The following is a 144,179-nucleotide window of genomic DNA, read 5'->3' on the forward strand; positions in this document are numbered from 1 at the left end:
ATTCTTTCTTCTGCATGGTCTAACCTGTTGCTGATACTTTCCATTGCATCTTTAAGTTCCCTGATTGACTGTTTCATTTCCTTCAGCTCTGCTATATCCTTTTTATATTCTTCATATCGTTCATCTCTTATTTGATTCTGTTTTTGGATTTCCTTTTGGTTATTTTCCACTTTATTAGCAGTTTCCTTCATTGTTTCCATCATTTCTTTCATTGTTTTCAACATGTGTATTCTAAATTCCCTTTCTGTCATTCCCAACATTTCTGTATAGGTGGAATCCTCTGCAGTAGCTACCTCATGGTCCCTTGGCGGAGTTGTTCTGGACTGGTTCTTCATGTTGCCTGGAGTTTTCTGCTGATTCTTCCTCATGGGTGATTTCTTTTATCTGTTTCCTTGCCCTAATTTTCCTTTCACTTCCTCTTGCTCTTTAAATTCTCGTGCCTTGGATGAGCAGAAGCTTTCTCAGGAAAGTGCTTGTCGGTGGAATCACTGCTGAAGTGGCTATCACCTTCTCTTTTTTCTAAACATACTTTTTTGTCCTTTACCCATCTGTTTCTGACACACTTAAAAGCTTCTACAAGTTTTGTATAAAGCAAAGATGTCACTGGAGATGATTTCTTTCTGGTTATGATGATCCACTGGAAGTGGATCATCATAAAGGTCTTCAACATTGAGTAGGCTGAGGATGAGGAGGAGAGGAGGGTTTGGTCTTGCTATCTCAGGGGTATCAGAGGCACAGGAAATGGAAGAGCTTAGCCACAGGAAGGCTTTCCGGAAGATCTCTCAATGACCTCCCAAAAGGCCCCAGCTCCAGATACTTTTTTTTTTATTTTTAAATTTTTTAAAATTATTTTTATTAAATCATAACTTTGTACATTGATGCATTTATGGTGTTCAGGGTACTGCTTCAATATACACTGTGAAATGTTTACATTGAACTAAGTAATACAGCCATCACAATTATACTCATTCTTGATAGTTTTGAAATGTACCATTGCATCATGCACATTAGGTGAGGGCCCCCCAAATGCCCTTCGTCCTCCCATATCCCCCCTCCCCTCCCCTCTCTCTCCTCTTCTCTTCTACTTTCTGGACTATAGTTATGTTTTGCCATTCATATGAGTATGTAGGTGTAGTAGTACTCAATAGTAGTATTGAGTACATTGGATACTTTTTCCCCATTCTTGAGATACTTTACTAAGAAGAATATGTTCCAGCTTCATTCAAGTAAACATAAAGGATGTGAAGTCTCCATCCTTTTTATGGTTGTATAGTTTTCCATGGTGTACATATACCACAATTTGTTAATCCATTCATGGGTCGATGGGCACTTGGGCTGTTTCCATGTCTTGGCTATTATGAATTGGGCTGCAATAAACATTCTGGTGCAAATGTCTTTGTTGTAAAATATCCAACTACTCTTGACTGGGAATTAGGTTTCTGGCACATGATTTTGGGCACACATTTAGACCACAGAAAATGCTCAACATCATTAGCTATTGGGGAAACACAAATCTAAACCATGGTGAGATACCACTTCATACGCACTGGAATGTCCATAGTGAAAAGATAATTACAAGTGTTGGGACAACATGGAGAAATTAGGATCCTCATACATTGCTGGCGGGAAGATTAATGGTGCAGCTAATTTGGAAAACAGCCTGCCAGTTCCTTAACGGGTTAAAAAGGGTTACCATATGACCCAGAAATTCCACTGTTTGGTAGCTACCCAAGAGAAATGAAAACATATTTCCACATAAAAGCTTTTGCACGAATGTTCATAGCCTTCTTCATAATAGCTAAGGATCATCAATTGATGGATAAATAAAATGTAGTATGTCCATGCAATAGAATATTACTAAGCAATATAAAGGAATGAAGTCCCATACATGCTACAGCATATGTATATTACAGTATAATGAAGTATGATACATGCCAAATGAACAAAGCCAGGCACAAAAGACCTCAGATTGCATGACTTTCTGTATGAGAAACCTATAGAGACAGAAATAGATTACTGGTTGCCTAGGGATAGGGAGAGGAGGCAACAGAGTGACTGCTAAAGAGTAAGGGGTTTCTTTTGCGGGGTGACCAAATTGTTCTAAAATTAATTATAACAATGGTTATACAACTCTGTGAATATACTAAAAATTATTGAATTGTACACTTTAAAAGGATGAATATTAGGCTGGCATGGTGGCTCACACCTGTAATCCCAGTACAGAGGCCGAGGTAGGTGGATTACTTACTTGAGTTCAGGAGTTCGAGACCAGCCTGAGCAAGCGGGAGAACCTGTTGCTACCTTTTCTAAAGGTAGAAAAATTAGCTACGTAGGGGGTAGGCGCCTGTAGTCTTAGCTTCTTGGGAGGCTGAGGCAAGAGGATCGCTTGAGCCCAACAGTTTGAGATTGCTGTGAACTATGATAACATCGTGCTCTACCCAGGGCCAAGGAATGAGACTCTGTCTCAAAAAAAAATTAATTATAATTAGTTAATTAACTAAAAGAGTGAATTTTATGCTATGTGAATTGCATACATAATTACATCTCAATAAAACTGTTTAAAAAGCCTAGTGTCAAGCCAGATGTGGTGGCTCATGCCTTAATCCCAGCTTCGTTGGTGGCTGAATTGGGAGGATCGCTTCAGGCCAGAAGTTTGAGGCTACAGGGAGATATGATTGTGCCACCGCACCCCAGCTTAGGTGAGAGAGCAAGACCCCATTTCAGGAAAAAACACCCCCCTCCTCGTATCTTTGAAGAAAGCAAAAAGAAAATCTAGAAACCTAGTTAACACCAACATTCAATCAAAAATATCAAAGTGGTTAAAAGGTCTTCTGGTGCTATGGGATCTTGGGCATGTTATTTCACTCTCTGTGCTTCAGTTTCCTATCTGGAAAATGCAGATACCGTCAGGGGCTACTTTTATGTAGGCTTGATGCATAACTGAATGTGCTAATAAGCCCACGCACAGTGTTCACGGGTAGAGCTTAATAAATGTTAGCTATTATTCGTAGAGGGCTCTCACAGTTTAAAAGTACTCTTACATACATTTTCTCACTTGATAACACAAGTACTTGGGAAATTTTCATTCCTTCTGCCTCAGTAAAATTTTGAGCAGCTTGTTTTTGGCCCTCTAAACCTTTATACCTGTCCCTCTGGCTTGCCTCTCCTCCACTTCACAGTACCCAGGGTTTATTACCATTTGATTCTTGATTTTACTTAATTATGCTAAGATGTCAATAAATAACACTTGAAAATGGGACCCAGCTAAGGAAATTTCCATGTTAAAAGAGAAATCTTAGGCTTGGCGCCCGTAGGTCAGTGAGTAGGGCGCCAGACACTTGCACTGAAGCTGGTGGGTTCGAGCTCAGCCTGGGCCTGCTAAACAACAACGACAACTGCAACAAAAAAATAGCTGGGCATTGTGGTGGGCACCTGTCGTCCCAGCTACTTGGGAGGCTGGGGCAAGAGAATCGCTTCAGCCTGAGAGGTTGAGGTTGCTGTGAGCTTTGATGCCACAGCACTCTACTGAGGGCAACATAGCGATACTCTGTCTGAAAAAAAAAAAAAAAGAAAGAAAGAAATCTTAAAAATCAAAAGAGCCTATGGAATCCAAAGAAATGCAAATCCCCAATCCCAGCATCCAGGAGGCAGCCTGTCCTTCATACTCCAGGAAAGGTTCTGGTTTTTGTGATAAGCCTGTGATTTAGCTTGTAAATTTTACTTATTCTAAGATTAGCTTGGAAGTCCTAAAGTGTAAGAATCCCCTTACATATACAATTTATACTAGTTATTTTCTTTTGAGATAGGATCTCACTCTGTCTCCCAGGCTAGAGTGCAGTGGCCTCATCATAACTCACTGCAACTTCAAATTTCCTGGACTGAAAGGATCCTCCTGCCACAGCCTCCCAAAGTGCCACCCTGCCCAAGCACTATACTACTTTTTCTTTTGTTTAGATTAAGACTCCTGTGCTTATAAACTAAGATTTTAAAATTTGCTTTGATTTTGAGAATTATACTACAAAATGAAGCACCCTATTATTTTTTCTTATTGCAAAAATCAATGACCGCAAGCCAAAAGAATAACATAAACCACCCATATCCCTCCCACTCTGATGGTGAGTTCCAGACTCATATGTGTATATATATATATGTATATACATATATATATAAATAAATAGATATATGTGTGTATTTTATACATATATACACACATATAGTCAGGCAAATATATATGTGTATGTTTTTTATACACACACGCACATATATATGTATATATATAGCCAGGCAAATATATACTTAAAATAATAGGAATCATAACCCACTGTCCACCTCCTTTTTCTTCTAATTAACAGTATTTATGATTCTTTTATGATTTTTATTTATGAAATGTTTTTGTCTTCCTTTCATTGTGTAGATGTAGAATAATTTATTTAACCAATACCCTATGCTTGATATTTAACAACTATCCATTGGATCATTAATTTTTCCTGCAGTTATTTCAAAAGTGAATAAAATGCTAGCACACTAAAGGAAGTAAAGCAGTTTCTTCCCAAATTTAGCCTTTTGAGCCTTTATGATGCTGGTGCAGTTTTGAGTTCCATAATCTAAGACAAACATTGAAACCTGAGGATTCAGAGGAGGACAGTAAACAAAGAGTTGAGAAATAGGAATTGAAATTATTTAAACTTAAGCAGAGAAAGCGTAAAGATGGCTATATTTATGTTTCTTTTATAGGAAGAAACTTTGTGTTTTTGTATTTTCATTATATCAATCACAGTCTGTTGGTCTTACAGTTCTTTTTGTTTGTCTTCCGTTCTAGCCTGAGCGTTCCCAGAGAAATTATCTAATTTATATATTTTCTATGTAGTGTGTGCTGTTTAAAAAGTTAATGTTTTTTGAACTAAAGCTTAATATAAAGATGACATCTCAAAGGAGGAGACAGCAGGGTTAGTTTAGTACTATCAGGAATTGCCAGACACGTGACTTTATACATTTTACTAGTGTGCTACTGTTTGTTTTTCTATTCCCCTGAAGAAGAATTTAAGGGCTTTCCCTCACCATCTTACTCTAGTAAATCAGGTCCTTGTATATAATATTACTAAAATGTAAACAGAATTGTGTTGCAATCACGACACACACGCTGCTTTGAACAGTACGAAATGTTAACCAATGCTTCTGTATTTACACAGGTATGTTTGCTTATTGGATAAGCTCAGTTGGAAGTGTTTCATTTAAGTATGATGAGCTGACAATTTTGTGGTGCAGCTGAGGGGCAAGTTTTCTAAAATAATGATGCAATTCAAGTTCTCTGGTTTTTGTTTTTGACTCATTAACAAGGAGATAAAGTTGTAAAATATCTATGGAAACATTAGGAACGGTAGTGCCTGTGGCCCACGCGAAATTCGTGCTGTCTTCAACTTTAAGGGATATTATAAAATGCTAGCCTCTTGAGCAGTAAGGTTAAGGTAACTGCAAACTTTTAAGTTGTTTGAATTGTTACTTTCCACATTTGATGATAAAATATTTTAGTTGGCTTGTGCCTTGCTAAACTAGGTCTGATTCTGTTAACGTTTGTTGGCGGTGGTTTATTAACAAGACCCAGAAAATGTTCTTAATTAGTTGGCTTCTTTCCTTCTTCCCTCCCTCCTTCCCTCCCTTCCTTCCTTCCTCCCATCCGGCACCCCTTCCTTCCTCTTTCTTTGTCTTTCTTTTTTGGTAGCAGGGAACAAAACAAAGGCTCATACTTAGTCAAGTCTCTAGTAAGTAAAGGCAAACATCATATTTTGTTTCCTTATATGTTATCCCAGAAAAAAAAGCAGAGAAATACATTTATAAACTTTAATTTCCCTAGCAAAATCAAGTAAGTTGGAGTTCTGAGACTTAAATACCCTTTTCAAACCTCCTTTCTTTATCCCACCACTGACTTACAAAAGCAGTATAAAGTATCTGAAGTGCTCAGTACAGTGGCTGAAGACAGCATTTAATAAATTTTAGCTATTAGATTGTTTTTAAAGAAAACAATCTTAATATAGATCTTTCATATCTTAATATAAAAACTCACTCCCAAAGTCCACAGGTACAGTTACTGTAGACAATAAATTTGATCTCAGAAGAGAAGGGAGAAGAATCAAAATGAAAGGAAAATAGCAGATTATCAGAGGAAAGGCCAGGTGCTGTGGCTCATGCCTGTAATCTTAGCACTCTGGGAGACCAAGTCAGGTGGATTGCTCGAGCTCACGAGTTAAAGATCAGCCTGAGCAAGAGTGAGACCCCGTTTCTACTAAAGATAGAAAAACTGAGGTAAGAGGATCATTGGAGGTTGCTGTGAGCTATGATGCTATGGCACTCTACCCAGGGCAATAGTTTGAGACTCTGTCTCAAAAAAAAAAAAATGTTATCAGAGGCATCAGAATAACTGAGATGCAATATACAGCATCCCTTCATGATCAGAACACTTAAGAAAATTGGTATAGAAGGGACATTTCTTAAACTTATAGAGGCCATCTACAGCAAACCCACAGCCAATTTCGTATTGAATGGAGTAAATTGAAATCGTTTCCACTCAGATCAGGAACCAGACAAGGCTGCCCATTGTCTCTATTGCTCTTTAACATTGTAATGAAAGTTTTAGCCACTGCAATTAGGGAAGAAAAGGCGATCAAGGGTATCCATATAGGTTCAGAAGAGATCAAACTTTCGCACTTCACAGATGATATGATTGTATATCTGGAAAATACCAGGGATTCTACTACAAAACTCTTAGAAGTGATCAAGGAATACAGCAGCGTCTCAGGTTACAAAATTAACATTCATAAATCGGAAGCCTTTATATATACCAACAATAGTTAAGCTGAAAAACAGTTAAGGACTCTATTCCATTCACAGTAGTGCCAAAGAAGATGAAATATTTGGGAGTTTATCTAACAAAGGATGTGAAAGATCTCTATGAAGAGAACTATGAAACTCTAAGAAAAGAAATAGCTGAAAATGTTAACAAATGGAAAAACATACCATGCTCATGGCTGGGAAGAAGCAACATTGTTAAAATGCCCATAATACCCAAAGCAATATATAATTTTAATGCAATCCCTATTAAACTCCACTGTCATACTTTAAAGATCTTGAAAAAACAATACTTCATTTTATATGGAATCAGAAAAAACCTCGAATAGCCAAGATGCTACTCAGAAATAAAAACAAAGCAGGAGGAATCACGCTACCAGACCTCAGACTATACTACAAATCAATAGTGATCAAAACAGAGAAGTAGATGTCTGGAACAGAATAGAGAACCAAGAGATGAATCCAGCTCCTTACAGTTATTTGATCTTTGACAAGCCAATTAAAAACATTCAGTGGGGAAAAGATTCCCTATTTAACAAATGGTGCTGGGTGAACTGGCTGGCAATCTGTAGAAGACCAAAACTGGACCCACACCTTTCACCATTAACTAAGATAGACTCTCACTGGATTAAAGATTTAAACTTAAGACATGAAACTATAAAAATACTAGAAGAGAGTGCAGGGAAAACCCTTGAAGAAATCGGTCTGGGGGAGTATTTTATGAGGAGGACCCCCCAGGCAATTGAAGCAGCTTCAAAAATACACTACTGGGACCTGATCAAACTAAAAAGCTTCTGCACAGCCAAGAACACAGTAAGTAAAGCAAGAAAACAGCCCTCAGAATGGGAGAAAATATTTGCAGGTTATGCCTCCAACAAAGGTTTAATAACCAGAATCCACAGAGAACTCAAACGTATAAGCAAGAAAAGAATAAGTGATTCCATAGCAGGTTGGGCAAGGGACTTGAAGAGAACCTTCTTTAAAGAAGACAGGCGCGTGGCCTACAGACATATGAAAAAATGCTCATCATCTTTAATCATCAGAGAAATGCAAATCAAAACTACTTTGAGATATCATCTAACTCCAGTAAGATTAGCCCATATCACAAAATCCGAAGACCAGAGATGTTGGCGCAGATGTGGAAAAAAGGGAACACTCCTACACTGCTGGTGGGAATGCAAATTAATACATTCCTTTTGGAAAGATGTTTGGAGAACACTTAGAGATGTAAAAATAGACCTGTCATTCAATCCTATAATTCCTCTACTAGGCATGTATTCAGAAGACCAAAAATCACATCATAACAAAGATATTTGTACCAGAATGTTTATTGCAGCCCAATTCATAATTGCTAAGTCATGGAAAAAGCCCAAGTGCCCATTGATCCACCAATGGATTAATAAATTGTGGTATATATACACCATGGAATATTATGCAGCCTTAAAGAAAGATGGAGACTTTACCTCTTTCATGTTTACATTGATGGAGCTGGAACATATTCTTCTTAGGAAAGTATCTCAAGAATGGAAGAAAAAGTATCCAATGTACTCAGCCCTACTATGAAACTAATTTATGGCTTTCACATGAAAGCTATAACCCAGTTATAACCCAAGAACGGGGGAAGGGGGAAAGGGAGGGGAGGGGGGGAAGTGGGCAGAGGGAGGGTAATTGGTGGGATTACACCTGCGGTGCATCTTACAAGGGTATATGTGAAACTTAGTAAATGTAGAATGTAAATGTCTTAACACAATAACTAAGAAAATGCCAGGAAGGCTATGTTAACCAGTGTGATGAAAATGTGTCAAATGGTCTATAAAACCAGTGTATGGTGCCCCATGATCGCATTAATGTACACAGCTATGATTTAATAAAAAAAAAAACAAGAATAACTGAGATGCATATAATTCTGCATTTCTTTAACCTGATAAGGTCATCCAGTGGTTCCTGAATTGTGTTACTTTCCATGTTCACAGTGCCACCTTCAGGAAAGAAAAGTGCATCCTTCTTGGAGCAGGCTCTGTCAAGTACCTAAAAGGTCAGGTGTAACAATGACAGTTTTAGTTTAATTGATGCCATGAGAATGTCTACTGTGACTCTTTTTTTTTTGTTTGTGGAGACAGAGTCTCACTTTATCACCCTTGGTAGAGTGCGGTGGCATCACACAGCTCACAGCAACCTCCAACTCCTGGACTTAGGTGATTCTCTTGCCTCAGCCTCCCGAGTAGCTGGGACTACAGGCGCCTGCCACAACGCCGGGATATTTTTTTGTTGCAGTTTGGCTGGGGCTGGGTTTTTAATCCGTCGCCTTGGTATATGGGGCTGGCGCCCTACCAGCTGAGCCACAGGCGCCGCCCTACTCTGTCCCTTTTGGCCTGGCTGTATTTAATGCAAACAACCAATCTGTCAGCCTTTGAATCTTATAATAGGATATTAGAGAGAATTGATTAGAAATGAAATACAGGTCATTTCTAATTTATTTTTCTTTTGAAACACCACACTCAGGTCATCATAGATTATAGAGTTTTTATATATCTTCAAGAGATTTAATAATCTCCCTTGATAGTTTGTTCTTTTACCTAGTCTTATATGGAAATTTTCTGTTGTATCCAGTAAAAGTGGGAAAAAAAAAGTGGGATCAAACAATTATTCACTTCTATTATTATTATTATTATTTTTTGAGACAGGGTTTCATTATGTCACCCTCAGTAGAGTGCCGTGGCATCACAGCTCACAGGAACCTCAAACTCTTGGGCTTAAGCAATTCTCTTGCCTCAGCCTCCCAATTACCTGGGACAATAGGCGCCCATCACAGCACCTGGGTATTTTTGTTGTTGTCGTTGCAGTTGTCATTGTTGTTTAGCAGCCCCAGGATGGTTCCAACCCACCAGCCTTAGCGTATGTGGGTATGTGGCTGGTGCCCTAAGCACTTAGCTATGGACTCCGAGCCAATGACTCACTTGTGGTACTTGAAATAGTGCTAATGGATGAACAATTGGTTGAGGAAGCCAGTGTGGATCAGATTAAAAACCCTGGGGACGAAGAAGGGGTAGTTGCCAGAGCTGCACTGTCCTATATATATTAATAACATGGTAGACAGTAGCAATATATGACTAATGTACTGAGCACTTGAAGAGCAGATAGTATGAATTGAGATGAGCTAGAGTTCACACAAGATTTTGAAGACCTAATATAAAAATAATCATAAAATATCTAATAATTTTATATTGATTAAATGTAGGCATGCTAATATTTTGTATATGTGAGGTTAAATAAAATACACTATTTAAATTAATTTCAGCTATTGACTTTTATTTTTCTTACTGTGGCTACTAAAAAGTTTTATTTATTTTTTTTGAGACAGAGTCTCAAGCTGTTGCCCTGGGTAGAGGGCTGTGACATCACAGCTCACGGCAACCTCCAACTCTTGGGCTCAAGTGATCTTCTTGCCTCAGTTTTCTCTATTTTAGTAAAGATGGGGTCTCGCTTTTGCTCAGGCTGGTCTCAAACTCCTGAGCTCAAGCTATCCACCCACCTCAGCCTCCCAGAGTCCTAGGATTACAGGTGTGAGCCACTGTGCCCAGCCCGTGGCTGCTAGAAAGTTTAAAATTACTTACGTGGTTTGCATTCTATTTCTATTGGGCAGTTAAGCTGTAGCATGCAAATTATAATGGAAGCACCACCCAGGATAATGGTAGATTCCTGAGCACATAGCATGTAGATAGTATTGTACTAAGTACTCATAAGACAACTTATGGTAAAGTACCATGATTGCTTCTGTTTTTACCTGGAAATTGGAGGTAAGAGATTATATAATTGCCTAAAATATCACAGCTTGTAAGTAGAAAAGCAGGTATTTGTACTATATCTGACTCTACACTATGCTACCTCCTGGAATAATTACCTGGAACAGCAGAAGTAACAGCAACTTAGAGAAGGGAAAGACTTTAATTCAAATGATCAGTTCTATAGCCAAGAGAAGTTAAGTGACTTGTCTAAGATCTGTTTTAGTTGAGTCTCATGTAGCTTCCACCCTAGAGTTTATAACCTCATTTTGCTGGAGTGAATCATGATAAATTCTAAGTAGGAAAATAAGACGGTGCTATGAGAGCAAAGGATTGGGGAGTGGGCTATGGTTAATATAAATGTCTTAACACAATAACTAAGAAAATGCCGTGAAGGCTATGTTAACCAATTTGATGAAAATATTTCAAATTGTATATAAAACCAGCACATTGTACCCCATGATTGCATTGATGTACACAGCTGTGATTTATTAAAAAAAAAAAAAAGAAGTGATGCTTGGAGTGACATCTGGGATTAGAGCAGAAATTAACTAGCCAAGGAGGAGGGGCACTAGGAGGAACAAAATATACAGGTGGCCTTCTGCATTGTGAATTCCCCATGCGTAAGCACACACGACACTCGACTGAAAATATTTGGAGGCCAGGTATGTTGGCTCATGCCTGTCATCCCAGCACTTTGAGAGGCTGAGGTAGAAGGATTGCTTGAGGTCAGGAGTTTGAGACCAGCCTGGGCAACATAGTGCAATATTTTCTAATATTTAGAATATTTAGAAAAAACAATGGATGGTTGTGACTTGCACTAAAGTACAGACTTTCTTCCTTGTCATTATTATTTTAAACAATACTGAAGGACAACTATTTATATAGCATTCACATTGTATTTGATATTATACATAATCTTTAATGTATACAGTTTGAAGTGCCTGGGAAGCACACTGGATTAGGGTCTGGATTAGGTATGAGCAGGTTGAGATTACTGACAGTAGTGTTAGAAGCAGCCCTCTATGGTGGGCTGGGCTGGGCTGGTTTGTACTGTGTCATGAGCCAGTTCTACTCTTCTCTTCCCAACTCTGTGCTCAGTGGGGTCAAGGTAGATTGAAATTGGCTATGGTGAGAATATTTACACAACAGAAATTGGCAATTGCTTTAAATCAAGTCTTCTTCTTCCCACTCAACCTGGTTCCTCAAAGCTGATTCACTAGCATACCACTTTCTTACAATTGAGTTTATCGCATTCTAAGCAGGGCCATATGAAGGTCTTTCTTTTGTGATCCCATAATCCTAGCTCCAGGATTTGGGAAAGGATCTAATCTCACCTAAAAATCAGTTCAGTGATAAAAATTATTGAGCATCAACCAAGTGCAAGGTTCATAGTATGCAAAGTACTGAAGAGGATACAGAGATAAAAAAGACCAGATCTTTGCATTCTTGGAGCTTACAATATAGTGGAGAATGTATACACACTTACACAGGCATGCACACGGACACGTGCACACGTAAAATCTGGAAGGAAGCGGACTAGAAGTACAAACTATGCAATGGGACCATAGCAAAGAGAAAGAAATTCTAGCTAGCATAAGTTAAGGCTTTTAGGAAGAATTGGTTGAAATTTGCAGGGTAATATTTTGCCAGGAGAGGATAGGGAAAAAAATCTAAAAGTGAAGCAGTCTCAGCAAAGGCCTGAAGGCAGGAGGGCTGGGCATCAGCCATGCGGTGGAAAATTGGTGGCAAATAGGTCTTCGAGCCATTGTGGGAGATTGTGTGGGAAAGACAGAAGTTAAATCATAAAGGGCTTTTATGTGAGTTAGAGGACTTGTGTAATTCTATGTGTAAGGAAGGTCCTTCAAGGGACTTGGGGTAGGGGAGAAATATGATTACCTCAAGATAAAGCTTATTGCCTTTTCCAACTCCATCACTGTGATGGTTGCCTCTTCTTTCCGTAGTGATAGCATTGCTGGGTGCAAAGAAATAGTTAAATGAATGGCCTGGAGAGGGAATAGGCTGGAGATTGTTTTCAGGTTATCCTTATCATTCAACAAAAGGGCAGATGAAATCAACACTGCAGAGGGGAACTTGAGTGTCTTTGATAGCTGGATTTGGGTATATAGGAAAGGGGAAGAGTTAAAAAGGCTGACAGTGCTTACGCTCCACCTGGAAGATAGTGATAATGGGAACAGGGCACACAGAAGTGGAACAGACGCTTGGGGCAGAATGGGAATAAGGAAAGGTTGTCAGTTCCATTTTGGGTTATGTGGCATGTGAGGTGCTGGTAGGCTATCATGAAAAAATACAATTTTCAAGTCCAAAGCAGTCACAAGCCAGCTTTTCCTCCAGGGAAAATCATCTTCATATGCCTAATTCCATCCTTTGTTTTATGCAGACTTGTACTAATTTGTTTGATATTTTCCTTATATTGCTTTAAAATTGTGGGGACCTACCTCACTTGGGCAGCACTCTATGTAAGAACTAAGGAGGAAGAGAAAGGAAAAATACGTTAAAGGAAGTGGTTGCTGGTGAAATGGTCTTAAGATTTTCACACTATAAAGCTGGGCAAACCCAACCCTCCGTCTTCATTAATTGGGGTATGGATGGAGAAATACTTTTAAAGGATTGACCCTGTACTGTACTTAGAAATCAGGCAGCAGTAGAAAAATATGCATATACTTGGAATTGAAAACATAAAATAAACCACATATCCAGAAGGGACAGACTACATTACCTACCACTCTTCTGACTGAGGCTTTTACAGCTAGAATCTTCTCAAGTTTATTAAGTTTTTAGAGCCTACTGATCGACAGTCTAGATTAAAAGGGATCCGTTCGCCCACCCACGCGCTGCATTAAGCTTTGTTACTCTGGGAGGTGGACACTCTGAGTTTATTGTACAGGACACGACCATTTCCCCCCCACTTTCTTTCCCCTTCGGGGCTGACATCTCACTCTGCTGGAGTGTAGCCACCCTAAGCCACCTCACCCCCCACAGGCTGGAGCTGGAGTGAGCCACACCGGCCAGGCGCGCCCCCACCCCCCACGTGGCGAGGGCACGTGTCCGAGGGACAGTTGAAGCAAACACCAACGGTCCCTCTTGTCCAGTAGGCGCGCGCTGGGGCGGGTGGAGCGGGCGCTGCAGAGCTGGGCGCGCGAGGCCGGGCCTGTGGGCGCGGGGCGGGCCGCGGGGCCGCGGGGAGCCAGAGCTGGCGGGTGAGCCGGCGGGAGAGCGGAGCCGCGGGCCGGAGGGGCGCGCAAACTGGCGGTTGGAGTTGGGATGAAAAGCTCTGCAGTTTACATTTCTGGAAAAGCAATTGAGTACAGCGAAGTAGAAAAAGCAAGTTGCAAAACGATAAGTATAATTAGATCCCATTGACATGGGAAGAGTCGCAGGGCCAGACTATTTTGTACACGTGTGTACCTAACATATGGGGAAAAGCTGGGGGAAGAAGATACAGGGAGTTTACTTCGTACTTTGCATATTTCTGAGCTATTTAATATTATTATTACTTAGAATGAAAGTGTACTTATGTAATTGGAAACAATCTGCATTGGGGAAGCTCGGATATCCGCTTGCTTCCCATTGTTAGGGACGTGCTCAGTCTCAGCACCAGCAAATCTGAGAGTCAAGGGAATCTTTTCTGCCCTCTTTCTCCCCTCCTTAGGGTCCACCTCATCCCCCCACCTTCCTACTTGAAATCCTTTGAATTGCCCTTTGTTGAATATTGTTCCTCACAGACTTTCTCATCCACGCTCTTCCTCCCTGCAAAGCCCATCTTCAAAGGGGAAACATTTTGAAGATAGTAAATTAACAGGCCCATGAATTTTTGAATTAGACATTGTTCCTAAACCATGTTAGATGAAAATCAAGAAAATGTGTTTGTAAGGTATTTCTATTTACCCACAAACCATTGTACCAAAGTGTTTTTTATTAGAATGACCACATGATATTAAATTTAAAAAGTTTTTTTCATTTAGAAATAATTTCAGGTTTAGGAAAAAGTTTTAAAAATAGTACAAAAAATTTCTTTATGTCCTGCACCCAGCTTTCTGAAATGTTAACATTTTATATAACTATAGTATAAAATCATAACTAGGAAGTTAGTGTTACTACTACTCTATTAGCAAATTTACAGGTATTATTCAAATTTCCACAATTATCCGACCAACCAATGTCTTTTTCTGGTCCAGGAATCAATCCAGAACCTCTTAATACGCATTCAGTTGGCTTGTCTATTCTGTGACAATTTCTTAGTTTTTTTTTTTTAATGACTGACACTTTTGAAGAGTTCTGGCCAATTATTTTGTGGATTGTACTTCAGTTTGGGTTTGTCTAATATTTTTTCATTACTAAATTCAGGTTGTGCATTTTGAGCAAAAATACCATAGAAGTGATGTTGTACCTGTTGGTGCAGCATATCAGGAGGCACATGATGTCAGTATGTCTCAGAGGCTGATGATATCTATGATTACTTGGCAAAGGTGGTATCTTCTGGGTTTGTCCAATAAAAAGTTGTGATTTTACTTTTTTTTGGTTTAATTACAGGGGCAAGTATCTTCATCATGTGTACAATAATGTTAGCATTCACGATTCTTAACTATGACAGTTATTACTGTGGTATTTGCCAAGTATTGATTTTCTATTTCCATCACTCTGGTGTTAAATTTTAATCTGAATATGTAAATATACAGTAACTTTTCAAAGGAAGATATTTGTCTAATAATTTTCTACTCTACATGAGGAAAAAGGCAGTAGGAAGCCATGCATAGACATTCTGTGAAATTAGTGGATAAAACAGTTTATAAATGTGTTACTTAGAAAACTACATTCTAAATGAATAATTCACTATTCTTAGTATTTGTAACAACTGGGATTCTGAAAATCCCAATTTACATGGATTTACCAGCCCATTAATTAGTTTTTTAATTCTGTATTAATACGATATGCATAAATGTAAACTAGATGTAAAAATAGAACAAAGATAAAATGATTTTCATATTGTTTCTGACATATTGCTAGTTTTAGATGACGTTTGCAAAATTGATCGTTTAAATTAACAGTCCATCTGATTGTCATCCAAAGATAGTTCACTTTATTTGGCCTCAATATTTGTTGAAAGGATTTACTGGAAGTTGCAGTGAGTACTCCTTTGAATGCACTGCAAAGAAAGAATTTGTCAGTGAAAGTTAGAAAACCCAAGAGTTATTTGACTATCAAGCGTTTGGTAAATCTCCCTTGAAGATTAAGTTACTGGGTGCAGCATTATTGTTGTACGTGGAAAACTGGTCTTAATGCCAATTTCTCTTGCTTTCAGTATGAACGAGAGCAGGAGAGTCCGTTTTAGCTTTTTTAAATCACTGATCCTTTGTATCTAAACACTTTCCCCAGAAAAATACAGAAACCCACATATTGCACTAGAACAAAATGCAATCCAATGTCAAATGGGCGGGGGGAGGATAAGGAGGGCGGGAAGGGAAGTAGGCTGCCAGACTGTCAGAGGTTTCCCAAGCACAGCTTACCCTCATGCCATATGGCACGGTTTGCCTCTTTTGGCAGCTCAAATGGGCAGCTAAGTCTGCACAGCCCATCTGGCTTTTTGTCACTTGCCTCCAGACTCCTCCCTGAACTCTCAGTATCACCCGCTCCCCTTTATCACTGAGTCCCTGTCTGCTCAGTTGTCTCGCTGGCTTTTTACTCCATCTGAGGGTCCTTCCTTTCACCTCGTTCTCTCACCAACCTTTAGCTTAGGAATGTAGCTCAGAAACTCAAGCGAGAGGACCTGACCACTTCCCAATGGATAGAGCAGAGAAGAATTTGTTGAATAAATGTCAATGCCTATTCTCATCAGCTTAGAAATCTTGCCACATTTTTCTTGTCTGTTTAAAACGGAGAAAGAATTGACGGGGGGAGGAACATGTCTAAAATCAGTAGCTTACACAAACGGCGATTGATCATTACCAAGTGACAGAAGTCGGAGAGTTATTGCGCCCCTCCCATCCCTTAAAGGACGTTGGAGGTTGGAGATGGAAGTGGGAGATGAAGAAAGGGATCAGGGCCGTTAAAAGAAAATAAGTAAACGTTTTGTTTCTGAAAATGGAAAGATCAGAAGCTGCCAGAACCCGCTTCTTCGCCCGCCAACCCCTGCGCCTCCTGCCGCCATAGCAGCCCTCGGCGCCCGGCCCAGCCCCAGGCCCGCCACTGCCCGCGGCAAAGCTTGGCGCTCCTGTGCGCGCCTCCGCTGCGCAGTGCGGCTCCTGGCGCCGCGAGGCGGAGGCAGGGAAGCCCTCGGGGCTCTGACGTCGCGACGCGCAGCCAATGAAAAGCCGGCGAGGGGGAATTCCCGCTCTAGGTGCCGCCCCGCCGGCTTTTTAAACCGGACCCTGGGGAACGCTGTGTAGGAGTGGTGGGAGGAGTGGGGGGAGATGGAGATGGGGAGTGAAATGTAATTAATAATCCTGGGGGAAGAGGCTCTAGGGTTTGACGATTCGGCATCACAACTGGCTCAGACCTAAGAAGAAAAGCAGAGGCGGTGGAGGAGAGGCCAAAGCCCAGGTAGGAGATGGAGTGGAAACTGGCGCGCATCTCCCGGCGGAGGATCCGCACCGAGGAAGAGGTGCTGTGGGTGAGTCAGGCCCTTTCCTCTGTTAGCCCAGCTCTCTACCGAGGCTTCTTGCCCAAGACGCAGACTGTCATTCCAGTTTAGGACTCTGTACCCTCGTCTTAACTTTTTCACAATCCTAAACCAGAGATAGACTGCTCTTAATTTCGAGTTGTTGTTAAAAAAAAAAAAAAAAGTGAATGTAGTTTGACAAACACGGGATCTAGAGAAACTCCACACCTGACATTATGTAATTTTCCTAAACAGTTTCTCTCAATATTTTATCTGTGTTTTCAAAGGAGAATATCATGCGGGTGCTCGCCAAAGACATGAGGAAGAAAAGTCAAGGTTCCCCCGAGGTGAGTATCCAGTGCTTTTCTTGTTCGATATCTTAATGCTGATCTTGAACACCTTCATTTTTGCTAAAGGAGGTATTTGTTGGAAGTGTGGGCTGGTCTGAATAAATGAGAATAAAACAAAATCAACCTTTGTCACTTCAGTATCTAATTACATACGAAATTAAATTTCTTTAAGAAACTGAGGATCTCGTACAAATAATGGTACTCCCTTGTAGATGAATGGTGCTTTCTAGTTTTTGCTTCAACAGCAAAAGGGAAAGCTTGGATGAGTCAGGTAGGCAGTGCGTTGCTAGCTGGCTGTTGTAGTTTCATTTTAACAGTTGCTGGTTGCACTCCCCTCTGTTGCGTTCTGAAGCATGCCCCCAAAGAAATGGAGATGGTGCCATCTTGTGGACAACGGGGAGAAAGGCCATAACCCGTGGTTTTTAGTTTAGCAATTTAAAAGTTGATCGAAAGTAGTACGTTTTCTCCGTGAAAGACCAAACCCAAAAGTCTTTAGTTTCTCTTCTAATCAGTGTAAGAATAAACAAATTTAAATTATTTTTTCTAACAGCAATCATAGACTCTAAATCTATTATGATCACCATTTACCATGACCCTCTCTTGATAGTTCATTGTCCTTTAACTTTTACTCATAGATTAGTTTCAAATCCATCACCATTTTTATAGTTTTCTACATATTCTATAAATTTTTCTTTATTCAAGTGGTGACACTCTAAAGTGAACACATAACTTCACTTTTAGAACTCAATGACTAATGGCATTTATAGTGAGAGAAAACGAATGACATTTTAAGTGCTTTAAATCCTTTAATACTTTATTAACTCCCCCCACCACAGACATCGTTGTATCACGATCAATTTATGTGTTATATTGATTTCTAGATATTTTATTGCCTAATAGTGACAACTGGTCTTTTAGTCAGTAAACAGAAGCAATTTGAAGAGCTTTAGTTAAGTAATTGAAAAATTCATTTGTACTATAATAACATATCTTCATTATCCAAGCTTTTAATCTAGAAAACCTAAGTGTAAATATTCTGAAAGGCTCTTTTTAAGTTTTTGGCTAGATTGAAGAGAATGTTGATTTTATTTCTTATACTTTTAGAGTAACAAGTTTTGCCTATACATTTTCTTTAATGTGACTATTAAGATTAAAGTTCTGCTACTGTGTGTCATGTTACAAATTCAGTGTGAGTGACTTCATGAGCCATGAAAATTGGCAATGATCCGAATCAGGTAGGCAGTGTATTGTTAGCTGGCTGCTTTGCATCAAATCAGCAGCCATAACTACCCTGCCACTTGCTTCTGGATAAATTCCTCTTGTTAAGGAAATACATTGGTTATCTGTGTGTGATGGGTTGGCAGTGTATTGTTAGCTGGTTGAATATGTGAATGGCATCAGCTAACATGCAACTGCTATCTTATTGCATATACAATGAACATCAGAGTGTAACTAAATCTGTAATTTATGTGTGTGTGTGTTTGCTATGAAGCAGCATACTGTTTGCCATAAGTTATTATTGATGTTCAGTTTTTCAACTATTAAGCTTTTTAATGGTTAAGAAAGTACTATGATTAATTGCCTAAAAAATTTTAAGTAGTATTTTTGGAGTGTTAGAGTGGTAAAGTATATGTGAACATATGCATATATATTTTTAAATATAAAATTTAAAATATAGTGATAATTTGGAGTGGAGAGCCTCAAATTCCCCAGATTTTCAACTAAATGTTTGGGCCACGGTTTCTTAATGTAGCATTAGACTAAATCTCTGTAAGCCATGACCTTATGTACGAGATCCATGCCAGCGGAAGGGAGACTTGAGGTAATTTTTCAGATCATTCAATCAACTAAAATTTTTTCACTTGAAATATCAAGAAATTTGGGATTTTTCAGTGGGGGATGGGTTGAATTGTTTGGAAGATTGGTCTCAGTTCTTCACTTCATCTTCTGTAGAATTACAGGCTCATAAAAGGTTTAGAAAAGAGCATGAGTTCTAACTTGTGAAGTGGGAAGGACTGACTATACAGTATGATACAAAACATTTTCTCTTTCCTTTGGAGGCTTTGACCTCTGGAGCAGCATCTGCTATGTCCTGGCTCCCAGGCATGTAGTGTGCTCATGTGGACATCTGTAGCCAGTTAGTGGAACTGACTGTGGTGGTCTGGTCCATTAGTTACACCCTAAATGAGATACGAGAAATGGATCACTCTCTCTGCTCTATTAGATTATAAGTTATTGGTAAAATAATTTTTATGCTTATTTTATTTAAACATATTTCCAGAACATAGGTTAAATAGATACCTGTATTTTGATGCTTATGCATTTTGCTACTTTCCAATCTCATGCTTTTTTTGTTGTTGCCCAGGTATTATTTCATTTTCAGGACCTTTGTGCTTAAGTATCCCTTCTATGTAAATGTTGTTTTCATCTTTCTTTAAAGGTTAAATTTCAACATGTTATTTTATATAGCACCATTGACCTGTCAGTAAAAATAAAACCTATTAAATTTAGAAGGCTTGACCCTTGTGTTTTAATTTTTTTAAAATCATAGAGCAAGACATAAACGTCAACATTTATACTTAATAAGCTGAATAGATATTTAAAGCTGTTCTTTAGTTATATATTATTGAGATGATGAGAAAAGAGGGAAGGACTAGAATGAAATAAAAACAAGTTAAAGAGATCAATGGGTAAAGGGGAAAATTAAGATGTAAATCTAGAAAGAAAATATTTCCACAGAAGGGGAAATAGAAGGGAGAGGGAAAGAAAGGGTTACACACTGGGAAGTCACGGAGCAAGGATGGGGAAAGGGATTGAAAAAAAGAGAAGGTGATGTTCAGCGTTGTGGCTCACATCTGCAATCTCAGCACTTCGGGAAGCCAAGGTGGGATAATAACTTGAAGCCTGAAGTTCAAGACCAGTCTGGGCAACACAGTGAGACCCCTGTCTCTACGAAAAATAGAAAAATTAGCCAGGTATGGTGACATGCACCAGCTACTTGGGAGGCTGAGGCCAGAGGATCACATGAATTCATAAGTTTGAGGTTGCAGTGAGCTTTGATGTTGCCTGTGCACGCCAGCCTGGCAACAGAGCAAGAACCTGAAAAAAAAAAAAAATACAAAAAGAGAAGAGAAGGGAGGCTCTGCGGGTTGCAAAGTATTTTCTCCCTTGGGGCAGGTACGCTGAGGTACGCTGGGGCTGGGAATGTGGCTACTTCCCATCACTGCCATCTGGAATGGCTTGCTAATTCCTGCTCCTTTCTGCTCTTTACTCCCCTCCCCCAAGAGACTGTGCCACTCTGCAAGGTACAGCCTTACCCGTTCAGCTGGAGAAGAGAAGGGTGGTTAGCAGTGTGATGGATTAGTTTCTGGGAGTAACAGTTATTAGAACCTTATTTCATGGGAAAGATGAAATCAAGGTGAGGGCTAAATATGGACAGAGCAACCCTGTATCAGCTCCACCCACGCATGTCATTTTTCTTTCTAAGAAACACCATGAATTAACATATTTTGTATTTCTTCCTGAATTTATTCCTTCCTTTCTTCATTTCTTCCTCTATCCATTTCCTACTTGAGACTTGAGATTATCTGCAGACAATCTAGTTAGGTCATATTAGGCAGAATCTATTAGCAGCTTTTCATAGTTCAGAAACTGCATATATGTCTACATTTTTATATAACCTGTCAGACAGAACACAATAAAAGGAAAGAGTATATGTGCTATGTTTTTGCTCTAGAGTTTTTTCTGATCAAGTCTGATTTTTAAGAATTTTGGTGCACTGGAACCAGCTCATATTGCTTTGTGAGAAATAATTATTAAATTTTCTAGAAAATTTGCAAGCTAGTTTTTAAACCATTGGAAAATTGAAATCGGCCATGTGGGAGCATTTGCATGGACAATGGCGAGTGCTGTACTTCAAGGATTCCTCTTCCAGAGTCTGTTAAAACATTTGCCAGCTACCATTACGTATATGCTACATATACTATAATTATTAAGAATTATAAATTTTTATATATGTACATACTATGGACACTATAATTATTAAACATTTTCAAAAATGAAGTACTCTTAGGGTCTATTTCAGGCAAATTCATATTTATTCCAATCTCCAGCATTCTTGCTGTTGTTACACCTGCTGTGGACGATCAAGTTAGTATGAGGTATTCTTCACCATCACTCACCAAAGGAAACAAACTAAAGCAAACCTCGTATCGGTGGATTCATTACCACCTTTGACTATCACAGTTAAAATACATCTGATTTTGCCTTTTGGTATGAGGACAATGGCTCCATAACCCTTTTATGTGGTGCCTGATATTTTTCAGTTATACTCCAGAATTCAGGCATCCTGTAGCAGTCTGTGTCCCAGACATTTTGCTGTAGAGACAAGATTCAAGGAAGATTTAACTTCTCTGCACCACATCAGAGAAGTTAAATCTTCTGCATTCCTATGATACATTTGAGTTAGGGGAAGCAGCACAAGAGCAGATAGCCTCACTTCCTTTTTCTGCACACAGAGCCTAGGCATCATGGAACCCTGAATGGGCACACAGATTTCATTTCCTTCAAGGCAATATATATGGCACATTTTCAAATCCCCACCCGCCTGCTCTGCCTGCTCAAAAGGCGAGGGAGGGAGTCAAGCACCAACTGTTGTCTGACTGCAGGTTAAACAAGTCAACCAGGGCTGGAAATATGTAAGTGAAGAAGCCCACTTTATGTGGCTTTGGAGGAAACTAGTGACAGGCAGGATGTCCATGTGTGTCCCTTTCAGCAGGATGATGCTGGTCCCAGTGCAGCTCTGTTATCATCCACCCGGCAGTGGGGAGTCTCTGTTGCCTGTGGGGTGCTGGCACATGTACTCTGCTCACACCCCTAATGTTAGCACAGAAAAGCACCCCAGCAGTACCATGCACTGGTTAAGGCTTCACAGAGGTTGTAAGAAGGGGTATATGGCAAGAGTGCTCCGGAAGCAACACTTGGAGGGGCTGCTCTGAAAAACATGTTGCCTACAGGTTCAGCATTGCTAAGAGGCCTTTGGGCAAAATAGCAAAGGACAGAAGCTTATTAGGTGGCTTCTGTTTCTCTGCCAGCAGTCCAGGTTAATTCTGATTTCTTTCCAGATGGCTTCAAACACCTTGGTAAGTATGTTCATTGCCTTTTAGAGTTGGAAGTGCTTTTTGTTCTGTATTAAATTTACAGGTGAGGAATCTGAAATTAAAGTGACTTGCTCAAAGGCACTCAGCTGGTGAGGGGCAGAAGCAGCTTTGCTGACACACTGATCTGGCGTTCTTGGGCCTATGCCTGTGAATCCTCTTGACTTCTGATGGAAATGCCACCTCCACCAAATATCTTGCTAAATACATTCATAGTTAGGTGGTTGGATATATGCTTTTGAAGCAGAAGATGCTTTAGGAAATGTTTTTAGTTTCTCCAAGAACTTGAGTCCAAACATTTATATAGAACTATATACGGAGGTCGTATTGCTGAATTCATCATCAAAACATACTCACTTTGTCATTCATCAGGTCAGACTTTGGGAGTCAAGTGACAGGCTATTTAAGTCTTCTTTCTTAGCCAAATTTTACATGACCGTATTTTCACGTATTTTTTCGTCCCGTCTGTTTCATAGAGCAGGAATCAAATGAACCTTCACCAACTTGGCAAATTGCTTTGTTAGTTAATAATTCAAAGGCTGACAAAATATAAAAGCCATGACTTTGAGAGAAAAAAAGTGAATCTCCCAAAAGGTTTGTGATTGCTGATCCACATTTTAGGACTGTGTGATCATAATCACCTCCTTTTAAAAATGAGAGTTTTGGGCGGCACCTGTGGCTCAAGGAGTAGGGCGCCAGTCCCATATGCCGGAGGTGGCGGGTTCAAACCCAGCCCCGGCCAAAAACCAAAAATAAAATAAAATAAAATAAAAATGAGAGTTTTGACTAGAGTTAATTCTTACTGTTTTAGCTACCAGAATGATGAAGCATTGAATTCTTTCCAAATCTAGTCTGAATATATAAGCAACCAAAAAATCAACCTGTAAAATGAAGTCAAAAGATCATATATGTTTGTCCTTTTTCCTACATTTGAAATGTTCACTAAAAAATTAAGATGAACTTAACTGTTAATATCCTAATTATGCAATTCGAGTTGCTCTTAAAAAATGAGGAGAGAAATATTGACAATGATGAAAGCTTTTTCAGATGTTATGATAATTTACAGATGACTATTTCATCATATGTAGTAGAACACACTAGGAACTTGTACTTAAACTCCAAACTATACACAATACCGCACACAAAACAAATATAAGGATTCAAATTTATGTCTAGAAATTTTACAGTTTTTCAACATTTATTTTGTGTTTATTACATCAACATATTCATTTTCAGTTAATTACTCTAAAAATTTCAGTTACACACCATGGTTTTGAATCCAAACAGTGGTCTAGTGTGTTTGCTTTTCCATAAGTATAATCCTAGAAATGCCAAATCGAACAATATGATATTGAAGCACATTGATCACTGGGTACTCTGAAATTTTCATATATTTCATTTTGATTCTTTGGCTACTCTTTATTTTTCTTTGGGTAACATCTTTATCCTAGGGACATTCATTACTGCTGAGCAGCAAGATAACACATAAAAAGTCATCCTTCATTGCCACAATTGATTGTAGGGTGTTAAAACAGGATCACACCCTCATGCAGACATTTCTACTCTATTGCTATAGAATGGCTCAATGGCATTCTCATAGATCCTCCTTCTTTTTTATGATCATTTGTCTAACCAGAGCTGCTATGTCAGGCCTGATGGCTTCAATGGGCTCCTCCGGCCTCCAGAACTTCACAACTTGACCCTCAGGGTTGACCAGATATTTCCAAAAATTCCACCTTGGTTCCTTCTTTGAAGAATCTAAAATATCCAGAACATATATTCATGAGCATAATTTTATGGTTAAGATTTTTATTTCTGTTTGTACCTGCATAAGTATTAACTTTAGTATGACATCACTGTCATAATGTGGAAAAAAAAAATGAAGCAAAGTATCCAAACAAAGCACAATTCAAGGACTGAGTAACCAGATTTCAGTGTATTTGATGACTTCACCGATGAGGCTACTGATCTAGAATGGCGAAATGAAACAATGTTGTTTACTTTAGATTTGTTGATCTAAATAATAAAAATTTTACCTGTCACCAGCTCAAAGCTTTCAGTTTCTTAAAAATTTTAAAGACAAAATAATGTCCTGAAGGACCTTGGTAATGGAAGCATATCGATTACTTTTCACATTAAATATATCAATGTTTTTAACATTGTTACATATTATATAGCTGCAAATGGTAAGGAATTCTAAAGAATCATCTTATTTTGAGAAATTATGATATCCTTCTGATAAATCTTACTTTATGCAGATATGTTTTCTCTATATCACTCTGGATTTATGTTCGTGTTATTGTCTAATATGAGAAAAATACAATTATAACTGAAATCTATTAAGTTCTCATTAGGTGCCTAATAATGTATGCTTAGTGCTTTAAAGGGATCCTCTCATTTAATCTTTACAGCAACTCTATGAGATGGGTATTATTATTTTTGCAGTTTTTGGCTGAGGCAGGGTTTGAACACGCCACCTCCGACATATGGGGCCAGTACCCTACTCCTTTGAGCCACAGGCGCCGCCTGAGATGGGTATTATTTTAATCTCATTTTGCAGATGGAGAAATGGAGGCCTAGGTTCAGGTTCACGTGGTTAGTGAACAGCCAGACTCTCTTATTCCAGAGCTTGTGCTCTCAACCTGTAGGCTCTCTTATCCTCCCCATCTAGGTTCAGTGAAACTTTAAATCACAGTTAGTTGTTAGATTACACAGAGTAAGTGGGGTTTCAGAAGCTTTTTTAGTGATAAAGGGAATAATCTATGAGCTATTGTGCCCAACCATCTAGCTGCTATAGTTGAGGGATGATTAGTTCAAGGGCATGTGCTATGGCTTTTCTTTCTTCAGTGTCCCCCAAGAACAAAAGGAATAAAGACCTTACTGTGGTTGCTATTCGTGGTGTTAGGTGTTACATCAGTTTTCCCTAGAAATTAAATGTAATGTTTTTACAAGACTCGGATTTCACAACTACATGAAATATTGTAGACTAGAGCATCATTATTTGGTTGGTAGGTTGGTTTAGAAGCTTGATTGCCTAAGGTCATAGTTTTGTTAAAACTCAAATTATCTACAGTGAAAATATGTCTGAAGATGTTTATCAAAATAAGTTAGGCGAGAGAAAATTAGCTCAAGGTCTTTTAGTGTGGCATAGAGTAAGCAGTGTATAAGTATTTTTGTGATTAACACAATCCTCCAAACGATCTTAGGAGGTGGGTACTTTTGATAGTCTCAGTTTACAAATGAGGAAACAGGCACAGAGAAGTTAAGCAATGTGCCTGAAGCCACACAGCAAGAGCAACAGTTTGCTTTTGAACCCAGGTAGTCTGAGGCGAAAGCCTATATTGTCACTGTACCACACAACTTTCATGCTAACTGACTTGGCAATCACTAAATAGATTTCTGTAGCTAGCTGAATTGTAGAGGTAGCCTATCACTACTGTCTTCTGAAAAAATCTGGTCATGTGGTTTGCATTTTAGCACAAATCTGGTAAACAGAGATATTCATCCTTGAGGATATATTCCCAGTTTAAAAAGGCAACATAAAATTAACCACAAAGAAATATTTAATAATGCGCCTCAATATTCACAAGAAATGTGAAGCTTTAATTGTGGGGAGGGACATTACCTAAATGCTAGTTAATGAGATGAGAATTGAGAAATTTTGTGAAAATCATCATGGCTACACTCAAGTAACTTCAAGGAGAAGATCAGAAGGAATAAAGTACATTGGAGTAGAACTCTCCATTTAAGAAACTAAAACATTGATTTCAGGGAAGAATAACTTCTAGAAAGTTACAAATGGTGAGAATTCTGGCTCTTTTAATCATTTTATGAAGCTTTCCCAATCCAACATTTAAAATGAAATAGGAAGTTATTTTCTGGGTATATTTGTTTAAAAATAAAAAACAATTAAAAAACGTTATACTGGTGAGGCAAGGTAGATATTTACCAACAAGAAATCTAAATGCAGGTTCTGCGTCAGATCCTAGAATCTTAATCTTGTGGAAGATGGGGAATGTTACTCCGTAGTTTTTTCTTGCAAAAGATTCTACTTCTTTGCTGGGGCGGGGCTCCGATTCTCCAAACTGATTGCATGGAAAAGCCAATACGCTGAAGTGCGATGGTCCAAACTCTTTGTGCAGTTCCTTCAGTGCTAAGTAATTTCTGTCTGTGAGCTGGCAGTCACTAGCCACGTTTACAACTAGTGAAACCTCCCGGAAAAAGAAAAAAATCCAACCGGAAAGTGAAGCAAAAGATTTAAAAAAAAAAAAAAAAAATCCTGCAAGTCGTTAAAATCTTAAACCATTTTGGGGAAATATAACTTCTGATGGTTATTTTATATTTTCAGATATATTCAATTTTATTGAAAACCGTAACCCAGATGCATTTCAAGCAGACCCTGAAATACTGCTGCCATTAAATGTCCCCAAAGTCTGCTTTTAAACCAAAGATAATAGTAAAAGGTAATATAGGATTATTGGTAGTAGAATGCTTTTAAAGGTTAGATTGTAGAATGTCACCGTATTTACATTCCTGACTATAATTATTTTCTAAGCAACTTAAAGTATTAATTTAGCATAGACATTAAATCATTTTAAAGAAAACAAGATAATCAGACTCTATCACACATATATGAACTACCAGAACTTTGATAACTAAAATGATGTACTAATACCATTACTTTGAAGACTAAATTATAATTTATGATCCTGTAACAGTAAAAAACTGATTCCATTAAGAGACTAAGCTGAGACATAGAAAAACAACAAAAATAAGAAGCAAAAGATACAACTTACTTTGCCTTTAAACTTTTCCAGAGAAACGGGCCTGCCTTTTGCATCTTTCACTTCAAAGGTATAAAAGCTGTTGATTTTAGGCTTTAGGAATTTTAGTTGTAAAAGAAACAGCATTACTGTGCATAGAACCATTGACAGCAAAACTGCAAGTACCTTTGCTTTGGGCCCGGAACACTTTGATGGGTAAACTGTAAGAGGCTCCATTTTGGATGATTCTGGAGGGAAGTCTCAGCAGGCTGGAATTCAAGGAGGAGCTGAAACTTGAAACCAGCCTGGTTCAGTGGAAAACCAGGAAGGACAGAATAGCTCTTTTCCATACTAAATCATGGAAAAGCCCTTCTCAGAAGGGAATGGCATGAAACTCCCGAATGAAATAAGAAGCTCCATAGATGGTGTGTGTCACACTTTATGAGGGCAAGACATGACTGCAAGAGGGACTTTACCTAACAATTGCAATCAGTGTAACCTGGCTTATTGTATCTTCGATGAATCCCCAACAATTAAAAAAAAAAAAAAAAGAAGCTCCATAGAATTTTAATTTATTAGTAATGTAATTACAATTTTAACTAAAATCAGGATATTTTTGGTAGCTAATGCTCCCGACAAAGAAAATATTTTGCCAGAAGATGGTGCTCTTGTAACTTGAAAGCTATGAAGTGCTGACTTCCTTAGTAAGCATCCCATTTAATTATTGAGTGACTGGTTGAGTGTAGAGGGTTGAGTATAATACCCAGGAAAAGTTTAGAATGTAGATTAAATGTAACCTATTAATATGATGGGTGACCTGAAGGAATTTAGTATTATATATGTTGATTAAATATGCTGTATGAATTCAAGGAATGGTGGTTCTGATGGTGAAATGAGCAGTGAAATATCTGAAAAAGCTATTTATTCTGACTTCATCTAGCTAAGGCAATCACATGCCAGGTGAATACAGTAAAAATAAATAGATTGGTGAATATGATAAAAATAAATAGATTAAAAACCATGAAGGTGGGCTTGGCGCCTATGGCTCAAGCGGCTAAGGCGCCAGCCACATACATTTAAGCTGGTGGGTTCCATCCTGGGCCTGCCAAAACAACAACAATGATGGCTGCAACCAAAAAATAGCCGGGCGTTGTGGCAGTTACCTGTAGTCCCAGCTACTTGGGAGGCGGAGGCAGGAGAATCGCTTGAGCCCAGGAGTTGGAGGTTGCTGTAGCTGTGATGCCATGGCACTGTACCCAGGGTGAAACCAAACCATGAAGTGTTAAAAGTCCCTCCTCTATTATAAAGCAAACTATAGCATTTTTCAAATTTTTGCTCATGACTTCAGGTAAGAAATGTACTTTACAACATAACTGGGTTATATACACACAACTGAGATGTTTCATGAAATAGTACTTCTCCTTTGAACTATGATGCATTACATTGCATATTTATTTATTATGTCAGATTAATATGATGGGTACAAACACTTAGGTTACAATATTTGCATTTATTTTTTATTTATTTTTCTTCTTTTGCGATAGAGTCTCACCATGTCACCCTTGGTAGAGTGCTGTGGTGTCACAGCTCCCGGCAACCTCAAACTCTTGGGCTTAAGCAATTCTCTTGCTTCAGCCTCCCCAGTAGCTGGGACTACAGGTGCCTGCCACAACGTCCAGCTGTTTTTTTTTGTTGTAGTTGTCATTGTTGTTTTAGCTGGCCCGGTGGGGTTTGAACCTGCCAGCCTTGGTATATGTGGCCGGCGCCCTAACCACTGAGCTCTGGGTGCTGCCAATATTTGCATTTATTAGCTGAAGTTCCTTTTGTAGTGTGCCCTGCTCTCAGGAGGTGTGCCAAATACCCTTACATTGTGCACGTTATGTGGGAGCACACCAGTCCTGCTCTGTTTCCATATATACCCTTTCCATCCCCAAACCTACCAAGAAAATGATTTCATTATTTACCAATGGGATGCAACATGTAGATGGCAAAATGTTGCACTCTGTAACAAAGGAGCAATATGACAGTTAAATATGGTAATTCTAACAAAACCCCCAATAAACAAAAACCCCCAAATCTAACTTCTACTTCGGTACCTCATATTTAACTGCTTTATTTTTTATCTCTATTTTTTTCTGCTTGGCTGTTGCCTGTTACAGGAGGCCTCAGTCTGCTGTTGCTAAAGGTCATGAATTTCAGGGGTAGGTACGGGAAGGCAGTTGAGAGCTACATATCCTCAAATTCATGGTTCCTTTTAGTCACTTTGGAATCTGCCCTTTTTAAGATACAAGAAAATTCTAGATTAAGCTGCTTTGTTGATGGTGTGTTTCTGTTGATGGTGTGACTGAGCTGAGAAGCTTGGGCCCCTCCCATCGCTGTAGACTGTGGAGCTTTGGAAGATGTGCTTGGGAACTGCCTTCTGGTGCCTGCTCTGTGGTGTGTGCGTGTCGGGGGAAGTCAAGCCAGCTCACAGCTCGGGCATGTAAACCCGAGATATAATAGAAAAAAAATTAATGTGCAGAAAAATTCCCTTTTTAACTTAGTTTCTAGTAAAGAACAAACATGTACACAAACTGTGTCACTTCTTTTTTTTTTTCTAACAGTCTTAGAAAACCTCTGTTTTCCTGGGTAGAGTACAGTGGCGTTAGACTAGCTCAAAACAACCTCAAACTCCTGGGCTTAAGCAATCTTCCTGCCTCAGCCTCCCAAGTAGCTGGGACTACAACCATGCACCATGACACCTGGCTAATTTTTCTATTTTTAGTAGAGACTGGGTCTCCCTCTTGCTCAGTGTGGTCTCCAAGTCCTGAGCTGAAGCAATCCACCTGCCTTGGCCTCCCAGAGTGCTAGGATGCTGTGTTGCTTCTTAACAGTGATAGTTTTACTTTGGTGTTGAGCTATTTAAAAAGTCAAAGTCCTTGTGTTAATATTACACAAGAATACTGTTATGTTACTTAAATTCTCTGGTTTTGCACTCAAGGTAGGACCCTTGATCTGCAGCATTGCTGTCACCTGGGCACTGGTTAGAAACGCAGCATCTCAGGCTTCCTGAATCAGAATGTGCATTTTTATAAGATCCCATCATAATTCCTGTGCATGGTTAAGTTTGAGAATCTTTAGACGTTAATCTTTTTTTTGTTTCCCTTTGTCTTCCATAGTGAATGTGTTTCATGTCTCGGAACACAGTAGATATTTGATCTAACTCCTCAGGCTCAAGAACTTGTATTTTAAAAGCTAATTCATAGAACAATTACTATAACTTGAACAATGTCAACCCCATCCTGTTGTAACGGTGTTTTAAGGTGGGAAGACAGGTGGTTATCTCTGGGATGGATGTTGACAGATCACCCCTCAAGCAGAGCCCCAGAGGGTTGTGTTATTTTGCTAAAATTATCATGATAGTTTCTAGTCCATTGTTTTATAATTCCCACCATGTAATCCAGAGCTGAATGGATGTGAAAAGGGCAAAATTATGCTGTACAAACTTGCACATGATTGCTGTATAAGCCAGCATGCCAATTTTTACAAGCAGAAATAAAACAATTATGCAAGTCTGATGTTCAGGTTGGTTTGCCCAGAATATCTGCTGTTATATGAACTTGACTTTGAAAGCTTAAGTGTACATTTCTTGTCAAGGATGAAACCAGAACCAGTTAATTTAATGTTCCTAAGGCTTAAGACCTTGAAACAGTGAAAGCATAATGTATAAAGTTCCATATAGGCCCATTAACTAAACTTTCATGACGACAGTATGGAGAACTCCTTCCCTAAGCAGTGTTGGATGGACACACAGTTTTGGGCCCTTGCACACCTCTTCTTTGTTCATTTGGCAGAGTTTTTCATGGTACAAGTTATTTTATTTTATTTTTATTTTTTTGCAGTTTTTGGCTGGGGCTGGGTTTGAACCCGCCATCTCTGGCATATAGGGCTGGCACCCTACTCCTTTGAGCCACAGGCACTGCCTTATTTTATTTTTGAGCAGTGTCTCACTATGTTTCTCTTGGTAGAGTGCTATAGCATCACAGCTCATAGCAACCTCCAACTCTTGGGCTTAAGTGATTCTCTTGCCTCAGCCTCCCAAGTGGCTGGGACTACAGGCGCCTGCCACAACTCTTGGCTATTTTTTGGTTGCAGTTGTCATTGTTGTTTAGCTGGCCCGGGCCAAGTTTGAACCTGCCAGCCTTGGTGCATGTGGATGGCACCATAATCAATGTGCTATGGGCACTGAGCCTTGGTACAAGTTTTGATGTCATCGTTTCCCAGCCTTTCTGGGCTTCTGTCTTCCTTGTTCCCATGTTCTGTCTATACTAAGACTATTCTCTGACTATACATTATTAAAATTTCAGATTTCTCTGCCTAAGAGGTAATATGCTAGATAAACCATTGTCATCTTTCAGTAGATGAAGGAAGGGTTCCTAAAGGAGGGAAAGATCTTGATGAAGTGAAGGTCAAAGCGGGGAAAGTGGAAACTCTGGGATTACGAATGAGATAAGGCAATTAACTCCGTTAATCAACCAATTCAGGACTGTTGCAGATACAAGTCAAGTGCAAGGGAAGGAGCCAGTCTCACACAAATATAAAACTGATTTCACTGGAAACAGGGAAGAATGGTAAGGCAGCAAACACCTGAGCGCTAAATAAATCACTTATGCTTTTAATATATATGTATATACATCAGCATATCTAGCATATATATATAAATATGTACATAAAATTTACTTCCCAATTGTTCTTTGAAATAGGAAGAAATTAACTCAGCCAAGATCACAGAACTAATGACTGGAACAACCACGAATAGAATTTAGGACTTTCAATTTCATAACCAAAATTATTTCAACTGCATTGAACTATTTCTCTGTAATAGGTAAATATGTTTACTTAGAAGAAAATATGGTAGGCAAGTTTTTACTCTGTAAAGGTGTTTCATTTATCAAGAGACATTTAGTTTGAAATGAAATCACTGTGAAGGTTCAAGGAGAAGGAATGGAGAATACCACAAGAAAAGCTTGTTCCTGTGTATTGAAGTTATCTGGAAGGGTTCATGGGAGTTCTGTGGAGCAATAAGTCAAGATGGTAACAGTCTTAGAGAAGGCAGCCTTGGCAACCCCACAGAAGGATGGGTGGTGTTAAAGATGCTCAGGAGACCCCAGTGGCAATGCAGAATAAAGGATAACACCTACCTGAAAATTATCTTGGTAGTCTTTGTTGGGTCATATTGCCCACTAGGATGCAAGAACATTGGAGGTTCACAAATGAGAGGATGAAAATTTTGGTCTTCATGACTAATTTGAAATAGTATGGAGACCCTAAATTTGAAATGTCTTATGGACAGAATCCTGTTGCATTGGGGTGATGGTGGTGGTCGTGAGGTGGGTGGAAGAGCAGACATTCAGAGGATGAGGGGGCCTGAGAGTGAACGGGACCGTCTTTGTGACTTTGGCCTTTGTCATGAGGTCCGCCATTGTCTGGCATCACCAGCACGTCTTTTCTGGCATGTCCAGATTTTCCCGCCCATGGAATATTTGTGTGTCAGATTATTTATCACTAGCTATATTTGTTTCTGTTTTCTCAGTTGTTTCATTTGGTTAACTTCCTGACCTTATTTTTAACCTCTCTAGGTTCCTTTCTATTTATTTTTTGGCCCCAGCACTCTGAATTCCTCCCGGTTTAGTGTCAATAAGATGTGAACTCTAAAGGTAAACAAGCTGAACTGATGTGCTTGGAGTATCGAGTCATTCATCCCTTTTCCCTTCTTTGTCTTATTTTTCTTATCTTCCTCTTCCTCTCTATTAATAAATACTTGAGTCATTCAAAACTATGCGACAGGCATTTCCTCAGCAGGAGATAGACCCTGGAACAAAAGTTTAAAAACACTGAAGATAAAATAGCAGCATCTACACCAGTGTTTCTTAAACTGTCGTCATCTGCACGCCAGCTCGATGATTTTTCCCATATTCACATATCGTTTCTTATTTACTTAACATTTTAATACTTACTCATGCAAAAACATGAGTATTTCAATGCGTTTACTTATTTTCCCCAATTTTTTATAAGGAAAAACTTTATATCAACGCTGAAAGTTTTAAAACATTTAAACAGGTACATCAAAATACATGCCATTAAAATGTATAACATTCATGTGGACTATATAAACTATATGTCCTTAGTGTAGGGACAGACTGAGAATCGTACTTTATGTTCAAAGTGTTAAGAGAACTGGTGCTCTTTCAAAGTTCTTTGAACTGAATAAAAATTTTCCTCTACCCATTCATTGGTCCTTGTTTTGTCATAGAGAGCAATAAAAAATTTTTGTCTTTATTCCCCCAAATTGTATCCCTTTAGATATTTGAAGATAGCTCCTTTTGGGACCTCTGTCTTCTAGACTAAATACCCTAGTTTTCCCCACTTCATATGGGCACCACCCTCCCATATGCTGGGGTGTTGCTCCATTGCTGTGTTTGTCTTGATTCCTGTCACGGTGGTCTCTTTCCTCTAGGTAAAACTCAGGTTTTGAATCTTGACTCATCCATCTCCCTTCTTATTTATTTTATTTTATTTTTTTTAGAGACGGAGTCTCACTTTGTCACCCTCGGTAGAGTGCTGTGGCATCACAGCTCACAGCAACCTCCAGCTCTGGGGCTGAGGTGACTCTCTTGCCTCAGCCTCCCAAATAGCTGGGACTACAGGCACCCACCACAATGCCCGGCTATTTTTTTTGTTGCAGTTTGGCCGGGGCTGGGTTCGAACCCGCCACCCTTGGTATATGGGGCCAGCACCCTACTCACTGAGCCACAGGCACTGCCCCTCCATCTCCCTTCTTAAAGAAATTTTAGTTTCTGTGGCTCTCCAGATGAGTTCTGACCAGTGCAGAGATAATGGGATTTGTCTGTTCCTGTTCTGAACTCTATTTTTCCCTTAGTGGGACCTAAAATTGTGTTGCTTTTTAAAGGAAAAAGTAATTTCATCATCCTGTTGACCCAGGATGCAGGTCTAGAGGTCTTTTCCACTGCATGCTAGTTTTCTTCCATCTTCTGTGCATTGAATAAAAATCTAAATGAGAAGATTTTTCATGCATCTTTATTGAATTTAATTTTGCTGGTTTTGGTCTTCGTCCCAGACTTCATTCTGAATCTTACTTCTTTTCCTGCCTCTCTCCCTCCCTTCCATCCCCCTCCCTCTGATTTACTTATTTATTTATTACTATGTTGCCCAGGCTGGACTTAAACTCCTGGGTTTAAGGGATCTTCCCACCTTGGCCTCCTGAGTCTGGATACCAATCATGGGGTCTTGCTTTTGCTCAGACTGGTCTCCAACTCCTGAGCTCAAGCAATCCACCTGGCCTCAGCCTCCCAGAGTGCTAGGATTACAGGTAGGAGGCACTGCTCTCAGCCTATTAAGCTGAATTTTAAACTCTAAGAATGGGGTAAATAGTAGTACCTACCTCATAAGGTTGTGATGAAGCTTAAATAAACAATTCTTCTAATTCGCATATCCCAATGCCTGGCAAACAGTAAGTGTGTGATGATTGCTATTATTACTAATACGACGTGGTAGTTAGCTGTGGAAGCACAAGGAGGGCCCTGTCTTTGTTCCCTGTGGCTGCTGTGATAAGTTACCACAGACTTGGTGGCTCAAAACATTGATTCTCTTATAGTTATGGAGGCCAGAGGTCCCAAATCAGTTTCATTGGACAGAAGCACAGGTGTCAGAGGGTCTTGCTTCCCCAGGAGGCTCTAGGGGAGAGTCCATTCACTGCCTCTTCCACTTCCTGTTGACTGCCAGCATTTCTCGCCCTGTGGCTCTGTCACTCCCATCTCTGTTTCTGTGGTCACACTGCCTTCTCCTCTTCTGGGTGTAGTCACATCTTCTGCCTTCCTTATAAAGAAGCATGCGGTTGTGTTTAGGGCACACCATGAAAATGCGTGATAGTTTAATTACCTTAAACTAATTACCTTAAACCTTACCTCAGTTTTTTTTTTCTTTCTTACCTCAGTTTAATTTAATCTTTAACTTAATCACATCTTTACAGCTTATTTGCCATAACATACAGATTCCAAGGATTAGGATCTGGATATCTTTGGGGACCCTTATCGAGCCTACCACAGGCTGCCTAACCCAGTTTGGAATGGAGAAAAAGGGAATGTCAGAAATACATTCTGAAGGAACCCAGCCATGAAGATGAGCTAGGAGTTTCCCTGGCAGAGAATCAGGGAAGAGCACCCAACTGGGAAGCATTCAGGATGGACAGAGTAACAGTAGATCAGCCAGTGCTAGGGTGTTCTGAGATTATCAACATGCAGTTTCTTGATCATGAGCTAACGTATCATGAAATTATTTTTCCTTTAATTTCTCTGTTTTAAACTAAGATTTACTTTCATTTAACTTTTGAGACTTCAAGGAAATCTTTGAGCAAGCACCGCCTTCCTCTGTAGAGTTTTTGCAAGTCTGCCTTCCAGCATGGTGGTTCCTCCTTTTCTTGGTACCTGGGAGGGGAAGGGCTGCTTGGCTGGGATTATAGAGGTTGCAAATTTAGCCCATTCCGGAATGTGGCCCCCAAACAGGCTCTGCTCAGACCTGCAGTTTTTTTTTAAACCTAGAATAGGGCGGGGCATGGCTCGCACCTGTAATCCTAGTACTCTGGGAGGCCGAAGCTGCTGGTTTGCCTGAGCTCTCACGGGTTTGAGACAGTCTGAGCGAGAGTGAGACCCCCTCTCTAAAAGTAGCCAGGCGTTGTGGCGGGCACTTGTTGTTCCAGCTACTAGGGAGGCTGAGGCAAGAGGATCACTTGAACCCAAGAGTTTGAGGTTGCTGTGAGCTGTGATACCATGACACTCTACCAACGTGAGACTTCGTTTCAAAAACAAACAAACAGAAAACCTAGAATAAGTTGAAGAGTTTAAAAAGTAGGGAAGTTGATAATGAGCTAATGTATCATCAAATTATTTTAGAAAAGTCTAAATTTCTAGCTTCTTTTATAAAATGGAACAAGGGCCTCTCCAGCTGACATTCTTGCTGGCACTAAAATGCGAGCATTTGAGTGTGAGAGATTCCCTCAGTCGCTGGGGCTGAGACTCTGTAGCAGAGTGCTGTGGTTTTCCTGTGTAGAGAAATAAAAAAGTGGGGACTGAAAGTCTGAGTGGGCCATGCTTCTCACCGAGGCCTGTTTCACTTGTCCCTTTATCTGCTGTCCCCTAGTCCAGACTTCAGAGCTGGAGACAACTGATTTACATTTCCAGAGCTCCTAGCTTTCCCTCTTTTCACTTTTCTCTTTCTTACTCAAACCCTAGCACGGGCAGAACAACTAAATGGAAACAAAATGTTTACAACAGCTGTGGCCTCTGGCTCCTGACTTTGTTTCCTGGGAAAAATGTCCTGTTCTGACAGTTTGAGGAGCAGCTGGGAGAGAGAGAATGGGCCTTGCCCCCTGCAGGACTGCAGGCAGCGAGCCAGCACCCTCATGCACACTTAGTAAGAACCCAAAGAAACCCGAGTTTACTGCCTCAACACTCTAGCACAGTTCCTTCCTACCTGGCAAATGGGATCTTACTGGAATACTCTTTTATAACTTCTGTTTTCCACCTGGCCATATATTATAAACATATTTTAGGTTTTATTGAATATTTTCCCATGTTACCACTTCTAAAGATTTTTTATGGAGGTGAAATTCACATATTTTAAAAATCAACAACATTGAGCAACTACCAGCCACTATCTGCTTCCAAAGTATTTTCTTTACCCTCAAAGAAAACTCTATACCCATGAAGCAGTTGTTCCCAATTTCTTCCTTCCCCACAACTCTTGTCAACCCCCAATCGTGTTCTGTCTTTGTGGATTTTCTTGTTCTGGATATTTCACAGAAATGGACTTGTATAGCATGTGACCTTGTGTGTGTGGCTCTTTCACTTGCCATGATGTTTTTGAGGTTTATGTACATTGTAATACGTATTAGCACTTTTTACTTGAGTAATATACTCCTTTGCACATATATGTAGATATACACACACAGGATATCCATAAAGTTCATGTGAAATTTAAATAGTGTGCAATTTTAAATTGCACACGAACTTTATGGACACCTTGTATATGTAACACAATTTGTTTATCCATTCATTTTCTGCATAATATTCCATGGTGTACATATACCACAATTTATTAATCCATTCGTGGATCGATGGGCACTTGGGCTTTTTCCATGACTTAGAAATTATGAATTTGGCTCCATTCATTTTCTGATGAACCTGTGGACTGTTTCCTCCTTTTAGCTGTTGTGAATAGTGCTATTATGAACATTTGTGAATATGTGTTTGAGTCTGAGTACATATACCTATGAGGAGAATTGTGGAACCATATGAAAATTCTAGGTTTAATTTTTTGAGGGACCACCAAACTGCCTTCCCTAGTTGCTATATCCTTTTATATTTCTACTTCCCATGAACAAATTTTCCAACTATTCTACCAGCCCACCAATGCTTGTTAGTTTTCTTTTTCTTTTTTGAAATTATAGCAATCCTGATGTGTATAAAGTGGCACTTTATTATGGTTTTGATTTACATTTCCCTAATGTATGTCATTTCTAATGGCTGCACAGTATTCCCTTGATGTCATGTAGTTTTACTTAATCAATTTTCCGGTGGCAAATATGTCCCCATCTTTTGGTAGCTGTGAACACACACCATGCGGCACGTACCCTCCTGTTCTCAGCTGACAGCCTGAACTGTGGGGTCACACAAGTGAGCTTAGGATGTGGCATCTCCACTCATAGTGCAGGAAATTCACTTAACCCATAAACCTCAGGCTCCTTATTGGTAAAACAAGAATAAATAACAGCCCTGCCTCACAGCAAAACCCTTAACACAGGGGCTTCTATGTGGCACCTCGTAGGTGCTGGACGCTTTCTCCACCTTTGTTCACATCTTAGATTTCTCCCTTAAATTCTTAGAGGTGACACTGCTGGGTTAGTAGAAATTGTGCACACATTCTAAGGCCTTTGACATACATTGTCAAGTTGCCTTTTCCAAGTCCTAATTTAAACACGACCCCCTGCCGGGTGTTTCTCAGCGTTTGTTTTTAGCACCTTCAACACTGAAGATTGTCATGAGAAAAACATTGCTAACATCTCACTGTAGTTTTAGATTTGCATTTCTTCAACTGCTTGTGAGGTTAAATATTTTTTAGGCATTTATCTCTTTTGTGAATTGCCTTTTCATTTCCTATGCCAGTTTTTCTACTGGGATGGTAAATATGTCTAAATTTCTGTAAGAGCTCTTTATGCAAGGGCATTAACCTAAACTTGTCTATCATTTAGTTAAAAAATTGTTCATTTCTAGTTTATCACTTGATTTTAATTTCTCATAGCTACATGGCATGGTTCACCACTATAGGAACTGTGAAGATCCTGGCGTTTCTCAGAGGGATGAACAGACAATGGAGCAAGTCAATTACTTTCTCTGGGGCTCAGTTTTCCCATCTGAAATGAGGGAATTGGGTTAGAAAATGGCAGTTTATTTTCAGATTTAACATTTCACTATTTTATAAAAACATTGTGTACATTCAGTATATAGTATTCCTTTTATTTATATTTATTTATTTATGAGACATGGTCTCACTATGTTGCCCAGGCAGGAGTGCAGCAGTGTGAGCACTGATAGCTCACTGCAGCCTCAAACTCCTGTGCTCAGCCAATTATCCTACCTTAGCCTCCTAAGTAACTAGGACTGTAGGCATTCACCACAACGCATGGCTAATTTTTCTGATTTTTTTTTTTTTTTTTTTTAGAGATGAGGGTCTTTTTTTGTTTGTTTGTTTGTTTATGTTTGAGATGGAGTCTCATTTAGTCACCCTCAGTAGAGTGCTATGGCGTCATAGCTCACAGCAACCTCAAACTCTTGGGCTCAAGTGATCCCAAGTAGTTGGGGACTTCAGGTTCTTGCCACACCTGGCTATTTTTAGAGACTGGGTCTCACTCTTGCTCAGACTGGTCTCCAACTCTGAAGTCAAGCAATCCACCTGCCTCGGCATCCCAGAGTGACAGGATTACAGGTGTGAGCCACTTCGCTTGGCCTAAGATGAGGGTCTTGATATGTAGTCTCAAGCTCCTGGCCTCAAACAATTTTCCCACCTCATCCTCCTAAGTTTCTAGGATTACACCTGTAATTACAGGTGTAATCACTATGAGTCTCATTACAGAGTCTCACTATGTCACACTTGGTAGGTGTAATCACTACAGAGTCTCACTATGTCACACTTGGTAGAGTGCTGTGCCGTTGTAGCTTACAGCAACCTCTATCTCTTGGGCTTAAATGATTCTCTTGCTTCAGCCTCCCAAGTAGCTGGGACTACAAGTGCCCGCCACAATGCCTGACTATTTTTTTGTTGTTGTTGAAAGTTGCCATTGTTGTTTAGCAGGTGTTGTTCAAACCGGGCTGGGTTTGAACCCACCAACTCTGCTGTATGTGGCTGGTGCCCCAACCACTAAGTTATGGGCATGGAGCCAATTTTTTGTAGAGATGGAGTCTTATTCTTGCTCAAGCTGGTTTTGGACTCATGGCCTCAAGTGATTCTCCCACCTCAGCCTCCCAAAGTGCTGGGATTCCAGCTGCCTTATGCTGGGCGGGGTGGTTCTATATGTAAAGATGGTGCCTCAAAAAGTATACACATTTTAAGAAAGGAAGAAAACTATATTAAAATCCCAATACTCAATATATACCAATAATAAAAGATTAATTCAAGTCACGTTTGACTTTGAAGTTACAAGAGATGCTCAAACTAAATCCGTAAAATGATACATAATACATAGATAACATCTCTTATAATGTGTATACATTTATTTGGCAACATAGTATATACATTACATATATATTCTGTATAAAATAACAATCAGGTTACAAAAATTAAAAGCCTCATGTATATTCTGTTTGTGTTGTACTAGATAAGTAATTTTTAAAGGAATTTTTATTTTTGCATTGTTGATGCTCCTGTGAATTATAGCTCGTTTCCTTGTTGAACAGGTCTTTGATCCACTGAATACTACCTATGCTAACTTTAAGAGCAACTTTGTGAAGAGGCTGTCAGCTGAGGTGCCTGTTGCCAGTAGCCCCATCACCGCAAGATGGCAGCAAAGTCAAACCAGGGATTTGTCAGCCTGTTCCTTTGGCGAGGAGCATTCAACCACGGACCTCCCAGAAGCTTCTGGGTCAGTGCTGAAGATTACCTCTGAGAAAGACACCTTGACTCTAGGTGAGGTGACAGAAATGCCACGGCCCAGTTTTGACATGTTAATAAAGAATATATTCCTGAGGGAATCTTTGTTTTAGAACTATCAGTGTTAGTCAAGTGCTTTTCTCTTTTTCTTCCTTTAGATGAGAAATTTCCAAAGTGTGTGTCTGTGTGTTGGGGGGATGAAATAAAAACAAAAGAAAGAATGAGTTAACAAAGCCCCTACTTTAGACAAATTACGTTTAAGAGAGTTTAATTGAGCAAAGACTAGTTCATCTGGCAACTGCTGGAACTAGAAAAGGTTCAGAGAGCTCCACAATGTGGGACAGGCAGCGTTTAGAAACAGAAAAGGAAAGCGAGGCAGGAAAGCTGGATTACAGGCTAGTGTTTGCTTTGTTTGGACATGATCAGATCAGTTGGCCACTTGTGATTGACTGAAGCTCAGATTCTGTGATTGGCTGAAACTCAGCTGTTTGCCACACACATATATTCCAAGTTAGGCTTTCAGTCACTTTACGTACTAAGTTAGGTTGCAGTTCATGATTGTGAGGGGTCAACGTACGGCGGCTTCCTCAGGCCAACTTGAGCTCAGGATATGGTGCATTTTTATTTTATTTTATTTGTTTTTGAAACAGAGTCTCATAATGTCACACTTGGTAGAGTGCTGTGGCATCACTGCTCACAGCAACCTCAAACTCTTTGGCTTAAGCGATTCTCTTGCCTCTGCCTCCCAAGTAGCTAGGACTACAGGCGCCTGCCATAATGCCCGGCTATGTTTTTTGGCTGTTGTTGTTTAGCAGGCCTGGGTTGGGTTTGAACCCACCTGCCCTGGTGCATGTGGCTGGCACCCTAACCACTGAGCTATGGGTGCTGAGCCAGGATATGGTGCATTTTAAATATGTTTTTGAGACTTGCATTGGTAAATGATTACTTTTGTAAAGATTGTAGGTAAGAATAAGTGTATGTATACATATACATGAGGTCTGACAAATTTGTAAACTCATCCTAGAAAAAGTGCCACATACCTCATTGCAAGTACTCCCTTTGGGAAGCTATAACTGATGCCAGCACCTAGTCTATCCTTCAGAGCAATTTTGGAACTCTTTTTCTGGAATGGCTATCAGATCTGTTGTCACATGAGGTATGACAGTTAAGTTTGCTCCCTCATCCTAGAAAAAAATGCTTTGCATGGTGGACTAGGCACGGGCATCCGTGCATAGCTTCCCACCAGGAGGACTTGGAAGGTGACTGCAATGATAGTCAGCAATGAGGTCTGTATCATTTTTTCTAGGATAAGTTTGTGAACTTAATTGTCTGCCCTCGTATGTATGTGAAATAGAAAGAAAAGTTGAAAGCAGGAAAGGATGAGAAGAAGAAAAAGTAAAAGGAAGGGAAAAGAGACAGGAAGGGATGGCGGGAGGAATGGAGAAGAGCACCAAGCCCTGCTGGGATGAGTGTGGTTCATGATCAACCTAAGCTCTCTCTCTGGAATATGTAATTCTCATTTGGACAGAGCCATTTTTATTCCTATCCTGCAGAAGCAAAAATTGCCAGCTGTCATCTGGGTGATTTAATTCCTCTTCTTCCCTTGTAAGAACTAGGCCATGTGATTCTTTCACCATCAGCATGCTTTCTGAGTTAGACAAACATTAGCAGCAGTGACAACTCTGCTTAGTGATTAGACACTGAGGCATTGCAGTCCTGCCATCTGAAAGGGAGACCGGGTCTTTTCAAATCAAGGAAATTCCCGTGTAAGAACAAATCTCAATACTGAAAGCAGCTCACTGAAGCAGCAAGAGATACAGGTTATCAGAAAGAGCACTGTGATGACTATTTTCTAAAATAAGTATTTTGTGATCCTATGGTAATTGAGGGGCAGTTTTTGTTGCAGTTTGGCCAGGGCTGGGTTCGAACCCGCCACCCTTGGTATATGGGGGGCCAGCGCCCTACTCACTTAGCCACAGGGGCTACCCTGAGGGGCGGTTTTGATGATGACAGTTTAAGAAGAATTTCTAGCTAACATTAGGGACTCCTTTTTCATTCTAGGCCCTAAACTTACTGATTTTTTTTTTTTTTTTTGTAGAGACAGAGTCTCACTTTATGGCCCTCGGTAGAGTGCCGTGGCCTCACACAGCTCACAGCAACCTCCAACTAATGGGCTTAAGCGATTCTCTTGCCTCAGCCTCCCGAGTAGCTGGGACTACAGGTGCCCGCCACAACACCCAGCTATTTTTTGGTTGCAGTTTGGCCGGGGCTGGGTTTGAACCCGTCACCCTCGGTATATGGGGCCGGCGCCCTACCGACTGAGCCACAGGCGCTGCCCACTTACTGATTTTTTAAAAATAGAGCATTACACGAGAAATTCAGAATTGCAAGAGACAGATGTTAGTCAAAAGATTTCACAAGAATGTCTATTTTATACTTAAGTTAATGCCAGGCATTAATCAGCTACATTGGTTTCTGAGTGCTTGCTGGTGGGGTTTCTTTCTTTTTGTTTCAGAAAAGCAGACAGAAGATCCTCCCATTTCAGAAGGGACATGCAAAGAGAGGTTCATTTGCAGTCCTGCTCTGTCCCTGCTTCCTTAGGTGGTGGAGCTGACCTCTTTGTTTATAACTGGGATGATTGTCAGTACTAGCATCCAATTGCAGCTTTTTCTGCCTCATTTGAGGTTCTGAGAGCCAGCCCTTTCTCCTCTATACTCTTGTACATATAGCATAAGAAAGCAAGGATAACTAGTTTTTGAGGACAAAGAGCAAGATCTAAAACTTCGGGGAACATTTCATATCTTTATTCTCCATCTCCAAAAATGTAACATTTTTCTCTTAAGATTTTGAATATCCTAGGACTTGAGATGCCAAACTCTAGGAACATTAATGATAGTTTATCAAGCCCATGGTTGTCCAAATGAAGAAGGGATTATCACATGGTGAAAGGTCGAGATTTTATAATGGTCTCTTGGCTCCTGTGATGAACAAGTGATATGGCAGATATTTAGTTTTAGAGGATGATTGACAGGTTTCCAATACACTTAAAAGTCTGGTCAAGACTTAGACCTGTAATCCTAGCATTCGGGGAGGCTGAGGCAGGTGGATCACTTGAGCTCATGAGTTCAAGACCAGCTTGAGCCAAAGCAAGACCCAAATCTCTAAAAAAAAAAAAAAAATAGCTGGGCATTGTAGTAGGCATCTGTAGTCACAGCTACTCAGGAGGCTGAAGTAAGAGGATCACTTGAGCCCAAGAGTTTGAGTTTGCTGTGAGCTATGATTCCACAGCACTCTACCAAGAGTGACAAAGTGAGACAGAGAGAGACAACAACAACACCAAAAAAAGTCTGGTCAAGGGCTTTCTCACTCTTGAGAGGAAAATAGAAATGAATAATATTGATGCAAATAATACTAAATCTTCCTATTATTTTAATTTAGAAAGTATTTCTCTAATGCCTTCCCAAACTATCTTTACAACATGTTTCTAAAATGGGAAGGGGGATAGCCGGAGAGATTTGCTCATGATCATGTAGTGAATGTGAGCACATGAGCGAGTGTGCTTGGCAAAGCCAGTACCCTGTAGTTATTTCCTGGCAGGATGCTCATAGCTTCAGCACATCAGGTACTCTCTGCACCATCACTTTGAACTATTCAATTGTTTTTCTCCATTCTTCAAATGTGCAAATCTGTTCTTTCCATACAGAGGTGAAGCATTGTCACTGCTGCTGCTTCAGTTGAAGTCAGGTCTTTAATCTTGGCATTTCCTTCCCACCATTGAGGCCACTGAGTCTCATTGAGTGAGAAACTTGAAAACCCAGTGCTCTGGATAAGACTTTGATCCTGCATGGATTTTGGAGAGGCCAGAGCCTGGGCCTTCATATTCTATTCTACTGTGAAAGATGACAAGGCCAGACCTCCAATCGAAGTGAGTATCTTGCTTTGAAAAAAATTCAAAGGTCCATGTCATTCTTGCAGGATCCTTCCAAGGACCACTGAAGACTCCCATGAAGGGAAGTTCTGAAACAATCAACTCTGCTCCCCATTTTTGCGAGGAAACTTGTGCAATCAACAGAGGCTGGAAGGAAAATGTTTCCTCAAAAGGACAGGTAGGTAAAGACAAAAAACTAAAGATCCCGTTTCTAGAGAAGCTCAGATAACTAAGTCCAAACTTGAGGAAAGAACTGCTTTGCTGCTCTTACAAATCGATAAGAAAATGACAGATTCCTGATAGAAAAAATGAGTGGATGAAGAACACGAATAGAGCCACTTTGTAAAAGAAAGAAAATATCCCCCCAATACATGAGAAAGGACCATTCAAAAAAAGGAAAAGACAGTAACTGTCAGAAAGGCAAAGATTAAATATATAATAAAATTATACTTAACCTTGAAATGCTTCCTCTCAGCCAAAGGAACTCTTGCTGTGGCCATTCCCAGCCACACTATTTGGTGATGTGGTCTGCCCTCCGGATCACTAAAGAAACTGGGCAGAGGATAATGGGAACTGTTTTGCTGCACAGTGCAGAGTGTTTGTTGTCATGACTTGAGAGTGGTAAAGATACAAAGCGAGGCCTTCACCTTTATAGTAAACGTGTATGGTCTTTGTGTGGTTTTCAGGACCATCTGCAGGGTGTGTCCACAATGAGAGTCTGCATAGCTGGGGACACTTCAGAATTCAAGTGAGCTCTACGTTCACTAGCTAATTAAAGTGATAAGTAGATCTCCCTGAGGAAAGAGCGCCCTGGGACCGCAGAGCTGAAGCATGCACTCTACCATGCTCTACTCAGCTTTGTGCTAACCAGGAGATTCTGAAGAAGTGACTTTGTGAAGAGCTACTGGCCAACAGGCCATTTTAGGAATTATACTAGTGGTACTCAACTGGGGGGAGATTGTACTCCTCTGGGGGCGTTTGACAATGTCTAAGGATGTTGTGTTGTTTTTTTTTAATTTTTATGCATAGAAAATACAGGGTTAATAACAGCTAGTATTTACTTCGCACTTTTTATATGCGATGTCATGACAGTCATGGCAAGCAGTATTCATGCCCATTTTATTCCAAGAAAAAAACCTGAAGCTCAGATAATGTGTGTTAACAGAGCATTGCTGAAGCTGGAATTAGCATTCCAGGCTATGAACTCCAAAGTCTGCTCTGAACCATCATGCAGGTATTATACTATCCCTCAAACATATCTTTTCAAATCCTTGTTTCCTAAAACAAAAAACCTAAATGGTCACATCATTTGTAGATAAAGACCTGTTATTTACTTACCACATTTTAACTATTTTCTATAAAGTTTTTGTCTGAAGGAGACTGGCAGCGTTACTATTTAGGGTTATACTGCTAATTAACTTTCAACTATTTGTATAGCACATAGAAATAACACTGCACACACATAAAAGGATGTTGTTTTTGATGGTGACAACCCAGGGAGAAGACATCTAGTGGGTAAAGGCCAGTGACACTGCTAAACATGCCAAAATGCACAGAACAGCCTGCACAACAAATTATCTGCTGCCAAATGCCAGTAGTGCTGAGATCGAGAAACCCTGCTTGTGGTTAACTGTTCTACCTGAATACCTAAAAACCCATGATTTGTTGACTATCAATGCTTGTTATGTGTCATAACATCAAAAGATGCCTGTCAGAGAGCCTTCTGTCTGAATAAGGGTGACCTGGTGAGTGTTATGCATGTGAGATTAAATACATTTTTATGAGAGCTGGGGCGTGCTGATTCATGACTGTGATCCCAGCAAGGTGGGAGGGTTACCTGACACCAGGCGTTCAGGACCAGCCTGGGCTACACAGTAAGACCTCATCTCTAAAAATAGAAAAGAAGAAATATATTGTTGTGAAGAAGCCAAAAAGAATATTCTCTGCTTTAACTATTCATCACTATGTTTACAGAAAATTCTAGTAAGTGCTTTTCTTTCCACTTATTACTAATTTTTCTAGCTGTTATTGATCAAAGTGGGATGTAAGACTGTCAGAAGTGCTTTATTTAAAACTTTTTTTAATGACAGGCTCTCGCACTATTGCCTGGCTAGAGTGCAGTGGCGTCATCATAGCTCACTGTAACTGGAAGCTCCTGGGCTCAAACAGATTCTTCTGCTTCAGTCTCCTTAGTAGCTGGGACTATGGGTACACACCACAATGCCCAGATAATTTTTAAATTTTTTTGTAGAGACAGGGTCTCACTATTTTGCCCAGGTTGGTCTTGAACTCTTGGCCTCAAGTGGGCCTCCTGCTTTGGCCTCCCAAAGTGCTGGGATTACAGATGTGAACCACCAGGCCTAGCCAGAAATGATCCTTACGTATTGGCCCAAAGACATATCAATCACATTTTTGTGGTCATGGAAATTTAGTCAAGTAATTAAAATCTCTGTAACTTGATTTCTCCCATTTTTTTTTTTCTTTTTAAATTTTTTTGAGACAGAGCATCTCACTTTGTTGCCCCAGCTAGAGTACGGTTACATCATCATAGCTTACAGCAACCTCAAACTCCTGGGGTCCAGAGATCCTCCTGCCTCAGCGTCCTAAATAGCTGATGTCCCTATTTCTAATGGGTAGAGGTGTTAATGGAAAAGGACCTTTAAGATGATTAGTCCTGTAAAAACATATTACTAATGAGGAAAATTGAGGCGAGGCCCAGAGATCTTAGTAAAAATTGAGAGATTATCTTTGGGTTAAGTGCTCAGAGGCATTCCTTGAAAGAAATCTTTCTTGCAAAATGTTGTTCTGCTGATGTTCAACTTTATTATTATGGGGAGGCCTTCTAATTTTAGAGAGTACTAGAAATATCATGACATTTCCGTTTTTGCAGGCTTTGGTGATAAGACTGGCCTGTGGTTTATAGGCTAAATGAAGTTTTAGGCTAGAAGAATAAAAAAGGATTTTGTTGTAGCTGAGTAATACCTGGTATATGGAGTTGTTGGGGGGACATTAGAAATGATACATGTGAAATGCTCAGCACTCGGCTCGGTGCCTGTAGCTCAGCAGCTAGGGCGCCAGCCATATACACTGGAGCTGGTGGGTTCGAATCCAGCCTGGGCCTGCCAAAACAACAATGACAACTACAACCAAAAAATAGCCGGGCATTGTGGTGGGCGCCTATAGTCCTAGCTACTTGGGAGGCTGAGGCAAGAGAATTGCTTAAGCCCAAGAGTTAGAGCTTGCTGTGAGCTGTGACGTCATGGCACTCTACCCAGGGTGACATAGTGAGACTCTGTCTCTAAAAAATAAAAAAATAAAATAAATAAAATGCTCAACACTGTTCTTTACACAGTATTTAGGCAATAAATAATAGCAATTATTGTGGTGTTAGATTTGAAAATATGGACTTCAATTTGAACGTCTTATGAATTATCACTCTAACTCTGTTATGTGTCGTGACTGCGAGATGTACATATACATTTCTAAGGAAGTATCCTCTTTATGTGTTTTTGTTTTCAGAAATGCCTAAAACAGCTATCTGTAACCCAGAAGGTGTTTCAGCAGCTTAATGGAAAAATGCAGCTTTGTGAGCCACCTCGGTGTGTTTGGAAAGGTACGGGCCTAAGGCTTTGTTCGCCTTCATTCCTATCCTCCTCTTTCTCCCCACTTTCTTCATTTCTTCCTTATCTTAAAATATATCATTTTTAATATTTATAAGACCAAGTCGGCCGGGCACAGTGGCTCATGCCTTTAATCCTAGCACTCTGGGAGGCCAAGGCGGGTGGATGGCTTGAGTTCACTAGTTTGAGATCAGCCTGAACAAAAAGTGAGACCCTGTCTCTACTAAAAAAAATAGAAAAACTGAGGCAAGAGGTTCACTTGAGCCCAGGAGTTGGAGATTGCTGTGAGCTATGATGTCATAGCACTCTACCGAGGGTGACAACTTAAGACTCTGTCTCAAAAAAAAAAAAAAGACTAAGTCAACATAATTATAAAATTCTTATAATCGTTGCCCTAACTAATCCCACTCCCAAGTCCCGTGTTTTAGAGGCAACCACCCTTAGCTCTTCCAGCATTAGTCCTGGTCTTTACATCTGTTTTCTAAGTAATATTGATGAACTGCTATTTCTTATAATTTTGGACTTTATCATACCTTATCATACTTTATCATACTTTATTCCTACCACAGTGGATAAAAACTTAGTCTCCTTCTGCCTCACTGAGTTTCTGCAGTTTTTTGACATGTTTTTATCACACTTAGAAAAAGCAAAGTTAGTAGTCAGTGTTTACATCACATTACTCTGCAAGTACTACACCCAGGCTAAGTAGTATGATACAAATACGCATCTTTTCTAGTTAACTGTTTTTATAAGAATTAAAAGTTGCTTACTTTTTCATGTACTGGGTATTTGTGAAATCACTAGTGTTTCCTCTAAATGTTCAACGTTTTGTTCCACAACTATCAGTAACATTTTCCATGCACTCCCTTGCTCTGTCTGGTTTCTTCTTCTCCACGGAGACCTCCCTCCCAGAGCCTGCTGAGCTGAGCAGTTGTGACCCTGGGGCTCCTCTCCTCCAACACGAGATCCACTGTTTACTAGCAGCTGTGTGGTGCTCTTCCTGGGCTTGCTGGTGTGACAGTGTCCTTGTTCTTGCACTCAATTCAGAGTTTGCCTGGCTGTGAATTCTAGTTAGACTCAGTTTGATCTACTGTATTGTTTTTTCTAGCATCTACTCTGGCTGAGATGTCATATGCTATTTTTATTTCCTATACTTTGCTTTTACTCTCTGGATGCTCTTCAAAATGTCTCTTATCACCCGTGTTCTAAAATTCCACGATGGTAAAGCTTGGAATTAAAAAATACCCCTCATTTTGAATGAAAAGTCCATTGGTGGAGCTTTTCAATCTTGGAGACCTATGCCCTATCGTTCTTAGGAAGTCTCTTTAATTGTTCTTTTATGATTTCTTCACTGTTCTTATTTCTTTCTTTCTGAAACTATTGTGTTGCTTCTTTTGGACCGATGCTCCAACTTTCTTGTGTTTCTGTTCTATTTTTCATTTCACCCTTGCTGTTGTTTTTCCTGCCTTCTAGTGATTACTTGACTTTGTCTATCAACCTTGTGCTTAAACCTTTTATGTTGGCTATCTTTGTAATTTTTTTAAGAGCAATTTCTTTATTCTGTTCCTTTTTTTTTTTTTTTTTTTTTTTTACAGGATCTTATCCATACTTTGTGAACACACTACAGGTGTCCTCCTGCTTCCCTGATGACATTATTTCATAGGCTTCTGGAAGGATTCCTGTGCTCCCTGAATTGTCTTTCTTTCCTTTGCTTTTCTCTTCCTCCCAGCCCCATTTGCTTTGGCTTCTCTCTTTTAGAATAAAAACTTTCCTGAAATGTGTGGTGTTTTAGAAATAGTACTAGGGTAAAGAGCTTAGTCCTCCTTTACTAGGTTGAAGAGCACTAGGGTAGATTCAGTGTAAAGATTTTTACTCAAAATCTGTTTTTTTAGCCGCATATATCCCCATAGTACCTGGTGCTATTGAGTTAAGAGGTGGTCGCTTTTTATTAATTAATTAATTTTATTATTTATTATTAATAAACACCCGTTTCTTGTGGTTTATGCATATATGTGTGTGTATTTACCTGTTCGTGCAAGGTGTGCGGGAACCTGACAGTTTTTCTACTATCCCATCTAACTCTCAACTTCCTTGGTGACTCTGAGGCTGGGGGTTTTGCAAGACAAATCAGCTTGCTTCTCTTCCCCATCTCCGTCTGTGGGCACTTGAGAGGTAGTGCTTATGCTCTTCCTGGTCAGTTGTCAATCTACTTTATACATTTTCCAGAAAGTTGTTTTAATCTCTTGCCTCCTACAATATTTACTCCTTTGTCTAGGACTATATTTAATCTTTGTTTTTCTGTCTTCACCTCTTAAAAAAGTCATTTGCTGTTATTTACGTTGAAAATAAGAAGCCAGAAGAAAAAACTTAGGTGGCCATTCCTCCCAGTTGGTTTGCTAGTCTATAACATCTGCATTGGATCCCGTCTTTAATGGTAGGGCTGAGGACTTGAAGGAGAGGATGTTGGAGGTAGAGACTAATGGGTAGCAACTTGAAATATTCTATGTAGGACATTGTTACTGATTCTTTTAAGAGGACTCAAGTATGAAATGGATTCCATGTAAGCCAAGTAACCGATTAATAGTTAATCACTGGGACAAATTTTATCCGGGTACAGTATTTCTTCATGATTTATCCTTATCTGCTAAGACTCTGAAACCTCATAGTAGCTGGCTCCTTGACTTTCAGGTGTACCTGGAGGGTCCAAAGCTGGTAGGAAACTTTGGGTGGGGATGTTATGCATGTGTCAGGCAGCCATGCAGTGGAGAGAGAATGCCTGTGGCCGTTTACACAAGGTCCTCATTCCAGGGGCATTAGAGCTCCCAAAATCTTTTCACCCTGTGCCCCATGTGCTCTCCTTCCTTCCTTCTCCTTCTGTTCTGGATGTCTTTGTGTTATTCATAAGATTGTTATCAAGGCTGGAAAAGAACTGATTGAGAAGCCTGATTCCTGTGTGAGAAACTTGTTGAGAGAATTAGTGATTCACTTCATGAATGTCTAGGAAACTCGCCTATTACTTTTCCCTATGGGATGAGTTCTGGTAAGCAAATCTACGAGGTTCTTTGAAAGACTATTGAATATAAATATGAACAAGAAGAGAGAAAATCTTCATCATTTAAGTATCCTTTGTTTTTATTTGCTGTCTTACTTTTTATTTTTGGAAATTAAAAACAATTATATAGATAATACATAAATAACACTTTTACCTTCTAGAACTTTCTTTGTTCATGTTTGCTATTCAGGCCCCTTCTCCCCAGGAGTAAAAAGGGGCAAACAATAGAGTTAGATGAATAAAGATGGGGACAAAATTTCAGGCCTTCTGAATGTTCTTTTTGGAGTTTGGGAATGTATGCTTGGGATGAGAGCATGAACTTTATCCTTTCTTTAGAATGGTATTTTTGTAGAAGCAAAATAAAGTGTTTGGGGACATGTCTTCTCTCAGCTTTCTTATCTTTTGATCTAACCAGCAACATGTTTTTGTTTTGTAAGACGTTGATATTTGACTTAAAATAAAATATATGTCCTATAAAGCCAGAGAGAGAAGCTTCTGATATCCTACATAAAATGTATATATGAAAAAATACATATATAAGAGATACACACACATATAAATACAAATAAAATATATACACACACATATATATAATATAAAATATACATGATTTCTTAGAGCTGTTTTAGGTTCATAGCAAAATTGGTAGGAAATTCCAGGAGGTTTTTTTTTTTTTTTTTTTAATTCTTTGGATATCATTTCTTTCAACCTTTAGTGATTCTTTATTAGCAGGCCTGAGTACTTTTAGTAACTTTGTATTCTGCTCACAACTGCAGGTTTTCACAGTTAACACTGAGGCAGGAATTTATGAGTAACATCTTGGTGCAGCATTGTGAAGCTCTCATGCTTTTATCAGAAGCCATCTGGTCGTAGACACCACAAGTCACCTGAGTGGTCTTGGTTTCCACTGATTACTTCATTCTCAGTTTGATCACAAACCAAGTGGTTGGAAAAGAAAAGACAGCGGCCTGTGCTTTGAACTTAGTGGGGTCTTTTGATGAGAACTTAAAACTGAGCGAAAGACATAGTCCAGACCTCAGATAGTCATGGGTAAAACCAACTAAAAGTAGTAACTTTATGTGGTCTGGTACAGAATAGCGAGGAAAATAGCTAAACATGAATGAATCAATAGATATTTATTGACAAAGACTCAAGAGTAGGACTTATGTATACCAAGTGGGTGTTGGTATGATATGCAATTTGCTTTGGTTTTAAGATCTCAAATGGAGAATAAATATTCAAAACATCACATAGTATCTCTGCATGCTTCCCACAAGATCTGTCATCTATGTTTAGATCTGGCATTCATGTGTGCTTTTTATTAGAATGTGCCATTGAATAAAGTTTTCAATATTTCTGTTTAAATTAATACTAGTATGTTCTTCATTCCCTTTCTTCTCCTGCTTTTGGTATTATAGTTGTACACATATCATGATGACCACTTTTTTCCCCCATGTAATTAATCTTTATAGGTTAATGTTATTTTTCTTTTCTTTTTGTTTATTGTTGGGGATTCATTGAGGGTACAATAAGCCAGGTTACACTGATTGGAATTGTTAGGTAAAGTCCCTCTTCATGTCTTGCCCCGTTATTTTTCAATGCCCACAGGATAAATATTATATTTTCAGGATAATGGAAATGTGTAGAAGTATTTTTTTCTTGTAGGCTGCAGAGATGGAGTCAGAGAGGAATCCTTCTATTTTAAAAGGTTTAATGATGTAAAGTATTCCAAGACCCAACCAGAGGTGAAGATTCATCTTACTGGTCTTCGAAATGACTACTGTAAGTTATGATTTAGATTATGAATTGAAAAGTTGAAATGACAAAATACATCCTGTGCTTTGGCATCAACTTGAAATTTGATTATGGAAGAGCCAGATGGTCCTCATGACTCATGTCCAGATGGTGCACTGTGCAAAAATGATTAATATAGTTGGTTTTTCCTTGTGCAACTTTCATGTTCAGGAATGAGTACTGTTAATGTTGGTAGGGTGTGAGAAATACACATTTTGTGTTACTGTATTAGAATGAACTGTACTAACAGTGGTCTATTCTAACATACATACTTTTAACAGTGGTAAATTGAAGCAAACAACTACTTTGGGTCTGCTTATTATGTGCCTAGCTTGTAATCTAGTTTGGAAGACAGGACTAACCTACATGGAACCAATACCAACGTGCCAATGTAGACTATAAATTATGGATCATGGGGAATAGCCTGCTCACAAGGAGCTAAGTGAACTCTGGGTTCATCCAGAAAGACTTCTTGGAGATATTCAGACTTAAGCTGGGTCTTGAAAGATTGGTAAGACTTGGGGGTAGAGGTGGACAGGAGAAGAAAGACCATTTTTGGTATTGCAGTATGAGTAAGCCAAGATGTTGGTAATGAATGATAATTGATGGCAATGGAGAGGATACACTGGGGACTGGTGAAAAACAGATTATGGAAAAATTCAAATTTAGAAAGTGAGATTTGTATTGCTTTGTGGCTGTTTGGAAGATCAGGTGTAGAACTTTAGATTTATCTTGGAGTTGTTGACTAAGAGAAACATAAAAGGAAAATTCATGGCAGAATATGTAGAATGCATTTAGAAACACACTTTCTAAGAGTAAGAGCTTTCCCCCCCCCTTTATAAGGAAAAAATATCTGGAATGAGAAATGAATTTAAGATTATTCCAAGTTTTTGAAGCAGGAAGAAGGTGATGTCACTGGGAAGATAGGTTGACAGGAGAGATGGTTTGGAGAAGGAAGACTGTTCTTGGAATGTTACCTTAGAGGAGACAGTGAGACACAGAATAGGCTTGGCAGGTCAATAGAGGTGAAGCTGGTAGTTGAAAAAGAAGATGGACTAGTGTGTAGGTTAGATGATTGAAGTTGAAACCAGGAGCAGTGTGAGCTCTCTGGATGAGGGAGAGAGGAGCAGAGGGAAGGAGACTGGCTCTGTGGTGGGGGTCACCACAACATGAGGAACTGTATTAAAGGGTCACAGCATTAGGAAGGTTGAGAACCACTGCTCTAGGGTTTACAATGTAATCTAAACTTGCTAAGTCTACTTAGGGTTACTACTGCACTCTTCACACAATACATAAAAATCTTGCAATCACGTAGGTCTCCCCAACTCCTCAGCTGTTTCATAGGTTACTGTAATTGTCAGGTGTTTTACATCAGTCTACATACATTATAAACCCATCACTCTTATAAATTTTATTTTAAAAAGTAAAACTTGGGGCTGGGCATGGTGGCTCATGCCTGTAATCTTAGCACTCAGGGAGGCTGAGGCGGGTGGATGGCTTGAGCTCATAAGTTTGAAACCAGTCTGAGCAAAAGTGAGACCCTGTCTCTACTAAAAATAGAAAAACTAAGACAAGAGGATCACTTGAGCCTGAGTTGAAGGTTGCTGTGAGCTATGATGCCACAGCACTCTACCCAGGGTGACAACTTAAGACTCTGTCTCAAAATAAATAAATAAATAAAAAGTAAAACTTTGAAAGTATTCTAAATAGCTTAAGAAGGGAAAATGGTCCTTTGCATTTCGCTGAATATTTACCAATTCCAATATTTTTCTTCATTCCTGAAGATCCAAGTTTCCCTCTCATATGATTTCCCTTTAGTCTGAAGAGATCCCTTTAGCATTTCTTGCAGATCTGCAAGTCTGTTGGCGAAGACTTCTCTTTGATTTTTCTTTCTTTCTTTTTTTTTTGCAGTCATGTGGCACCATACACTGGTTTTATATACCATTTGACATATTTTCATCATGGGGGTTAACATAGCCTTCCTGGCATTTTCTTAGTTATTGTGTTAAGACATTTATATTCTACATTTAGTGAGTTTCACATGTACCCTTATAAGATGCATCGCAAGTGTAATCCCACCAATCAACGTCCCTCTGTCCATCCTCCCCCCTCTCTCTCCTCCTCTCGCCCTTCCCCCTATTCTTAGGTTATAACTGGGTTACACCTTTCATGTGAAAGCCATAAATTAGTTTCATAGTAGGGCTGAGTACATTGGATACTTTTTCTTCCATTCTTGAGATACTTTCCTAAGAAGAATATGTTCCAGCTCCATCCATGTAAACATGAAAGAGGTAAAGTCTCCATCTTTCTTTAAGGCTGCATAATATTCCATGGTGTACATATACCACAATTTATTAATCCATTCGTGGATCGATGGGCACTTGGGCTTTTTCCATGACTTGGCGATTATGAATTGGGCTGCAATAAACATTCTGGTACAAATATCTTTGTTATAATGTGATTTTTGGTCTTCTGGGTATATACCTAGTAGAGGAATTATAGGACTGAATAGCAGATCTATTTTAGATGTCCAAGTGTTCTCCAAAGATCTTTCCAAAAGGAATGTATTAATTTGCATTCCCACCAGCAGTGTAGAAGTGTTCCCTTTTCTCCACATCCATGCCAACATCTCTGGTCTTGGGCTTTTGTGATATGGGCTAATCTTACTGGACTTAGATGATATCTCAAAGTAGTTTTGATTTGCATTTCTCTGATGATTAAAGATGATGAGCATTTTTTCCTATGTCTGTAGGCTGTGCACCTGTCTTCTTCAGAGAAGTTTCTCTTCAAGTCCCTTGCCCAGCCTGCGATGGGATCACTTGTTCTTTTCTTGCTTATAGTTTGAGTTCTCTGTAGATTCTGGTTATTAAACCTTTGTTGGAGGTATAACCTACAAATATCTTTTCCCATTCTGAGGGCTGTTTGCTTGCTTTACTTACTGTGTTCTTGGCTGTGCAGAAGCTTTTTAGTTTGATCAGGTCCCAGTAGTGTATTTTTGAAGCTGCTTCAATTGCCTGGGGGGTCCTCCTTATAAAATATTTGCCCAGGCCGAATTCAAGAGTTTTCCCTGCACTTTCTTCAAGTATTTTTATAGTTTCATGTCTTAAGTTTAAATCTTTTATCCAGTGAGAGTCTATCTTAGTTAATGGTGAAAGGTGTGGGTCCAGTTTCAATCTTCTACAGGTTGCCAGCCAGTTCACCCAGCACCATTTGTTAAATAGGGAATCTTTTCCCCACTGAATGTTTTTAATTGGCTTGTCAAAGATCAAAAAACGATAAGTAGCTGGATTCATCTCTTGGTTCTCTATTCTGTTTCAGACATCTTCTTCTCTGTTTTTGTGCCAGTACCATGCTGTTTTGTTCACTATCGATTTATGGTATAGTCTGAGGTCTGGTGGTGTGATTCCTCCTGCTTTGTTTTTATTTTTGAGTAGCATCTTGGCTATTCGAGGTTTTTTCTAATTCTATATAAAACGAACTATTATTAATTCAAGATCTTTAAAGTATGACAGTGGAGCTTTAATAGGGATTGCATTAAAATTGTATATTGCTTTGGGTAGTATGGACATTTTAACAATGTTGATTCCTCCCAGCTATGAGCATGGTATGTTTTTCCATTTGTTAACATTTTCAGCTATTTCTTTTCTTAGAGTTTCATAGTTCTCTTTATAGAGATCTTTCACGTCCTTTGTTAGATAAACTCCCAAATATTTCATCTTCTTTGGCACTACTGTGAATGGAAAAGTCCTTAACTGTTTTTTCAGCTTGACTATTGTTGGTATATATAAAGGCTACCGATTTATGCATGTTGATTTGGTAACCTGAGACGCTGCTGTATTCCTTGATCACTTCTAAGAGTTTTGTAGTAGAATCCCTGGTGTTTTCCAGATATACAATCATATCATCTGCAAAGAGCGAAAGTTTGATTTCTTCTGACCCTATGTGGATACCCTTGATCACCTTTTCTTCCCTAATTGCGATGGCTAAAACTTCCATTACAATGTTAAAGAGTAGTGGAGACAATGGGCAGCCTTGTCTGGTTCCTGATCTGAGTGGAAATGATTTCAATTTAACTCCATTCAATACGATACTGGCTGTGGGTTTGCTGTAGATGGCCTCTATCAGTTTAAGAAATGTCCCTTCTGTACCAATTTTCTTAAGTGTTCTGATCATGAAGGGATGCTGGATATTATCAAAAGCTTTTTCTGCATCAATTGAGAGAATCATAGGGTCTTTGTTTTTTAATTTGTTTATGTGCTGAATTATATTTATAGATTTATGTATATCGAACCAGCCTTGAGACCCTGGGATAAAACCAACTTGGTCATGATGTATAATTTGTTTGATGTGTTGCTGGATTCTGTTTGTGAGGATCTTGTTGAATATTTTTGCATCTATATTCATTAGTGATATTGGTCGATAATTTTCTTTTCTTGTTGGGTCCTTTCCTGGTTTGGGGATCAGGGTGATGTTTGCTTCATAGAACATGTTGGGTAGTCTTCCTTCTTTTTCTACATTTTGGAACAGGTTGAGTAATATAGGTACTAGTTCCTCTTTAAAGGTTTGGTAGAATTCTGACGTGAAGCCATCTGGTCCCAGGCTTTTCTTTTTAGGGAGATTTTGTATGGGTATGCTGTTTCTGAACTTGATATTGGCCTGTTCCACATTTCTACCTGATTCTGGCTAAGTCTTGGAAGGTGACGTGCTTCCAAGTATTGGTCAATTTCCTTCAGATTTTCATATTTCTGAGAATAAACTTTCTTGCAATATTCATTAAGGATTTTTTGAATTTCACAGGAGTCTGTTGTTATTTCATCTTTGTCGTTTCTGATTGATGAGATTAGAGATTTTACTCTTTTTTTCCTCGTTACGTTAGCCAAAGGTTTATCTATTTTATTCACCTTTTCGAAAAACCAACTTTTTGATTTATTGATCTGTTGTATAATTCTTTTGTTTTCAATTTCATTTAATTCTGCTCTAATTTTGGTTATTTCTTTTCATCTGGGTTTGGGGTTGAAATATTCTTTTTTTTCCAGTTGCTTGAAATGTCCCACTAAGTCGTTAACTTCCTCTCTTTCCGTTCTCTTGAGGAAGGCTTGTAGTGCTATAAATTTCCCTCTTAGGACTGCCTTTGTGGTATCCCAGAGGTTCTGATAATTTGTGTCTTCATTGTCGTTTTGTTCCAAAAATTTGGCAATTTCCTTCTTAATCTCATCTCTGCCTCAGCTATCATTCAGCATAAGGTTATTTAACTTCCATGTTTTTGTATGAGTATGCAGATTCCTGTTGTTACTGAGTTCAACTTTTATTCCATGGTGGTCCAAGAAGATGCAAATAATAATTTCTATTCCTTTAAATTTACTGAGGTTAGACTTGTGACCTAAGATGTGATCAATTTTGGAATATGTTCCATGGGCTGATGAGAAGTATGTGTGTTCAGTTTTGTTGGGATGAAATGTTCTGTAGATGTCTGCTAAATCCAAATGTTGGACGGTTAGGTTTAAATCTAAAATTTGTTTGCTCAGCTTCTTATTGGAGGATCTATCCAACACTGCCAAAGGACTGTTGAGATCTCCAACTATTATGGAGCTGGAGGAAATCAAGTTGCTCATGTCTGTTAGAGTTTCTCTTATAAATTGAGGTGCATTTGGTTGGGTGCATAGATATTAATCATTGAAATCTAATCATATTGAATATTACCCTTAACAAATATGAAGTGACCATTCTTATCCCTCCTTACTTTTGTTGGTTTAAAGCCTATTGTGTCTGCAAATAGAATTGCAACACCTGCTTTTTTCTGATTACCATTTGCCTGAAATATGGACGACCATCCTTTCACCCTGAGTCTATATTTATCTTTTAATGTAAGATGTGACTCTTGTATGCAGCGAATGTCTGGCCTGAGTTTTTGTATCCAGTCAGCTAACCTGTGCCTCTTTAGAGGATAGTTTAAGCCGTTCACATTAGTGGAGAATATTGATAAGTCTGGTAAAATTTTGGGTATGGAGTTTTTTGAAAGTCCAGTGGACATTTTTAATCCTTTTGCCACTGTGAAAGTTTGAGTTTGATTAAAAGTTTCTGAGTGAGTTTACTTTTGTGGTAGAGGATTGGGCTGGTCATTATGGAGGACAGGTCTGAGAATATCCTGAAGAGCTGGTTTGGTTATGGCTAATTTCTTCAACATGTGAATGTCATTAAAGTATTTAATTTCTCCATCATAAATGAAACTCAGTTTAGCTGGATACAGTATCCGGGGTTGAAAGTTATTTTGCTTTAGGAGATTAAAAGTCGATGACCACCCTCTTCTCACTTGAAAAGTTTCAGCAGAGAGATCTGCAGTCATTCTAATATTCTTCTCTTTGTAGGTAATGGATTTCTTACGTCTGGCTGCTTTCAGAATTTTCTCCTTCATATTAACTTTAGTGAAGTTAATTATGATATGCCTGGGGGATGTCTTATTCGGATTGAGTCATGCTGAGGCTCTGAAACTGTGTGCTATCTGAATTTGAGAATCTCTAGGCATGTCTGGAAAATTCTCTTTCATAATTTCATGGAGACGGACCTCTGTGCCTTGCGAGGCCACTTCATCACTTTCAGGGATTCCAATGAGGCAGATATTAGCCTTCTTCGAATTATCCCAGAACTCTCTGAGAGAATGATCCATTTTTGCTCTCCATTTCTCTTCCTCTTTGAGAGTTTGGGAGCATTCAAAGGCTTTGTCTTCAATGTCGGAAATCCTTTCTTCTGCTTGCTCCACTCTGTTACTGAGGGATTCTACTGTATTTTTCAGATCTTTGAGGACTGCAAATTCTTGCTTCAGTGCGTCAAAATCTTTGGTGGTTTTGTCTTTAAATTCATTAAATTCTTGAGACAACTTTTGAATTTCTCCTTGAATTTCTAATTCCAACTTTTGAATTGGTCCTTGAATTTCTAATTCCAAATTTTTCTCCATTTTATTAATCTTGTTTGCAATCCAAATTCTGAATTCGATTTCTGACATCTCGGCCAGCTGTTTATGAATGGGATCTTCAGTTACATCTGCCATATCTTTCTTTGGGGGGGGTTTGATCTATTCTGGTTATTCATGTTACCAGAGTTTTTCCGCTGATTCCGCCCCATGATTGTTTTACACCATTTGATTTTTTCCCCTGGAGCTTTGTCGAGGACCCGTACAGTGCTATGGCCTGAGAAACTGGGGATCTGTTTGGTGTGGTGGGGCTAAGTGGTTTTGTCTTGTTTTTAGCTGGTCTCTGTCCGACCCTAGTGCAACAGTTACTCTGGGTTGAAGTCTCAGCTGTGGAGAAATACCAGCAATTAAGTCAGCCCGTCCCCCACAGGCAATAATTGGAAAAGGAAAATCAAACCTTCCTACAACCACGCACTCAGGGCACCACTGCAATAGTCCTCGGGTGATTGGAACAGTTTAAAAGGTCCAAATCAATTCTCAGTCAGCTCCTGTCTCAGGTGGGAGAGTTTAAAAGGTCTCTGGAAACTGGATCGCAGGGGTCTGGTGACAACTCTGATATGGCTTGTTCCAGTGCTCTGTGAAGTCAGGAGGACCCACCCAGCAAATAGATTAGTCTGAGAAGGTCGATGCCTCCTTCCCCACCTTGCACCTCTGTCACACCCAGTCACTGATAGCCACGCAGGGCTGTGACCCAGTTTCCTCTATTGAACAGATACTCCATGGGTTTGCACCTGCCTGAATCACAAGGAAATCTATATCTGCTCAGCCAGGCCACTGCGCTCTGCCTCTATCCAGCAGGCCTGACAACCTCGGGCACTTGATGGAGGCTGAGGGGTGTTCACTCAGTTCCAGCCCCGCCCTGATTGATGTTACTGACAGAACAGAACAACTTTGTGGGCATTGTTTCTGTCCCTGCTAAATTCCCCTGCAGAAGAGAAGCTGTTTTGAGTTCCCAGAGCCTGCGCCTCAGGCCCTGTCTTTGCTCCTGCAGGTTTGTATTCAGTTAGCTGTCAGTTCTAGCCTCCTGCCTTCCTTTGTCTATAGGCTGACGATCCCCTGAAGGCCAGGTGCGTCTTAGGCTCAGTAAAGCGGTCCTCTGGTTGAGCCCCACCCTGGGAATTTCCTGGTTCTGCATGGGTGTTTCCTAGTCCCCGCGCTCCACCCAGGCTGGTACCACGTCAGGCAAACCCTTTATTCATGGGGCCTGCGTTTCATCCCAGATCTGTTCCGTGGTGGTTGCCACCTGAGAAGATGCCCGGCCTCCTGTGGTTGCCCAGGGAGACAGGGGGTGTGGCTTCGGAATATCCGGGAGTGAGCCCTATTGTTGCCAAAAACGGCTGTTGTTCTGCACCTCGGGCCACCACCACTCCCGCGTTGTTCCCTCTCAGCCGACCGTCCTCTCCTCACTCCCGTGCTGCAGAATCAGCACTGACCAGCTGCAGTCTAGCCCCTGTCCACACCCCTCGAGAAATCACCCAAGAATCTGGACTCCTGGGGGACAGGCCTCCAGACCTCAGAGTGAGAGTAGAGGGGAGTGCTGGGAGCTCAGAATTGCAGGTAGAGAATATATACAGTTTTATGCCTGGCAGGAGAATGCCGCGACACCCTAGTAAGGAAGGTAGGTCCAGTTTTTAGAGGGTCTCTCCCTTGGAGTGTAGTGGGAGGACTTTTGAACTCTGCTCATTTGTTTGTGGGGCACTCTGAGCCGTTCTCATGGGGGAGGGGACTCCTGTCCGCTGTTGATGTATTTTGTACCTTTTGTTTATATTCCTTGGTGTCGCAGCTCACCTCAGTGGTGTTGATGTGCGTACTTCAACCTTCTATCTTGGTGCAGCTCTAATCCACCAGGTTACTTGCTAAATTTCTGTCCTTTAACTCTCCTTCTGGACGGGAGCCTCCAGAGTTTGTACTACACCTTGCCAATTCTTTTCTTGAAGTTGTTGAATTTTTTCATTCTTAGCTTTGTTCTCTTTGTCCAAAAGGTTGAGTCTATGAACATGTTTGTTATTTAGAAATTTGAGATCAGCTATGTCACGTGTATTCTTTTTCAGTGTTGTTTTCAACTCGGCACTCCTCCTTCTACAGCCCCACCACCCACAGGATGAGCCTTCCTCCCTTGTTCTTTCTCCCCACCACAGGCTCCGGAGGTATAGAAGTTTGAAAATGGCGTGGACAGACGATCCCACCAGCAGGGAGGAGGGGCCAAGGTTGCCTTGGTAATGGGAGTGGCGGCTCTGGTGTGGCGCTGCACGCCCTGTAGGCGATCTGGCCTGCTAGGCATTTTATGGTTTTATAGCTTCTATTTATTTTAGAGTTTTGTTTTCTAATTTCTATTTTCTTTATATGGAAAACAGTTTCTGTTTTCAATTTCTCTGCCAAAGTTTCATGTTTTTTCATTCATTTCAAGTGTATTTTTCTTTGTCTCAGAAAATATAATAGCTGCTTTAAAGTCTTCGATAATATCTATAAGATCATCTTGAGATTTTCATCTATTATATTTTCCCTTTCCATTTGTTTAGTAATTTTGAATTGTGTCCTGGACTTTGTAGATGTTATATTGTATTCATGGAGTCCTGTGGAAAACGTTGTTTTTTTTTTTTCTCTAGTTAGGATCATTTAGTAAGTTTTGTGTTGTTTAGAATTGTAGACTAGTTTTTTAAGCTTTGATTATACTGGTTTGGTCTGATCCTCATGTACTTCTCAGAATCTAGGCTGAGACTTCTATGGCTGTTTAAAATTTCAGTGCAGTTCATAAAGCCTTTGCTAAGTTAATTTGAGTCTCCTCTGCACCTAAATTATTTAGGTAGGGGTAAGGCTTTGATGCATGTGAGTATACTCATAATCACTCATAATGTGAGGATTCCTTCCGGTGACTCTCTCCTCTCCAGGACTTCCCCACATACTGGCCACCTCAGCCTCCTTTCTTGGGTTCCTTTGACCAGGAAGATGGTGGCTTCTCTATCAGAGTCTTAGCTGCAGGTGCTACTCCATCACTGCTTTCAGGCCATATGAGAAAAAAGGTGGCAATTAACCCCTGGGCAGATTGCTTCTCTAGGTTTTGACTAACTTACTGAGTTTACCTGTTTTTGCTTGCTGTTCAGGATCTTCAGGGTTTTTTTTTTTTTATATTTTGTCCAAGTTTATAGTTGCTATCAGGGGGAGGGATGTATTGTAGGGGTTTAAACCACTCTAGTGGAACTGGCATGCATCATAGTTTTGTATTAATGTATGTAAATCAGCATAGGAGTTTCTATTTGATAAGAAATAAAATAGGCTGATGAAGCTAACAAGCTTCTGCACAGCTAAGGGCACTGTAAGTAAAGAAACAGAAAGCCTTCAGAATGGGAGAAGATTTTTGCAGATTGTGTTTCTGACAAAGGTCTGATAACTACCCTGTTTTCCCGAAAATAAGACATCCTCTGAAAATAAGACCTACTTACAGGAAAGATAAGATGTCCCCTGAAAATAAGACCTAGTGATCTTTGCGAGCACACCTTAAAATAGGAAACAGGGTAGAATCCTCAGAGAACTCAAATTAATCAACAAGAAAAGAACAAACAACCCCATTTCTTTGTGGGCAAGAGACTTGAACAGAAACTTCTCTGAAGATGACAGGTGCATGACCTACAAACACATGAAAAAATTCTCATCATCTTTAATTATCAGAAAACTGCAAATCAAAACCACCAAATCAACACCATTAGATAGCATCTAACCCCAGTAAGATTAGCCCACATTATAAAATCCCCAAACTGCAGATGTTGGCATGGATGTGGAGAGAAAGAAACACTTCTGCACTGCTGATGGAACTGCAAACAAAACAGCTCCTTTGGAAAGAAGTATGGAGAATTTTCAAGGGATTAAAAGTTGAACTACCGTTTGATCCCGCGATATAATTACTAGATATCTACCCAGATGAACAAAAATCATTTCACAATAAAGACATTTGCACCAAAATGTTTATTGCAGCCCAATTCACAATAGCCAAGTCATGGAAGCAGCCTAAATGCCCATCAACCCATGAATGGATAAACAAATTGTGGTATATGTATACCATGGAATACTATGCAGCCATAAAAGAGTGAGACTTTCCATCTTTTATGTTCATGTAGATGGAGCTGGAACATATTTTTCTCAGTAAAGTATCTCAAGAGTGGAAAAAAAAGGCTCGGTGCCTGTAGCTCAGTGGTTAGGGTGCTGGCCACATACACTGGGGCTGGTGGGTTCAAACCTGGTCAGGGCCTGCTAACCAACAATGACAACTACAACATAAAATAGCTGAGCATTGTGGTGGGTGCCTGTAGTCCCAGCTACTTGGGAGGCTGAGGCAAGAGAATTGCTTAAGCCTAAGAGTTTGAGGTTATTGTGAGCTGTGATGTCACAGCACTCTACCAAGGATGACATAATGAGGCTCTGTCTCAAAAAAAAAAGGGAAAAAAAGTATCCAGTGCACTCAATACTATTATGAAACCAAAATAGATATACTTACATATTCATTGGAGTGCTAAAACACAAAGATAGTCCAGAAAGAAAGAGGGGAGATGAATGGGGAGGGTGCGTAGAGGGAGGCTATTTGGTGGGATCTTACCTAATGTGCACAATGCAAGGGTACATTTCAAAACAACTAAGAGTGTATTATAAATGTCTTACCTCAAAGGTAAGTAAGCGAGGTGATTGTTATGTTAATTGATTTAAACATTCCACATTGTATATCAAATCATCACATTGTACCCCATAAATGTATACAGTTATGATTTAATAAAAATTAAAAAGAAATAAAGAAATAAAAAGAAAGAAAGAAAATATAGGGCCAGGCATGCTGGCTCATGCCTGTAATCCTAGCACTTTGGGAGGCCAAGGTAAGAGGATCACTTGCAGCCCAGAGTTCAAAACCAGCCTGCCTCGCATAGTGAGACCATGTTTCTAAGAGTAATTAATCAGTCATAATGGTGCATGCCTATAGTCCCAGTGGAGGGACTGAGGCAGGAGGATTGCTTAAGTCCAGGAGTTCCAATGAGCTATACTCAACACTAGCACACTCCAACCTGGGTGACAGAGTAAGACCTGGTTTCTTTAAAAAATAAAAAAGGGTATATTTTAACAGTCACAAACTAATGGGGAAGGGGGGGGTCAGGGACATGCAAAAACTAACTGTCCCTGACCCCCCCCATTGGTATGCAACTTTAATAAGTGATCACCCAAACATGGTTTTTTTTAGCTGCCAAAGTGTTCTTGTTAGTAGAAGCTAGAGAATACTGCTGAGAATTTCTAGATACTATAAGTAAGTCACTACCTCTCTAGATATATCCTAGTTGGTTTGTGTTTGGTTAGATATGATGGTGGCATCTCTTAGCTATCCTAGGTCCAAGGATGTCTCCATAAGAATTATGTACTTTCAATCTTTAGTGATTTCAGATGAAGTTCATGTGTACAAATGATGGTAGATTAATCTGCCAAGTTCTTCAAATGCCTCTAAATAAGTATATTTGGGCATAAATTATAAATAAGCATTATTGCTTATTAACCTGTGAATCTTGATACTATATAGTAGATTCTCCACTTTTCTTTTTCTTTCTTTCTTTCTTTTTTCTTGAGACAGAATTTCACTCTGTTGCCCTGGTTAGAGTAGCATGGTGTCATAGCTCACAACAATCTCAAACTCTTTTGGGCTTGAGCCATCCTCTTGCCTCAGCCCCCCAAGTAGCTGGGTCTATAGGTGTCCACCACTATGCCCAGCTAGGTTTTTCTATTTTTACTAGAGATGGGGTCTCACTCTTGTTCAGGCTGCTCTCAAACTCCTAAGCTTAAGCAATCCACCACCTTGGCCTCCCAGCGTGCTGGCAACACAGGCATGAGCCACTGCTCCTGGCCCCACTTTTCGTTTTTGAACTTCCAGTGATCTGCTTGGATCCGTGTTTCTGTTTTTCAAGTGATCTACCTGTAAATAAAGTTGTTTACTTGAAAATGTTTTTATTTGGTTGTATCATCGTCCTCATTTGAAGTGCTTTTCTTGCAGATCTGAATATCCTAGACTGGAGCGTTCAGAATCTTGTTGCTGTAGCCCTGGGATCTGCTGTATACATCTGGAATGGGGAGGACCACGACAGGATTGAAAACATAGACTTAAGTTTCACTTGCAATTATGTGTCTTCTGTGTCCTGGATGAAAGAGGGAGCTTGCCTGGCAGTTGGCACCAGCGAGGGAGACGTGCAAGTATGGGGTGATTTTCTTTCATGTTCACTGTGTGGTTATTAGAGAAACTAGAGTTTACTTTTATTAACAGGTTAGTGGAAAACAGACTAGGTTAGGTGTGGCACTTAACACTCTGGGGAGAAGAGATACCTTCTGTTTATTTGAATGATGCTAAATGAGAACTTAAGGACAATCTGCTTACTTTTCCCCACGATCTTTCTTTTCTTTTTTTTTTAGAGACAGGGTCTTACTTTATCGCCCTTGGTAGAGTGCCATGGCATCACACAGCTCACAGCAACCTCCAGTTCCTGGGCTTAGGTGATTTTCTTGCCTTAGCCTCCCGAGTAGCTGGGACTACAGGCACGCACCACAATGCCCAGCTAATTTTTTTGTTGTTGCAGTTTGGCTGGGGCCGGGTTTGAACCCGCCACCCTCGGTATATGGGGCTGGCACCCTACCCACTGAGCCACAGGCACTGCCTCTTTCTTTTCCTTTTTTAAAAAATCTTTTTTCTCAAACCAAAGCTGGGCTTGTAGAATTTCCCATTTGGGTACTTTATTTATTTATTTATTTATTTTGGGGGATTCATTGAGGGTACACAGAAGCAGGTTACATTAATTGCTTTTGTTAGATAAGGACTCCCTTCAATTTGGGGACTTTAAAGAGAGGAAGATACCTTTCCAGTACTCCTTTTTCATCTGATGCTGTGATCAGGAGTAGAGTTATAGAAAATGAGTGAATTTTTTTTTTCTGATAGGCTTTCTGAGGTAGGAATTTTATCACGTTTCCATCAATCTAATTTGTCATACATTATTACTATTACTATTGTTATTGTTGTTAGCAATGGTGACAATATTACCTATGTGCTATATGACTTAGGAGGGACACAGATGGCTCTTACTACTTCCTCTTCTCTGTAATGATACTGGCTGCTGTAAGGTTATGTCATGATTTTTTCTTACACTAAAGTTGTCATTTTCTATATGGGTTCGAATTTCATCTGTACCTGTATGAAAGGAGTCTCTTAGCAGTAAGCAGAATTTCTTTGGGAAGTGTCCAGATACCCCAATTTTATTAATATATTTACTGATAATGATAGGTTGATTTCCAGGTTTGGAATTCCCACAATTTAGAAGGAGCCAGAAGTGTTGTAATGATTCTCAACCCTTGGCTACACATTGAATTCACCCAGGGAGCTTTAAAATAAACACCATATCCCCAGGCTTTACTCCAACAACTAAGTCAGTATTGTCAGTGTCGCTAACATCTGTGGTGTTTTACAGACTCCCCGGGTGATTCCAATATGCAGTCAGCACTGACAGCTGCTGGTTAGAAGGGCTGCGTTTTCACTTACTGTGAAAACCAATAGTGTCAACAATATTTGGCTCTCAGGCCTCTGAGAACACAGAGGGCTGTGAAAATGCCAATGCTACAGAACTCTCCTTGTTAATTTTTTCAGTTATGGGATGTGGTAACTAAAAGGCGGCTGAGAAATATGCCGGGTCATTTATCGGTAGTGGGGGCTCTGAGCTGGAATAACTGTATCCTCAGCAGGTAAGAAGCATCTTATTGGAAATAATTATGTTTGTATTATCAATTGATTGTGGGGCCTGACTGAACAGAACCAAACAAAATAAAACAAAACAGGGCACTAGCCTCGGTATCAGTTCTGATCCTACACCCTCAGAGCTCAGATCTCCCTGTGATCTAAGTGTGCTGGTGGCCACACCTACTATGGTGGCTACGTGCCTTCAGCACAAGATTCAGTAAATCATTCAGATAAAATGTGAAATTCTCTTCAAGTGAAGAGTTTCTCTGTACCAAGTACTACAGGCTAGAGGGATGTTTTGCTGAAGTCAAGCATTTATTGCTATTATTGTCAATGCTATGGAGTATGTTAAGCTTCCTGGGGCATGTTTCCAATTTACAGACCCACAGAGGTTAGAAGGAACCTCATAGATTATCCTGTTTGGTGGTTCTCAGACTCGAACATGCTTCAGAATCACCTGCATGGCTCCAAGAAACACAGATTGCTGGCCTCACTTTAGGTATTTCTGGGAGCCTGATAATTTGCATTTCTAATTTTCTAGGTGATGCTGATGTTGCATCACTTTGAGAACTACTGATTTAGTTTAACTGCTTCTTTTTAACCAGAAAAACTAAGTGATTTATTCTTAAGATCCTATGTTGTTGGTCTAAATATATATTGCTTTTTAATAATAGCCATTTATCTTTATACTGTAGTTCTTAAAGTTGATTTAAGTAAGATCAATTCCAAGACCTTTTACAATTTCTTTAAATAACTCAGATGTAAATTTGAGATTTTAATACCTTGTGATTATAGGCCAAACTTGGAACCACTTAGTTGTTACAATCAAGGTATAATTCTGTACTCATGTTCCTTTTATAATCTTCACTTTTAAAGTTTAATTTCATTATCCCTGAGGAGTATGAACAGATCCTTTCTTATGATAATAGCCATTAACATTTTGGACTCTGTCCCAGGCACTGTGCTATATTCTTTATGTGTGAAATCTTGTTTCCATCCAAGTAATAAGGTAGTTTCTAATCCCCAATTTTTTTTTAAATGAGTAAACTGAGGCCATAACCTAAGGTCACATGGCTAGTGAGGGACAGAGTGAGGGTGTGAACCCAGGTAGTCTGGCTCCAGAGCATGTATTGTTAATCAGAATGCTATTCAGCATTGTACCCAAATAGTTTTTAAAAATACAACACTGAAATTTGAGAAATTTCATAAATAATTATAGTTTAGACAGTTGATTATTTTGAAAATGAGATATGATCTTTATCATTGTTCGGATCCAAATCACTGGCAGTGAGTAGAGACAATATCCACTGATTTTGAATCATAGCGCAGTTTGCTGTGACATTCAGTTAGTTTTAAAGTTCTTTTATATATATTTTTCTTTTTTTTGAGACAGAATCACACTTTGTCACCCTCAGTAGAATGCTGTGGCATCACAGCTCACAGTAACCTCAAACTCTTGAGCTCAAGGGATTCTCTTGCCCTAGTCTCCCGAGTAGTTGGGACTATAGGCACCTGCCACAACACCCAGCTATTTTTAGAGATGGGTCTAACTCTTGTTTAGGCTAGTCTCGAACTCCTGAGCTCAGCAATCCACCCACTTCAGCCTCCCAGAGTGCTGGGATTATAGGTATAAGCCACCTTGCCTGGTCTTTCTTTTACATATTAATGTAGTAATATTAGCTAAACTAAGAGTGGGTCTATAGATTAATAGGATCTACCTATTAGAAAAAAGAAATAATTTTCTAAGTCTGACATTTTGCTGTAAATATATACTAAAACCCTTTCACTGAGATAATTTAAAAAGTACTATTTCCTAGGTCCTGTATATAAACTATTACCTGGGAAAACCCGGTAATCATGTTAATTTATCTTTTCTATGGCATCATATTGAAGTTATTAGAAATATCTATCAACGGATTTTTTTTTTGAAATTTGAAACTCTGCTAAAAGATCCATTTACTTGTGCAAAGAACTGCCAGGGCAGAATACTCCATCTTTATTAACCTAAGGAATTTCCACCTGTGTTTTGAATCTGTCCTGAAGGATCGTCAGTAGTTTTACTTTGAACTACCCTTTCCTCCAGGGTTTTGAATGCTTATGTGGCAATAGAGCTCACTTTTTCTGTCATGCAAACCTGTCTTTCTCCCTCCCATGCAGTGGGTCCAGGCTGGGGCGTGTTTATCATCATGATGTTCGGGCTACCCAGCATCATGTTGGAACACTGTGCCATAAGCAAGCTGTGTGTTCTCTGAAGTGGTCACCAGATGGCAGGCTGCTTTCCAGCGGCTGTAGCGACGGACTGCTGTCTTTATGGTCCCATGATCCAGGGGCCAGAGCAAAGAGCCAACCACTGAAAGTCATCCCCCAATCTACAGCAGTCAAGGTGAGAAATCCAGCAGCTTCCAAGGGTTCCTTTTACTCACAGCCACTGAATATCTTTCACATAAAAAGTGAAAACTATTAAGCCAACATTTTGAGATTTTTCTTCCTCCTAAATTTGTTTTGGATTTCGTCATCACTGTCCTGAAAGACAACCCTGTTTAGACTCCCTACCTGTCACATGTTTTTGCTTGTAGGTGACTGAAACAAAAGTCAAGCTAGAATTTAAGCAAAAAAGTAAACTTATTTTTTCATGTAACTGTGAAGTCCTGGGTACATACAGCTGTTTTAAAATATTGCCTAGATCTAGGGCCTTGAATAATATCATCCAAGCCCAACTTCTTAGCTCTTGGCTCTTGGTTGTCTTGGTTTAGTTTCATTCTTCCTTCAGATTTCATTTTGTAGACAGAACGGCTCTTGGCAGCTTCAGATTCTTTTAGATGGGGGCTGGATAAAAAGTCATCTTTCCTTATAACTCTGGTGGAAGAGTGCCAGGGAGGATTCTGGTCTGCCTTTGGTCATATTTTCATCTCTTGGTTGGTAATTTCAGGTAGAGGGATGGGCACACTGATGGGCCTGGGTCATAAACTGACACTCACAAGGGAGACCCATTGCCACAAGGAAGAATGGTGCTGTGGAGGTAGACCAGTGGTCCACCATGTGTCACATACTTACACATACTTATTTATTTTGCTGAATTTTAAGTTCTTATTCCAATCCATGCTTTCCTTCTTGGAGGCCTTGATGTCACAGATGTATGTCTTGACCTCAATGTAGTCCCAGAATACTTATCACTCATAGAGTAAAACAAATGGTCCTACCTTAAAACTATAACCAAATTTATCAGAATTTGGTAATAGAGGGTGGAATATATCATGAATGCTGCTGCTGCCTAGTGCCTGGTTTGTGGTTTTTAATGTCTATAGGACCTTGAGAATAATGCTAGGTCCAAATTCCCATTATTCATGACTTGAAAAAACTAGAAAAAAATGTACGTAGAATATTCTGTCTCCAAATAAAGCACAAAAGCATAACAAAGCAAAACAAAACAAATAGATGAAAAACTCAAGCCAAGTAAAACAAGTTGCCTTTTTAAATTTTTTAATTTTTTGAGGCAGGGTCTTGCTCTGTTGCCTAGACTGGAGTGCACTGGTGCAATCGTAGCTCAAACTCCTGGGTTCAAGCCATCCTCCTGCCTCAGCCTCCCGAGAAGCTGTGACTATAGGCAGGTCCCACCACACATGGCTAGTTTTAAAATTTTTTAAAGAGGTGGGATCTTACTATGTTGCCCAGGCTGGTCTTGAGCTCTTGAACTCAAGATATCATCCTTCCCTGGCCTCCTGAAATGCTGGAATTATAGGAGTGAGCCACTGTGCCTAGCCAAGTTACCTTATTAGGTGGCTTATTTTAAAAACACAATGACTTGAATTACTCAATGAAAGTCTTCTTCACTAAGAGAGAGTCTCTGGAAACCAGAGCAAGCCAAGCCTCCTGGCAGCTAATACCTGGGGAATCACAACAGCATTCACCACTGATTAGCTGGTTGGTGTAGTGGGAGTGGACTTCAGAGGGTGACATTGGTATGATTCTTCTCATGGTATAACTTCTAGTTTGGTCAAAACAGCTTATTTACAGTAAAAGCTAGTTGGAAGCAGAGTATTTAAGAAAATAATTATTAATGAATATAAAAAACATTGAAATCTATCATGTGGCAAAACTGGGGTCCATGGACTCAGAGGAATTTCTGAGCCTCTTGAAATTGTATGCAAAATTTTGTGTTTTGTGAAATAGCCCTTTTCTCTAGCCTAGTCAGAGATGTAGATGAAGGATTATTTTAAAAAGACAAAGTGGTAACTGTAAAGTGTGATACATATATAGTATTTTATTTTGTCTGAAAATTATTATATGCACTATATTTATTAGACTGTGCAAGTCTAACACATTCATTCACTGTGTAAGTTCAAGGCCTTTACTTTGAATGTAGGTTAGCTGATTAGAGTTCCTTTCCTCAATGCCTTTCTTCAGTGAACTACAACCATATTTTATTGTTCAAAGTTTCTATTTATAGTAGCAAATGTTCTGGTTGTCTATTGATGTGCAACAGATTACTCCAAAACTTAATGGCTTAAAACAACCATCCTTTTATTATCTTTTGTGGTTTCTCTGGATCATGAATTTGGGAAAGGCTCATCTGAGCAACTCTGGCTCAAGGCCTCTCATGAGGTTGTAATCCGACAGTGACAGGAGCTAAAAGCGCTAAAGGCTGGACCGGTAGTTGGCCAGCCAATTCTTAACATTGTTTGGGCTTCCTCATAACATGGTTGCCTTAAGCCAGTTGGTCTTTGTGCCTCAGGCCAATGGGCCCAGTGTTTCAGAGAGCAAGGTGAAAGTGCCGTCACCTTTTATAACTCAATTTTGGAAGTCACTTTTGACATATTTCTTTTTTTTTTTTTTTTTGAGACAGAGTCTTACTATGTCACCCTGGGTAGAGTGCAGTGGTGTCATAGCTCACAGCAACTTCAAACTCTTGGGCTTAAGTGATTCTCTTGCCTCAGCCTTCCAAGTAGCTGGGACTACAGGCCGGCCACAAAGCCCGGCTATTTTTTTGTTGCAGTTTGTCCAGGGCTGGGATGGAACCCTCCACCCTCAGTATATGGGGCTGGCACCCTACTTACTGAGCCACAGGTGCCGCCCTACAGAATCGTTAGAGTGAGAACCTATAGCTACTTATGAAGCAATCAAGGTCACAGGTCTTATAAATTTTCATAAAAATTTCCTCATTTTTGATAGTTAAGTCAGCCACATCTGATTCAACATTTCTCTTTTCAGGAACTAGCCTTTAGAAAGAGCTTCCAAAATATTCCAACTTAGTTTTCGTAGATATAACAGTCATCTTTAAACCCAAATAAAGTAGGTGACTTAATTAAATATTTTCATTAAAGCACACAATTATAATAAGTTTATTTGTCATAAACAGGTTTGGTAAAACACAGTGGACTCTATGAACTTATAGGTTAGTTAGTGGGAGCAGAGTACGGAGCCTTTAAGTCAGTGGTTCTCAACCTTCCTCATGCTGCAATGTATTTTCATTGTTAAAAAGGGGTCACGACGCACAGGTTGAGAACCGCTGCTTAAGAGAACAGACTCCTAGCATGTTAGGGAGAGGAGTAAATATCTTTTAGAGAAGGAGTAGAGAATTTTAGTAAATATAGCAAGCTGTTTAAATGAAGACTGGTGAAGACAGAATCTACTGTATGTTCGGGTATGTGTTTTTAAAAAATGGACTTAAGGTGCGACTGGTCCTGATTGTGGAGCGCGGCCTGCGCTCGAGGAGCTCTCACTATGTCGATCGAAATCGAGTCCTCGGATGTGATTCGTCTTATCATGCAGTACCTGAAGGAGAACAGTTTGCATCAGGCATTAGCCACCTTACAGGAGGAGACTACTGTGTCTCTGAATACCGTGGACAGTATTGAGAGTTTTGTGGCTGACATTAATAGTGGCCATTGGGATACTGTTTTATAGGCTATACAGTCTCTGAAATTGCCAGACAAAACCCTCATTGACCTCTATGAACAGGTTGTTCTGGAATTGATTGAGCTCCGAGAGTTGGGTGCTGCCAGGTCACTTCTCAGACAAACTGACCCTTTGATCATGTTAAAGCAAACCCAACCCGAGCGGTATATTCATCTGGAAAACCTCTTGGCCAGGTCTTATTTTGATCCTCGTGAGGCTTATCCAGATGGAAGTAGCAAAGAGAAGAGAAGAGCAGCAATTGCCCAAGCCTTAGCTGGGGAAGTCAGCGTGGTGCCTCCATCTCGTCTCATGGCATTGCTGGGACAGGCACTGAAGTGGCAGCAGCACCAGGGGTTGCTTCCTCCTGGTATGACTATAGATTTGTTTCGAGGCAAAGCAGCTGTCAAGGATGTGGAAGAGGAAAAGTTTCCTACACAGCTGAGCAGACATATTAAGTTTGGTCAGAAATCACATGTGGAGTGTGCTTGATTTTCTCCAGATGGTCAGTATCTGGTCACTGGATCTGTTGATGGATTCATTGAAGTGTGGAACTTTACAACTGGAAAAATCAGGAAGGACCTTAAGTACCAGGCCCAGGATAACTTCATGATGATGGATGATGCTGTCCTCTGCATGTGTTTTAGCAGAGATACAGAAATGTTAGCAACTGGGGCTCAAGATGGCAAAATCAAGGTATGGAAGATTCAGAGTGGACAGTGTTTAAGGGGATTTGAGAGGGCACATAGTAAAGGTGTTACCTGACTAAGCTTTTCTAAGGATAGCAGTCAGATCCTTAGTGCTTCTTGTGACCAGACAATTAGAATTCATGGTTTAAAATCTGGAAAAACCCTGAAGGAATTTCGTGGCCATTCATCCTTTGTTAATGAAGCAACATTTACACAAGATGGACATTATATTATTAGTGCATGCTCTGATGGCACTGTGAAGATCTGGAATATGAAGACCACAGAATGTTCAAATACCTTTAAATCCCTGAGCAGCACCGCTGGAACAGACATTACGGTCAACAGTGTGATCCTGCTTCCTAAAAACCCAGAGCACTTTGTGGTGTGTAACAGATCAAACACAGTTGTCATCATGAACATGCAAGGCCAGATTGTCAGAAGCTTCAGCTCTGGTAAAAGAGGAGGTGGAGACTTTGTTTGCTGTGCCCTCTCTCCTCGTGGTGAATGGATCTACTATGTGGGAGAAGACTTTGTGCTCTACTGTTTCAGCACCGTCACTGGCAAGCTGGAGAGAACTTTGACAGTTCATGAGAAGGAAGTGATTGGTACTGCACATCACCCTCATCAGAATCTGATTGCTACGTACAGTGAAGAGGGACTCCTAAAGCTCTGGAAACCCTAATTCAACTTTTCTTTTTAAACTAGCTTGAAAGCATATACTTAAATGAAGACATATTCATGTGATGCCTTTTTTTTTTCTTTATTTTTCTTTAGGCCAGCTTTTCTAAGCAAATTGTCTGAATTAGTCACAAGAATCGTTTTGCGAAAATTCATGTTTAAGTAGCAGTTACCCTTTTTTACATATTTTTAAGGTATTAGTTTATCTGCTTTTAACTGTGGCGATCTCTTAATGTTTTCATTAATCTTCTCCCTAGAGAGTGAAACACTGATATTTCTAGAAAAAAATTGGACTCCTTTGATTATTTGAAATGTTGATTAAAATGTGCCTCCCAGAGTAAACTTGTAAATAAGGAACTATCCCATATTCAGTAGTTGTGTTCTCTTCCATCTTTTTTAAAAGATGTTAATAAACTTTATACCTTTCTGGAAAAAAAAAATGGACTTGAACTTCTAAGAAAAGTATTTATTTTTATTTTTTTTGACAGTCTCACTCTGTCACCCTCGGTAGAGCACTGTGGCATCACAGCTCACAGTAACCTCCAACTCTTGGGCTTAAGTGATTCTCTTGTCTCAGCCTCCCGAGTAGCTGGGACTATAGGCACCCACCACAATGCCCGGCTATTTTTTGGTTGTAGTTGTCATTGTTGTTTGGCAGGCCTGGGCTAGATTCAAACCTGCCAGCTCAGGTGTAAGGGGCTGGCACCCTAGCCGCTTGAGCTATAGGCGCTAAGCCTAAGAAAAGTATTAATGGCAAAAAAATTAAGCAATTGGCATGGGGGAAGAGCTGCTAGAAAAACATAATTCTTGCTGATAAGTATGATTGTTTTATTTATTTTCTTATCTGTTTTATAATTATTATAATTTCTCTACATGTAAAATAACATTTTTAAAACCTCAAGTACTCTTTAGTCAGAAGAATATTAGTATAGTCATTTGATGTAGGTATTAGAAACTGTTATAACTGTTTGGAAAACTTTGTGTCAGCTCTATTGAACCTTGGAATTTACTTGAAAATTTTTTTCAGAAATAAAAGACATACAGAATATATTCATTGCAGTGTTCTTTATAAGAGCAAACAAAAAATAAAACATACGTACACACACACATACACACATATCTATTCCTCTCCAAAAAAATGAACCCAACACAAACCACACCAAAATAAAATAAAAAACCAACATGGGTCTAATATTAAGATAACATAGATTAATCAGCATACAAAAATATGATGGCTCGGTGCCCGTAGCACAGTGGTTATGGCACCAGCCACATACACTGAGGCTGGCGGGTTCAAACCTGGCCCGGGCCAGCTAAACAACAATGACAACTGCAACAAAAAATAGCCAGGCATTGTGGCAGGTGCCTGTAGTCTGAGCTGCTTGGGAGGCTGAGGCAAGAGAATTGCTTAAGCCCAAGAGTTGGAGATTGCTGTGAGTTGTGACGCCATGGCACCCTACCGAGGATGACATAGTGCGACTGTCTCAAAAAAAAAAAAGAAATATTATAGAATTGTTAAAAATGACAATTATAGAACACATATTAAAATGTAGAAAACTAGGGCCAGGCACGGTGGCTCATGTCTGTAATCCTAGCACTCTGAGAGGCCAAGGCGGGTGGATTGCCTGAGCTCATGTGTTTGAGACCAGCCTGAGTCAGAGCGAGACTTTGTCTCTAAAAATAGTTGGGCGTTGTGGCAGGTGCCTGTAGTCCCTGCTTCTAGGAAGACTGAAGCAAGAGAATTGCTTCAGCCCAAGAGTCTGCAGTTGCTGTGAGCTATGACACCATGGCACTCCACCAAGGGTGACAAAGTGAGACTCTGCTCAAAGAAAATGTAGGAAACTGGGTGGTGCCTGTGGCTCAAGGAGTAGGGTGCCAGCCCCATATAGCGGAGGTTGTGGGTTCAAACCCAGCCCTGGCCAAAAACTGCAAAAAAAAAAAAAAAAAAAAAAGTAGGAAACTATAATAGGTGAAAACAACAGAAAAATTAAATAGTATAAGCACAATGTTTACTCCTTAATACAATAGTTTTACATCCGGAAGATAATTGGCAAAAATGAGGTTAGTTACCAGGATGATTAAAGATCTACAGATGAACATCACTGAGATATTTGTAAAATGTTCTTTACAATGATTACTAGTCATTTCAATGATTAACATAAACATGTAATACTAAATCCTAGTTTTCAGAGTTAACTCTAGTAATTTCTAAATCGATAAAAGGCAATTTTACTTTCTGAAATGTATCAGGATCTGAAATGCGTGAGGTTTTTGAGCTGCACGCAGTCATACATAGCCCTTTCCTCTGACCACTACATGGGACCAAGGGACACGGGCAGACAAACAGAAAGGCTGCGTTCTAGAACCAGATTCTACAGGCATGTGTGAGCTACTCCAGCAGATGTGTTGCATGTAGTTTTTCAACCATATTATTACTCTCTGCATGTTCAACATACCTGCAATTGTTATCATTTGAGGAAGAGTCTTTTTAGGTGCTGTCTCTTCCAGAAGTGACTTAGAGTCCCTAGAGGGTGCAGTTGCTTCTGCCTTTGTAAAGGAGGTCAGGAGAGCTGCCACGTGTGCAGACCTCTGGGACTCTGCTTGCGTGAGTGCAGCTTCTCTGAGCTGACCTGCCTGTGCTATTATTTGGAACTTTAAAGGCCATGGATTGGTGCCCCTGGCAGTCTGCAGTCCTTGCTGTTGGAGGAGGCATGGAAGATGGATGCTTACACATCTTGGATTTAAATGCTGGGAAGAGCATCCAGACCCCAAGCACAAACTCACAGGTAAATGTGTCCTCTGGAGTTCACTTTTATTCTAATTTTCTAGAATCTTGTGATAATCATTTATGATAAAGCATAGGCCCCAAACACACCTCTTTTTACTTACTGAATCTATAAAGAGTATCAGTTCTCAAGAGTTTCTTTTTCATATAACCTCTCCATCTATGGCTCCAAAGTTAATCATTTGTGTTTTCTTTTGTTCACATTTGTCTTCTTTCTCATCACTGCTTTGGCTGTAAAATTTGAGAATAATCTGGCTGTTACAGACCCATGACCATAGTTCATGTGACTTTCTCAGTTCATTGCTCCTAAGCCTCTCTGTACACTTGGCCCTTTGTTGCCCTGGGCTAAGCTTTCCTAGAACTATTGTAATTTCTATAACACCCTAACCCCAGCTGTATGGGAGGATGGTAATGGGCAGAGCATATTGCCTACAATAAGTTTAAGTACATTCATAATGACTCAGAAATTGCTATAATTCTGTTTTTGTGGTCATTATGACAGATTTGTTCCTTAATCTGGCTACCTAAGACCAAGGAGATTGCAACTGGCCAAGGTACTCCTAAGAATGATGTGACTCTGTGGACCTGTCCCACTCTGTCCAGGTCAGGTGGGTTTTTTGGTAAGTAAATGGTAAGTAAAATGCTCTGCTCCTATAGCCAAGTGAGCCAGTGGTGGGAAAAGCCTCTAATGAAAGATTTTCTCAGTCTGCTTCTTTGAAGTATGTATTTCATCAGAACGAAGAAGTCTTACACCCACCATGCCTCAGAGAATGTAGAGATGAATATTTCCAAATTTGAGTAAGATTGTTCATCACTTAAAACTGTCAAATCTTCTCCCCTCACGTACATGTAGGAGTGACGAAGTGGTAATCTTGAGCAGTTTTTGACTGGTGTGTTTGAGCTCTGGAGTAAGTGTCACAAATCATATTATTTCAAAGGAAAACCAGCAGTGCTAGCAAGTGTGGAGGACAGGAGATCTGAAAGGGTGACACATTGTTATACACGCATGTAGGGAAGCCACAAGAGGCAGTGAGACTTCCCCTGTGAAGCCCTGCCCTTATGAGGTAGACCACTGTTCTTTCTCACCTGCATTCTACAGACTTGTACTGGAAACTTCCATGATGGGGAACCAAACCCAGGCCCTGTCCTCACGGTCTTAAATCCTCTTAGGTACCACCTGGAATGTTAAAGGTGGCTGAGGGTGAGTAGGTATCTCCTGCCCAGCCCAGAGAAACAGGAAGACAAAAGATGGTGGTGAATGAGGGATCAGAACGCTGGCATTCCGTCTCCTGTAGAACTCTGATTCTATATCATGTCTGCCTCCTCTCTCCACTCACTTAGCTTCCTGGTCAATCCTTGGGAATTATTTATTCATTATCTATTTATTAAGCATCTACGATTTGCCCAGAACTTATGGGGGTGTTAGAGATACACAGGTAAATCAGAGAGGCAATATCCTTGGCCTCATGGAGCTTACAGTTTTGTGACAGGAGACATACTGAAAATAAATACTGCATATACAATTTTAGGTCATGATAATACCATGACTCTCTTCAGAAATTCTGAGAATGTTATTTGGCAACAGTAAAACACCCTTCTCAGACAGACTTCCTGCCTGTGCTGGTCAGCCCAGCTGGACCTCTAGTCGGCCTCAGAATGACCTTAATATTCTTTCTCTGTGACACCATGTGGGGTGGTAAATCAGAATACAGGCAAGTCTGGACAGAGCTACTTTGGTGGCCAGGTACAAATGTAGCAGAAGCATGAGTTTATACTTTCCATGTTTTTAATAATATGCAATTCCCTGGACCTTTTCAGATTAGAGAAATATTTTAAATCAAACCTTAAATCCTGGTTCTTGACAAAACTACAATTCCAGCAGCTGTGTAGGGCCTTTAGTGAGGTGGGGGCATGTGACAGAAGCTCGAATTAATTTGCACATTGTTGCAATCAAGAATGAAGAATGTACTGATCAGGTACGTTTCCTTGCTTCTCTGGCCTTAAGCTGCTACATAATGTGTATTTTAGCTTTAACTTCTTGTGAATTTTTTAATTAATATTAGACAGAATTTCAAGGAGTACATTCAGCCTTTTCTCTTCTTAAAACATTTATGGTTGGAGAAGATGAGGTTACTTTTGAGCTCCTAGGTGCTAATTTTCATCTCTGACCTAGTAGTTTGTTCTCTATGCAGTATTTCTCAAAAGTCTCCAGCAGGATAGTCGTTATAAAAAGTATCCTGTGGTCAGATCAGTTTGGAAATTCAGGGTTAAACAAGAATAGTTTTTATTTCTTTGGGACATTTCTAAAGTGTGTATTCTGTGTATTGTCCATCTGCAAGAGAAGGATATAGCGTTCCGTGTTTCCCAAACACATTTGGGGAATCTTGGAGCATCTTGAGGGCCGAGCTCCATGAGCACACTTCAGGGAGCAGTGCTGCGTGGTGTGGGACTGCTCAGGTATTTAATTTCCACATGTTTCCACTGTGGGTGAAGGACAGACTCTGGACATCCTCCCTGGTGACTGAGGTCTGGATCAGGTCTTCTAAACTGGGCATTGTGACCCAGTGGATTATATATGTAGTGACTTAAGATCAGTATTTAAAAAAAATGAAACACAATAGTATAGAATGAAAAAAATGGAAAAGCAGGTATTATTTTGTGAAACTTTTACTATGGTTACATAGTTTATATGAGTATGTACGTATATGTGGAGTTGCTACATAAAAGGTAGTTTTGACTGTGGGTTGTGGTCAAAAAGTTTGGAAAAAAGATATTCTAGATTCTGGTCACACCTTTACCAAGCCTCACCCTGTTAACCATAGTCATGGTTCTGTGGGGGAAAATTTAGTTAAGGGGGCCTCACCCAACCTTCTCTAGAAGAAAGGCAACTTATAATTGTGCCCACTTACTAAATAATTGTTATTTCTCAGCTTTCTCACAGGAGTAGGTAATTTTCTAGCTTACAGGTGAGATCTGGTCTTTGACTTGGTTTCGTCAATTCACAGTACCTGCATCAATACATAGTCTCATTTGTGATGATAGCTGCTAAAAGAGAACAAAATTTTCCATGACAGTATTCCTGGAATTTGGGAATGTTAACCCTACAAAATGACCTTAGTCTGAGATAAAGATGACATTTTCCACTATCTAGTAAGTTAAGGTCATCAGTCTGAGAGAACTTCAAGAATGCCTTTGCTTCCAACTCAAATGCCGTTTTCCTAATGAGGTTTAGAAGTAGCTGCCATTTTTAATTCAAGATAGTTTTCAAAGCATGCTTTGGAAAAAGTTTGGGATTTTGTTGTTGTTATTCCTTCTCTCTCTTCCTCTTCATCTTAACACAAAAGAATGAAGGCATATTTATCACCTAATTATCCTATTATATTTATTAAGCAGGCCTTTCTTAGGTTTGCTTTAAAAGCCTTGGTGTAATGTTCTGTATTTACCTCTTTCTTGTTTATTGGTGTGCAGTGGTTATTCACAGACAGGGTCGTATTCCATTCCTCCTGGGCTCAAACAATCCTCCTGAGTAGCTGCTTCTATGGCTGTGTGTGCCAGTGCACCCAGCTCTTGTATTTATTCTTTTACAACAACTAAATCCAGTTGCTTTTCATTTATATGGTTTTAATTTTTTTTTTTTTAAATAACAGCAGCCTTCAGTAGAAAAAGAAATTATTTCTCTGAGTTTGGAGCATGGTGCATTGAACTGGATCCTCATTCTGGTTCTGCCATGAATTAGCTTCGTGATCTTGGGCAGGACATTTGATAACTCTAAATGTTTGTCTAAACCTATAAAATAAGGGGGCTGCATTTTACCTATGAATATAAATGTGCCAACACATCCAGGGCCAATCCTATCTCTCCTTGGGGGCATCTCTCAGGGGTTACGAGAGCGGGGTTACAAAGAGCATTACGAGTGGTGTGTATAGATGAAGCAATCCTCCAAGTATACAAGATGTGTCTCCTCCTGGAGTGGAACAGTGTTTTTACACTCCTTTCTGTTGAGAACCTTCTATCAGAATACAAGATCATTCCTGATTCCAGCTCTCAGTTGAGTTGTGAGCAGCACCAGTCCTTTGAGGAAGTGACCTCCTATCTCTTTTGATTTCAGTTGTGCCCCCAGATATCTACCCACTCACAGTCTGATCTGATCTCCTTTCCACCTGTACTCTTCCAGCCCCAGATTCCTTTCATGGAGTCAACTTCATCTATTTTGCCGTAAAGTTTTGCTTATTAACTATTGTTGGAATAGGGCAGGTTTTGCAAAGCATTTTCTAAGGAACACTAGTCCCTTGAGATGCTCAAGTCAAAAGGACTCTGTGGTCCAATCAGTCTGAGAAGTGCTGCCTCTCGTAGCCTCATCTCCAGAATGTTTATGATGCATGTCATTGTCCTAACATAAGTCCTTGAAATAAGGAAAAACGTTCAATTTTCCTACCCCAAAGCTCCCAAATTAATGTGAACATTAAATAGTCTCTTCATTTTTAATACCAATTAACCTTTTACAGAACTAGAGTGCCATGGAATGCTCTTTTAGAAATAGCAAGACAATAGGAGGGTATTGTCTCTAGAATTTCCTAAGTGAGATTCATGCGTGTTTTATGGGAGAGCTTTTAAGCCCTTTTTCATTAAGCTGCATCAATTTATTTGATTAGTCCTCTGAAACCTGGGTCCTATGGGGGATGGCTTTGGGGGAGGGTAGGCCATGTGGCAGGAGCACAGAGCTGGCATTCCTGGCCACGGGTGGTTGAGAGAAGTCAGAACTAAGGACAGCGTGGCAGACAGAGAAATAGTCCCCCCAAAGATACCCACATTTAATCCCTGGAATCTAGGAATGGGATGCTATTTGGAAAAGTTATATTTGCACATGTAATTAAGTTAAGGACCTTGAGATGAGATCATCCTGGATTATCCAGCTAGGTCCTAAATCCATTGACAAGTGTCCTTATAAGACTCACAATGGAGGAGGCCAAGTGACCACAGAGCCAGAGACTGGAGTGCTGTGGCCACAGATCAAGGCTTACCAACAGCTGCGAGAGTTAGAAGAGGCCAGGCACAGCCTAGTGCAGTGGCTCTCAACCTTCCTAATGCTGCGATCCTTTAATACAGTTCCACATGTTGTGGTGACCCCCAACCATAAAATTATTTTCATTGCTACTTCATAACTCTAATTTTGCTACTGTTATGAATCATAATGTAATTATCTGATTTTTACAGGAGACCCCCTAAGGGGTCGTGACTCACAGGTTGAGAATTGCTGGCCTAGAGCCTCTTGAGGGGGTGCCAGACTTCCCATCTCTAGAACTGAGGGCATCCACTGTTTTAAGCCATCCAGTTTGTGGTGTATGTGTTGTGGCAGCCACAGGACACTGGCATGGGGTGGGCAGGCGAAGGAGCACTGAAGGGGAGACACTGAAGAGAAGCCTCAACCACACGGACAGCTTTGACCGGCTAGCGCTGACAGGTGTGAGCCTGCGCTGGCAGGGGCCTGCCTGCACGCTCCTGTGCTGGGGGTGGGGAAGCCCTGCATTCCGGGACAGCAACAGCCCTTGGCATGCACAGTGTGAACCATCATCTTTCCCTCTTCCTGCAGGCCACACGGGCAGAGTGCTGCACTTGGCTTTGAGTCCTGACCAGACCCGGGTTTTATCTGCAGCAGCTGATGGGAAAGCCTGTGTGTGGAGTTGCTACTAGTCATGCAGCCTCCCTAAGCTTGTTTCCTCCTTTTTAAGTGAGGACAATAGCACTGGCCATGTCTTCTCCACAGGGTCACCATAAGGGTGAAACAAGATGATGTGCTCTTCTTGGCGTGAATCCGTGGCCTTCTCCTCAGGTTACTTTGTTCCCTCTGCTTCCTCCTTTTGCATTTCCAGAGATTGTCTGTGACTTTTCGTTTTCTCTCTCTGCTTTCTTCCTCCCCCTCTCCTCCTCTTCGCCTCCCCCTCCTTCTACCCCTCCCTTCTCTCTCTCTCTGTCCTTCAAGATTCATCTTCATGAGGGGGCCAGGTGTGGTGGCTCACACCTGTAATCCTAGCACTTTGGGAGGCTGAGGTGGGTAGATTACTTGAGCTCAAGGGTTCGAGACCAGCCTGAGCCAGAGCAAGACCCCTGTCTCTAAAAATAGCTGGGCATTGTGGTGGGTGCCTGTAGTCCCAGCTACTTGGGAGACTGAGGCAAAAGAATCGCTTGGGCCCAACAGTTTGAGGTTGCTGTGAGCTGTGACGCTATGGCACTCTACCGAGGGTGACAAAGTGAGACTCTGCCTCAAAAAACAAAACAAATAAATATAAAAAAAGTAAATAAATAAAACACATAATACAAAATAGAATGTCAAAATAAAAAAAAAAGATTCATCTTCATGACTTTATTCAGAATCTTATCTATAGCAAAGGTGTCTACTTTTTCCCCACCTGACTTTTCTCCCAAACTCCAGCCTCATTTTCTGACTACCTTGGGACATTTCCTTCCTGAGATAATTTCCTAGCTTTAGCTCAGTCTCAATACATTGAAAACACAACTGGAAGCGCTTATTAAAATCCTACTGTATGCTAGGCTGCTAGGCAGTATGTTAAGCATGTATAACACTTTCTCTCAATATTGACTCTTCTGAGGGATTCCCGTTCCCCTTGACAGCCTCATCCTGATCGTGGCCCCCTGTCATTCAGGGGGCCTCCCCACACTGCCCTGCTTCATCCCTTGGTCTCTTTTCTTTCATTTCACCTGGTTATGCCTTGTGTACCCGATGGCCTATCTGCTGTAATTGCCTTCTAACTGGTCTCCCTGTCTTTAAACTTTGGTCTCACCCCATTGCTGGATTAAGCCTCTGAAAGCACCATGCCAAACCTCTGGGTGCCCTGCTTGAACACTCAGTGACACCCTATTACCTAAAGCCTTTGGCCTCCACCTCTGGGGTCCAGAGCCTGGGACCTGCTTTTGCCTTGGCTGTGCCATAAACAGACCACATAAGCCTTGGATATGCCCCGGCATCTGCAAGGACAGGAATTTGGATTTGATCACTGCTGAGTTAAGGAGATGAGGGAACACACATTATACTTTTCAGTGCTCCTTAGAATGTTTTGTATATGCTAGATAACAAATATTGGTTGATTTTATTTATTTTGCTTTGTCATAAAACATTTTTAACTGATGTATACCCATTCCCTTAGGCTCCCCAAATCCATAAAACAAAACAAAAGCTTTGATAATTCAAAAGTGCCATAGTAAATACAAGGGGAGTTAGAACTCTTCTGCTAAATTAGTGTTAATTTATCAGTAATTTTTTCTTTTCCCTGTTTTTTAAATTTAGGAAATATGCTCAGTAGTGATAGTGATTCTTGTTTTAGAAAATTTTTGGCCACTGAAAACTGTGAATGTGATACTTTTATTCAATGCACATTCTTCTTTAAGTTAATGGGTTTTAATTTGCTCTTCTTAATCAGTCAGGTATAAACTATAAGAAAATGTTTAGAAGAAAATGAGCAAAATGATCAGACCATTTCCAGAGTTCCCCACCGTTCTGCTCTGGGGACTTCTGTTCTCATGACTAAAGGTCATTTCTGTCAATTAATACCAGTATGTGAACAGGGGCTGTCATTTAAGAAAAAAATATTAATGTATCTTTTACCTGCTATTAGTTTTGGTGGGAAGTTTGGGATATGGATTTTATAAAGAAAAGAGTAAACTTCCAGATAAAACACAAAAGAGAAGCCTTGGCTACAACTGACATTTTAATTTTGTAATTTAAAAATTTTTATTGAGTAATAATTCATAGGTAGTAAAGTACATTTGCCTTAAGTTCATAGCTTGATCATCTTATAGTTTATAACAGTGTAACCACCATCCAGATCAAGATACGAACACCTTTAGTGCCCTAAAAGGATTCCTGTGCCTACTCCCAGCCAATACCCCTCTGTTATTCTGCCAACTCTTATGAATGGAATCATATATGTTCTTTTTTGTCTCACTTTTTTTACTCAACATTGTGTTGCATATAAGTATAGTTTGTTTTTTCACTGCTATGTAATATTTTATTGTATGAACTTACAGTAATTATCTGTTTTATTGTGGATGAAAATTTGTGTTATTTCCAGTTTTGACTTACAAGAATAAAGCTATACATTCTTGAAAGAATTCTTGGTGGATAAAAGTGCTCATTTCTGTGTAGTATATAGCCTGGAGTGGAATTGCCAGGTCATAGAATATGTATATTTTGAGTGTTAGTGGACACCACCAATTTTCCTAAGAAGTTATACTAATTTACACTTTTACCAGCAAAAAATGAGGGTTCCATACACTTACTTTTTCAATGTAATAAATAATGCTGGTAGAGAATATTCCATCCTCTTACTGCAGTTAAAACCCTAACTAGGAGTGCCTGTCTTTTAGCACCAGGCCTCACTTCCCAGTAGGAATTCTCCTCCCTGGCAGTATATTAGAATCACTGGGGAGATCATAGAAAGAATACTACATCCTGGGTTGTACCAAATACTTTTTAAATCAGAATTTCCAGACGTGGGGTATGAGCATTGGCAATTTTTAAGAGCTTGGTGAGGCTGTTGTTGAAAGTACAAGCATGTTTCAGGCCTAGGTCCAGTTGCTTGACACACAAAGATCCAATGATTGAGATAACAAGGATTTCCAAAAAAGAGAGGAATTTTTAATATGACAGACAAACATCTTATTGGGAGAGTGGGAGAAGCTGTCTCAAATCTGGCTCCCTGACTAACAGAGATCATGGGCTTTTAGAGGAAGGGGCACATGTCTTGGGGCAGGGTGAGGGATATGTAACTAACCAGAGGCTTTGTGTGTTGGGGAGGTGAATCTTGGCATCAGGGACATCTACCCAGGAGTCTTTAGAATCTCAGCTCCTCTGTCTTATAGAAAATTTACAATTTCTGAGAAGCAACCCAAAAGGTCAGGTATTAAATTAAGGGAGAGGATTATAACAGATGTGTAGGGGTCATAGAAATTTGTTCATTGGGCTGGTTACAGAATGGGCAGCCATGGTTGAAAACCAATGTTCCAGTATTTGGGTTAAGTTTTTAAGCTATGCTCCTTCCTTCATTTTCAGAGGCTGTCTCTTAGTATCATATGTTCTTGATTTAGATATATAGTATATATGCATGTGTATGTGTATACATGTATGTATATACTTATATGTGTGTATACTTAAAACAGGTATAAATGGTACGTATAAAAAATTTGTATTCCTAAAGGGACTGATATGAAGGAATCTGTTCATATAATCATATCTTGAAGTGACTGCTGGGCTGGTAACTACTAAATTCAATATGCTGAAAAAATATCTGGGGGGCATTTTTTCCAAAGAAAATGTTTTGGACACTGTTGGGGGGTCTAATATCCCCATATAAACCCTCCCCCCATCCTCCCAAAACAAAGAACCCAAAGGACTTAGCTAGGCCCCCTCCACCAAGAAATTCTCACCAAAGCACCCTAACCTACCAAAGCCCTCTGGCATGCTTCAAATTTACCCACCCCCTATATACAAGAGGTCTTTGACTGCCCCATGCTCCCCTCCCCCTGGGTGCAGACACCTTCTTTGCCCTGCCCAGGCTGGTTGCTATCCCTTTCAATAAACCTGGCCTGAATCTCCTGCTGCTGGTCTTGTTGCTAGGCAACACAGCTACACCTTTCAGACACAGACTCCCTACTAATGGGATGGCCATCTCTGCAACCACCATGTTTATTGGACCTACTCAGGCTCAAGGACAAGGAGAACTGAGAAATCACCTAGGTAGTGCAAGGCTCAAATGCAAGGTACTGAGAAAGAAGGCTGACTTTCTGATGTGTAATTTTCTTTGCATTTGTATCCCCTAGAATTTTAATTCTATTTCTTCCCTGCTTTTGGAAAATACTATAAAGTATTTCTTGTTTCTGTTTGTCCAATAGACTCAAGTTATTGCATAAATAGCAAGTGCGGTTGTGGAACAATGGCCTTGAAGGACTGACATTTTAATCCAAATGCCCCAGACTGCCTGTTTCAGCCCTTAATTGTATTTGTTATTAGACAGATGTGGTCTTACAGTCAATTCCACTGGGTCCCACTATAGTGAAATAAATAATGCAGAAAGAATGCCCATGTCACTTGACACATAGATGACATTAGTGACATTGGCCCCCCCATATTTACCTTGCAAAAGTTACAGGAGGAAAATAAGTGCATTCTTACAAAACTTTTATTTGTGAAAAGATTAAGAAGTGATAGCAAATGAAACAAAATGCAGTTATCTAAACTGCCCCCTCGATAGTCTTAATTATCCACTTGAGATACTTTTTTGAGAGAAGAGTATAGACTCCAGGCCCCTGAGGGACTCCACATTTCCCTGGAAGGCCAAATGAAGTGATGCCTCGGAGACTTCCATGACATATCAAAGGGCTTCCAGAATCTCCCTGGGGAAAAAGAGAGGGTGGGGGAGGGGTCAATGTTGAGCTAAATGGAAGAGCAAACTTGATTTAAGTGATTAGTGCTTAAAAAAATAAAACTGGACAATTAATGATAATTAAGGTTATGGCGGGGGAGGAAAAGCAGAAAGAGGGACGGAGGGAGGGGGGTGGGGCCTTGGTGTGTGTCACACTTTATGGGGGCAAGACATGATTGCAAGAGGGACTTTACCTAACAATTGCAATCAGTGTAACCTGGCTTATTGTACCCTCAATGAGTCCCCAACAATAAAAAATAAATAAATAAATAAATAAATAAATAAATAAAACTGTTTGGAAATATTTTAATACTTTTGAATTGGCTCACTTGGTTTATGAACCAGTGAAACTTGTATAGCTTATGTTGTCTGCTAATTTTGAGACTGATGCTCCGCTTTCAGAAAGGAAACCTTCTTGTTTGTCCCTTTCTCAAAATGCTTAGTAACAGAAGGGGTAAAATAGTTAAATGCAGAAGGTATACTGAGGTAATATTAAAAATAATGTTTTCTGATCCCTCCAGTAGATAATTGTCTTTCTAGAGAAACAAAACCAAAGCAATCCCTTTCATGCAAAAGTTGGCCTTATGAATGTATGTGTGTGAAATTAACATAGAGATAAGGCAGAAAAAGATTGAGAGAGCCGAGGTGTACCATTTTGACCGATACCAGAACCTAAACACCTTGAGTGAGGAAGTCACCAGCATGTCACTGGCCTGGGACCACCAAAGATGGGTGGATTATTAAGCCAAATGCCTTACAAACCGTTTATACTTACCTTTCTGTGACAGCAGTTTATGATTAATCTTTATGGCTTGGCCATAAGTTTTTGAACATTTAAAAATGTTATCACTGCCCTTTAAGGGGCCCCCTCCTGTTTGGGAAAGGCCCATTACTCTGTTATCTGTTTCTCACCAAACTTTCTGTTGCTACTTGGCTTGCTCTTGAATTCTTTCCTATGTAAAGCCAAGAATCCACTTGACAAGTTCAAGTGGATCTCTTCATTGGGACTCACTAAGGATGGAAGGAGGTTAAAGGGGCTGCAGGGAGGTGGGAGAAAATTATGGCCTTCTGGATAAGAAAGTTGGAAAGGGCCCTGAAGCAAAAGGAGAAAAATTTTTTTTTTCTGAGAGGGTGACCTCATTAGCTGAGAATGTGCTATTCCTGCAAAATACAACTTTGAGCATGGGATACCTGACCTCTAGCTCGTGAATGATGCCCCATAAAACAAAGATGAGGATCCCTGTCACAGAACAATGTATACCACAATGCCACAAACACTGCGAGACTCACCAAGGCCACCACACCACCACTAGTAAAGGAATAGTTCATAATTACTGATACAGGGTAAGAAAATTGGATTTATGTGACAACTGAGGTAATAACAACCAGGGAAACCAGGACAGCATGCCTCAGGGGGACCAATGGGAACCCTTGGAGATGAATGTAGGAGGAATAGGGGTGAAAGTGCTCGTACGGGTACTTTGCCTTTGCATGGCATGTCCTCTCACTCACAAGGGGGGCCCTTTCCACTCGCCTGGAAGTCTATGCTTATCTGTGCTTTACTCTGAATAAAAATTACACTTTTTTCTTTACTTTAAATAAACTTTGTGTCTGTTCTGTTACATTGGAGTCCCAGTTGCCTTATTTTCTACTCCCCCAGTTCCTCGCTCTCCCTGTGACTCAGCTGAACTTGCTAGTTCTGCTGGGTGAGCCGCACTAGGTTCACTGAACAGCTCAGAGGTGATGCTCCCCTCTAACGGGGACACCCCCTGCATCAAATAAGAAACCACGTGAGAACCTGGGATTCTCCTAGGACAGGCATATTTCTCCTGCCTGTTATAGTGCCTGGCATTTGAAGAATTAGTCCTTTAGGTTTAATTCATCAATAGTAATTCCAGGGCTGTCGAGAGGACAGGGCAGGATTGCAAAGCTTCAGTGGTGGGGCTGGCTGGGGGGAGGTGACTGGCATCTTGGGATGCTGCCGTGGCCTCTGCGTGTTGCACGTGGCTTCCAAAAGCATGAAGGTTCTGTCTTCCTGGGTATCCAGAGTGGTGGACAGGGGTGGGAATGGATGAAGAAGGGCAAAGAAGAAAAAGTGGAAGGGTGCTAAAGACAAATGTCATCTTTTCCTGGGATTTGGCTAGCTTTGGTCCTGAAGGCAAGATAAGGCTGCGGGGGAGGACAGAGAATAACTCCCAGACCATGCACACCGCATCCTCCTCCTTTCAGGTTAATGCTCTATAAGCACTTTAGGAAAAATGAGAAATGACAAGGTTAAAAATCTGTAACATGAAAAAAATCTGTAAAGGGTTTCTTCTACTTTTGCCTTTAAGCAGAGCCTTGTCCCCTCTTCTCTGGATACTCTGGGATACTTGACCTCTAGCTCATGAATAACCACGATGGAAGTGGGATGGAGGATTACTCACACTCTAGTGTGAGACAGCTTTGGAAGTTGTTTACTGGGGATTAAGCTGAAATCCAAGAAGCTTTGGGGTCTGGCCTGAGGTCCTCAGCCAGGGGAGCAGGCGTGCCGAGATGGGGAAAGTGTACTAAAGGCCCTTGTGGGCCCTTGACTTCAGCTCTCCTGAGTTTGTGTATCTTCAAGTTTGAATCTCTGTTATGTTAATACAAAAAATGAGAAAAAAACATTGCTTTGCAGTAGTTTTTGATATAAAATTGAGAAGATATAGTAAGTCAACCCATATACCAGCAACGAACTTCTCATTTTTGATTGACTTACTTGAGCTGAGCACATTAAGTTATTTGACTGGGGTTTTATCACCCTTTTTTCGAAAAGCACTAAAATCCTGCAGAAGCCAGGGCCATAATAAGGCAAAGATGGCACTCCATTTTCGGTAGGGGCATGACGTACTCCAACAGCTAAAATGTGGGATCTTATTTTACTTACATTACATGAGTCTTTTCCACCTTTTAGGCTTCCAGCACAAAGCATATTCTGTCCAATCACAGGATTGAAATTATAATGCTTTGCATCATTGCAGACTTTTCTGTCTATGATGGTGACACTGACTTCTCTCAGAACATCAGATTTAGGTGACTTATTGTGATACTTTCCCCACCCAGCAACTTGACACATGGTTCCTGGTTTCACATCATCTCCCTTACGTAGAGGAAGGATAGCCACATTTTTGTTAAGTATTGCTTTTCTGTTCAGCTGTTGGAAGAAAAGCATAAAGAATTAACAGGATGAGATAAATATTAACATTTTAACTTAAATTCTAGCCCAACCTTCAGGGTCCCTCTTGTATGAGTTTGTAACGATAGGGGAACTGAAGAAAGGTTTTCATATAGGTGGCCAGATTGCAGGAGGTTCTATAACTTTTAGGAAGATGATCAAGGATACATACCTGTAAAAGTTGAAGATCACCCTCATGTGTGTCTGGGTCATAGCATGGGTAGGGAATCTCTTTCCTAACCAACATTATCTGTTTTTCTGACTCATTCTTGGCTATTGAGTGAGCCCCGAGAATGACCTTGGAACTCATCTTCCTGAGAACAGACAAAACACTATTTACTGGGTTCATTCATTTAATTAGGAGCTGAGCATATTATGCCCTGATCAGTTTCATTGTGTCATTTTTTCATTGTCCCATAGAAATACAGATACTTCTTTGTGGCTCAGAAGGAAAAGGTTTAAAAAATAAAAGGTGTTTATGAATTCATTGTCATTATCATCATCATCTCCATGATTTTTTTTTTTTTTATAAAAAGCTAAACTAGGTTCATTGAAAAACAAAGGAGAGAATTAATGGCAGCAAAGCCCATGTCTTGAGCTTTACTCCAGAAATTCCCCATTCCCCTCCACATACCAACCCCTAGCCCTGCCTTGTTTAGCTGTGACAGAGAATCATTAGAAAACAAAGGTCTCAGTAGTCCAGAGACAGAAGCAAAAGCAGCAGATTGTTGTAAGGTGAGGCACTGAAGGGATCTTTGTAAGAGAACTCAAACTCATTTTAAGAAGGAAAAGTTTCTAAAACAAACTGCCCAGGGGAGGACCCAAGTTGTGTGGTGTTGAGTATGTGTGTGTTGGGGGGATGGTAGCCTGAAGGAGGGGTTCAGGAATCTTACTCCATGCTGAAGGTTCATTTTAATTAAAGAAAAAAAAGATGAAATACTCTCTGATGCACTAATGATTAAGGGTATCACTATTCACAACCTAGCATAAACTATACCAACCAGATATTCACACCTTTTTTTCCATGACACCAAGTGAGATCAGTCTCACTTAAGACAAAATATCACATGTACCCCCCAAATATGTCCAAATGTTATATATCAATAAAAATAAATAAATTAATTTAAAAATAAAAGAAAAAGACATTAGAGCAGTGCTTTCCAGTAGAGCACACTTTGATAGTGAAATGTTTTATCAATATTGCTGTCCAGTCTGGTAGCCACTCACCACCTGTGGCTACTGAGGGCTTGAAATGTGCCTCATGTGACTGAGGGAGTAAATTTGAAATTTTATCTCACTTTAATTGAAATATACATAGCTACATGTAGCTAAGTGGCTATTATAACTGGAAAACTCAGGTTCAGAGGCTTGATGTAGGGAGTGGAGAAAAAAAATCAAGACTGAGAAGACTCTTGAAGGTTGACAGGAGTCAAGAGCTGGCTGCAGGCATGAGAGGAATTTACTAAGGGCTGAGGAACGCATTGGAAACTAGCTTTCTGTACTTGACAGTTGTACCTGGGCCTCCACCAAAAGTTTACCCTTCCACGCTGTGGCTAATTCTGTCTGGTCATGCAGACATGACCAGAAGCAAAGCTCTGCAGCACTTGTGCCTGCTGGCTCTGGTGGGCGCCCATGGGAAGGGCTTTGGATACTGCTTCCTCATTGGCCCATGGGGAGGACTTTGGATGCTGCTTCCTCATTGGCCCATGGGGAGGGCTTTGGATGCTGCTTCCTCATTGGCCCATGGGGAGGGCTTTGGATGCTGCTTCCTCATTGGCCTGATTCTTGGTGGCAAGTCTGAGCTTAACTTTCTTTTCGGCTAAAGCAAGGCCTAAAGACTTAAGTGATGTAAAAATACATATGAGCCTCCCGTGGTTTTAGTGGGATCTATACTTTCTATTAATGCTTCTCCAAATCAGGATATTTTCCCAAACGTTTCTTAAAAATCCGAGTACTTACAGTTTACAGTGAGCTGCAGTCAATACCCAGTCTTCCTTAATCAAAGCACCAGCACAGATGCTTTCTTTCCCAAGATTAAGTAGCACCATGTATGGTCTTGAATGAGGAATTACTTCATGCCCTCCAATAATTTTCACACAGGCATCTGTTTAATAGAAAAAGCAAATCAGATTGGTGCCGACCCCTAAAGAGCTCTCTCTAAAGCCCTGTTTCTGAGACCAGCCAGGCTTTTTGTGCTTGGTGAGGAAGCCAGGATGAGAGCATTTCCCCCTCTTTTTACTTCGTGCCAGCATTCAGATCTCTGAATGGCAATCCTATTCCTGATGGACTCAGAGAAGGTCTGGCTCTTACTGCCTGCAGAAGCCATGCCAATGGCCATTCCTTTTCACTCCAAGCCTTTGCAAAATCGTAATTTGCAAACTGATATTAACACCTTTTAGCTGTGTCCCTATCCCCGAGTCCTTTGGTTATTGTGACACCTTTGGTTATTAAACTGCATTGTCTTCACTCACAAATTGAGAAAAGAATGTCTGTCACACTTCAGGCTCCTGGTCCTTCTCCAGACCAAACCAAATGGTTTAATCCAAGGTCTTTTGCAATAAGGTAGGGAAAAGGAGGAGAGAAGAGAGTTCTAGGAGTAGGCATGCTACCTTTAGTAAAATCTTCTTCATGACAGGCTGGGAGACCCATAGTTAGAAAGCAAGGGGAACGACACAGAAGGCAAACCACACCTTGTGTCTTTGTGATGCGCTCTCAGTACCCCATTTCTGCACCAGATGTTCTTGGATTCTCCTAAAATAGGTATTTCTGCTGACCATCAGCTGATGCACGTTTTCTTAATCAGGGTATAGCGCCTCTCTTTTCATCATGAGGGCTAACTCATGGCCAAATTCACAGAAAGGTAGAAATGACAGACACAGAAGACTTTCATAAGATTTGATGAGGTTATGGGTAAAGGGAAGAGAGGGACTACAAGGTCTCTGCTTTTCAGAAAAAAGGAGTTTGGAGAGGGAAATTCTAGGCTCTAGAAATAAAAAGGTAAGTAATTTATAGAATGCAACTTCATTCACATCCCGATTTTTTCCTAGGATGAGTCACTCATAGATAGATTACAAAGGTGCGTTTTGGGGCTTTCTGGGCTCCAGAATTTATAAACTCAATAAAACACTCCCTTTGGCTGAATTTTTTCTCTCTCTATATATATGTTGTGCATAAAGATCAGCCTCAGCAATCAGTCCGCATGTTCTGTGCATGACCACACTGACAAGAGTCTTGGGGTATAGATTAGGTGGAAAGCTTCTAAAAGCTAGAAAGTCCTGGTCCTTACCAAGAATTAAATCAGAATTTCTGAGGCTGGAGCATTAAAAGTCCCTTAGATTCTTAGAATCTGTAGGAAGCTGAGACCACTGGCTCAGAGCGTCAAGCCTGGCTTTGCCATGTCAGTTTCCTTTATGGACCCTCACTGCTCTCTCTGAACACAGGAAAAAAAGTGGAGCAGAGCAAGAAATGATATGGTTGGCTTTTGTATCTGCCCTGTTGTCACTGTTACGAAAGATTTAACATTCCTGAATACAGTAATGCAATGCCATGCTTACAACATGCTTATTCTTTGTTCCAAATGTCTTACAGCCTTGTTAGTTTAAAATTTCTTCCTATTTTTAGGTGCAAGAGAAACCAGAGAACTTTGGGAATTCCTGGTCAGACAGGTTATTACCTAAGACCCTGCCTGCTCCTCCCACTGCCAGAAGTTGACGGACCCTGGGGAGAAACCATGGCTGGCTCCACATTGTCCCAGGCCCAGAATAGTCCTTGCTTTCTAGTAGATTCTTCAAGGAGAGTCTAGAGCTCCCATGAATTTTATAACATTTCAATCCATACATATGAAATTCACACAAATGCAGGAATATTGGTTACCATTTAGTAGACCAAAGAAGTAGCTTAATAAAAAAAATCAGTATTAAAACATTCCCAAAGAATGGATATGAGGGCTTGCCCAGTTTCCTAAGGTGTTCTAAGGAGACTTGAACCCAGAGAAATAATGACAAAAATTTCATTAATTCCTGGTTCCATTTTAGTGTCATTCAGATTGCTCTTACCTGCCTATGCGTTTACAGTGAGAAAGGCCAGTGTGATGATGGTATCACTATTCTTTTCCTGAAAGGTACTATTTGTTTTACTGACTCCATAGTGTTTTTTTATTAGTTTGCTCATTTTCATATTGTGCTTTTTGGCAATTTCAAGCTACAAATTGACAGGAATAAGTATCGGTGGTTCTGTTATCTTTTGTAAAGAAATTATAAGATGAAAAGGGGATCTTTTTCTTCTTAAAATAAGGAAATCTTTAGAATCCAGGAAAGAATGCTAAACATTTTAAGGCTTGATTGGGGGGGAAAAACTTCTTTCAGTGTAGGAAGGTAATATTTCCAAATGGTCACTGAAAGTCTGCTCCCTTTTGCTTCATGGTTATGGTGGAAATGATGAGAATCAGTCTTACCTTCAGGAATGAGCAGTAGAAAACTGACGATTGAGAGAGAGGATGCCAGAAAGGCACAGGAGTTCCTCATTGTGGCTGGAGGCCCCACATCAATCAGCACAGAAACCTGCTCTCAGGTCTTGACTGCCCTCACATATATACTGAGACTCAAAGGATGTGGTTTCCTTTCTCTCTCTCTCTTTTTTTTCTCTTTTGAATTTCAAAGTTTTAGCATTAGGAAACCAAATCCAAGTCAATGAGAACAGTGACAGATGGCTCATTGCCAAGGGCACGAGGGGGTCAGCATTGGAATTCTCCAGGGTGGGTAGAGGTGAGAGGACCTGGTTGTTGCCATCAGAGCAGAGTACCCCAGAGGAGATGGTAAAATGTCTCAGCTAAGATTTCAAAGACTTTTTCATCATCAGTAATATTATTTGTAGTGTCCTTGATGGAAGTTCTTTGGAAGTTCTTTGAAGTTACATTAGAGCTTTACAAAATGTCCTAAAAATTCATCATTAATTAAATCTCTTTCTGTCTCACTGGGTTATATAAGAATTAATGGCAAAATGCAAATGCAAGACAGGTGGGAGACTTATTTACATGTAAGGTCCTGTTTCGATTTTCCTTCCCCACCTCATGGAGGATGATCTATTGGGTGCCTGCTTGGAGTCTGCAGCAGGTGTGGGAACAGGGGATGGTGGGGTAGGGGCTGTTGGCCCTTTCCAGCCCTAGGATTGTCCAGTTTACAGCTTTAGATATTGACGTTATCTCTGAGTTTCTCTTTCCACCCCATCTTTCCTCCCTTTCCAGCCCTAGGACTGTCCAGTTTACAGCTTTAGATATTGACGTTATCTCTGAGTTTCTCTTCCACCCCATCTTTCCTCCATCTTTTCCTTTCTTCCTTCTTATGTATTTAGCTGAGAAGAAAAATGAGAGTCAGGCACGGCTGTTTTGTTTCATTGGTGGGGAATGTCTCCCTTTGAGAAGAATGAACCTCAGTCCCAGGAGCAACAGTATTCATTATGCTTTCTGTTAGGAAGGCTTTTAGCTGCTTTTCTGAGCTGAGGATGTGGTCTCTATCACAGTACATATGGTCATATGTTCTGTCAGGATGTTTGGTGTTGACTGAGCCATCCTCACAGTTAATAGCCTGATGACTTCAGACCTAGTGATGGCTTTTTTAGAAATCACATGATTCTTAGAAGGGAGCCCCCCCTGAGACCACTGTGTTTCCTTTTCCCAGATACTACTACTGCATTAAAAGGTAACCATTTTCAGTAATTGTGGTGGGATACCTTGCTTCTGGTTTTGGTGAGTCATTTTAATGCAGACTTAAAAAATTTTTTGATTGACTCTGCTTACTAAAAATTTCTTTTTTCTTTTTTTTTAAATTGTTGTGGATTCATCAAAGGTACAAAGAACCAGGTTACATTGATTGCATTTGTTAGGTAAAGTCCCTCTTCTAATTGTGTCCCACCCCCACAAGGTGTGTTACACACTGTGATCCCCACCCCTTCCTTTTTCTGTTCTCCCCTTCCCCAACCCTCACCCTGTACTAGGTCATTAATTGTCCTCATATCAGAACCGAGTACATAAGATTCTTTTTTTTTTTTTTTTGTAGAGACAGAGTTTCACTTTATCGCCCCCGGTAGAGTGCCGTGGCATCACACAGTTCACAGCAACCTCCAACTCCTGGGCCTAGGCCATTCTCCTGCCTCAGCCTCCTGAGTAGCTGGGACTACAGGCTTGTTTCTTCATTCTTGTGATGCTTTACTAAGAATAATGTGTTCCACTTCCATCCAGGTTAATACAAAAGATGTGAAGTCTCCATCTTTTTAAATGGCTGAATAGTATTCCATGGCATACACATACCACAGCTTGTTAATCCATTCTTGGGTTGGTGGGCATTTAGGCTGTTTCCATATTTTGGTGATTGTAAATTGAGCTGCTATAAATAGTCTAGTGCAGGTGTCTATATGATAAAAGGATTTTTTTCTTCTGGATAGATGCCCAGTAATAGGTTTGCAGGATCAAATGGGAGGTCTAATTTGAGTTCTTTGAGATTTCTCCATACTTCCTTCCAGAAAGGTTGTACTAGTTTGTAGTCCCACTAGCAGTGTAAAAGTGTTCCCTTCTCTCTACATCCACACCAGCATCTGTGATTTTGAGATTTTGAGATTTTATGATGTGGGCCATTCTCACTGGGGTTAGATGATATGATATCTCAGGGTGGTTTTGATTTGCGTTTCTCTAATAATTAGGGATGACGAATATTTTGTCATATGTTTGTTAGCCATTTGTCTTCTTTAGAGAAGGTTCTATTCATCTCTCTTACCCATTGATATAAGGGATTATTGGCTTTTTTCATGTTGATTAATTTGAGTTCTTTGCAGATCCTAGTTATCTGGCTTTTGTCGGATTCAAAATATGCAAATATCCTTTCCCATTGTGTGGGTTGTCTATTTGCTTTGGTTGTTGTGTCCTTAGCTGTACAAAAGCTTTTCAGTTTAATTAAGTCCCGTTTATTTACTTTTGTTGTTGTTGCAATTGCCATGGAAGTCTTCTTCATAGTCTTTCCTTAGGCCACTAAAAATTTAAAGAAAACATTGACAATTTTGCTTCTTTTCCATTCTTTCTTTTTTTTTGAGACAGAGTCTCACTTTGTTGCCCCAAGACTAGAGTGCTGTGGTGTCAGCCTAGCTCACAGAAACCTCGAACTCAAAATTCTAGGCTCAAGTGATCCTCTTGCCTCAGCCTCCTGAGTACTGGTGCCCACCACAATGCGGGCTAATTTTTTTTTTTTTATTTTCAGTAGAGATAGGGTCTTACTCCTGGTCACACTGGTCTCAAACTCCTGATCCCAAGGGATCCTCCAGCCTTGGCCTCCCACAGTGTTAGGATTACTGGCATGAGCCACCGGGTCTGGCTGACAATTGTGTTTTTTTTTATATGCCTGTGGTTACCATTCTTCCATTTGTTGCCTTTTAACAGTTTTTGACCATAAAAGTGTATGTATATCCATTTAAAGTGTATAATTTAATGGATTTTAATGTACTTACAGAGTTGTGTAGCCGTCACCAATATCTAATTCTAGAAAATTTTCATCATCACCAAAGAAGCCTTGTACCCATCAGCAGTCACCCCCGTTAGGCAACCTCTAATCTACTCTTTGTTCATATGGATTTGCCTATTCTGGACATTTCATAGCGCCTGTGGCTCAGTGAGTAGGGTGCCGGCCCCATATGCTGAGGGTGGCAGGTTCAAACCCAGCCCCCCCCCAACTGCAACAAAAAAATAGCCGAGCGTTGTGGTGGGCACCTGTAGTCCCAGCTGCTTGGGAGGCTGAGGCAAGAGAATCGCTTAAGCCCAGGAGTTACAGGTTGCTGTGAGCTGTGTGACCTCATGGCACTCTACCCGAGGGCGGTACAGTGAGACTCTGTCTCTACCAAAAAAAAAAAAAAAAAAAAATAGAAATGGAATAATACAAAATTTGGTCTTTTGTGACATACTTCTTTTTTTTTTCTATTGTTGGGGATTCATTGAGGGTACAATAAGCCAGGTTACACTGATGACATACTTCTTTCATTTAGTTTAATACTTTTGGGTTCCATCCATATGGTAACATGTCTCACTTGTTTATTCCTTTTATTGCCAAATAATATTCCATTATACGGATATAGTACATTCTATTTATTCATTAGTTATGGACTTTTTGTTGTTGTTGCAGTTTTTGGCTGGGCGTGAGCCCACCACCCTCTGCATATGGGGCCAGCGCCCTACTCCTTGAGCCACAGGTGCCACCTCATCAGTTATGGACTTTTGAGTTGTTTCTACTTTTTGGCTATGATGACTAATACAGCTATGAACATTCACATAGAAGTCTTTGTGGGGACATATGTTTTCATTTTTCTTGGGTCTATATCTAGGAGTTAAATCACTGGGTCATACAACTCTATGTTTAACATTTTAAGAAACTTCGAAATAGTTTTCTAAATTGGCTGCACCGTTTTATATTTCCACCAACAATATATGAGGATTCTAATTCTTATTTTTTTTAAAAGGGGCCAGGTTTGAACCTGCCACCCTAGGTATATGGGGCCGGCGTCCTACTCCTTAAGCCACAGGCGCTGCCCAGAGGCTTCTAATGTTTTTACATGATTATAAATTTCTTTTTTAAATAATTGCTATTCTAGTGGATGTGAAATAGTATCTTACTGTGGTTTTGATTTGCATTTCCCTAATGACTAACGATGTTGAGTTTTTTTCCATGTCCTTATTTGCCACTCATATATCTTTTTTGGAAAAATATCTTTTCAAATCCTTTGGCCATTTTAAAATTGGGTTATTTACTAATAATTGGGCTATTTATTTATTAATTGGGTTATATAAGTGTCCTTTATATATTCTGGATACCAGTCTTTTATAAGGCCTATGATTTGCAAATATTTTATCCAACTTGTAGGCTGTCTTTTCTCCTTCTTGATGGTGTCTTTTGAGCACAAACATTAAAAAAATTTTTTTTGAGACAGGGTCTCACTCTGTTGTCCTAGCTAGAGTGCAGTGGTATCATCATAACTTATTGCAACCTCAAACCCCTGGGCTCTAGTGATCCTCCTGCCTCAGCCTCCTATGTAGCTGGGCCTACAGGAATACATGACGCCTGACTAATTTTTCTATTTTGGGTAGAGATGAGGTCTCACTCTTGCTCAGGCTGGTCTTGAACTCCTGACCTCAAGTAGTCCTCCCGCCTCTGCCTCCCAGAGTGCTAGGATTACAGGCATGAGCCACAGTGCCTGGCCAAAAATATTTATTTTTAATGAATTCCAATTTATCAATGTATCTTATTACTTGTGCCTTTGGTGTTATCTTTAAGAAATTATTGACAACCCAAGATCATAAAGATTTATTCATTCATTTTCTTCTAGGGGTATTATAATTCTATTTTGTTTTTACATTTTGACCTATTTTTTGAATTAATTTTTGTGTGTGGCTTGAGGAAATTTTTGTGTATGGTTGAGGTAGGAGTCCAATTCATTCTTTTGCACCTGAATATTCAGTTGTTCCGGCATTATTTTTTGCAAAGATTATTCTTTATTCATGGAATTGCCTTGGCCCTGTTAGAAGAGTGTATTTCAGGACTCTCAATTCTGTAATAAATATTTATGTATATGTTTATCCTATGTCAATATCAGACTGTCTTGATTACTATAGCTTTTTAGAACGTTTTGAAATAGAAAAATTTGAGTTCATTAACAGTTCTGTTCTAACAATCTTGGAAAACTTTTTTCTTTAGAGTACCAGAAATATAAATTTTAAAAATTGTGTATGCAGCTATTGACATTCTTGGGAAAAAATTTAATTTATTCCAGTGTGAATGAGCCATTGGAATCTTGTAAGCCAGCAGTTTTCAAAATGTGGTTTGTGGATGCCTAGGGGGGTTCTGAAACCCTTTTAGGGGTCTCTGTGTGAGGGCAAAACTATTTTGATAATAATACTAAGATGATTTCTCTCCCCCCCACCCCATGTTGACATTTACACTGATTGCACGAAAGCAACAAAGGGTAAAACTCCTGGTGCCTTCATAGGAATCATTGCAGTGACACCAAACTGTACTGGTAGGCACTGTGTTCTTCATTGTCTGGTACTCTAAAGAAAAAAAAAGCCAATTTTCTGAAGAATGTCCTTATTTATTTATTTATTTTTTTGAGAAAGAGTCTCAAGCTGTTGCCCTGGTAGAGTGTCACACCATCATCATAGCTCACAACCACCTCCAACTCTTGGGCTCAAGAGATTCTCTTGCCTCAGTTTTTCTATTTTCAGTAGAGATGGGGTCTCGCTCTTGCTCAGGCTGGTCTGGAACTCCTGAGCTCTAAGCAATCCACCACCTTGGACTGCTAGGATTACAGGCGTGAGCCACCACGCCCAGCATGCCTGGTCAAGAATGTCTTGATGAAACAGTAATAGCAGTAGTTTTTTAAATTTTAATCTTCATTCTGTGGTAAATGCCCTTTAAATATGTTATGTGATGTGAGAAGTATACATAAAGTATGCATATAGCACTTTGTGCATTAAAGTATGAGGCTTATTGAGGAAAATCACTAATCTGTCTTTTTTTCTAGTACTCTTTTTACTTAAAGGATGTTGATACAGTATGATTATTCAGACATGGGGATTTGGCAGACATTTTCTCAAATATGAATGAAATGAGCCTGACATTTAAAAGAAAACAACTGACAATTTTTGTTGCTAATGATAAAAGTAGGACTTTCAAGTGAAAGAATTTTGGGGAAAACTTGTGTCTGGTGTCACAAGCTCGACATCTTTACAACATTTAAAGACTTTCCTGATGCGATAGAGGGTGGTCATACTAATGGATATGACTTCTAAAATATCATGTAATGGAACATGTCCATATTTGGGAAATCTGCACAACTCAGTGAATCTATATTTTCTCAGATGCATATTGTTACATGCATTTGTTTTTGAACTTGCTGTACTCTTGCCAAAGTAGCAGAGTAGTGGCTCAGCAAGTGAGGAAAATGCTTGGAATCATATTATTGAATTACACAAATATTTACCGAATGTCTGTTAGATGCATGACATAATGCCGTATGCTGAGGATGAGAAGTAGAGGCATGCTTATTCACTATTCTTTTTTTTTATTATTAAATCATAGCTGTGTACATTAATGCGATCATGGGGCACCATACACTGGTTTTATAGACCGTTTGACACATTTTCATCACACTGGTTAACATAGCCTTCCTGGCATTTTCTTAGTTATTGTGTTAAGACATTTATATTCCACATTTACTAAGTTTCACATGTACCCTTGTAAGAAGTACCGCAGGTGTAATCCCACCAATCACCCTCCCTCTGCCCATCCTCCCCATTTCCTCCCCTCCCTCTCTCCCTTCCCCCTATTCTTAGGTTATAACTGGGTTATAGCTTTCATGTGAAAGCCATGAATTAGTTTCATAGTAGGGCTGAGTACATTGGATACTTCTTCTTCCATTCTTGAGATACTTTACTAAGAAGAATACGTTCCAGCTCCATCCATGTAAACATGAAAGAGGTAAAATCTCCATCTTTCTTTAAGGCTGATTATATTCCATGGTGTACATATACCACAATTTATTAATCCATTCATGGATCGATGGGCACTTGGGCTTTTTTCCATGACTTAGCAATTATGAATTGGGCTACAATAAATATTCTGGTACAAATATCTTTGTTATGATGTGATTTTAGGTCTTCTGGGTGTATACCGAGTAGAGGAATTATAGGATTGAATGGCAGATCTATTTTTAGATCTCTAAGTGTTCTCTAAACATCTTTCCAAAAGGAATGTATTAATTTGTATTCCCACCAGCAGTGTAGAAGTGTTCCCTTTTCTCCACATCCATGCCAACATCTCTGGTCTTGGGATTTTGTGATATGGGCTAATCTTACTGGAGTTAGATGATATCTCAAAGTAGTTTTGATTTGCATTTCTCTGATGATTAAAGATGATGAGCATTTTTTCTTATGTCTGTAGGCTGTGCACCTGTCTTCTTCAGAGAAGCTTCTTTTCAAGTCCCTTGCCCAGCCTGCGATGGGATCACTTGTTCTTTTCTTGCTTATACGTTGGAGTTCTCTGTGGATTCTGGTTATTAAACCTTTGTCGGAGACATAACCTGCAAATATCTTCTCCCATTCTGAGGGCTTTTTGCTTGCTTTACTTACTGTGTTCTTGGCTGTGCAAAAGCATTTTAGTTTGATCAGATCCCTGTAGTGTATTTTTGAAGCTGCTTCAATTGCCTGGGGGGTCCTCCTCATAAAATACTCGCCCAGACCGATTTCTTCAAGGGTTTTGCCTACACTCTCTTCTAGTATTTTTATAGTTTCATGTCTTAAGTTTAAATCTTTAATCCATTGAGTGTCTATCTTAGCTAATGGTGAAAGGTGTGGGTCCAGTTTCACTGAACATAGCCTTCTATAGGTTGCCAGCCAGTTCACCCAGCACCATTGTTAAATAGGGAATCTTTTCCACTATTAACATTCCACTGAATGTTTTTAATTGGCTTGTCAAAGATCAAATAATGGTAAGTAGCTGGATTTATCTCTTGGTTCTCTATTCTGTTCCAGACATCTACTTCTCTGTTTTTGTGCCAGTACCATGCTGTTTTGATCACTGTCGATTTATAGTATAGTCTGAGGTCTGGTAGCGTGATTCCTCCTGCTTTGTTTTCATTTCTGAGTAATGTCTTGGCTATTCGAGGTTTTTTCTGGTTCCATATAAAACGAAGTATTATTTTTTCAAGATCTTTAAAGTATGACAGTGGAGCTTTTAATAGGGGTTGCATTAAAATTGTATATTGCTTTGGGTAGTATGGACATTTTAACAATGTTGATTCTTCCCAGCCATGAGCATGGTATGTTTTTCCATTTGTTAACATTTTCAGCTATTTCTTTTCTTAGAGTTTCATAGTTCTCTTTATAGAGATCTTTCACATCCTTTGTTAGATAAACTCCCAAATATTTCATCTTCTTTGGCGCTACTGTGAATGGAATAGAGTGATTAACTATTTTTTCCGCTTGACTATTGTTGGTATATATAAAGGCTACCGATTTATGCATGTTGATTTTGTAACCTGAGATGCCGCTGTATTCCTTCATCACTTCTAAGAGTTTTGTAGTAGAATCCCTGGTGTTTTCTAGGTATACAATCATATCATCTGCGAAGAGCGAAAGTTTGATCTCTTCTGACCCTATATGGATACCCTTGATCGCCTTTTCTTCCCTAATTGCAATGGCTAAAACTTCCATTACAAGGTGAAAGAGCAGTGGAGACAATGGGCAGCCTTGTGTGGTTCCTGATCTCAGTGGAAATGATTTCAATTTAACTCCATTCAATACGATACTGGCTGTGGGTTTGCTGTAGATGGCCTCTATCAGTTTAAGAAATGGCCCTTCTGTACCAATTTTCTTAAGTGTTCTGATCATGAGGGGACGCTGGATATTATCAAAAGCTTTTTATGCTTCAATTGAGAGAATCATAGGGTCTTTGTTTTTTAATTTGTTTATGCGCTGAATTATACTTAATATATTTACGTATATCGAACCAGCCTTGAGACCCTGGGATAAAACTGACTTGGTCATGATGTATAATTTGTTTGATGTGTTGCTGGATTCTGTTTGTTAGGATCTTGTTGAATATTTTTGCATCTATATTCATTAGTGATATTGGTCTATAATTTTCTTTTCTTGTTGGGTCTTTTCCTGGTTTGGGGATCAGGGTGGTGTTTGCTTCATAGAACGTGTTGGGTAGTCTTCCTTCTTTTTCTACATTTTGGAACAGGTTGAGGAATATACATACTAGTTCCTCTTTAAAGGTTTGGTAGAATTCTGACGTGAAGCCATCTGGTCCCAGGCTTTTCTTTTTAGGGAGATTTTGTATGGTTGATGCTATTTCAGAACTTGATATTGGCCTGTTCAACATTTTCACTTGATTCTGGCTAAGTCTTGGAAGGTGCCGTGCTTCCAAGTATCGGTCAATTTCCTTCAGATTTTCATATTTCTGAGAATAAAGTTTCTTGTAATATTCATTAAGGATTTTTTGAATTTCTGAGGGGTCTGTTGCTACTTCGTTTTTGTTGTTTCCGATTGATGAGATTAGAGATTCACTCTTTTTTTCCTGGTTAGGTTAGCTAAAGGTTTATCTATTTTATTGACCTTTTCAAAAGACCAACTTTTTGATTTATTGATTTGTTGTATAATTCTTTTGTTTTCAATTTCATTTAATTCTGCTCTAATTTTGGTTATTTCTTTCCTTCTACTGGGTTTGGGGTTGGAATGTTCTTCCTTTTTCAGTTGCTTGAGATGTCCCATTAAGTTGTTAACTTCCTCTCTTTCCGTTCTCTTGAGGAAGGCTTGCAGTGCTATAAATTTCCCTCTTAGGACTGCCTTTGCGGTATCCCAGAGGTTCTGATAATTCATGTCTTCATTGTCATTTTGTTCGAAAAATTTGGCGATTTCCTTCTTAATCTCATCTCTGACTCAGCTATCATTCAGCATAAGGTTATTTAACTTCCATGTTTTTGCATGAGAATGCAGATTCCTGTTGTTTCTGAGTTCAACTTTTATTCCATGATTTTCGTGGTCTGAGAAGATGCAAATAATAATTTCTATTCCTTTAAATTTACTGAGGTTAGACTTGTGACCTAAGATGTGATCGATTTTGGAGTATGTTCTGTGGGCTGATGAGAAGAAGGGGTATTCAGTTTTGTTGGAATGAAATGTTCTGTAGATGTCTGCTAAATCCAAATGTTGGATGGTTAGGTTTAAATCTAAAATTTTTTTTGCTGAGCTTCTTATTGGAGGATCTATCCAGCACTGCCAAAGGAATCCTTTCACTCTGACTATTATGGAGCTGGAGAAAATCAAGTTGCTCATGTCTGTTAGAGTTTCTCTTATAAATTGAGGTGCATTCTGGTTGGGTGTATAAATATTAATAATTGAAATCTCATCGTATTGCATATTACCCTTAACAAATATGAAGTGACCATTCTTATCCTTCCTTACTTTTGTTGGTATAAAGCCTATTGTGTCTGCACAAATAGAATTGCAACACCTGCTTTTTTCTAATTACCATTTGCCTGAAATATGGACGACCATCCTTTCACCCTGAGTCTATATTTATCTTTTAATGTAAGATGTGACTGTTCTTTGCAGCAAATGTCTGGCCTGAGTTTTTGTATCCAGTCATCTAACCTGTGCCTCTTTAGAGGACAGTTTAAGCTTTCACATTAATGGAGAATATTGATAAGTCTGGTAAAATTTTGGGTATCGAGTTTTTCGAAAGTCCAGTGGACATTTTTAATCCTTTCACCACTGTGGAAGTTGGAGTTTGATCAAAAGTTTCTGAGTGGGTTTACTTTTGTGGTAGAGGATTGGGCTGGTCATTATGGAGCATAGGTCTGAGAATATCCTGAAGAGCTGGTTTGGTTATGGCAAATTTCTTCAACATATGAATGTCATTAAAGTATTTAATTTCTCCATTATAAATGGAACTCAGTTTAGCTGGATACAGAATCCGGGGTTGAAAGTTATTTTGCTGTAGGAGATTAAAAGTTAATGACCACCCTCTTCTGGCTTGAAAAGTTTCAGCAGAGAGATCTGCAGTCATTCTAATATTCTTCTCTTTGTAGGTAATGGATTTCTTACGTCTGGCTGCTTTCAGAATTTTTTCCTTCACATTAACTTTAGTGAAGTTAATTATAGTATGCCTGGTGGATGTCTTATTCGGATTGAGTCATGCTGTCTGCTATCTCAATTTGAGAATCTCTTGGCATGTCTGGAAAATTCTCTTTCATAATTTCATGGAGAAGGTCCTCTGTGCCTTGCGAGGCCACTTCATCACTTTCAGGGATTCCAATCAGGCAGATATTCGCCTTCTTTGAATTATCCCAGAGCTCTCTGAGAGAATGATCCATTTTTGCTCTCCATTTCTCTTCCTCTTTGAGAGTTTGGGAGCATTCAAAGGCTTTGTCTTCAATGTCAGAAATCCTTTCTTCTGCTTGCTCCACTCTTTTACTGAGGGATTCTACTGTATTTTTCAGATCTTTGAGGGCTGCAAATTCTTGCTTCAGTGCATCAAAATCTTTGGTGGTTAGGTCTTTAAATTTGTTAAATTCTTGAGACAACTTTTGAATTTCTCCTCGAATTTCTAATTCTGACTTTGAATTGCTCCTCGAATTTCTATTCCAAATTTTCCTCCATTCTATTAATCTTGTTTGCAATCCAAATTCTGAATTCGATTTCTGACATCTCGGCCAGCTGTTTATGAATGGGATCTTCAGTTACATCTGCCATATCTTTCCTTGGGCGTGGGGGTGGTGGTGGTGAGGGTTGATCTATTCTGGTTATTCATGTTACCAGAGTTTTTCTGCTGATTCCACCCCATGATTGTATTACACTATTTGATTTTTCCCCTGGAGCTTTGTTGAGGACCCATACAGTGCTATGGCCTGAGAAACTGGTGACCTGTTTGGTGTGGTGGGGCTAAGTGGTTTTGTCTTGTTTTCAGCTGGTCTCTGTTCCATCCTAGTGAAGCAGTTACTCTGGGTTGAAGTCTCAGCTGTGGAGAAATACTAGCAATTAAGTCACCCCACCCCACAACAGGCAATAATTGGAAAAGGAAAATCAAACCTTCCTACAACCACACACCCAGGGTACCACCTGAATAGTCCTCAGGCCATTGGCTCAGTTCAAAAGGTTCAAATCAATTGTCTCAGTCAGCACCTGTCTCGGGTGGGAGAGTTTAAGAGGTCTCTGGGAACTGGATCACAGGGGTCTGGTGACTACTCTGATATGGCTTCCTTCAGTGCTGTGTGGAGTCAGGAGGATCCACCCAGCAAATAGATTAGTCTGGGAAGGTTGATACCTCCTTCCCCACCTTATACCTCTGTCACACCCAGTCACTGATAGCCCCGAAGGGCTTTGAACCAGTTGCCTTTAGTGAGCAGATACTCCAGGGGTTTGCACCTGCCTGAATCACAAAAAAATCTATTTCTGCTCAGGCAGGCCACTGTGCTCTGCCTCTATCCAGCTGGGGGAGGTGAGGCCTGACAACCTCGGGTGCTTGATGGAGGCTGGGGGTGTTCACTCAGTTCCATCCCTGCCCGGATTGATGTTACTGACAGAACAGAACAGAACAACTTTGTGAATTTGTCTTTCTCCCTGCTAAATTCTCCTGTGGAAGAGAAGCTGTTTTGAGTTCCCAGAGCCTGTGCCTCAGGCCCTGTCTTTGCTCCTGTAGGTTTGTATTCAGTTAGCTGTCAGTTCTAGCCTCCTGCCTTCCTTTGCCTATAGGCTGATGATACCCTGAGGGCCGGGTGCGTCTTAGGCTCAGTAAAGCGGTCCTCTGGGTCAGGCCTGCCCTGGGAATTTCCCGGCTTTGTGTAGGTGTTTTCTAGTCCCTGCGCTCCACCCAGGCTGGTACTGCCTCAAGCAAACCCTTTACTCACTGGGCCTGCGTTTCCGTCCCAGATCTGTTCCATGGTGGTTGCCACCTGAAAGGATGTCCGGCCTCCTGTTGTTGCCCAGGGAGACAGGGGGTGTTGCTTCAGAATATCCAGGAGTGAGCCCTATGGTTGCCAAAAACGGCTGCTGCTCTGCGCCTGGGGGCACTGCCGCTCTGGTGTCATTCCCTTTCAGCTGACCATCCTCTTCTCACTCCTGTGCTGCAGAATGAGCACTGACCAGCTGCAATCTAGGCCCTGTCCACACCCCTCGAGAAATCACCCAAGAATCTGGACTCCTGGGGGACAGGCCTCCAGACCTCAGAGTGAGAGTGGAGGGGAGTGCTGGGAGCTCAGAATTGCAGGTAAAGAATATATACAGTTTTACACAGTTTTATGTCTGGCAGGAGAATGCCATGGCACCCTAGTAGGGGAGGTAGGTCCAGTTTTTAGAGGGTCTCTCCCATGGAGTATAGTGGGAGGTCCTTTGACCTCTGCTCATTTGTTTGTGGGGCACTCCAAGCCGTTCTCATGGGGGAGGGGCCTCCTGTCCGCTTGGTGATGGATTTTGTACCTTTTGTTTGTATCCTTGGGGTCGCAGCTTGCCTCAGTGGGGTTGATGTGCGTTCTTCAACCTTCTCTCTTGGTGCAGCTCTAATCCACCAGGTTACTTGCTAAATTTCTGTCCTTTAACTCTCCTTCTGGACGGGAGCCTCTGTGGAAAGCTGGCTTCAGCCAGCCATCTTGTCTCCGCCCTCCCCTCACTATTCTGCTACCCTGGTAGCTATCTATGTCTTGACGTGTTGGTAGTTAAGGAGGTGTGATCACTGATAATTCACGGGAAAGAAAAAAAAAAACGTGTGCAAGGGAAGGGGACTGCCTGCTTATGGCACAGACTCTTGGGACTGGTAGAGTTATGGGGGTTTGTCATTTTATTCATTCATGTACTAAAAATATTTATGAAATACCCAGATACTGAGGATATATCAGTGAATAAAACAGACAGAAATCTCTGTTTTCATTGAATTTACAGTCCAGCGGGAGGAGACAGAAGTAAATAATAACCGTGAACATAATAAATGTCATATATTTAAAAATGATATAGGTATATATATCAGGGGACACAGAGTGTGGACTGTGGGTGTGTGCATTGTGAGGTTACACTGTAACAAAGACTTCAAGGAGGGTGAGGCATTTAGCCAATTTCCGTGACCACATCTGGGGGGCTTTCCAGAAATAAGGCAAACCCAGGGCAAAGCCCTAAATGTGTTCCATTCCTGGTGGGTTCAAGGAAGAGCCCAAAGGCCAGAGTGGCTGGGGAGAGGTGAGTGAGGGAAGCACAAAAGGAAATGAGATGAGATAGACAGTGGGGGCAACTTCCCCAGGGCCCGTGGGATGCTCTATGGACACTGACCTTTCTCTTAAGTGAAATAAGGAACAATTAGGGTTCTGAGCAGAGGAGTGACATGATCTGATGTACTTGAACAGGGTGACTTTGGCTACTGTGTGGAGAACAGACCAAATGGGTGGCAGTAAGAAGATTAAGAGGAAATCACAGTGGGTGGAGAGCATGGGGGCTTGAAGCCACATGGTAGTGAGAGGTAGTTGGATTCTGGATAAATTTTGGAGGCAGGGCAGGTAGAATTCCCTTGTGGGTTAAATATGCAGTTTAAGAGAGGTGTCAAGGAAGACCTGGAGTTTTTGGCCTGAGCTACTGGGAAGATGGAATTGCCATGAAATAAAATAGGGCACAGATGTCTAGAGATGAAGCAGGTGTGGAGGGGAAGAGGGGGGTGGGGTTTCTGATCAGACAGGTTGCACTGGTGATGTGTACTAGACATCCAGGTGCAACTATAGAATAAAGAGGCTGTAGTTAGGGAGATGCTTCCTGGCATTAGCCTGTCCCCACTGCCTCAGACCCCTTTTGAGCTGCTAGTGCTCCCAATTCCTACCTTGCTAACATTTAAAATGTAAAGTAGCCACAGATGAACATCTTTCTCCATAGCCCAGGATTTCAGATGCATATGTGCAACCTCCCCCATTCTCAGCAACTCATGCTTCCTCATAGCTGGCATGCTTGCTACTGGTTAGATGGATAAGGAGGGAGAATCCCAAAAGAGACTCTTAATGAATATATCAAAATTGGAGTCTGGGAAGTACACGTTTGTAAGGAGTAGTCCATTCAAGCTCTCTTATGGTCAAGCACATAGAGCCACCAAGACCACACCTGGAGCCTTGCTAACCATGGTGGAGTCCTGATGGCCTCTACATGGATTCTGCTGTAGCATCATGCAACTGGCTTCTGTGTCAAAGGTGAGAGTTTCCTGACTCTACTTCAAAAGCATAGACCTGCCCTTCTCCTACTCTCCCCTTCGCTTGTAAAGGTAAAATTTTAGATCCTGAAGGGACTGACCACTTTTACCACTTACTTGAAACCTGAGTCTGGAATCCCTTCCCTTCTTCTGATTACAGTCTGGCTTAATTCCATTCCTTATTCAAAATCATTCACAAAATACTTATTGAGGGCCTGTCGCGTACCAGCTACTGTTCTGGGTGTTGGAGGACACAGACGTGAATAGACTAAAATGTCTATCACTTTCCAGTGAGGGAGGTAGATAAGGAAATGCCATCTAAAGCCTGTTGGGGGGGGTGTTGGCTGCCATGGTGAGAAAGCAGCAGAGAAGTAGGACAGTGAGTGTCCCCTGTGCTTTTCATGGCCCAGGAAGCCTGCTGGGAACTGGAACATGCAGGGGAAGGGTGACCTGAGGGAGAGGCCTGCTGGAGAGTCTCAGGCAGATAGGATGGGAGACCAACCTGCAAGTAGCCAGGGCAAAGAATGTGGAGGTATTTCCAGCCAGAAGTCCAGGGAGCTCCAGGGCGGTCTGTACTCCTGGTGATGAGGTGGGCGGGGCCTTTCCACATGCTATGAAATGTACATTAAATGCATATAGAATCTACTTTCTCATGAGCAAAACCGAAAAGCATATGAAAATATGTCTCCTCTCTAGGAATTAGAAGGAGAAAGATGGCAGCAGAGAAAGAGAAAGGAAAAGGAAATTTCATGGCTTCTGCAGGAGACCTGTAAGTTTCAGATATTCACGTTAGTAATGCACAATCAGGTACAAAGGATGTGGGGTTTTTTCCTTCTCTGCTGTGCTGCTGATGATTTTGGTATTTTATTAGTGGAAAACATACTTTATCTATGATGTGATTACTTGTTTCGCACGTGAGATCATTTCCTTAAGGGTTAGATGTTTCCAACTTTAAAGGGCAAATGTGAACTTGCGTGTGATATTGTGATAATTTGAGAACACTGAAAAGAAAATTGCTCATCTTTGACAACTTTTTCACTTTCAAATGAGAGTTTATTTAAAAGCTGAGACTCGAGTCTGTATCAGAATTTGTTCTGAAGTATCTTTACGATGCATTCACAACATTCAAGTGTAAAAGCAATAAATAGGGATACAGATGCATAGTTATCCAAATGTAGAAACGGGAAAGGTACCTTAAAATTTGACATCAAAAGCAGAAATTAGAAAGGAAAAAGACTGATAGATTTGATTATAAAAAAGTTGAAACTTCTTACCTTAAAACGGCAAAGATAAAATTGCAACCATTTTCAATATGTGTGGCTCAAATGGGTATTTTAAAAAAGCAGTAAGATGAACACCTGAAAAGAAAAATGATGAGAGGATTTGAAAGGTAATTTACAAAAGAAGACATTAAAATGGCTGCTAGGCTATGTATTTTCAGTCTATGGAGGAGTATGTGATTGCACAGCACAAGCTTACCATAATAAAAAACAATTTAAAACTCTTAGGTCCTATCTTTCCCTCTTAAATTGCTAACAGTTAAAAAACCTAAATAATACTCTCTGTTGTTGGACATTCTCAGCATGAATGGTATTTCAAATCACAACTGTTGTTTTGGAAGGCAATACATAGAAAGGGTTATTATATTTTGCAGAGGCTTTGACCCAACAAGTCATGTCTATGAATTTAAAAAAATTGTGGGGGTGCAGGAAAATTTAGCTGTGAGAAGTTCCATTACGTTATTGTTCATAATGAGAAAACAGTAGAAATGAATCTAGATGCCTCCAAACAAGGAATTAGCTGGGTGCCTTAGTTTCCTATTGCTGGTGTAACAAGTCACTACAAACTTGATGGCTTGCAATGGTAACAGTTATTATTTTATAGTTCAGATCTGGGTCTCATTGGCAGGGCTGTGTTCTTTTCTGGGGGCTCTTGGGGTATCCATTTCCTTGTTTTTTCTAGCTTCCAGAGGCTGCCCTGGGGGGCCAGGCAATGAACTCATCTGCAAAAGGCACCTCACAAGATGAGTTTTCTTTTTGAAGGGATCTTCCCCTGCCACCCTCACTGACTCCAGACTGATGACCTGAGTCAGATCTCAGTGTAGCCTGAGTGGAGAGCTGTGGTCATTGCTCTGGGAGAAAGCAGTTTACATGCTGCAGGAATCACGGGACCTGGGGCCTTTGTACCAGCCTGGGCTGAGAGAACACATGTGGGTTTGCGTCTTGGAGGAGCAAGACTTAGGGGTCAGTTTTCTGCAACCTCCTTCAGCCCCTCATTCCTGGGGTCCTGCCCCAGACCTTGATACTGCCAATATTTCCTCCCCTCCCTGATCTCAGTTTCATGCATCCTTCCAATATTACCTCTCACGATCTCCAGCTCACTGTCTTTACTGATCTTTTCACTCCCAGCTACTGGCCATTTGATCCCACCAGGACTTCCAAGCCATTTACCTTACCTCCTTTCACACCCTCCCACCCTCTGTCCTTTTTGCACAACTTGAACTCCACTGTCCAAGATGTGAACAGGGAATCTCATAGTGTGGCTTATCATTCAGGCTGTCCTTACCATTGTGGTGCTGACACAATAGGCTACGACAAAGTGGCTGTGCAGCAGGGATGGATGCTTTGAGGGAGGTATTGATCTATTGACATGGTCTTTACACAAAACAGCCTCAGACCAAAGGACATATTGTGTCACCAAGGAAATGAAACAAGGAATGTATGACAATTGGTTCCTTAAAATCCAAAGTAGCCAGCCTAATGGAATGACAGAATGGCCTAGTAATGGCTCAAGGAAGGTGGCAGCTGAGCAAAGACTTCTGGTGGGTTTGAGATATTGAAGCAATGGCCAACATTTGGTGTCATGTCTCCCAAAACTAGAATACATGATTCTGTAGGAATCAAGAAACAGGAACGGTCCCTTTCACCAAGACCAAGCAATTTGACCTTTCCTTCTCTGTAACAGGTCTGATAGGGTCTGAGGCCCTGGTTCAGGATGGGAGAAGGTGAGGAACTACTTTTCCCTGATAACTAATGAGACAGCGGCAGCTCCACTGAACTGGAAACTGGGCACAATCTGGGCAATTTAGGTTCCTCACGTCACTGGACCAGCAAGCAGAGAACAAATGGTACTGGGATGGGGTGATTGTAATTAACCCTGTTTACCAAAAGGAAAGCAGAGGAGAGCTAGGGTTGGCTCATTTCAATGTGGGACTGACTGTAGCCCATTGTGTTAGCACCAGCATGGCAAGGACAGCCTGAATGATATCGTCACAGTGAGAGTCCCTGTCAACACATTGGAAGGAGTACATATGGAACCCTGGGAACTTCCTGGGTGTCACCTGGAGGTTTTGTGTCCAAGGACAATGGTGAGTGAGCAGGTGCAACAATCATGACCTGATAAAGACAAGGCAACAGAGGGCTGAGTTTCCTTGGGTATAAGAATCTGGTTACTCTACCAGGAGAGAAACCAAGAGCAGCCAAACCGCTAGTCAAAGTTATGAAAATTCTCAAATGGGGCATGAAGAACAGAGATGTCAAATTTCAGTGTGAGACTGATTGTGGCAGAAGAGACTTTTTCACTCTCTTGCCTTAAGCTTTTTTAGAGATTGTGGCTGGGCACCATCCCTGGAGGGGACTCTGACTGCATCGTGTACCACCCCCATCCTAATCCCCATGGAGAAGAATGGTAGAATCTTATCCTCACAAAAATGGAGGCACCATATTGTATTATAGAGGCCAGTTGTAATGGGAGGACACTAACCTGTATCACAGATGACTCCTGCCTTGTCTGTCCCGGGCTGGTCATTCATTCCTACTGCAGCAGCCAACTGCATGGGCTGCAACTAGTGTCACATGGTCACCACCCACAGTTGCCCTAAGGTATGCTTGAGCTTCCCCATGACCACTGGGGTGTGAGATACGTGAGTCTTCCTAATACCCACATATAACTCGGAAGTGGCCATGGAAAAGTAAATGCTCTGAGGGGTTGACTCTGGCTAATAAGAGGCAGAAGCCAGTCCCTGCCCCAGGTGGGCTAACCTGAGACACGATACTTCAGCTGGAACTCAGGAGGTGGTTCACAAGATAAAGCCTCCCTGCCAGAGGAGCATCACAGCGGGGCACCTGCAGAGACTTCTTCTTGCCTCTTTCCTCTTTCCTCCCCTTTTCTCTGGGATCACACCACTTAGTAAAATAGCATCAACTAAACATATGCTTAAGGCTCTGCTATTTGGAGACAAACGCTAAGTAAAAAAGCAGATTACACAATATTCTCATTTCGTTTACATTATACACACATATATGTACACACACAGAAAGAAGAATACTAGAACATATTCTAACACCAGATGTTAAGAAGAATTATCTCTGATTGGTTGTTGTAGGTAATTTATTTTCTTCCTTTTATTTAATTATAACTTTAACATTGTTACCATGAACATAGACAAAGTGACAAAAATTGTTAATAAAAATAATAAAAGTTGTTTTTAAGAAATATTAGTAATATGATCTCTAATATAATTTATTTTACCATTCTTTCTTTGAATGCGTGTACCCCAAATGACAGATACATTAACTGATAAAACTTTTACATGCTATTTTGTTTGCTGAGTATTCCTTTTAATGACTATAACTTTTTTCTAGTTAGTAGGACTTTCTATATCTCAAGTTTTATTACTTCACATAAGATATTTAATCTGAACACTATATCTACCTGTTAAGCTGAGGTTCATAATAGAAATAAAATTTATATAACTCATGTGATTGAACATTCATTTATTCTTACACATTTGTTGAAAACTTTCTATGTTAGACCATGGTGTGAGCACTAAATGTGCAAAGGAAAAGTTAAGACAAATTCTTTGCACTCAACAACCCACCCTCCAGAGGGGGCGCTCTCCTAACGTTACTTATTTGCTCTCACAGTTCACCCATCCCTTTGTCTATCCAGCCATCCTTAGTCCATCAATCTGCCCCTCCCACTCAGTCTTTAAGGAGGGTCTTTGTGTTCTAGGCATTGCAATAGGCACGAAAAGTTGATGTTGCCTTATCAAAGTAGAAGGATAAATATGCACTTTATCCTTGGACACTTGAAGCTGATGTGGAATGATTTTCCTAATTATCGAGTTGATATAGAATATGATTGCAACAAGTTCATTCACTCAGTGTGTATTTGATTAGGTTCTTCCTTCATTCTGGGCACTGTGCTAATGAATAGATCAAACCAGGGCCTCAGGACCTGGATCATAAATGGACTAGAACTGGCTCAGTGTTTCAGGACCCTCAGTCTGGGAAGAAGTGGGAAATGAGTTAAAGAGGTAGAAACACCTTGGCAGTGTTCAGCACCATAATAAACAAGGTGTATAGAGTATCACAGGAAGAGGGGAGCGAGTGAAGAGTTCTAAGCAGGCACAGGAGTCTGTCTGCACCAACAAGGAGGCAGTGGCAACCCCCAAATATCTGTATATTAGAGGTTTAAGGGACCAAGATCTGTTGGAAGATGGGAATTTGCAAATTATCCTAGAGAGAATTTTCATAGCAACACCTAATTTTAACCTAGAGTGAGTGCTGATTAAGGATGGGGTGCTTAACAGGAAGAGATGGCAGAAACTCATACTTAAGGGTGAGGCTGAAAGCTTCCAGTGATGGAGGAGGGAGTAAGGCTAAAGGCAGGGAGGTTAGTTAGGAAATTATTGTCTAGATCTGAATTGACAGAGGTCATTGGGATGGGAGGAAAAGAATAGATGAGAGAGGTTAAAATGTGTTTATTCCAGGTTAAGGAGTTTCCACAGAGACAAGAGGGATTTAGAGGCAGGGAGTCAGGGCCAGGGAAGAGTGGCTGGGCTTGGGGAGTAGAGCTGGGGATGGGCTCCTACACTTCTTCTCCCCCCACTTACTCAGTCTTTGAGGAGGGTCTTTGGGTTCCAGGTGGTACATGACAGGGAAAGCCCCACTTCTACAGTGGGGGCACAGGATTTCCCTGAATAGGGTGGGGGGGAAAAGGCTAATTGCAACTTATCTGACATTCTGACTTGTGGTCCTAGAATAAACTTTATCATGAGAACAGACTTTTATCACGTTCCCACCAAATCTTTCTAGTTGCAATTTGGTCAGATAGATGTGGTATAGGGCCTGAGGTTTCTGTGTGGTGAGTCTTGTGGATAATGAAGCTGCAAGACCATTCTTCCGCCCCCTCGTCCCCAGATCAAATCTCCACATCTCATGTTACTCAAACAGAAGACCACTCAGCACTTCTGACTTAGACTGTTGTTGCATTCACTGTGACCACTGGGACCATTTCCTCATTTCTATTCTTTTTTTTTTTTTTTTTTTTTTGTAGAGACAGAGTCTCACTTCATGGCCCTCAGTAGAGTGCCGTGGCCTCACACAGCTCACAGCAACCTCCAACTCCTGGGCTTAAGCGATTCTCTTGCCTCAGCCTCCCGAGTAGCTGGGACTACAGGCGCCCGCCACAACGCCCGGCTATTTTTTGGTTGCAGTTTGGCCGGGGCCGGGTTTGAACCTGCCACCCTCGGTATATGGGGCTGGCGCCTTACCGACTGAGCCACAGGCGCCGCCCTCTCATTTCTATTCTTTAAAAAAAAAACCCAGCACATTATCGAGATATAATTCCTATGCCATATTATTCACCCATTCGTAATGTACAGTTTAATGACTTTGGATTTATTACATTATTAATTTTTAAAAATTATAAATATAAATACTTTATATAACATAAAATTTTAATTATATAATTTAGTAGCATTAATTATATTCACTATACTGTGTAACCATCACTATTATGTGTTTCTAAAACTTAAATAGAAAGTCTCTAACCATTAAATAATAATTTCCCTCTCTCTGAAACGCCTGGTAATCTCTAATCCACTTTCTGTCTCTGTGATGTGTCTATTCCAGATGTTTAATGTAAGTAGAATCAGACAATATTTGTCCTTTCATCTGGCTTATTTCACTTAGCACAACACCATCAATGTTCATTCATGTTGTAGCACATATCAGAACTTCATTCTTTCTTAGAGCCAAATGATACTCATTGTTCATCCACTTATCCATTGGTGGACTTTTGGGTTGTTTCTGCCTCTCGGCTGTAGTGAATAATGCTGTGCAAGAATCAGTTCAAATCTCAGCTTTCAGTTCTTTTGGGTATGTTCCTAGGAGTGAAATTCTTGGGTCACGTGGGAATTCTATCTTTAGCTGTTTGATGAACTCCCTCATTTCTTGACAATTGCTATTGACAGTAACAGTAGAACCCAGCTTGTTGTTACTGTCTTAATTCTTGGGGATTTCAATATCCCTCCAGCATCCTGGACTCTCAATTCCTTGGCCTCTTCTCCTCCACCATTTTATTCCTCCTTCTGCTTTACTCATCTCCTGATCCCTCCTGTGGTCATTGCCTAGATCTGTCATCAGTATTAGAGTCAGCCCTTTCATAATCTCATTTCAGTCCTTTCATACTCTCTAGTACAAATCCTTCAACTCTACCAGGGCCTCACTTTCTTCATGTTTTCACTTCCTAACATTCACCAAGCTTAAATTTCCTTGTCACTTAGTTTTAATCACTACTCTCATGTGGGAAGTGCACGAAGTTGACCTCCTCTGACTCCATTTGAATATCCTTGATCCCCTTCTCTTGCCTGATTGCAATGGCTAGGATTTCCATTACTATCTTGAACAGCAGTGGCAACAATGGGCATCCTTGTCTAGTTCCAGATCTGAGTGGAAATGTTTTCAATTTTACTCCATTCAATATGATATTGACTGTGGGTTTGCTGTAGATGGCCTCTATCAGGGACTCAACAACAAAAGTCTTAGAAGTGATGAAGGAATACAGCAGTGTCTCAGGATACAAAATCAATACTTACAAATCAGTAGCTTTTGTATATGCCAACAATAGTCAAGCTGGAAATATAGTTAAGGACTCTTCCTTTTACAGTAGTGCCAAAGAAGACGAAATAACCTGGGAATTTATCTAACAAAGGAAGTGAAAGATCTCCATAATGAGAACTATGAAACCCTGAGAAAAGAAATAGCTGAAGATGTTAACAAATGGAAAACATTCCATTGTTCCTGTGGCTGGGAAGAATCAACATTATTAAAATATCCATACTACCCAAAGCAATGTACAGATTTAATGCAATCCCTATCAAAGCACCAATATCATAATTTAAATAACTTGAAAAAATAGTACTTCATTTTATATAGAATCAGAAAAAATCTTAAATAGCCAATACATTACTTAGAAATAAAAACAAATCAGGAGGCATCATGTTACCAGACTTCAGATCATACTATTAATCTACAGTAATCAAAACAGCATGGTACGCTCACAAAAATAAAGATGTAGATGTATAGAACAGAATAGAAAACCTAGAGATGAACTTATCATCATTTGAACTTTGCCAAGCCTAACAAAAATATATGTTGGGGGAAAGATTCCCTGTTTAACAAATGGTGTTGGGAGAACTGGCTAGTGACCCGTAGAAGACTGAAACTGGACCCTCACCTTTCACCACTAACAAAAATTGATTGTCACTGGATAATAGATTTAAACTTAAGACATGAAACTATAAAAATACTAGAAGAGAATGCAGGGAAATGCTTGAAGATAATGACCTGGGAGAATATTTTATGAGGAGGACCCCCCTGGCAACACCAAAAATATATTACTAGGATTGATCAAGCTAAAAAGTTTCTGCACAGCTAAGGGCACTGTTAAGTAAAGCAAACAGACAGCCTTCAGAATGGGAGAACATTTTTGCAGGTTATGTTTCAGAGAAAGGTCTGGTATCTAGAATCCACAGAGAACTCAAATTAATAAGAAAAGAACAAACAACCCCATTTCTTTGTGGGCAAGAGACTTGAGCAGAAACTTCTCTGATGAAGACAGGCGCATGGCCTACAAACACAAGAAAACATGCTCATCATCCTTAATCATCAGAGAAATGCAAATCAAAACCTCTTTGAGATATCACCTAACTCTAGTAAGATTAGCCCACATCACAAAATCCCCAAACTGCAGATGTTGGCACAGATGTGGAGAAAAGGAAACACTTCTGCACTGCTGGTGGGAATGCAAACTACTACAGCCTTTTTGGAAAGAAGTATGGAGAATTTTCAAGGAACTAAAAGTTGGCCTACCATTTGATTCTGCAATATCATTATTAGGTACCTACCCAGATGAACAAAAATCATTTTACAACAAAAACATTTGCAGAATGTTTATTGTAGCCCAATTCACGATAGCCAAGTACTGGAGGCAGCCTAAATGTCCATCAACCCATGAATGGATAAACAAATTATGGTATTTGTATACTGTGGAATACTATGCAGCCATAAAAAGAGTGAGACTTCACATCTCTTATGTTTACTGGATGGAGCTAGAACATATTCTCCTTAGTAAAGTATTCAACAATGGAAAAATAAAGTATCCAATGTACTCAATACTATTATGAAACCGATATATAAATACTTACACATCCATGCAAATGATAAAAATACAAAGATAGTCCAGAAAGAAAGAGGGGAAAAGAGTGGGAGAGGAGGGCGAATGGAGAAAGAGTATTTGGTGGGATCTTGCCTAATGTACACAAAGCAAAGGTACATTTCAAAACAACTAAGAGTATATTATAAAAGTCTTACCACAAAAATAAGTGAGGGTTATGTTAATTGGTTTGATTTAAGCATTCCATATTGTATATTAAATCATCACATTGTATGCCATAAATATATACAGTTATGCTCTAATAAAAATTAAGTTTTTAATTTTAAAAATTTTCAATTTTTAAAAAAGAATATTAGTATAAAATCCTATATAAAATATTAATAAATAGAATAAAGCAACATATTAAAATAAAAAAAAATAACCATTCTCATCTTCAGTGTCCCTTTATCACTTGGTCATATTCTCTTGGTGAAACTACTACCTCAGTTAAAACAAACTTTTCACACATTACTCATCAGAGGCATCTAAGAAAAAACCACACAAGCCATGGGTCTTATCTTAATTCATGACTGTGAACCTCATATGGGCTTTTGATGCTTCCTGGAAGTCAGAATTACATTTCATTAGTTCTTTCACTTTCCTGTTCTCTTAAATGACTATTTCATATTTATTCCTCTCTCTGCAAACCTCTGATACCCATTGCCCACTCTCACTTTGAGCTGATGACCTTGTTCCCTACACACTGCGGAAACTGGGCATAGTCAGAAGGGATTTCCGCAGTCTCCAGCACATCCACCTGCCGGCCAGCATCTGCACTCACACACTTCCCTTCCCTTCTGCTACTGTAGACAGACTCTCCACGCTCTCATCCAGAGCCTGTTCCTCCCCTTTTGCATAGGCTCCTTCCCCTCTCACCTGGATAAGAACATCACACTAGCAAAACCTCCTTTGTTAAAGCCCACTTCAGGCAAATTCTCTCTTTACCTAATCAGTCCCATTAGGCTCAATTATGCTGCTATTCCTCCCACCTTAAAAAACAGCCTCCTGTGGACCCCACTTTTATTTCTAGTTACTGCCACTTATCTCTGCTCCTCCTTATAGCAAAATGCCTCAAAAGAATGGTCTGTACTTAATTGATTTCAATTCCTCTCTTCCAATTCTCCCTTATATCCATTCCAATCAGGATCTCACTTTTTCCTTCCATAAAACTGCTCTTGTTGAGTCCCCTGAGGCAAAAACTGCCAATAGCCACTAATATCTATGTTAGGGAAGGGGTCTGAAGAAATATTTGAAAAGATGATTAATGGAGTGAACCTTTTATCCTTAGTGAAGAAATAAAAGGACTTTGTTGTTGTTGTTAGCCTGATTGGTTTTCTACTAATCTGAACTACTTGGACAAACTTATACCTCTCTTATTCAGTTTTCTAGAACATGGCATATTCATTTATTCAATTTAAAATGCCTATCAAGTAGGTATATCATAGTAGATATGGGCTAAATCTGAGAGTTACTTCCCTAATGGATCTTATGGTCAAAATAGAGGCCAGAGTCACTAGTCCCTGGTGCTATGGTCAGTGAAAAGACCAGGACTTGGGAAACCAGATAGCCCTGGCTCTAAATCCTGGCCCCATCGTTTCACGTTATGTCATACCCCAGCACAGTACCTACTTGAGAGGGCTGTTGAGGGGATTACTGTTTTGACTTTGGAAAATGTGGCATTGCCTTCCAAGTGCCCCAGGTGATTATAAAGTGGTTGTCAGGGTGGAGAAGTGCTGATGTAAAGTGTTGCTGGGCACATAGTTGGCACTCAACAAATGTCAGTGCACCTCCTGTACCCTAACTCAGCCTGGAATCACCCCCAAGTCACACTCTTTTCCAGGGGTATCCCAGAGTGTGAAGCTGGTTTCCTCTTCATTGTGACCAGGGTGGGAGATGAATGAAGTCAGAAGAGAGAAAGTCTCCTCCAGTGGAGTCAGAGCCCAGATGGGCTATGGCTGCCTGCGTCTTGTTTTGCAGGGATTAGAGGGGCTAAGCTTTTGTGATCCCTCCTCCCCAGCTTCTCTCAGCACCTGGAGACCAGGGACGTTAGCCCAAGGCAACATATATGACAGTCCCCAGTTGGCCAGAGGAGGTAGTGCTCTCTTATCTTTACTCTGCCCCCAAACAACCAGAACCAGGTGTGTGATTGTGGTGCAAGGCATTTATAAATCTACCTTTCAAATGTCCTTGAATTAGCAAAATTTGATAATTAACTGCTGATAGTGGCTGGGTGATAGATATATAGGGGTTCTTGTATCATTACCTATTTGAACATTAAAAGGTAGAGGTTTGATGGCTTACCTGCTCTCTATATTAATTGTATCACTGACAGGAGAGTCACCTTATAATATATTCTTGCCATTCATACGGACAGATAGGAACTGACCAGTTCACCAGATATCCCATATGAATACTGTAACAGGATTTGACTAATTATAATGAGTTATAATGTTAAAAAAACTTTGAAGTACAGTTTGGTGTATTTTAAATGTTTATTCTCTTTTTATTTGGACTTTTGGGTTATTTTATTAATAATACAATTGGAGTGCTCAACAAATTTGAATAAATATATAGGTATATTTGACTTTTTATGGTGTTTATACAAAGTAATTTCGAAACAGTTTGTGGTTATGCGCTGAACCACTTGAAAGCACAGCTGTTGAGCAGGGAGTGGTGGCTCCCTGGCTGTTTGAGTTAGATACACCACATTCTACTACAACAACTATTCATAGTCTGGAAGCCACATCTTATGTTGCAGGAGAATAGAGCTGATTACTGGGGGTGGGGTGGGGTGTGTTCCTGTGGATATTGGGTTATGATTTTTGCTTTGTCCACTAGACCCTTTTGTTAGGTTAGAATTAATTATTTCTCAAGGAAGCTATTTAAGGGCAAATGGATAATGGGAACTATTTATTTTCTTAATTAACATCTACAGAGTGGTGTAGTGGAGACCCAGTGTGCCTTCGGAAGTGGGGGGATCTGGGGTGCAGTGTTGGGTCCCAGGGAAGGTATGTATGTGCATGTGTGCTGTGAGCTGACCAATTGTGAAAGTGAAGGCTCAACTATGATGTCCTTGGTTAAAATAAAAACTTTCAACTAAGCTAGGAAAATAATAATGAGGTAGGTAGTTCATGAGAAGATGTTAGTGTAGGAAAATCTCTAGGGTTGCAACATTTTTAAAGAATAAGATGGAACAGCATTTATCATATAGCCAGGTCCAGAAAGGACTTTTCTTCTTTAATAATAGCTAATATATACACAGAAGCCTGCTACTGTGACTGTCTCTTGTATTCTTCCCAACTGTCCATTTCATACATGGGGAAACTGGTTATTAGGGAAGTTGTACAATTTGAGACAGTAAATGAATTGTGAATGCAAATTCAGGCTGACTCCAGAGCCTACGCTCTTATCCACCACGCAGCAGTCAGGTCTGTGTGGTGGTGAGGTCTATGCAACAGTGATGCCTCTGCAATGGTGTGGTCTGTGCAAAAGTGATGTCCGTGCAGTGATGAGGTCTGTGCAATAGTGATGCCCATGCAAGAGTTTCAGTATAACAATGATGTCTGTGCCTCACTGATGCCTGTGCAAAGATGTGTCATAGTGAGGTCTGTGCAACAGTGACATATCTGCAGTCACGTCTATGCAACAGTGATGTCTAAAATGTTCCTCTAAAACGAGGGAGCTTGTTAACCTGTCAGTCTCTTCACAGTGGATGGAGAGCTGCACAAAACCTGGATTCTTGCTGTGATTCTTGTGGTGTCTGTGGACTGACCCACTGATTTTCTGTTGCAGGTTCTGTTTCCGCCTCTTAGGTAGGAGGATAGCTAGACTTGAATTACATCTGGGGAATGCCCTGCAAAATTAATTTGCAGGATGCAGTTTTGGGCAAATAAAAGTACATAGATCTACTAATTAAAGGTGCACAAGTGGTTCAGTTACATGGATGCCTTGGCTGGTTTACATTTTCTTTGTGACTTCATCTTGGGCAAAATGTAGACTCTCTGAGGAAGTATGGAGGGGACCCTGGTGCCCTGGGGAGACCCTTGGGCCCTGGGGTTGGGGGAGAACTACTTGAGGTGACTGGCCAGGCAGCTGCCTGGGGTTCTATGAACTGCCTTTCTGCTTCTTGGAAAAACTGCCCAGTAGTCTGGCATTAAAGGGAGCTTCCCGCAGAGTGGCAGTACTCTGATTAGGCCAGATACCTGCCTTACTCGCACGTGAAGCTGTGGCTACATCAGTGGCTGTCTTAGGTAATGGCAAAACCTACTGTTTCTTTTGGGGATGACGGCTAACTTTAGTCCTTTGAATTCAAATGTCTGGCATGTGAATGAATGGATGTGGGTGGGTAGAGGGGCTGGGAGGACATTGTAATTTCAATAGCCTGGTGGTAGGAGGAGCAAGACCAGGCAGGGTTATTTGGAGAGTTCTAGAATGTCATATCAGGAAGTGTCCCCAGAGATCATGTTCTGGAGTCTCACTGGTCCGTGCAAGAGCTGGGACAAGGATCCTGGTGATGCTTGCCTGATGCTGCCAAGACTCATCCTGATTAAGTTCATGACATTGTGCCCAGTATTAGGGAATGGGTACGATTGTGATCTCTTGCCCTCCAGGAGACCATGCTCATGTAACATGTGGCTTGCCTAGTGCTTTCCAAATATCTTTTTTTATTTTTTACTTTTTTTAAGAAGGGAAACTTTTCCCCTCATGAAATCTGTGGAAAACTAAAATAGAAGTTAGAAGAAAGCCAGAGTGCTCAGACTGAGCCACTTGCCACCCCTTGGGCCCAGGGTCTCCTCATTCATTTTCTTGGACTTCAGGACTCTGAGGGCTGTTGGAAAATTTGTGTTCTAGCCTCAGGCTTCTTAACTGGTGAAGTCTGGGCTTCAATTTGGGAAGGGATTGCAAGGGACGGGGTGAGAGAGGAGCCACGGGGCTTCTCCCGGGACTGGTGTTTCCCAGGCTTCCAGGGTAGAGCTGGGTTTGATGGTGATGACGTGGCCTCCCACAGCTGCTTCTTTTAGAGACAGGAGCAGGGCATGAAGGAGCTGGGCATGAGCAGAAGCAGGGGTGTTTGAGTAACTAATGGTTGGTGGCACAGCTTTTCTTGAGCTTGTTGGGCTTTTCTTATAGGATTTCATTTCTTCATTTATTTATGAGATATTTACTAAGTTCCTATTATGTATGACATTCTGTGGGGAGAGGTACTAAGGTAACTCAGACAAAGACCTTGTGTTAAAGGAATTTAGAGTCTAATGAAAGAGATAAAATAGAAATGTCAATGCCTAAAATACAAGGTAGAAGATGGTAAATGCTAAAAGCTGGGTGTTGCTAATGCGCTTTGGAACCATGGGGACTAGGGAAGGGACATGGAGCAGAACCTTTGATGTGCATATTGAATGATTTGAGATTTGAATGTGCAAAGATGGGAGACAGAGGGCAGAGGGAAACAAACTGCATCTTCATACCCATTACACACTAACTCTCCAGTCCCTAGTAACCACCCTTCTTTCTGTCTCTATGAGTTTGACTACTCTAGGTACCTCATAAAAGTGGAAACTTACAGTATTTGTCTTTGGGGACTGGCTTATTTCATTTAGCATGATGTCCCCAAGGCTTATCTATGTGGTATAATGTGTCATAATCTCTTTCCTATTTAAGGCTGAATAATCTTCCATTGTATGTATAGACCACATTTAGTTTGTCCATTTATCCCTCAATGGACACTTGGGTCGTTTCTACCTTTTGGTCATTGTGAATAATGCTGCTATTATGATGAATAGACAGATATCTGTTTCAGTCCCTGTTTTCATTTGTTTTGAGTATATACCCTGAAATGAAATTTCTGGATCATATGATAATTCTATTTAAAATTTTTTTTGCTGAGCTGCCATCCTTTTTTTCCATAGTAGCTGTATCATTTTACATCCTCACGAGCAGTGCACAAGGGTCTCATTTTCTCCACATCTGTCCTTACATATGTTTTCTTTCTTTTTATTATAGCCACCCGAATGGGTGTGAAGTGAATAAACACCTTTTGAGCAATAATAATGTCTTCAGCTTTCCATAATGAGGATTATAAACCAGTTGAATGCATCTCTTTTCTTAGGTGCTTATTCTAAACTTCATGGTGGTGTTATAACGACTGACTTCGAACACTTGGACAAGTAAAGTCTGTTCTCAAAACAAACAGAAAAGCAATCGTGCAGTAATGTGAGGAAATATTATGCAGTTATTATACCTGACGCTCGTGGGCCCTGACGTGTGGTGGCCCATGTGCTGGCTAACCAGCAACACAAGATTTGCAGCTTTGCGCCTGTGAGTTTTCTCTGGCTGTCGAAGCCCTCTTAGCCCATGAACACAGCAGCCTTAAAGTGATGGGGATTAAAACTCCGTGGATGTATTCCTCAACCAGTGACTGATGATAGTTAGTGGGAAAATACCCCAGCTGCTTCACTTCTTGCCTGGCTACCTCTAAGGTGTGTTCTGCATTGCCTCCCAAGGGTTCCCAGTGGGGACTGAGCAGTGGTGGCCCGCAGTGATAACCTGCTCAGAAACTTCACCAGTTTCCTTCTCTTGAGAAAGAAGAGCAAGGAAGAGAAAGGAAATGGGAGAGCCCTTTCCCAATTTCATACAAGCTCTTCTTGGGATCACTTCCTAAAGAAACTATTTGTACTTACATCCATGTCTCTGTATCTGCCTTTTGGGGTCACCCAATTTAAGACAGTTGGTACAATGATGAGACTCTGTGGACTTTGTTGTTATATGATAAAGAGTTTATAAAATAATGTTTCATTAAAAAAGATTACATCTAGATTAAAATTATATTTATGTCAAAATGAGATTCGGAACTGATTACACATTTATGTAAATGGGCCTTTTCAGTGGAGATTTTCTATGTGTATTTTCCTTGAAAAGTTTTTTGCATGTGTAATAGAAATGAATTTCCTTGAGCATTTCAGGGTTTTGATCATTCTGCTATACAAAACATTTACAAATGTCATGTCTCTGTTATCCTTATGGTTCAGGTGACACAGCAAGTTTCTGGTTCACACAGTGCCCCTCTGTGGAGAGATGGCTTCACAGCTGCGCCTGTGTGTATTGTTTACAGCTGCGCCTGTGTGTATTGTTTCCAGCCACACTTAATCCTAAAAGGTAAAAATGGAATTTGAAGCTCTACTCTCTTAGCTTTACTTAAGTAGAGAAATGGTTCTTACTTTTCCTTTTTGTGCTAATAGGTCTCTTTGTGAAAGTTTAGGAAATCTCACCCAAGCAAATCTGTTTTGGTTTTCTTGTGATAGACCAGTCCTTGAATTTCCTCTTCCCTAATGTTACTTTCATTAATGTCTGGAAGGAAGATGATTGAAAATCCCAGATGAGTCTCCCGGCTGCGCGCAGAGCAGGAGGGCTCTCCTCACACCTGCGCTTCCTTGCCGAGGGGTTGGAGCTGCGGCACCGCAGGCCTGAGCTGCCCCTTCTCTGCCATCTCCTTCTGTTCCTCAGGGCTCCCGCGTCTGCTGGCCCTCTGACGCTGCTCAGGAATTGTACAAGAAACTGAAGTTTTGATTCCAGTATATTTTGAATCGAAACCAGAGATGTACTAGAGTTTAGATTCTTTCACTTGATTAAGTCCACAGGCATGAGAACTGAAAGAGCAAGAGGAAGTGAAAGGAAAATTAGGGCAAGGAAACAGATAAAAGAAATCACTTATGAGGAAGAATCAGCAGAAAACTCCAGGCAACATGAAGAATCAGTCCAGAACAACCCCGCCAAGGGACCATGAGGTAGCTACTGCAGAGGATTCCACCTATACAGAAATGTTAGGAATGACAGAAAGGGAATTTAGAATACACATGTTGAAAACAATGAAAGAAATGATGGAAACAATGAAGGAAACTGCTAATAAAGTGGAAAATAACCAAAAGGAAATTCAAAAACAGAATCAAATAAGAGATGAACGATATGAAGAATATAAAAAGGATATAGCAGAGCTGAAGGAACTGAAACAGTCAATCAGGGAACTTAAAGATGCAATGGAAAGTATCAGCAACAGGTTAGACCATGCAGAAGAAAGAATTTCAGAGGTAGAAGACAAAGTTCTTGAGATAACTCAGATAGTAAAAGAGGCAGAAAAGAAGAGAGAGAAAGCAGAACGTTCACTGTCAGAATTATGGGACTTTATGAAGCGTTCCAACATACGAGTTATAGGAATTCCAGAAGGGGAAGAAGAATGCCCCAGAGGAATGGAAGTCATACTAGAGAATATTATAAAAGAAAATTTCCCAAATATCACCAAAGATTCTGACACACTGCTTTCAGAAGGCTATCAGACCCCAGGTCACCTGAACTCTAACCGAGCTTCTCCAAGACACATTGTGATGAACCTGTCCAAAGTCAAGACAAAAGAAAAGATTCTGCAAGCTGCCAGGAGTAAGCGCCAGTTGACCTACAGGGGCAAATCCATCAGAGTGACCGCAGACTTCTCTAATGAAACTTTCCAAGCAAGAAGACAATGGTCATCTACCTTTAATCTACTTAAACAGAACAATTTCCAGCCCAGAATTCTGTACCCTGCTAAGCTAAGCTTCAAAATTGATGGAGAAATCAAATCATTTACGGATATACAAACATTGAGGAAATTCGCCACAACAAGACCAGCTCTACAGGAAATACTTCAACCTGTTCTGCACACTGACCACCACAATGGATCAGCAGCAAAGTAAGAACTCAGAAATTAAAGGACAGAACCTAACCTCCACATGATGCAAAAGATAAAACTAAGCAATGGACTCTCACAAAGTAAGACGAATAGAATACTACCACACTTATCAATTATCTCAATAAATGTTAATGGCTTGAATTCCCCACTGAAGAGACATAGATTGGTTGACTGGATTAAAAAACATAAGCCATCCATTTGCTATCTGCAAGAAACACACCTGGCTTCAAAAGACAAATTAAAGCTCCGAGTCAAGGGTTGGAAGACAATTTTTCAGGCAAATGGAATTCAGAAGAAAAGAGGAGTTGCAATCTTATTTTCAGATACATGTGGATTTAAAGCAACTAAAGTCAAAAAAGACAAAGATGGTCACTTTATATTGGTCAAGGGAAAAATACAACAAGAAGACATTTCAATTCTAAATATCTATGCACCCAATTTAAATGCTCCCAGATTCTTGAAACAGACCTTACTCAGTCTGAGCATTATGATATCTGATAATACCATAATAACAGGGGACCTTAACACTCCTCTTACAGAGCTGGACAGATCCTCTAAACAGAAATTAAACAAGGATATAAGAGATTTAAATGAGACCCTAGAACAACTGTGCTTGATAGACGCATATAGAACACTCCATCCCAAAGATAAAGAATATACATTCTTCTCATTACCCCATGGAACATTCTCCAAAATTGATCATATCCTGGGACACAAAACAAATATCAACAGAATCAAAAGAATTGAAATTTTACCTTGTATCTTCTCAGACCATAAGGCACTAAAGGTGGAACTCAACTCTAACAAAAATGCTCGACCCCACCCAAAGGCATGGAAACTAAACAATCTTCTGTTGAATAACAGATGGGTGCAGGAAGAAATAAAACAGGAAATCATTAACTTCCTTGAGCATAACAACAATGAAGACACAAGCTACCAAAACCTGTGGGATACTGCAAAAGCAGTTTTGAGAGGAAAATTCATCGCTTTAGATGCCTACATTCGAAAAACAGAAAGAGAGCACATCAACAATCTCACAAGAGATCTTATGGAATTGGAAAAAGAAGAACAATCTAAGCCTAAACTCAGTAGAAGAAAAGAAATATCCAAAATCAAATCAGAGATCAATGAAATTGAAAACAAAAGAATCATTCAGAAAATTAATGAAACAAGGAGTTGGTTTTTTGAAAAAATAAATAAAATAGATAAACCATTGGCCAGACTAACGAGGAATAGAAAAGTAAAATCTCTAGTAACCCCAATCAGAAATGATAAAGGGGAAATAACAACTGATCCCACAGAGATACAAGACATCATCTCTGAATACTACCAGAAACTCTATGCCCCAAAATTTGACAATGTGAAGGAAATGGATCAATATTTGGAATCACACCCTCTCCCTAGACTCAGCTAGGAAGAAATAGAGCTCCTGAACAGACCAATTTCAAGCACTGAGATCAAAGAAACAATAAAAAAGCTTCCAACCAAAAAATGCCCTGGTGCAGATGGCTTCACTCCAGAATTCTATCAAACCTTCAAGGAAGAGCTTATTCCTGTTCTGCAGAAATTATTCCAAAAAATTGAGGAAGAAGGAATCTTCCCCCAACACATTCTATGAAGCAAACATCACCCTGATACCAAAACCAGGAAAAGACCCAAACAAAAAGGAGAATTTCAGACCAATCTCACTCATGAATATAGATGCGAAAATTCTCAACAAAATCCTAGCCAATAGATTACAGCTTATCATCAAAAAAGTCATTCATCATGATCAAGTAGGCTTCATCCCAGGGATGCAAGGTTGGTTTAACATACGCAAGTCTATAAACGTTATCCACCATATTAACAGAGGCAAAAATAAAGATCACATGATCCTCTCAATAGATGCAGAAAAAGCATTTGATAAAATCCAGCATCCTTTTCTAATTAGAACACTGAAGAGTATAGGCATAGGTGGCACATTTCTAAAACTGATTGAAGCTATCTATGACAAACCCACAGCCAATATTTTACTGAATGGAGTAAAACTCAAAGCTTTTCCTCTTAGAACTGGAACCAGACAAGGTTGTCCTGTCACCTTTACTATTCAACGTAGTGCTGGAAGTTCTAACAAATACAATTAGGCAAGACAAGGAAATAAAGGGAATCCAAATGGGAGCAGAGGAGGTCAAACTCTCTCTCTTTGCTGGCGACATGATCTTATACTTAGAGAACCCCAAAGACTCAACCACGAGACTCCTAGAAGTCATCAAAAAATACAGTAATGTTTCAGGATATAAAATCAATGTCCACAAGTCGGTAGTCTTTGTGTACACCAATAACAGTCAAGATGAGAAGCTAATTAAGGACACAACTCCCTTCACCATAGTCTCAAGGAAAAAATGAAATACCTAGGAATATACCTAACGAAGGAGGTGAAGGACCTCTATAAAGAAAACTATGAAATCCTCAGAAAGGAAATAGCAGAGGATATTAACAAATGGAAGAACATACCATGCTCATGGATGGGAAGAATCAGCATTGTGAAAATGTCTATACTTCCCAAAGCAATCTACCTATTCAATGCCATTCCTATCAAAATACCAACATCGTACTTTCAAGATTTGGAAAAAATGATTCTGCATTTTGTATGGAACTGGAAAAAACCCCATATAGCTAAGGCAGTTCTCTGTAACAAAAATAAAGCTGGGGGCATCAGCATACCAGATTTTAGTCTGTACTACAAAGCCATAGTGCTCAAGACAGCATGGTACTGGCACAAAAACAGAGACATAGACACTTGGAATCGAATTGAAAACCAAGAAATGAAACTAACATTTTACAACCACCTAATCTTTGATAAACCAAACAAGAACATACCTTGGGGGAAAGACTCCCTATTCAATAAATGGTGTTGGGAGAACTGGATGTCTACATGTAAAAGACTGAAACTGGACCCACACCTTTCCCCACTCACAGAAATTGATTCAAGATGGATAAAGGACTTAAACTTAAGGCATGAAACAATAAAAATCCTCCAAGAAAGCATAGGAAAAACACTGGAAGATATTGGCCTGGGGAAAGACTTCATGAAGAAGACTGCCATGGCAATTGCAACAACAACAAAAATAAACAAATGGGACTTCATTAAACTGAAAAGCTTCTGTACAGCTAAGGAGACAATAACCAAAGCAAAGAGACAACCTACACAATGGGAAAGGATATTTGCATATTTTCAATCAGACAAAAGCTTGATAACTAGGATCTATAGAGAACTCAAATTAATCCACATGAAAAAAGCCAACAATCCCTTATATCAATGGGCAAGACACATGAATAGAACTTTCTCTAAAGACGACAGACGAATGGCTAACAAACACTTGAAAAAATGTTCATCATCTCTATATATTAGAGAAATGCAAATCAAAACAACCCTGAGATATCATCTAACCCCAGTGAGAATGGCCCACATCACAAAATCTCAAAACTACAGATGCTGGCGTGGATGTGGAGAGAAGGGAACACTTTTATACTGCTGGTGGGACTGCAAACTAGTACAACCTTTCTGGAAGGAAGTATGGAGAAACCTCAAAGCACTCAAGCTAGACCTCCCATTTGATCCTGCAATCCCATTACTGGGCATCTACCCAGAAGGAAAGAAATCCTTTTATCATAAGGACACTTGTACTAGACTGTTTATTGCAGCTCAATTTACAATCGCCAAAATGTGGAAACAGCCTAAATGCCCACCAACCTAGGAATGGATTAACAAGCTGTGGTATATATATACCATGGAATACTATTCAGCCATTAAAAAAAATGGAGACTTTACATCCTTCGTATTAACCTGGATGGACGTGGAAGACATTATTCTTAGTAAAGCATCACAAGAATGGAGAAGCATGAATCCTATGTACTCAATTTTGATATGAGGACAATTAATGACAATTATGGTTATGGGGGGGGAACAGAAAGAGGGAAGGAGGAGGTGGGTGGGGCCTTGGTTTGTGTCACACTTTATGGGGGCAAGACATGATTGCAAGAGGGACTTTACCTAACAATTGCAATCAGTGTAACCTGGCTTGTTGTACCCTCAATGAATCCCCAACAATAAAAAAAAAAAAAAAAGAAAAAAAAAAGAAAATATTTTCCTTGAAAAAAAAAAAATTGATTCAAGATGGATAAAAGATTTAAATGTAAGGCATGAAACAATAAAAATCAGCAAGGAAAGTGTGGGGAGAACACTTGAAGATATCAGCCTAGGGAAAGATTTTATGAAGAAGACTTCTGTGGCAATTGCAACAACAAAAATAAATAAATGGGACTTAATTAACCTGAAGTGCTTCTCTACAGCTAAGGAAACAACAACCAAAGCAAAAAGACAGCCTTCAGAATGGAAAAAGATATTTGCATATTACAAATAATGCAAGAAAATAAAAGCTTTGACAACTGGAATCTATAGAGAACTCAAATTAATCAACAAAGAAACCCCAGCAATGAATAGAACCTTTTCTAAAGATGAATGGCTAACGATCATATGGGAAAATACTCATTGTCCCTAATCATCAGAGAAATACAAATCTAAACTACCTTGAGATATCACCTAAAGGCAGTGAGAATGGCCCACATCACAAAATCTCAAAGCTGCAGATGCTGGCATGGATGTGGAGAGAAGGGAACACTTTTACACTGCTGGTGGGACTGCAAACTAATATAACCTCTTTGGAAGGAAGTATGGAGAATCCTCAAAGAACTCAAATTAGACCTCCCATTTGATCCTGCAATCCCATTACTAGATTTCTACACAGAAGGAAAAAAATCCTTTTATCATAAGTACATTTGTACCTGTTTATTGCAGCTCAATTTATAATCGGCCTAAACAGCCTAAATGCCCTCTAACCCAGGAATGGATTAACAAACTGTGGTGTATGTGTACCATGGAATACTATTCAGCCACTAAAAAAGATGGGGACTTTTACATCTTTTGTATTAACCTTGATGGAGGCGGAACACATTCTTCTTAGTAAAGCATCACAAGAATGGAGAAGCAAGAATCCAATGTACTCTATTCTAATATAAGACAGTAGATGAGTTAATACAAGGGGGTGTGAGGGAATGGAGAAGTGGGGAGAGGGGAGGAGGGAGGGGGATGGGGGAAAAATAAGAAAAAGTAAAACAAAAAAATTTCAAAAAAAAAAAAAAAGAAAATCCCAGATGAGTTACTACTGGTTATGTGAGAACATGACTGACCATGAGTTATACATACTCTGGATCTTTTAAGGGAGGATTTATGTGAACCTGGAAACGTATGTGGGCAAGGAGTTATTTTTAACTTTTTGGTGTTGTTGGCAGTCTAAATTTTTCATAGAAGATTTGCTTAAAACATTTAAATCTGGTAAAATTTATGGCCAGGAGGAGCTCAAGGAAGGAGATCTCACCAAGGGAGAAAAGTTAGACCGTGAAGAGGTAGCTTCTGTTAAAAAAATACAATTTCCCTTAAAGCTTTGGGGCCAGGCAATGGCCAGTCTCAGTTGGTGGCCAACAATCCTACCGTATAAGCTAACATGAAGACTTCCTCAGAAAAACTGAGCCCAGGATTGGCAAAGCTGTCATCCTAAGGAAAAACTGCCATTGAGGTGGTTAAGTTCCCTAAGTTTTGACTCCCCAAGAATTTAATTTCCAATAGTCTGTTGTTGTCACCAAATATGTGGTAGTAAATTGATCTTCCTTGATAATTCACAGCTGTTTAGAAGTGAGGTCTACAATTTAAAAAATACCTTGCAAGCCTTCCAACAGGATAAAAATTGTTAAGAAGCTCTTTCTTGAAACTTGGACAAGTGGGAGCTGTCACTGTAGCAGGAAGCTGAATATTCCTATAAGGTAAATACTCTGTTTAGCAATCTTGTCTTTAGATGGGCCTCACTACGTTCAAGGGCACGTGGCTTCACGAGCAGGAATCATCTGCATGTTCGGTCTTTAATGCTCAGATGCATCCTGCTGATTTCCACGTGTGTCCATGTGCCTCTCTGATCTTTGGAAGCAGTGTTAAATTTAATATGGAGTTTGCTGAGAGCAAAGTGGTGCTAAATTACCCGTTTATTTTCTTCATCTTTAATCTTCCTTCATTTGCCCTCTGATCCCCCTCTAAATTCCCTCCCTTTCTTCCTCTTTCCTCTCTTTCTTTTTTGAAACAGAGTTTTGCTTTGTCACCTAGGCTAGAATGCAGTGGCATCGGCATAGCTCCCTGCAACCTCAAATGTCTGGGCTCAAGTGATCCTCCTGCCTCAATCTCTCAAGTAGTTGGGACTATAGGTATGTACCACCATGCCCAGCTAATTTTTTCTATTTTTAGTAGAGATGGAATCTCGCTCTCACTCAGGCTGGTCTCAGACTCCTCAAACAATCTTCTTGCCTTGGCCTCTCAGAGTGCTACAATTACAAAGGTGAGCCACTATGCCTATCGTAAATTTAGTTTTGAGACAGATAAAACTATATAGATGGTATCTATTATAGTCTATATAGATGGTATCTGTAGTCCATTATAGTTTCCATTATAGTCTACTACAATGGAAACATGGAGAAGACTGGATTGGGCCTTTGATACATTCTGTGGAGGACTCAGTAGACAAGAGAAGTAGCAATCCAACAAATCGTTAACATTAAGTAAACTGATATAGCAAATTTTGATAAAAATTTGCAAAACTATGTGGACGTGATACTATGCATATGTGAACCCTCTGAGACTGCTTTAAATCTCTTTGCTTTTGTGTGTTTCTTGCTCAGATGATGTGCCCTTTTGTGGAAAGCCCATCCCTTTGCTAATTCACCTTTTAGTCAATATTTCTTCAGCAAATAAAACAGTGGTTCAGTAGTCTGCTGGAGCTGCTAGTCCACAAGGGCTAATTGTTAAAATTTCAGGAATTTTAAAACCCAGTAGTTAAATACAGCTGATACTAAAAATTAAGTTAGACAAACTTACATTAAATAAATAATATAAAAACAAAAGTAAAAAAGTCCTCAAAACTCATCATAGTTGTTCAAACTCTTGAACAACACCTTTGAACTGTGTGGGTTCACATCTATGTGGATGTTTTTCAATAAATATCCTGGAAAAATATTTTGGAGATTTGCAACAATTGGAAAAAGCTCACTGATGAACTGCAAAGTGTAGAAATAAACAAAATTAAGACAAAGTTAGGTATGTCATGAATACATAAAACATACGTAGACCCTAGCCTGTTTTATCATTTACCACTATAAAATATACACGAAAAGTTAAGATTTTATCAAAACTTAGGCAAACAAATACTTACATATTATATATGGTCCCATTTGTAGTTGAGAGAAATGTAAAAAAATGTAAAGATATAAATCATAACTGCATAACTGCATACCATTAACTGTTGCACCCATGGTACTACTGTAATCATTTTGTAAGCACCTCCTATTGCTACTGCAGTGAGTTCAAGGTTGTATTTGTTTACATCCCTGTGTGATGCTAATCGTCTCCTTTTGAGCAGTGGGTCTGTCCAGTAAATTGTGCATGGCAGTAAAAAGTATTCTTTCATGGCTCTCATATATTTTTCACTGTGTTTAATGCAATACCGTAAACCTTTTAATCCCATGGGACCCACACCAAGTGCAATTAGCGATGCTGGAAGTGCTCCCAAGAAACAGAGAAAGGTCACGAAATTACAAGAAAAAGTTGAAATGCTTAATAAGTACCTCGAGGTCTGCAGTGGCTGTTGCCTGCAATTTCAGACAGGCGATTCATCTTGTAGGCAGACACAATCTTATAGTATCCACAAATACAATACAGAATATAAATGTATTTTCTTAACATTTTCTAAACGTTATTTTTTTCCTCTAGCTTACCTTATTGTAAGAATATAGTACATGTGTTAATCAACTCTTTGTATTATGGGTAAGGCTTTTGATCAACAATAGGCTATTAGTAGTTAAATTCTTAGTGAGTCAACAGTGACATATAGATTTTAGACTACATGGCAGGGTGCCCCTAACCCCTGTGGTATTCAAGGGTCAGCTGTACTTTTTAATTGTTTTATTACACCTATGTTGTTGAGGTTATTTATGTCTTCATCTCTGCACTATGTGATGGTGTGTCACTGAGCATCTCTTTCCAGCTCCACATTTAGTGATGTCATGTTGGTAGCCTAAAACTGGCTGTGCTGGGAGTATTCGCACAATACAAATGGCACACAATACAAATCAAGGCTTTCTTCTCCCAGGAGCCAGTGGCTAACCATTTCACCAGTACACTACTGACTGGCACCTTTCAAGGGCATTGCACTTCCATCTCACCTTCAGTTACGTCTGGGGGTCATCTTGGGAGTGACGGCGGCATCTCAGCGTTCAGTGGGATCCCAGCACCCTGAGACACACAGAGGCTTTGTATCTGGGTCACTGGCACACAGAGGCTTTGTATCTTGTCACTGCTGACTGGCTGGCTCAGAGAAGTTTCCCCTTCACCTTGAAGCTGTGGTCAAGGCTGACAAAAGCTGTGGCCGTGGCCAGTGTTAGGTACTCTTGTGCACCCACCTGCTGAGCAGCAATCTTTTGTGCAGAGTGCTTTCTGTTTTCTCTGTTTTCTCTCTAGAATCATGACTTTTAGGTGCATTCAATAATTGCTGCCTAATGGGCTATCACCATTTTTATTTGTTTATTTTTTTGAGACAGAGTCTCTGTTGCCCAGGCTGTAGTGTATCATTGTTTTTGAAACAATATATGTGACCTCATTTTGTGATCGCGCGGGGCTTGCTTAGCTCTATGCGGGGCTTGCTTAGCTCTATCTCAATCGGTTGGCCAGTCAACACTTCAACCAGACAAAAAACCCTCTGCCTCTTATAATCTTGTAGGTCTCTAGTCACAGGCTTCTAGAATCACTTAACTATGGGATACATTCTGAGAAATGCATCCTTAGGTGATCGTCATTGTGCAAACAGTGTACTTACACAAACCAAGATGGTGTTGCTATTATAAACCTAGCTACAGGGGATAGCCTATTGCTCTCAGGCTACCCCCTGATAGCATGAAACTGTATTGAATAATGAATGCAGTTGTAACACAAGATAAGTTATATAAACATATCAACACATAGAAAAGATATAGTAAAAATATGACACTGTAGTATAATCACATGTGACCATGGTCACATATGCAGCTCGTTGAAGATGAAAATGTTGTTATGCAGTGCAAATTGTTTAGAAATATTGTACAGATACCCTAAACCTTCCACGAATCAGGAGAACCTATAGCTTTTAGGGTAGAACTGTAGGGTCACAACCGTATGGTCCTGTGTTGTACCACTTACTAATGGCAGGACTTTATCCTAAAACTGCCATAAAAAAAAATTATTATGTTTGCTTAAGAGGACAGCTTTCATGCATTGTGCTTATTTGAGTTTTTGAAGGACAGCTGGGGACTTCCTGAGCCTCTAGAAAACATTGATTATTTGTGTTCCTGTTTGATGAAAAAGGTTTGTCATAGTGGAAGAATTCTGTTTGGTAGAAAGCTGTGGGGAAGAAAACACGCAGCTCCCACATGCCTCAAAACTAGAGGATGCAGATTTTTGCCAGTAGAACTGTGGTGCATGGAATGGACACATTGGCTTCGGTCAGTTTGCACCATTTTCCCATCCTAAATCTAGGGCTCATCTTTAAACTTCCTATTTCTTTTTATGGGCTCTTCCAGTCCCAGGATGGTTGACAACGGGAATGTCCTCTCCTTTCAGGGAATCCCCCACATTGCTTACCTTCAGGCCCCCAAAGAGCACCCTTATTAGCTAAAGAGTCCTTCATCATTTCATTTTTCCAAGGTTGGATAATTAATTCTTAAATAACACCACAAGTAAGACAACAGTGCTGAGCTCCCTCCAGACTAGTCCAGCTCCAGTTCCAGATTCACATCTTGACTCCTGGTTTCCTGTGAGCAATTCACATGAGAACACATCTCTCTCTCTAAAATGAAAAATGAATTTCAGGCATTAAATTCTTTCTTAGGGAAATATATTTTTTAAAGCAGAGATTGTCAACTGGTTATACATAGACTACATTTGGATCACTGTTGTGTTTAGTTTAGGTCGTAATGGTGTGGACCAACACATTGCTTTAAATAATTTAAATTAGTTTTTATAATTTTAAAATAGAGAAATTACATGTAAAAATCTGGATGTTTGCCTTCTCCTAAAAATATAAGAATATCTGACAACATTAGGCCTGCCATCCCATTCACCAACAATCAGTAGGAGCTGAATTGCAGCTTCCACCTGTAGATGGCACAATCCCACCACTTCTTGTTGTCTATTAATAATATCAAGCTCTAATTACCATTTATAATTGTGCTGTACTGTTTTTTTCCTTATAGTAGAATAAAAAGAGTCTGAAATGTATGCTTTACTCGTGTCTCCACTACAAATAGTAACCAAATGAAATCTTGAGAAATCTGTCTATACTCAAAATATCCAGGTTTCAATCCAAATCATTAATTATACCAATAACTAGAAAGATCTCAAACTAAATGAAAAAAGATAAAAATGTCAATACTGAGATGATAGAGATGTTGGAATTGTCTGAAAAAAATTTTAAACCAGTCATTATAAAATGCTTCAACAAGCAATTATAAAAATGCTTGAAACAAATTAATAAATAGAAAGTCTTAGCAAAGTAATAGAAGATATAAAGAAGAACCAAATGGAAAAATTTCAACTGGAAGAAACAAAATAAATATCTCAGCAAATGGGCTTTCTAGAAGAATGAAGGAGATAGAGGAAGAATTAGTGAACTGGAATATAGAATACCGGAAATTTCATAATCTAAACAAAAGAGAGAAAAGAGATGGAAAAAAAAAATGAACAGAGCCTCAGGAACCAGTGAATAATAAGATCTAATGTTTGTATCATCAGTCTTAGAAGGAGCGTAGAAAGATGGTGGGCCTGAAAAACTACTCAAAGAAATAAGGAATGAAAACTTCCCAAATTTGGCAAAAGACATAAATCTGAGAAATTTATTTTAGAAAGAAGCCAAGAAATTCCCAAATAGGATAAACCTGGAGAAATACACACTAAAACATATCATAGTCAAACTTCTACAACTAAAGACAAAGAAATATCTTGAAAGGAGAGAGAGAGAGGAAAGAGAGAGACAGGGAGAGAGATTGAAAACATCTTACCTTTAAGGAGAGCAATTCAATTCTCCTCAGAAACCATGGAGGCCAGTGGGAACTGCGTAATATTTTTCAAATGCAGAAAGAAAAAATTGTCAACTCAGAATCCCGTATTCGGTAAAAATCTCTTTTAGGAATAAAGAAGAAATCGACACGTTTTCATTTTCAAACGAAGGAAAACTAAGAGAGTTTGCTGTCAGCAGACCTATCCTAAAAGAATGACTAAAGGAAGTTCTGTAAACAAAAAGGGAATGATAAAAGAAGGAATCTTCCATCAGGAAGGGAGAACAAACATAGTAAGTCAAAATGAGTCAAAATATGAATAAATACAGCAAACATTTCTTCTTGTGAGTCTTCTAAATTATGAACTTGGATACCTAACAAATATCCTCTGTGGCCTAAGTTAGAGCTACAGCTCTGGGAAAACATTCTGGGGGTCCTGTTTTTATTTTCTCTTCCCAGAAAACATGGGCAGGAAAGCAGATTAATACAAATGGAGTTTGTGGTCCTGTTTATGGTCCGGGGGTCATCAAACTGCCCACAGTAGGGGAGCAGCCAGTTCCCAGCAGCAATGTTGGTAGCTGAATCTTCCCCTCGGTCATAGCTGCTGCCTCTGTGGGCTGTCAGATGAACATGCTATTTCAGCCCATTGATTTTAGGCCCACATCTTTTACATGTGGGCCTCCCACTTGTGATAATCATGATTAAGTTTGGAGCTTTAGTTTAAGGCCTTCCTTCCAGACTTAATATCTTAATATTTTCTTACTTTCTCACTCTTTTATTCTTTCATTTTCGTTTTTAGGGCAGCAGTAACATAAATAAACTTCATAGCAAACAGTCTCTGGAGCTTTAAATTGCTAATAGATCCAAACAGACCACTAAGGGAACAACAGAAACACAGTAGTCCTTTCTTTTTGGGGACATGATGGTGGCAATGCCTGGGGAATTGACAAGACCAGAGAAATGTGCTTTGGCTGGATAGAAAAGATAATTATGATTATTTAAAATTTTAGCATGTTAGGAACACTTATCATGAGATCTACCCTCTTAACAAACCATTGCACACACATTACTGTCGGCTGTAAGTATGTGTTAGAGCTTATTCATTTTGCTTGACTGAAACTTTACTTGTTAATTGATAAATTCTCATTTATCCCTTCCTTGCCCCTGGCAACCACTATTCCACCTTTCAGTCCATGAATTTGACTATTTTAGGTAAAGCGAGTCATTCTTAACAACCAGGTATGGAGGAGATTTATTTCTGCCACAACCCAAGGGGAAGTGTGCAGTATTTTGCCATTGATGTGCTATAGTCTGTGTGTTTTGCTTAGGGGAAACTGTGTGTTTTGCTTAGGGGAAACTGTGCTCTGGCCTTTTATGACAGAGATCTCACACGAGCTTTCTCCTATCCACTTTACACACTCATCTCTCATCACTCTTTTCTCCCATCACACGCTCTACTCACACGGAGTTACTGTTTCCTTCTCTTTCACACCTCTGTGCCTTTGATCATGCTGTTCATTTTGTCTCAGAACTTTCCACCTGGAAAACCTCTGTTTACTTTTTAACCCAGTTCAAATATCTTTTCCTCTGTGGAGCTTTCCTTAAATCTACCCCGCCGTCATCTCCAGCCTGTCCCAGTGAATTGCTTTCTCCTCCGTCTTCTATACCTCCTTGTACAGGTCTGTTTCACTTTGTATCATCTCTTCCACTGGACTGTGAAAGTGTAATCTTATTCATCCTTGGACCTTCAGGGACTGAGACAGCGCTGGGCATGTGGTAAGAACAGAATAAATTCTCCCTGAGTTAACAAATAAGTGAATGAGGCTGCACCCAATGTCATAGTGATAAAACATTGCCTAACACATCCGTACTAGAACAGAGGGATTGAAAAATGCAATGCCAGACTTCTACTTCTTGGAAGTTGGAGAAGATATACCTTTCCCTAGTATTTCATTGAAAAATTAACATGAAAAAGACTAAAAGTTGGAAAGAAGAAGGCAGACTGGAGAGGATCTTGGGACCTAAGGAATACAGTGGTGGGTTCTTCAGGTTTTCTTCTGTCTCATATACCCCAGGTTTATTGCAGCAGAGGCAACCTGGAAACAGGAATGTGAACAGAAAAAAAAAAAAAAGCCCCAACTAAAGCCTGCTGTCTTTAATAAAAGGGCCAGGAAAGGAGCAGCCCAGCAAGCCAGAAAACTTTTAGGCAATAATCACTGTATTCCAGTCAAGCACCATCAAAAACACTGAAAACTCAGCATCACCCCTCCACATGCCATCAAAAACCAAGTGAGGTTCCTTGACTTCTGCCCAGACTGTAATGAGCCTTCCTGAGCCCCTGCTGGGGACTGGGAGCTTCATTCCCACTGAGTGGTAGTGAGCTGCTGGCCCCCACTTGGTGTCAGTGGAGGGCTCAGGGGAGCAGCATGAAACACTCCTAGTCCTCCCAGTCCGGAGGTACTGTAGAGGCAGCATGAGAGCCAGAGTTGCCCCCTCTGCCCAGCAGGAATGAAGGACTCCTTGCTGTGGGTGTCAATGGAGGTTTGGTGGGAAACTCTGGACTTCTTCCAGCTGGCAGTAATGAGGTGGTCACCCCTCTTCCCTTGCTGGAGCAGTGTCAGAGAAAGTGAGCTAAAACAGAAGATTGAAATCAGATTTACTTCACAGTAACTTTTTGGTTTGCTTTGGAAAGAGGTATTTTCTGTTAAAATCCTGGATTCATCCATTTATTCAGAAAATATTTATTGAGTATCTACCATGTACCAGGATCAATGTGGGGCAGTGAGGGTAGAGCAAAGAACAGGACAGGCCTAGACACCGTCTCTGTTCAGGAAGAACTTACATCCCAGTGGGCAAGACAGACCTCACCAAAACCAATAAATTATAACACAACAACACAGTTAAAGTGCTACAGAGTTCAAGGAGAGAACCACATTGTCTTTAAACATTTGATGGTGTCTACCATGTTCATAGGGAGAAACACAGGCTTGGGAGACCACCTTGAGCAAGAGTAAGGCCTCATCTCTACTAAAAATAGAAAAAATTAGCTAGGCATGGTGGCAGGCACAAGCCTGGAGTCCCAGATTCTTGGGAGGCTGAGATGTGAAGATTGCTTGAGCTCAGGAATTTGCAGCTACGGTGAGCTAGGATGACAGCTCTGCACTGAAGCCTGGGTGACAGAATGAGACCCTGTCATACACACCAAAACAAAACAAAACAAAAACAAAAACTGGGATTTCAAAATCAAAGAAAGAAGATATGGATGCAAGAATGAAATTAAGTAAATACCATGTGGACCTGATTTCAAAAAGTAAGGATCAGTACAAACTTGTTTTGCCTTTTTTAAAAAACAGACAACCCCCTTCAAACAACAACAAAAAATAAATAAACCAAAATTCTTTTCTGGGTGTGCCTGCTGAAAAAGCCTAGAAACAACGACTATTCCAGTAACAAGGAGCACTCTAAGGAATTAGTTAACAGATGTAGGTAGTCGTCAGTAGCTGCTAACACGTGTGAAGAGAGGCTGATAGACATTATGTGCTCCCAGCAGAAATACAGACCAC

The 144,179-nt window shown here is 40.1% G+C and overlaps 3 protein-coding genes, 1 non-coding gene and 1 pseudogene across 9 annotated transcripts; 2 read left to right on the forward strand and 3 right to left on the reverse strand.

Moving 5' to 3' along the window:
* Positions 1-17,537: 17,537 nt before the first annotated feature.
* Positions 17,538-83,619, forward strand: CDC20B (cell division cycle 20B). Of its 3 annotated transcripts, none has more exons than XM_053590592.1 (11): positions 17,538-17,591; positions 40,521-40,749; positions 44,689-44,819; positions 48,161-48,254; positions 52,979-53,095; positions 66,091-66,287; positions 67,726-67,820; positions 69,973-70,198; positions 77,735-77,860; positions 78,362-78,479; positions 83,450-83,619. In XM_053590592.1, exons 1-11 carry the CDS (start codon positions 17,541-17,543, stop codon positions 83,548-83,550), a joined length of 1,485 nt encoding a protein of 494 aa, XP_053446567.1. In that variant the 5' UTR covers positions 17,538-17,540; the 3' UTR covers positions 83,551-83,619. The 3 variants fall into 3 exon arrangements, with proteins under 3 accessions (XP_053446567.1, XP_053446570.1, XP_053446572.1); XM_053590595.1 differs by having other exon boundaries at positions 78,362-78,467; XM_053590597.1 differs by lacking the exon at positions 77,735-77,860.
* On the reverse strand, positions 18,416-27,784 carry GPX8 (glutathione peroxidase 8 (putative)). Of its 3 annotated transcripts, XR_008380059.1 has the most exons (5): positions 27,547-27,784; positions 26,700-26,961; positions 23,108-24,508; positions 19,896-20,073; positions 18,416-19,774 (listed from the first exon to the last, which is right to left on the reverse strand). XR_008380059.1 is itself a non-coding variant. In XM_053590602.1 (3 exons), the coding sequence occupies exons 1-3, from the start codon at positions 27,748-27,750 to the stop codon at positions 24,345-24,347; spliced, it is 630 nt and encodes a 209-aa protein (XP_053446577.1). In that variant the 5' UTR covers positions 27,751-27,784; the 3' UTR covers positions 22,068-24,344. The 3 variants fall into 3 exon arrangements, 1 of the variants encoding a protein (XP_053446577.1); XR_008380061.1 differs by lacking the exon at positions 26,700-26,961 and having other exon boundaries at positions 27,547-27,757; XM_053590602.1 differs by lacking the exons at positions 18,416-19,774; positions 19,896-20,073 and having other exon boundaries at positions 22,068-24,508.
* Positions 46,006-46,133, reverse strand: LOC128593302 (small nucleolar RNA SNORA19). Its single transcript, XR_008382320.1, has one exon. It is a non-coding gene; the product is annotated as a small nucleolar RNA SNORA19 (small nucleolar RNA).
* Positions 73,499-75,207, forward strand: LOC128585495 (WD40 repeat-containing protein SMU1-like; annotated as a pseudogene). Its single transcript, XR_008380057.1, has one exon. The product of XR_008380057.1 is annotated as a WD40 repeat-containing protein SMU1-like (transcript).
* A 4,427-nt stretch (positions 83,620-88,046) lies between the features above and the next one.
* GZMA (granzyme A) lies at positions 88,047-96,046 on the reverse strand. The gene is made up of 5 exons (XM_053590604.1): positions 95,945-96,046; positions 93,451-93,595; positions 91,664-91,805; positions 91,204-91,470; positions 88,047-88,266 (listed from the first exon to the last, which is right to left on the reverse strand). Exons 1-5 carry the CDS (start codon positions 96,012-96,014, stop codon positions 88,105-88,107), a joined length of 786 nt encoding a protein of 261 aa, XP_053446579.1. The 5' UTR covers positions 96,015-96,046; the 3' UTR covers positions 88,047-88,104.
* Between the last annotated feature and the right edge of the window lie 48,133 nt (positions 96,047-144,179).

The sequence above is a fragment of the Nycticebus coucang genome, chromosome 1 (assembly GCF_027406575.1).
Source record: "Nycticebus coucang isolate mNycCou1 chromosome 1, mNycCou1.pri, whole genome shotgun sequence".
NCBI classification, from domain to species: Eukaryota; Metazoa; Chordata; class Mammalia; order Primates; family Lorisidae; genus Nycticebus; species Nycticebus coucang.

What these genes read in the sequence shown, in the direction of transcription:
- CDC20B (XM_053590592.1), top strand. Translation starts at nt 17,541, where the DNA reads ATGCGGGTGCTCGCCAAAGACATGAGGAAGAAAAGTCAAGGTTCCCCC. An exon ending in CCAGCGAGGGAGACGTGCAA is followed by an intron (nt 66,288 to 67,725) that starts GTATGGGGTGAT and finishes TAATTTTTTCAG; the next exon opens with TTATGGGATGTGGTAACTAA. An exon ending in CCCCAAGCACAAACTCACAG is followed by an intron (nt 77,861 to 78,361) that starts GTAAATGTGTCC and finishes TCATTATGACAG; the next exon opens with ATTTGTTCCTTAATCTGGCT.
- GZMA (XM_053590604.1), bottom strand. Translation starts at nt 96,014, where the DNA reads ATGAGGAACTCCTGTGCCTTTCTGGCATCCTCTCTCTCAATCGTCAGT. An exon ending in TCTACTGCTCATTCCTGAAG is followed by an intron (nt 93,596 to 95,944) that starts GTAAGACTGATT and finishes TCTATTAAACAG; the next exon opens with ATGCCTGTGTGAAAATTATT. An exon ending in ACTGCAGCTCACTGTAAACT is followed by an intron (nt 91,806 to 93,450) that starts GTAAGTACTCGG and finishes GTCTGTTCTCAG; the next exon opens with GAAGATGAGTTCCAAGGTCA.
- GPX8 (XM_053590602.1), bottom strand. Translation starts at nt 27,750, where the DNA reads ATGGAGCCTCTTACAGTTTACCCATCAAAGTGTTCCGGGCCCAAAGCA. An exon ending in TGGAAAAGTTTAAAGGCAAA is followed by an intron (nt 26,962 to 27,546) that starts GTAAGTTGTATC and finishes TTTTTCCGGGAG; the next exon opens with GTTTCACTAGTTGTAAACGT. An exon ending in TGCATTTAGATTTCTTGTTG is followed by an intron (nt 24,509 to 26,699) that starts GTAAATATCTAC and finishes TGGATATTTTAG; the next exon opens with ATTCTTCAAAGAAGGAACCA.